This window comes from Pelobates fuscus, chromosome 1, assembly GCF_036172605.1.
Source record: "Pelobates fuscus isolate aPelFus1 chromosome 1, aPelFus1.pri, whole genome shotgun sequence".
Classification (NCBI taxonomy): Eukaryota; Metazoa; Chordata; class Amphibia; order Anura; family Pelobatidae; genus Pelobates; species Pelobates fuscus.
Window position 1 is genome coordinate 116,351,773 of NC_086317.1, and position 144,179 is coordinate 116,495,951.

General features: G+C 41.1%; 1 protein-coding gene across 1 annotated transcript; it reads right to left on the reverse strand.

Annotated features, from left to right (window-relative positions):
• Positions 1–491: 491 nt before the first annotated feature.
• Positions 492–62,721, reverse strand: LOC134588638 (granulocyte-macrophage colony-stimulating factor receptor subunit alpha-like). The gene is made up of 12 exons (XM_063444285.1): positions 62,655–62,721; positions 62,224–62,418; positions 42,016–42,120; positions 35,217–35,362; positions 31,283–31,406; positions 16,922–17,042; positions 15,755–15,936; positions 10,688–10,812; positions 5,842–5,986; positions 5,183–5,276; positions 3,842–3,932; positions 492–874 (listed from the first exon to the last, which is right to left on the reverse strand). Exons 2-12 carry the CDS (start codon positions 62,228–62,230, stop codon positions 767–769), a joined length of 1,248 nt encoding a protein of 415 aa, XP_063300355.1. The 5' UTR covers positions 62,231–62,418; positions 62,655–62,721; the 3' UTR covers positions 492–766.
• Between the last annotated feature and the right edge of the window lie 81,458 nt (positions 62,722–144,179).

Below are 144,179 nucleotides of genomic sequence, written 5' to 3' on the forward strand. Positions count from 1 at the left end.
TTTGTGAGAAAAAGTAACAAATAGAGGGAAAAGCAGGAGGAGCAGTAAATCTATATGTATATATTATATATTTATTAACTAAATATCATATAATATATAAATATAGATTATTATTTTTAACCGCACCTCTTTTTTTTTCCATCTTTTGGTAACTTTTCACTTGATCTGTGAATAAAATCAACATTTAATAAATGTTACCTAGCCATCAATCTTCTTATTTTTCCTCCATCGATTACCTCTTTTTTTGTCAGCGCAAACATGTTTGGTTTGTGATAAGGATACATTCCAGGGCAGAGTTCGGGAAATTGATCACCCAATTGGCCCAGATTTAGATGAACTGCAGTTTGGACCAAAACGAATCTCCAACATAATTTGGCAATTTGATTCTTAGAATTTATACTAGAAGAACTCACAGAATTACTCATTAAATTGCCAAATGTTGTCAATACAAAAATAATTGAATTAAAGTGAATTTCAGATTTTATGCCAAAATTAAATAGGAGACTTGGAGAATGCTTCCAATTCTGCTATTTTATTGTAAAATACGAAATACAGCTGAAAAAAGATTCCAACACTAAGGCAAATTGGGGAACCAGCCAAGTTGGAAAACATTTTAAACTGCGTGCTGTTAACTAGTTTGTTCTAGAGATTGCAAGTTAGTTTGTCAACTCAAAGTTCATCATTTAGTGAAACAAATACCTTAACAAATAATGTAATATGAGCACCCATTTAAATAATTTCTTCATTAACTTGGTCCTCCTTTTTATTAAAAGGTATTAATATAAACATTACTGTTAACTTCAGTTATTGATGTACAAATGCAATCCGGGTCTTCTTTCATCGCAAGTATTTCAGTGGTCGAAACTCTTCGTGCCTACAAGTGAATATAAAATTGTAATTAAAATTTCAATGTAAAAAAATAATACCAGGTAAAATATATAATAATTTAATATTATATTATATAAAAAAAATAGTTTTAAATTATTTTCTTTGCAGATGTACAAGAATGATACACAAAAATATAATTCATTAAATCTAAGTGCTATGTCAATCAATGAAAAAAAAAGCAGTTCTGATAGAAATTTGGAAGTATTTGAAACAATCAAAATGTCTCTATGGTGATAACACTTGGAGAAAATCCTTACTTACCGTATATACTCGAGTATAGGCCGACCCGAATATAAGCCGAGGCCCCTAATTTTACCCCCCAAAACTGGGAAAACGTATTGACTCGAGTATAAGACTAGGGTGGGAAATGCAGCAGCTACTGGTAAATTTCTAAATAAAATTAGATCCTAAAAAAAATTATATTAATTGAATATTTATTTACAGTGTGTGTATATAATGAATGCAGTGTGTGCGTATGAGTGCAGTGTGTGCGTATGAGTGCAGTGTGTGTATGAGTGCAGTGTGTGTGTGTATGAGTGCAGTGTGTGTGTGTATGAGTGCAGTGTGAGTGTGTGTGATGCAGTGTGTGTTTGTGTATGTGTTTCAGAGCCTTGGTGGGGGGTGGGCATTTTGATTATTGTTATTTTTTAATTATTATTTTAATAATTTTTTTGTTACATTATTATTTATTTTATTAAATATTATTTTATTATTATTTATATATTTATTTTTTTTTCATCCCCCCTCCCTGCTTGATACATGGCAGGGAGGGGGGCTCTCACTCCCTGGTGGTCCAGCGGCATTGGCAGTTCAGTGGAGGGGGGCTGGCAGAGCGTTTACTTACCTCTCCTGCAGCTTCTGTCAGCTCCCTTCTCCTCCGCGCCGGTCCAGGCAGCTCCCTCTGCCAGCTCAGTGTAAGTCTCGCGAGAGCCACGCTCTGACCCCGCGGCTCTCACGAGACTTACACTGGGAGCTGACAGGGGAGCTGACCGGACCGGCGCGGAGGAGAAGGGAGCTGACAGGAGCTGCAGGAGAGGTAAGTAAACACTCTCTCCCAGCCCCCCTCCTACACAGCCCCATTGTCTGTATTATGGCAATGTAAATTGCTATAATACAGACATTGACTCGAGTATAAGTCGAGTTGGGGTTTTTCAACACAAAAAATGTGCCGAAAAACTCGACTTATACTCGAGTATATACGGTAATACCTTTTAAAACATACATGCATTTTTTTAAAGGTCAGTTTAACTCTGTTGCTGGGGACAAATTGCTTACATCACTTATTGGCAGTCTTGTTAACTAATGGTACCAAAATACCCCTCCACAAAGCTACCTAATGTGTGGTGCAAGAGGCTACAAATACAAAAAAACTACACACCTCCAGTTTTTGCATTGGCTAAGTCTGTTCTAACCTCCTTAGCTCTATTAACTGTCAGTATAAAGATAGGCAAGTCACTATGAATGTACAACCCATACTAGTGCACAAATAGTTTTCATCTGCATCAAACAATTCAAATTCCTGTTAATCTATCCCCAAGTGAACCAATCCATCTAACTCCACAGAATAGGCATGCACACTGGGTGTGCTCACAGGCAGGGAGGGAGGCAGGAGTGGACCCGGGTAGCCGCGGCAACACTCAGATATCTCTCACTACTGGACCACCATGGATGGCAGCAGCATGGTCCCTGCTCCCTACAAAAGGTAAAAAGGAAGGGGGGCTATTAACTAATTGGTCCCCCCACCCTACACAATACACAGAAACAGCACCCACACACACACAGCACCCTTACACAGCACACACTAACAGCACCCACATCACCCTTACACACACAGCACACACACACACTAACAGCACCCTCACACTAATAGCACCCTCACACTAATAGCACCCTTACACACACAGCACCCTTACACACACACACACACACACAGCAACCCTTACACATACACACACACTAAGAGCACCCTCACACACACACACAGTGCCCTGACACACACAGCACCCTTACACACACAGCACCTTTACTACACACACACAGTGCCCTCACACACACACACAGCACCCAATGTGTGTGTGTGTGTATGGGTGTATATATATATGCGGCATGTGTGTTTGTGCTTTAGGGTGCACACCCTTATGCAATAGGCTGCGCACACCTATGCTCCACAGGTAATTGTCCTGATAGGTTCAGGTGGAGATTAATAGGAATTTTATTCATTCAAAACAGCTGAAAAGGATGTGTGCACAAGTCTAGTGCAAATTGCCACAATGTTAAACTACTACCATGGATCTCTGCAATATTTACTAAATAATAAATGAAATAGGCCTTTAATACTATTTTACAAAGTTTGCTTCATCCTGCTCATGTATTTCATGGGATAAATGTTTTTTTCAAGCCTTCTAGTGTCCAGTTAGTTGCCATCTTATCCTAAAGTTAAAAGGACCACATGATGTCTAATCTGATCTAAAGTGACTACACCCTCAGATAACCATGTAACACCTTTGCAAAAAAATAGTAAAACAACTCAGCATTCCTAACCCATTACTGACATGTAAATATAACCTATAGTAGAAAGAAATATTTTGGCACAAATAAGAGAATGAATAAGTGCAAATAGGAAAAGCTACACTTAGATTGAATGAAGGAATATAAAAAAGAGTGCTATATGCAGGGTTGACTAAATAGGAAAACCAGCCTAAAATTAAATTGAACACAAAACTATATTTTTATATTAGTACATTTTGTGAGCTTTGAAGTTGGCATTTAGTGAGTAAATGAATGCACTGGATCTTGTATGTTGTATGTTGTATTAATTGTACATTATATTAATAAGATATGCATGGTTAGGCAAGCGTAGCCTTTACATATATATTCCCTTGGTTTCTAGGCCCAACTCATGGCCACGTCTCAGTTATATAAATTAACAAAATGTGAGAACCAAATAACACACCTGCTTATCATTTTCTTCACTTTGAACAAACTCCTTTAATTTATTAACTGGTTGTGGTACTGGGGGGAATATCCTTTTAAATAGTCGGAACCTTAAATGAAAAAAGAAAAAAAAAACATTCATACAGAGACATACTTAATAATTAAAATATATTGCTGACATTACAGGTGTAAAACACCATTTAGGTGTGCGGGCCCCCAGAATGATTGGCACTTGTGTGCTGGGGGCTAGTTGCACCCCCAGCACACAAGACTTAGGCAGGCCGGAACATGCCTAAGGTCAATTCTGTGCATAAAAAGTGTCTGTTGTCAGTGTGCACTGCACAGTGCTGAAAGACGTGAAAAAGCTAGAGCTCCCCTCACTCCCTTCCACTTTGTTGGCACTCCATTTCGTTTCCTATTTCTTTTTAGTTATTCAAATGACACTCTCCCTCCCAAAACTCCCCCTTCCCTCACTGGCTCAGTTTGCATGTTAATGTGGGCATTTGTATAACTGCTCAGCCATAATAAAAAAAAAATTAAAAAAAGGAATTTCTTAACATACAGTTCTTGGGTTTATATAGCTTCCAGAGGGAGTATTAAGCTCTGGAATGGGTAATGGAACAGATGGTTTTTACATACTCTTGGTGCCCCTGCTCTGTGAGTAAGCATAGTTTGCCACTTTGTGGCTGGGCTGTTGTTGCAACTGAGCTGAAAAATTTATAGGAGTGTCTACATAGTTTGGCCATTTATTGCCTATTTTAAGCACCTGGAAACTTTTTTTCTTGTTCCACCCATTTTTTTACAACATGAGGCATTTTTTTTCTATGATATCTGTTAACTTTTACTTAGTGGATGCTTTCAGACTGGTTTTCAACAATGATTCTACTCATTACTGGCTGGTGCTAAATTTAAAAAAAAAACGTAGCGCCAGTCTCTGGCTTGGTGCAAAGAGATTAGTGGAACTAAATCCCTATACACCCCACTAAAATAAAAAGGATTTAACATATTTGCTAAATGTTACTTGCCAGTTGTTACTGGTCACAAAGGGTGGAGCGTACAAGCTCAGGTTTGTGTTTTTGTGGTTTTCCAGTATACGCTAAGTATGCAAGTGGTTGGTATCTGTAGCAGCAGCAATATTAACAATTTACTGTGACGATTTAGCTAGATTTAGTTGTAAACCTGGAGGTAATGTGTAGCTGCTACAAGATATCTGCTGTTGATAACATGCTTGTGGCAGTTCTACATCAAGAAGTTTTCAAATGAGCCTACAGTCTGTTTATGCTAATTCTGACTAAACAATGGATAATTTTCTTAGCATCTGTAAACAGGTGTCTTTTCAATAAACATTGCAGAGATTTACCTGAGACACAACACTATGGAAATAAAGGTAACTACAATAGTGCATATAAGTAGTATGATAATAAGGTGGGTAAGCCATGATGATTCCTTTCTCCCTGTAGGAATAAACAAAGAAAGTGTTATCAGAGTACTGCAAGTAAACTTAAAGGAACACTATAGAGTCAGGAACACAAACATGTATTCCTAACCCCTACAGTGTTTAAAACACTAAACTATCGAGCACCACTGTCCCCCTTGCCCCTTAAATATAGTAAAATATTATCTTTATTGTAGTCTGCTGTTGCTGGCTCTGCCCCTGATCTGCCTGCTTGGCTAACATCATGTTGATCTCAGCCAATCACAATACTTTCCCGTAGGAAAGCATTGGTTTGGGTGAGATTGCCAAGGAGGCAGATGAGGGGCAGAGCCAGCACAATCAATACATCTCTATAAAGACATTTCAGTGTCCAGTGCAGACAATTTAACCCTGGGGAAGATTACATGTCCCTTAATAAACAGGTGTTGGTAACTGAAATTCAGGTAGAGTTCTACGACAAAGGTTTGACACTCCCATCATTAATCCATTAATGAAAAACTGAATGTATAGCTAGAAACAAAATAAATTAAACATGCTGTTTTCCTACGTCATCCCAACTTGAAGAAAAAGGTCTACATACTTACCATATGTTAAAGGTTCAGTCCATTCACCCCATCCATTTTTACCACAACGCTCATAATATTTTGCTCTGACTTTTATTGTTAACACTTCATCTGGACTGTGTGTTGGTATTGTAAATGTGTTTTTGTTTTCAATAGTATGGGACTCCTAGAAGTCAGATATAATTAATGCAACTTAAAAAAACTTACAAGAATGTGACAGTAAATACACAGATCAATTAAGCAGTCATTTAAAAAAAATCAACAGAACATTTTTAACACAATTTATTTTAAATAGAGAATATACCAAAGAAATGTAGCTTAAATAAATTCTTTATTAGAAAATATAAGCTCTTGTTGATCTTGTGCCAACTGTAAAGTTTGATGGAGGGGGAATAATGGTATGGGCCTGTTTTTCAGGGCTTGGGTTAGGCTCCTTACTTCCAGTGAAGGGAGAACTTAATGCTTCAGCATACCATGACATATTGGACAATGCTGTGCTTCCAACTTTGTTGCAACAGTTTGGTGAAGACCCTTTTCTATTCCAGTATGAATGGAGATTGCGAGCCAGGCCTTCTCGTCCAACATCAGTGCCTGGCCTCACAAATGCTCTACTGGATGTAAGGACAAAAATTCCAACAGAAACACTCCAAAATCTTGTGGAAAGCTGTTATAGCTGCAAAGGGAGGACAAACTACATCTTTATGTCTATGTATTTAGAATGCAATGTTATAAGAGTCCCTGTTGGTGTAACGGTCTGATGTCCCAATACTTTTGTCCATATAGTGTACTACTTAGTTAATTTAAAAAAAAATAAAAAAAATTAAACCAATCTAATATTTTTAAAGGAACACAGTAGTCACCATAACCAGTTCAACTAACTGAAGTGTTTATGATACCAGGAACCTGTGGGCACCGAGTCCTGTTTCACTGCTAAATTGTGTACACAGTAATTAGCAGAGATGCTCAATCACTGGCAACCCGCAGCCTGACACCCAGTTATGATATGAAACAGTGAATGTCTGATAGCTCTCAGCTGCCTCTTTCAGCCTGTCACTGCCTGCTACCCCTGGTATAGCATGACCTGGGCTATAGACCACATCTGCAGTTTTGTCATCGTTGCTCGTCATTGGGGGACAAGCTGCTGAGGACTGAGCATCTCTGCTATACAATGAGTAAACTGTGGCAATGTGTTACCTGGAGCCCAATAAGTTGAAGTGGTTTTGATAACTGTTCACTCTAATGTGTGCATGCATTGAGCACACACACCATTGTAAGAGAGTGCACAGAGGGTATGAAGCTGAGCCCAGCTCCTCGGGGCGCCTGCCAGAAGTTGGCAGGCCCCACGAGGAGTAGGTCAATGGCCTGTCACAGGGCTCCCAGGAGGTGGTCAGTCTGCCACCTTAGTGCACCCCCAAAGTGAGAGAAAGAGGGTGGAGATACCACTGATATTGGGGAACTGGTAGAGGTTACAAAGTTATGGAGTCCAGTAGCCAGGTCAGCAATGTTTTCTGCCAGAGGTAGCCATTCGTTACCCAGGTGGTTGAGCCCCTGAGCCTTGAATGGCCGTCTGGTCTTAAGCAGAGATGGGAGACTGGAACAGAAAGATGATAATCGTAGGGAGGCAAGCCGAGGTCAGTGGGAAGGAGAAGCAGCAAAGTCAAAATGGTCCAAATTCAGCAACAGGTATGAGAAACAGGAACAAGCTTGATTAGAGAGTACAGGAACCACAATAATCTGGCAAAGGTACAGAGACAGGAAGTGGCTTTTATAGGCCAAGAACCAGACACCTAACCAGACACATCTGAAGAGAGTTGTCACTGATACCATTGCTTGTAGAGTCAAGGTTATTAGATTTCAGGTAAATTTGCAAAAGGCAGGCTGGTGTACTGGTAAGGAAGAGGTTTAGCAGCATGAAATCCAAGGTTCAAAACCCAGCAGAGTTCAGTTCTTCACATATGGCCATATTGAATGCCCCTATTTGTTTGCTGAGATAGATGATTTAAGTAGACTTATAAAATGTAAAAAAATTTTTTTATGTGTGCGCTGTTTTTTAATGTGAATTAAAGAAGGAAAGTTTGACACAAAATATAGCAGGGTTTGGACTGGGAGTCAGGTTCTCTAAGCAGCCTCCTTCAAGTACATGAAGGCTTTTTTCTGATTACCCTCCTGAGACCACCAGCTCCACAACCAGTACTGCTACTATTGATCTTTAGCAGCAAAGTATCATTGGAGAAACCACAGGAAATGTTGTCATTGCTAATGCTACCCCCTCCTAGTCCTTTTAGGCGCCCTAAGAAAGAGAAAAGGTAGAATAGGTACAATTGCAGAATCGGTAGTTTTTCAGTTGTTGCTAGGGGTAAAATAACTGCCTGTCAAAGCTCACCATGACCTGTCATGCTCAGAACCCGGTGTATGTTAGTTAACCAACAGGCGAGCCAAAAGTCCGTTCTTGTAAGAATTTGGTCCTAAAGTTGTCTGTGCCAGAAACTACTGAGGGAGAGCATGCAAGTGCTTAAGAAGAGTCACCATTGTCTGTTCTTGCTGGAGATATTATCAGTCTCATCCCAACACTGCAGTAATTGTATTTAGTCTAGCTCATGAAGTTAGTAGAGTGGAGATAGTAGAGGAGAGTCAGGATTTATCCAGGAGAGGTCCACCTTATTCTCCACCAGCTAGCATGCATTCTTTCTCTAGCTCTCCGCTTTCTCTGGTAGTACCACCCACTTTTACAACCCCTAGTGTACTACCCATTTCTGTGGAGTCTGGTAGAATCTCTCTGAACCACCATTGTTCCCTACTCTTGACCCTCTTAGCTACTAGGATGGAAATGGTATCATGGTGTGATTACACTTATTGGACTTTAACATGTGAATATTTAAGGCAGAATTTATGAACAATGTTTGAGAATTATGCAGTGTTTCTATATGCTTTTAAATTTGAAATAAATGCTACATGTTATACTTACTTTCAAAGTCCTGGGAGAGTCAATCTTCTGAGTGTTTCCTATGGTAGTTACCTACAACAGTGTTTTAGTTAACTTTGGGATGTTCTGATACTTTACAAAGAGGAGTCCGTCTAAAGACATCCTGTGTAAGGGTAGGCACACCTTATTTGTGGCTTGCACTCATCCTGGTTGCCATGGAGTCCAGGAGCCAACCACTCTTGGAAGTGAGCACATGTTTTTAGTAATAGGGAATATACTAAATCCTCAGCACTCACAAATGTTACCTCATCTTATGGAGCAGAAGTCACCTCATCTTCCAGAAGTTTTATCTGACTAAGCTAGTGTAACTTGAGCTATATTTTTATTCTTATTTAAGTAAGGGTTTCTCTTAGGCTTCTAGTTATGTGTGAAAATTCAGCAATGAGTGTATATGCTGTGTGCTGGAATTTAAGATAAATGGAAACGTTGTCAATTAGGTCAATAAGTGGATATTTCCCACTTTTTGCTGTGTCAGCAGTGTGGCAATGCCTGCCACCATTCACTGATGCAACTAGAAATTTGCTGAAGGCACAGCCTTTGCACTCTGGATTTCTATTGCCAGCTAAGGGCTGAGGGAATGCAAAGACTTGAAATAGAAAGTGAGGTGTCAGTTGCCCTCTCACTTTCCTCTCCCACTTTGTTTACTTTTTTATCTCTTTTTTTTCCTTTATTTTATCCCCAATTCCCAAATCTCATTGAAAGTCATACTGTGCCTGTGGTGTGGCAATACACGCTACTTTCTACCAGTGCAGTCAGCTACTTGCTAAGGCACTACATTTCCACTATTGAAGTCTGCTGCTCACACCAAGTACCGAAGGAGTGCAATGACTTTGTCCTGGGGTTAAAACAAGCTAGTGGGTCATAAATTCGCAACTCACTCCCCCTTCCTCTTTTATTTCCTTGTAATCTCTTTTACTTTAGTTTTTTTTCCCATAATTTCCGAATCTCCTTAAAAGTGGTGATACGTTTTCCCCCCGTGATTGCACCTGTGGCATAGCAATGCCAGTTAATCACCAGTTGATGCTTACACAATACATCACACATCTAATTCTCAATCTCTAGAACAGAACAAAGTCCACAGTATCACACACTCACTGACCCATCCAAACACCGGAAGTAGGAATATGAAGAAGACTAACGGAGATGGGAAAGGACTACCAATGGAACTGTAGAAAGTTGATTACAACAGACTTGGCCTACAACAGACCATTCAAAAGAGCTGGCTGCTGTACAGTAAAGTTTATTTATTTCAGTATTGTTGCTATGCCTTGCTTTAAGTATTTTTTTTAACTGGCATTATAATTATGCTATTGTGGCTATGGAGCGATTAGTGCCCATGAACCAAAACAATGTAAGTATATTAAACCATCTGCTAATGGTTTCACGAGGTACAGAAGGGCAATGGCCACTTTCTCTCTGCGCACATTCTACAGTATTATTTGCTACTAGGCTACTACACTAAAGGTAGTGACTGGTATCCTTCAAGAGCCCTGGTGGTAAGTAAGTATAAGTAAGTAGGCTGAGAAGAATTTCTGCTTGGAGCTTCCATTTGTTTGTTAGCCCTATGTAGGTTTAAGTCATTAGCTGAGAAAATTGGATTGTTGTTTTTCCATTATTTAAAATTGTACAACTTGAAAGCAAATAAAATTATTTTAATCTTTTAAGGAGTTATTTAATTCCCAGATCAAATCTTCAATATTCCCTAATTGATAAATAGTACTTTGGTATTCTTACATACTGGTGATTAACTATTCCACATAACGGTACCCAATTAAGGAGGTGTATCTTAAACCCTGAACTAAAAATATATATGTGAGTAGATATGTGAGTAAAACACATCACAACTATTTTATTAGTAACACATATAGCACATTTGGACTTTACCTGATTTATTTGGAGTTCATATTGAAAGCAATGTTTTTTAAATGTGTCACTTGGTTTTTCCCAAGTACATACCAGTCCTTCCAAAGTTTTATTTACTGTCAAGTTTTTTGGTGGATTTAAAATTTCTGAAAATAGATAGTAAGTAAACATTACACCAATAACTATGTTTAGATAAAGTAAAATTAATCTGTTATCCATATATACAACTAAGTACCAACACTGACATTATTGTAAACTGCATACATATGCCTTGTTTTAATTATGTTAACATAAAAACACGCTAATACTGGGGATGATTTTATGGTAACAATGTCTATATCTGTGTATACTTGTTTGTGTCATTGGGGTATAGTGCAGCTTTACTGAGTGCTAGAATATTTTCGTAGTGCTTACCCTATATTGGATTTTCTCAATTTAATTATCTTTACAAATGACTCAATACTGTGACTATTCATTTTTATGGGATTTTTTTGTATTCAAATAATTTGAAAAGTTTTTCCAACAGTATTGAATAATTTGGAAATCAAGCCCATAATGTCAGATCACCAATATAACTATTATTTGTAGATCTGTAACGTCTCTTTTCAAAGGCAAAACAAAGAAAAAAAAATCTATGCAGAGAATATCACAATGTATATTCCGCTAATCAAGGTAATTATTATTACCACTTATGATTTCATTAAAGAGAAGAAAGACTCATTAAACAAAATCAATAAAATGGAAATGATTGCCTCTGAATTAATTCTCAACTATTTTAATAAAAATATATAATGACAAAAAACAAACACAGAAATCATGTATATTACTTCCCATAACAGCCAGCACCACAAATAATGACTCGTATTGAAACAGAACCAGTAGGCATCAATCAAAATTGAGGTGCACCCAAATATTTTATATGAGGCAAGAGGTGTCACTCATTTTTCAGATAAAGATAAAAAAAAAAAAAAGCTGAGGGGCATGGCTTGTCTAATGGAGTGGATGGATGTGTGAATGCACACAATGTAGCTTTAAGCATGTGGCTTTAACCTGATTACAGCATTACATTTTGAGTTTAATGGATTTGTACTATGTGACATAAACTTACAAATTTTTTCAAATCATTGATCAACGGAATCTGGATGTCAGAACAAATCATATGGAAACAAATCATATGGAAACTATGGAATTTGCAGAGTATGCAGAAGAGCACAACAGTTTGGCAGGCTGCCTGCAACATATGGAGACATAACTTGAGGCATTAGAGAGTACCTAGGTACCAATTAAATAACTTAGACTATTGGACGTACCAGAAACCTTTTCTAACTACCTTCTACCCTAACACTAATTTGCTTTAGGCCCCTGCCAAATCTTTAATCCTGATATAGCCAATTATATATTTATTTTAGACCGTTTACACTGATTGGCTCGACCTAAACACTATCAGGTGTTTTAAGAGATGTGCGTTTAATTTGTAATACTTTCACATAAAGGAATTGCTTTTCTGAGCTAACTGCTCCATTAAAGATTTGCCACAGGAATATGCCAAAATCTAGGTGGTCGTGGATAATTTGGCATGCCACCTTAAGCCGTAAGAAACCATTCCAGTCCAACACAGAGTCACTGAGGAAACATCACAATCCATATTGCTGGGTATGCCCAATACACCTGTTGGGTCATCAGAACGGATTAACTACAGTTCTATATTCTAAGGAGAAAGGAATGTCTGCACTAAAATGTTGGAATCTACTGCCTGATTTTCCAGAAATGGATCTCTCAAGCAGTCACCTTTATCATTTGAATAGAAACAGGCTCACAAATGATCTGCTTTTCTGTACCTTCATCGGGTTGAATGTTTCCACAATACCGTTTATGTTCATTTTTATTTCACATGGCTTTTAGCTGGACTTTCTTCCAAATTTTGGACTGTGTTACCACCTTATATGTGTTTGTGATTTATTTAATTTAATTGGTTGCTGACAACTAGGGCTTATCATGTTTCTCTTCGGTGAGGTTAATTATACATTATTCTTGATTGCTACAATGTTCGTTTTTTTATTACAGAAAAATAATACATTAATCTCACTGTCACCCCAAACCTTTGAGAGTGGTCAACATTTGTTCTGCCGCTAGTAACATAACCTTTTTGTTCTTTATACAGATGGCACTTAATGCCTAATATACTGTCTCACATAAGACCATGTTACTCTAACCAATGCTGGGGATGTAATACAGGTTTAGCAGACACCTTCCACATAGGTTCCACATAGGTTGACTTCTGCATGGCATTTTAACTGTAAATGTAAAACTACTCTCAGCTTTTACTGAAATAAAACAGACATATTTGTATGCTGTGAGGACCCACAAGAACAAAGATGCCCCCTATGTACAGGTTTCATCATGTTTTGGAAAGTAACAGGGTCAAATAAAAAACTTGCCCATTGCAATTTTACACACTGAAATTTGCCAGGTTGGTTTGTTGCCTTTGAGATCGTACTATTCTTTACATGCTCTTGCTTAAAGGGAAACTATAGTGCCAGGAAAACAAACTAATAACCCCTTCTGTCACTTACCCCTTCTGTTCCTCAGTGCTGGCTCAGCTCCGCCCATGTGCCTCCCCCACAGACGTCTGCCGGCAGGGGAGACATAATGCGCATGCACAGCAATAGCCACATTCGCATTAGGATTTCCCCATAGGAAAGCATTATTAAATGCTTTCCTATGGGGATTCCGGTGAGGCTGGAAGTGCTCCCACATAGCGTGAGGACGTCAAGTGTCATTTAGACGACCAAAAGTCGTCTAAGCACCCAGAAGTCCCTCTAGTGGCTGTTTGGTAGGCACTGGATGAGGAGTTAACCCTAGCAGGTAATTATTGCAGTTTATAAAAGAAACAAAACTGCAATAGTTACATGCTTAGGGTTAAGGGTGATGGGAGTTTGCACCCAGACCACTTCGATGAGCTGAAGTGGTCTTGGTGCCTACAGTGTCCCTTTAAGTATGAAAACTTGAGAGAGATGGAGGGGAACAAAACTTGTGCGAACTGGTTGACAATGAAATTAGTTAAGGTAAAGCTGAGTGTGCACACTATGAAAATGCTCTTGCTGCTTCAGTCTCTCCAACACTGTGGCATGTTCCCTTTCTTCTAAACTCACTGCATACACCTTTTCTCTGTCCCAGACTGTATAATATGAGCTTCTTCCTGCTAGTAAGAAGGTAAGGAGAGAAGTGGACAAGTGAGTTCTAGGGGACAGTCCTTAGAAAGCATGGAGCGAGCACATCTTTAGATGAATTTATGCCAAGCTCAGTGTGCTGTCTGCATAGTATACCCTTTGTTACCCTTTGCAAACATGCATTCACACCAGGCTGACCTTCTAATTCCTGTGGCAAATTTTTGGGGGCATTTTTGGTTCTGGTTACGTGATTCGCATTGGTGGAGTGAGCCACCCTTTTACCCCATGCTCACTGTGCCTAGAGAGGTATCAGCTACACCTCACTGACAAGACCCAATAGAAAGTCGAAACGATTGGCTGGGGTTGCTGTATCTCTCGTGCAGAGGGAACTTCTGGACTCCCCGTGTGGGTGGGACCAGTCTAATAGACTTCAGATATGTTCTCTCTGTAATGGCACAAGTGAGCAAAATTATTTTGAGACCTGAGCGGGGAGTTACTGAAAGGCAAGCTATTGCATCTCTCTAGGCTTTTGTCCATTCTCAGAGTTCTCATATCCCTTATTTTTGCTTAAATAAAAATAACGCAACATAGATTCATGCACCAGCACTGGGTGTTAAATTCCTCATATATGTATGATCTAAATTAATTTGGAAGTTAACGCTAACCCTATACTAACTCCATCCCACGAATGCCATACCAACCCTACCCCTAACCTTATGGTAACATTCACTTTACCGTGTACCTTCCCTAACCTTACCCCTACACTCTCCCAAACCCTAAAACAGCATTACCCTTTCACATTATTCCTTACCTTATTCTAACACTAACCCTACAACTTACCCTAACCTTAAGCCTACCCTAAACATACCCCTAAGGAAACCCTGTGCTAATAACAGTATTCATATAAGCAGATCAGTTTCCTAGTTAAAACAATAGAGAATAGACCTTGGCTTTTAACTTCTATCTGTTTTCAGCATTACAGGGAGATCCACGTAATTCTTAAACTCCAGCAAAGCCCAGCACTGATCACAAACAGCATAGAAGCATACATTTCAGACCCTGGGGTCATCCTTGAGCAGCGTGCAGCCCTAGAATCACTGTGGCTGAGCATGATTGATAATCTAAATCCACCCCTTTTGGTTGCTCATAAATTAATCCTACGGTTAGCTCCATCATGTTTAGTCTATACTACAAATGGTCGTTGATTGTCTTCTTGTCTTTTCTATTATATGGATTGTCATGTGAAGTCTAAGGTTGCACAGGAAAGAGAAGTATGGACAGTTTGACCATGCTACAAGAAGTACAAAAATAACTGAGAGGGGCTGAGGGATATAATAGAGGGATTGGGAAGGTAAAATCTGGTCTCTCCCTTGCAGGTTAGGGAGAGATATTGAGGGTGGTCAGAGATAATGAGGGGCTGGGAATGATATTGGTGATCTGGTATAGATAATGAGTCCTGGGGAATGATAATGAGAAATAATAATAACTGTGGGAATTGTGGCATTCTAACTAAACATTTTTTGTGGAACCTATAAAATGAACACAAACCTCACTGATCACTCCCTCTAGACCAGGGGTTCTCAACCCAGTCCTCAGGACCCCCTACCAGTCCAGGATTTGGGGATTACCTGGGTGTGTCTAAGGTGTTTAGGAAAAGGGAAAAAAACACCTTAGACTCTAAGGTGTTTTTTTATCTTTCTAAACACATTAGACACACCCAGGTAATCCCTAAACCCTGGACTGGTAGGGGGTCCTTGTGGGCAAGGTTGAGAACCCCTGCTCTAGACCAAAGAAAAAGTATGATAATGGTGCTGTGAAAAAAGAGGAAGCAGAAGACAACACGATTATACCTGTACTATTTTGTTTGGTTTACTAATTACTGTATAATCAAAATGTTTCATGGGAAGCTTCATATTACCTTTGTCAACAGGTTTAAAGGATGCATCTGTGAACATGATCTCTTTTTCATTACTTGTTCCTGTTACTGCTATGTAGACTGTGCTGGTAGTGTCAATATTTGATACCTCTAAAAAACATTTGATTGCTCTTCCACGTGAATCTGTTCCATATCGAGGACATAGTAACTTTTTGCTTTTTTGGCTGGATAATAAAGGAACGTACAATAAGTAAAATGAATATACAGTTAAATGTTATTTCATACCTGCAAACATTTCAAATGGACATTGAGGGACACAATCATTTTAGGGGTGTGAGTGGGGGAGTGGACAAGGTTGAGGCTGTTCTGATATATATTATGTGTGTTATGTATGTTAGTAATGGCAAAAGTTAGCAAAAAATTTTTTAAACCTGATCGGTGACAAACTGAAAGGCAAGCTAGTGAGTTTCTCTCAGCTTTTGCCCATTCCCAGAATTCTCATATTCTCTGTTTTTGTTTCAATACATTTTATTGGGCTCTCCATAAACTCCTTACATGGATTCCGGGCTCATTGTGCCTAGAATAGTATAAGACAAGGCCCAAAAGACAAAACAATGGTCGGGGGTTGCTGTATCTCTTGTGCAGAGAGAACTTGCCAGCAGAGAGAGAACTGCTACCTCTTTTTTTCACATCAACATTAGCATACCTTTTCTGTGGTCTAGAGGGAGTGTTCAGTAAGATTCTGGACTGCCCTTATATGTCGAATCAGTCTGATATGCAAATATTATAAGTTCTGTTTGTAATGACACAAGTGAGCAAAAATATTTTTGAGACCTGAGCGGGTACTAACCGAGAGGCAATCTACTAAGTTTCTCTAAGCTTTTGCCTATTCTCAGAATTCTTGTATTCTCTGTTTTTGACTTAGTAATATTTTTTCCAGCTAAAATGTTATTAGTCAAGAACAGTGTATCTTATTTAAACATACTTATTTCTAAACAAATGTATTGCAGTTTAAATACACATTACTGTGATATGCATTGCTGTGAAGCTCTGTTATACACTTAGACACACTAACAATATGGACGTCCTGGAAAAGATAGACATTTGGATAGAAAATAGGGACAGCGGAATTAAGGCCGAAAATGGGACTGCCCATCCTAAATAGGGAAATTTGGGAGATATGTGATATAATCCAGCATAGTTACTTACGTTAGGCTAAAATTATAGATGACATCATTTGGTGCTTCTCTGCCAACATCCCAGGAGCAGTTCATATAGAAAACATTGTACACAGTACATGATATGTTTTCAGCAGACATGTTCATATCTCCTAGAAATATCAGAATTGTATTTATTAAATACAACAGCAAGGTTCACTATTCACTAAAGTGAGAATTGTCAAGAACTCAGTGAAGTGAATTTCAAATTCAGGGCAAAAGCCAAAGTTTAAACATTCTACAATTCTCCAATCTGTGGTTCCAGTTCAGTATCTTTGTCCTTAAAGGGATACTATAGTACCAGGAATGCAAAGCTGTATTACGTGCACTGTAGCTCCCTCTGCCTTCCCCCCTCCCTTCCCCCTCCCCCGCAGTAAATAAAGGGTTAGAAACCCTTTATTTACTTACCTGATTCCAGCATCAATGTCCCTCAATATTTGGCTCCACCTCCTCTGACATTCCTCAACAAGCGGACGCTGAAGCGTGTAGAATGCAACACTCATTAGGCATTAACATAGGAAAGCTTTGAATCAATTTGAACTTGTGACAATTCTCACTTTAGTGAATAACACTGAAAATATTACAAGTAAAACTTATAACTCCTCCTAACACTTATATTTCAATCAAAGGATTCTCGTTGCCAATTAAGATTTCTGTTACCCATCTCCTTGAATTCATAAACAATCTTTTGACATTTTAAATTCCATGCAAGAGAACGTGTGGGACCCTCCCTAGAGACTTGAGACATATGCCAGTAGTCACCTTACAATGTACAATATATTCCCTCTTAACAGACTAGAGATAAACTAGGTTATTTACTATTTGATTGGGTAGGCTGAATTCTGACCACATGTGGCTTTAGTAAATCTGAAAATTTCCATCCCAATCAACTGGCAATTTTCACCAGATTTTGTCATTTTAGTGAATTATCCTGTAAGTAATCAATCAATGTAAACACGTTAACATTATTCGAATTTTATTACATGACAGGAGGCTTCATATTTTGCATGACTTTCTTTACTCATGCTTCCAGCAGCACAAGTCAATCATCAAACTTTAAACCAATCATAACAGTCTGCATAACACATATAAAGCCCTGTATGTCACATGACTTCCTCTTTCTTTGCTGCTTCCAGCCAAGACACAGGTCAGAGTATTAGCTCTCTACTGTTTTTCTATATATGCAATGCTATTTATCTTGTGGTCCCTTTTAAATCATTTGGGCACTATACTGTGTTTTGCCAGTCTGTCACCCCCTTTTATTCTTCTTTTCCCCTTTACCTTTTCCCTCTAAACCCTAAAGGACTTATAGCTGCTGTTTGCCATCCTGCTACTGAGATCAGTTTTTCTGTTGTTTCTGACCTGTTGGTTTCGCGCGGTTCGCAGCATTTTTACCGCGATCGCGCGGGACCACCAGGTCTCTTCTTAGTCCCAGGGTACTGAGGGGTGGGTGGGGGGGCACGAGGGGGTGCCATCCGATACCGTCGGTCCACGATCGCGGACCGCGATCGCGGACTGCGCGGCAAATTTGCGCGCGGACGGCGGCCATCTTGGATCTCGCGATACCGCGAGATCCTCGGCGGCCATCTTGGTTTCGCCAGTTCGTGATTCCCACGAACTGGCACATAGATTATCAAACGTTTTTTGCCGGTATTAACAGTGTAATTTATTCTACATCATAAATGGAAGGATTGTATGTGGGGTCATACATACAGGCTATATAAGTGGTCACAGTGCTGGGCTGGAAAGACTGCACTGTGGATCTATATGCTGCCAGACACTTAGCCAGCAGGATAACTCCCATCAGGCTCAGACTACATAACTAAACAATTGGATGAACACAAGGGTGTCTGATTCAGACATGTGGAAACTCTGATGACATACCCACAAGACACATGAATCAATAAAATAAAAATTAAAATAAATAAATAAATAAATAAATAAAAGTACGCTTTATTGTATGCGGCACCTCCATAGTACAACTGGGGTGATCCTCGCAACTCACAGTGGCAATACCTTCCACAAATTTACTTACAAGGGTGAAATCATTACAAGCGTACTGAGGTCTTTGATACCTCACATTACCGGGCTCCGTCCCGACCATTACCGGGCTCCGTCCCGACCATTATCCGGGCTCCGTCCCGACCATTACCGGGCTCCATCCCGACCAATACCGGGCTCCGTCCCAACATTAACGGCCGTACACCCCGGTCGATAAGAGGGTGACCCCCTCTACAAACCACTAGTCAAACCCCTAGTGGCAGTTAAGACAGGGTACCTGGGTGAACCCCAGTTGTACGTGGAAGCCACTGTGTAACCATATACGCACTGACGTATACTCTGTCTCCCCACAGATGGGAAAGAACAAGCAGACATAATGTCGGACACTACCCCGCCATCAGCAGTAGACTTCCAGGCAATGATCAATGCCGCAGTGTCAGCATCGGTGGAAAAGGCGCTGGCCAAGATGATAACACAGTCACCGCCGGAGTCGGCGGGCACCAGACCTCCATCAAAAAAGGAGGATAAAGATCCGACACAACGTAAGCCGGAGGCAGCGGCGTCCAAACGCCACTGGAAGGGCTCCAGTATGACTCTCCCAAGATACGAGGGAGGAATTCTACATAAGCGGAGCCGCCAGTCAAGACACCTGGATCGCTCCCCTACACAAGACCCCTCATCAGGGGATGAGGGACCATCATCGCCTTCGTCGTCTGAAATAATGGACGAATGGAGGGCAGAGAACTCACCCTCGGAGGAGGAGGAGGATTGGCAGGACATACCGCAGGAAGGCGGATAGTTCAGCCAGAGTCAAGAATGGGCAAGCCACTCCGGCAGCAAAGGATCCCACAAACCGAGCATAGACGAAGACGGGGTGTTCCTGGACGAGACGGGCAACCCCATGTTCGACCCTCGCCAGATACGACACCCCAGATCGTCCGAATGGAACCTGCTGGACCATCTGACCCAATTTATACATTTCTGGCTACGGAAGCCGATGGACAAGGAAGTCCAGGCTAAACTTAAAGCAGAATGCCCACGTCCCGTACTGCCTGACAAAATTGCCATCACACCGGAGTTTGACACCACAGTAGGGGTGTTTATGTCCCGCTCGGGCAGAGACCCACGGAAGGGAGTTGAAAAGGGTATGAAATCGGTCCAAGACAAAATGCTTGACATGATAGGCCCGCTGGCGAAGATCCTATACTTCGCTGACCTGGCACTTACTCAGGGGACACCCCTCGAAGCGCACGATATCAGAGAATGGGCGCAGCGAGCGATCTATCTCCTGGGAAATTCAAACGCCGCCATGTGCGCAGAAAGACGTAAGGCGGCTCTATTGAAGATAGACACCAAACTCTTGGATCTGGGAAAGAAGGAGCTAGGTCCGCGGGCAGACGGGCTACTCTTTGGAGAACCTTTCCTGGCGGAACTAAAGAAGCACGTCGGCTATTTACTACATTAAATAAGGCCCAATCCTCCATCAGACAGGTCTTTCGGACCCCTCAAACAAACCGGAGTGTTTTTGGCAGGGCTGGTCGGCAGAGGGGTCGGGCCACCAGCCGCTTCTGGCCATCAGGCCCCAGCCGTCCATACGCAACTCAACAGTTTTTTCCATCGACAAGAGCCACATTCACATGGGGATCCTTCCGTACCAGAGGCACTCGGAGCAGAGGACGGGGACGATTCAACTCAGGTGAGCACGAACTGTCTTCCGTTATGTCATTCTGGTGTAACTGCTGGCAGGCTGTCCCTTTTTCCACAGGAATGGGAACGCATCTCCACAGACGCATGGATCCTTCAGACCATACGAGGGTAAGTGATAGAATTCACCCAGACACCATGCCAGACCAGACGACCACGGCCTATACGGGCGTCCGAGAATCAGATACGCATCATAGACACGGAGATAAGAGCCCTGTTCGCAAAAAGAGCGGTGGAATTCGCCGCAAACGACCAAGGTTACTTCAGCAACATGTTCGTAGTCAGGAAAAAGACGGGAGACTATCGTCCAGTTATCAACCTGCGAGAACTCAATGGATTTGCGGCTTATCGCCATTTAAAAATGGAAGGTATTCACCTCCTGAGGGACCTATTGAACGAACACGACTGGTTCACACGTCTAGACTTAAAAGACGCATACCTGTCGGTCCCCATGGCAAGAGAGAGTCGTCCCTTCCTCCGGTTCATCTGGAAGGGCCGCCCGTGTCAATTCACATGTCTCCCATTCGGACTCAGCTCGGCTCCATGGTGTTTTACGAAACTCCTCAAACCAGTCATGGCACATCTGAGAGGAAGGGGATACGTTGTCTCATCTACCTGGACGACCTGTTGATCTTCTGCGAATCAAAATCCAGAATTCAATCTCAGATGAGATTTACCATTCATTTTCTGGAATCGCTAGGATTTGTAGTGAACAGAGAAAAATCAGCATTGACACCATCACAGATAGTCCAGTTCCTCGGGTTCGAGATAGACTCCAAATCGGGAGTTCTACGCCTCCCCGCATCCAAGATAGCGGCCATTCGCAAGGAAATTCGACGCATACTCAGGAGAGACACCATACTTCTCAGACTACTAGCGAGGATAGTAGGCCTACTATCCTCATCAATACAGGCGATCTTCCCGGGCCCGCTCCATTATCGGGCCATGCAGAGGCTGAAAGCTCACTACCTACGGGCAGGACTCACATACGATCACTGGATTCCCGTCTCCACAGAAGCTCGGACGGAACTTCGATGGTGGCTACTCCACATGGAAGCCTGGAACGGCAAAGCCATCTTCGGGAAGAACCCGGACTTTGTATTGGAGTCGGACGCGAGCCTTTGGGGCTGGGGAGCCCACTGCGCCCACACGTCCACAGGAGGTCCATGGTCCCAAGAGGAACAGGGTCTCCACATCAACTGTCTGGAACTGATCGCGGGATCATTTGCGATTCGCAGTCTGGCCAAGGACATGACGAACTGCTGCATCTTACTACGCATGGACAACATTTCAGCGGTCCAATACATAAATCGCCTGGGGGGAGCACGATCAAAAAACCTGACAGAGGCGACGAAAGAGATATACCAATTTTGTATTCCCCGCAACATTTCAATCAAGGCGGAATACCTACCGGGAATCAACAATATCACGGCGGATTGGTTCTCTCGACACTGGAGAGACGGCAGCGACTGGCGACTGGACACGTCGATATTTTCAGCGGTGAAATACATCAGGGGACCACTGGTCGTGGACCTGTTCGCGTCCCGGACGAATACACAGCTACCGAGATATTACAGCTGGCTGCCGGACCCTCAATGCGAAGCGGTAGATGCTTTCCTACAGCAGTGGCCCCCGAAGGGAGCGTACGCATTCCCACCATTTGCGATGATAGCGAGAGTGATCCATCGCATCAGAGTGACCAAGATTTCGATGATACTCATCACACCATTGTGGAGAAGTCAGGCGTGGTTTCCGGAATTATTAGCCCTAACACAGGACCATCGCCTACTTCTGCCATCGTTCCCCTTTCTACTGACAGATCCGCAAGGGGAACCACATCCACTAATACTACAAGAGAATCTGGAACTGGTAGCCTGGAGTCTTTCAGGGGAACCTGGTCCGTCGAAGGTCTATCGCAACCAGCTAAAGACCTTTTATGGGATTCCTGGGCACCGGGTACCCGACGCAGTTACATATCAGCATGGAATACATGGACCCGCTGGTGTGTGGGAAGGGATTGTGATCCCTTTACAGCATCTATTCCCACAGTGGTGAATTATTTGTCAAACCTCTTCACGGAGGGAAAATCCTATCGTTCCATCAACGTAGCACAATCAGCGATTTCAGCGGCACACGTGCCAATACAGGGTTCCCCGGTGGGTCAGGATCCTTTGGTATGTCGCCTGCTGCGAGGCATCAAACTGTCCAGACCACCGGAACCTAAGTACAATCATATGTGGGACGTAGAGGTGGTCCTCAGTTTCCTCAGGAATTGGCCAGACAACGCAGACTTATCCCTATGTCAGCTGTCGGACAAACTCAGTTTACTGCTATGTTTGGTCTCTTTTCGACGAGTTTCGGATGTACGAGCGTTCGACGTGGACGGTTTCTCTATATAACCAGAAGGGGTTACCTTCACGGTGTCTAGAAGAACTAAAACGAATTCGACATCTATATTTTACCCCTTTTTTCCTACGGTTCCCCGTTTATGTGTAGTTTCCACACTTACTCGCTACGTGGAGGTTACTGCAAACCTTCGTGCTTTTAATAGATGTCAACTGTTGGTGTCATACACCAAACCTTATAAACCGGTTACCACCACTACACTGGCGCGATGGGTACGTTGGATCCTATCCTTAGCAGGTGTGGAAACCTGTTTCGGAGCTCACTGGGTCAGGGGCGCAGCCGCATCGCGAGCGTTCTCGGCGGGAGCGTCCCTAGCGGATATATTACGTTCCGCGGACTGGACACGGGAGGATACTTTCCGGTTATTTTATTTTCGCCAAACCACACACGCATCTTTCTCACTATTACCTCAGCTTTAAAAATTCAAAATATGAAGCCTCCTGTCATGTAATAAAATTGTAGATTATGCTAACGTAGTGTACTTATAATCTTAATTTTAATAATGACAGGAGGCGAGTATTTTCCCACCCTCCACTCCCGTTTATATGGGTTGTCTTCTGTCAACGTTTCTATAGATCAGCTATAACTACTATAGTTTTATCAGGAGGATAGGGATAAAGAGTTTTGAGGTAATAGCTGAATTTTTTCTGATATTATAGTTAATGGTTAATAGATGAGGATAGACTAATAATACTGGAATTCATTATAGTATATTAGATAGATTAACATTTATGATACTATGTATGGATAGATATGGTAACGATGATATCATGTGGACATAAGTCTACTTCCATCCTCTTACACTCGTTTCTGTTTTTTGCAGCGTGATGGCCGTTATGGGTTCCGGATAAGACACATCGGCTGTGGAAGTTCTCGAATCAAGTTCCAATACCGTTATGAGTTATCAGTTTGAAGCTACCATGGAACAAGTTTGGACTGTTTTATGTTTAAGAACTTTGGGTTATTTCGGGACACTACATGGACTAATCTCTCACCAAAGAAAGAGGAAGTCATGTGACATACAGGGCTTTATATATGTTATGCAGACTGTTATGATTGGTTTAAAGTTTGATGATTGACTTGTGCTGCTGGAAGCATGAGTAAAGAAAGTCATGCAAAATACTCGCCTCCTGTCATTATTAAAATTAAGATTATAAGTACACTACGTTAGCATAATCTACAATTATTACTATAAAATGATCTGTCTAGACACCAAAAACACCAGCTTAATTAAGTGGCATAGATTGTACCCGGTATTCTCAGTGCTCAATGTTTTCTGATGTTTAGTGTTTACCTTACTTTATTTTTGCAACATTTGCCACACATCCACTGGTTGTCAATCACTCACTGTTTTTTGTCAGAATGGAAAAAAATCAGGAGAAGACAACAGAATTATGACCACATTAGCAATTCTCAGCTTTATTAAAACCAAATGTGGTCAGGATTCGGTTGGTCCAACCAATTCTGTAACATGCGTTTGGATGAGTTCAGAAAATCACTATTATCCCTCATGGCAGGCAATGATAAACCGAAAGCCTCTGTCAGGATGCACATTCTCATATTATCATTCACTTGATTTTTACAAGTGAATTAATTAATTTGAAGAACTATTAGTTTGCTGGCAGTGCTAGAATCCAGTGGGATTAATTAACCCTTGGTAATGCAAAGGTTAACCATGTGGCGGCTTGCCAGTGCTTGCTAACAAGCCACGACATGAAACATATAAATAAATAAAAATCCTATTGGGGTCAATAATTCGCTCATATTTTTAAGGTAATGTGCTGGAATCTGGAAGGTAGGCGCATATCTACGAAATATTTAAATCTAGCAACTGGATGTATTGACCCAATGGAGGACCTATTGTCCCCCCTCTGGGTCCTCCCACATGCCAGCAGGTGAGTCCTAATATTTATAAAATAGCATGGACCAGTTGTTCCCTCCCACTATGTCCTCACCGGTATGTCACAGGCCCCTTCCACTGGCTGTCTAGTCACTAGTTCTTAGCACTCTGTTCCTGTGTGTCCAACTTGTCTGGTTACAACTACATGTCTGTTCGTCCACCCATTGTAAAGCGCTGCGGAATTTGATGGCGCTATATAAATAACATAATAATAATGTCCCATCGGCCAGATAGCAGATCACAGGGTCATATGGATGCACATTACCTCCATTATAGCAAAAATTATTGACCCCAATGGGATTTGTATTGATATATCTTATCAGTCCAACATGGTTTACGTTACTCATTGTGTTAGCACTACTTAGTCGAGGTTTCCCTTGTTTGTGTATCCAATGTACTTTCTTGCAACACTGTTGCTCTTCGGTTTTGCTGCTGTTTCATTACATTATTACAAGGGCTCGAGATAATAAAGAGTATAGATAATAAAGATAGTTCTTTTCCCAAGTTAGACTTGCCAATTCCCAGAGCCAGTATTATATTTCCTGATTATATACTCTACCTGATATTAGGAACGGGCTCTGTGTAAACCACACCTATATTTGTACACCATGATATATATACATATATATATATATATATATATATATATATATATCATATATTTTTAGTTGTATATCTTGTGGCCTTTGTTTCTGTGTACACTTGTCAATAAATTAGTTTATAGGAGACTTATATCTCAGTACTGTGGACTACTTTTTTTCGCTGCTACCACAACAACCTCTCTTTTTTAAAGAGATACTCCAATAAAGGTTAAGTTTTTACAACCATGAATTCTCTGAATTACTATAAATATTTGTTTTCTTATTTTTATGTCTTTATCTTTTGGTGGTCAGGGTACTGGTACTACTCTTGTTCTTAAAGTTATTGGGTTTATGCCCATTTTGCCCTTCCACCCTCATCATATTTTTCTCCCACCTTCTTATAATAAATGATTTATGTATCTTCTTTTACTATTTTATTCAATAAAGTGAAAATTCAAGATGAATTTCACGTTCAATATAAAAATAGCTTTACTGGAAACATTCCATACGTTAGCTATGGTTCCAGTTTGGCTACTTTGGCCTTAAATGTGAAATTTACTTTTTTTTTCTATTTATAATTTTTATTGAATTTTGATAAAACAAGAGACATGTGGGCTACAAAAACAGGAAAAGGGAAGGGGAGGGCAATGGGTAACATCATAAGATCATTTAATATTCCGTACAATATAATTTTATTGTCCAAACAACATATACATAGCATGTTTACTGTACGTGATTATAGCAGGGTCTCATGTGGAAGTAACTGGGTGATCCCTCTCTCAATAAATAGTGAGTTCGGTAGTAGAGGATGGGTATTGGCGGAGGGAGGGGGGTAGGGTGGGTAACCAGGGGTTTTCAACATTTCCTGTCAACCTATAATTTCTTGCGTGTAACATCGTACTTGTGTCATCGTACATGGTGTCACCTAATTGCCTTGTGGGTGTAGTACAGCATGTATGTGGTACCTCATGTATCACCTCTTTATGTGTGCGAGTATGTGTCTGTCTATATTCAAGCTTGTGTTTGACCTTGTGTTCCTTATATATTTAAAATTTAATTTTTTATTTTTTTTTAAGTTTTGGGGTCCCGCAGGGGTTGGAGAGATGTTCATTCTCTAACTTATGGTTTGAAGTGGGGGGCACTGCTTGGTCTCCCTGGGTGGATTTTGTTGGTTATCTCTATGTGGTGTATATTTTGAACCATGGTTTCCAGGCCTCTCGAACTTTTTGTGATTGTTTAGTGGAAGTAGTGGACATTCGTTCATAAATATGGTATTGGTGGATTTTGTCCATCAGTTATTGTCTGGCGGGGCAGGTGGTCTGTTTCCACCAAATTGGCTACGAGGTTTCTAGCTGCTAGAATGATTAGCATCACCACTTGCTTAAGGGGTTTGGTCATAGAGGTGGGAAGGAGCAGAAACAAGCAGACTGAGGGGTCGAGAGTGATATTGTTGATATTTAACAACTTGAGGATGCCTTTAACATGGCCCCAGAGGGGTGCCAAGACTGGGCATTCCCACCAGATGTGAATCATTGTGCCTTTTGCCTCTATACATTTCCAGCAATCTGCTGGGACTGTTGGGTAAATCTTGTGCAATCTACTAGGTGTTAGGTACCATCTATAGACCAGCTTCCTATGAGCTTCTATGTGTGAGTAGCAATTAGTGAGTGCGTTGAGGGATTGTAACCAGTCGTTACCAGATGGCGAGGGTGTGTATTCTGTTTGCCATTGTTGTTCATAGGAAGGGGTTTTTGTGTCAGTGTTGCTCAACAGTGTGTTGTAACAGAGAGAAAATGTATTTTGTGGGTGAAAGCCAGCAGTGATCATATATAAGATCCAGTGAGTGGGGGTCAGAGAGTGCTATATCAGATTGTGTGAGTATTTTATAGGTGGCAATTCTTTTTAGTTGGAGGTACTGAAAGATGGAGGAGTTAGGTAGGTCGTATTTTTGCTGGAGGTCTGGGAAAGACACGAGCTGTTGGTTTTGGTATGTGTCTGCTATGTGTATAATACCATGCTTTTTCCAGGAATTCATTGTCAGCCCTGAGGCTAGTGAATTCAGGGCTGTTATTGGGGCTCGTGGATGGAACCTGTTAATTTTTTTTTGAGTGTGGTGTAAGGAGTCCCATTGTTTAATAGTAAGAACCGAGGTGTTAAACAAGTGAGGCGTGCTTGGTCTAATTTGTGCAGGTGTCCATAATATCGTTACCAGGGAGCTTCCAGGTGTCCTAGTATGTTCCATGTCCACCCATTGGAAAGTCCCTTTGGGGGCGTGAAGTTTAATTGCGACCTCTAGGAGGGAAACCATTATAGCTGACTGTGGATTTGCCAGCAGGGAGACTGTCTGAAATGTCAGACAGTCTCCGTGCTGGTGGGAGTTGTAAAAAAAATAAAAATTAGACATGTGTAAAATTAAATTAGAAATGTATTTATATATATAATATATATATATAATATATGTACATATTATATATATGTAACGTCATACAAAGTGTATTTTAATATTAATATAAGTACATATAATAGTATTAAAATACACTTTATTTACAGGCCTACCGTATCGTCGGTCTCGGCACACCACAACCGACTTGCTCCCTTTATACTATCCTACGCTTATGCTGGATCCTTACTCCATATACGGCTATTTGCCCCTTACACAAGTATTAAGGCCTTTTGGCCTGTATTTGTGGGAGGGGCTTAAATTAATTCACTCCCCTATATAAGGGACACCGCTCATATCGCTTGAGGTCAGCATCAGAATGACCCTCCCACCCACTCCTCATTTCAACACTTTCTCTTTTCTTTCCATTTACTTTACTTTCTTACTCCTTGGTGGGCCCTCTTTATTTACAGGCCTACTGTATCGTCGGTCTCGGCACACCACAACCGACTTGCTCCCTTTATACTATCCTACGCTTATGCTGGATCCTTACTCCATATACGGTATTTGCCCCTTACACAAGCAGACTGAGGGGTCGAGAGTGATATTGTTGATATTTAACAACTTGAGGATGCCATTAACATGGCCCCAGAGGGGTGCCAAGACTGGGCATTCCCACCAGATGTGAATCATTGTGCCTTTTGCCTCTATACATCTCCAGCAATCTGCTGGGACTGTTGGGTAAATCTTGTGCAATCTACTAGGTGTTAGGTACCATCTATAGACCAGCTTCCTATGAGCTTCTATGTGTGAGTAGCAATTATTGAGTGCGTTGAGGGATTGTAACCAGTCGTTACCAGATGGCGAGGGTGTGTATTCTGTTTGCCATTGTTGTTCATAGGAAGGGGTTTTTTAATTACAATAAAAAAATACATAAAATAATAAAATAAATAAAATATTGAAACAAAATTTAATATAAATTATATATTTATATGTAATTTCATTCTAACTGTATTTTGTTATTAATATATATATATATTGGTAACAAAATACACTTATAATGACATTCTATATATATCTATCTATATATAAAATACAAATAACCGCAAATATATATATATATATATATATATATATATATATATATATATATCTATATATATATATAGTAAATACATATAATTACATAAAAGATTACATTAGTATTCACGTAGAATTTAAATATCTATAAATGCATATATATTAAAATTCTACATGTATATTTAAGTAATCTTTTAACATAATTATGTGATTTGATTAATTCAAATTTGATTGACATGCCTGACAACACAGGGAGAAAGTGCAGAGAATCTAATTCACAAGCACTATATTTGACCCTGTAACTCTACAAGACACCATAAAACCTGTACATAGGAGGTACTGTTTTACTCGGGAGACATCGCTGAACTCAAATATTAGTGTTTAAAACTGGTAAATTGTAATACAACGATGATATTTTAAGTAAATGTGACGTTTTTTGCATTTATTTACAAACGAATGGCCCTTTTATGGACTATATTATTGTTGTAATATGTTTTACTGTTTTAAAACACTAATATTTGTGTTTAGTGAAGTCTCCTGAGAATAACAGTACCCCCCATGTACAGGTTATATGGTGTTTTGGAAAGTTAGAGAGTCACATATAAGGCTTGCATTTAATTTTTTTGACATTGAAATTTGCCAGATTGGTTATGTTGCCTTTGAGAACGTATGGTAGCCCAGGAATGAGAATTACCCCCATGATAACATACCATTTGCAAAAGTAGACAACCCAAGGTATTGCAAGTGGGGTATGTCCAGTCTTTCTTAGTAGCCACTTAGTCACAAACACTGGCCAAATATTAGTTTTTTTTCTTTTTTCACACACAAAAAAATATGAACGCTAACCTTGGGTTGTCTACTTTTTCAAATGGTATGCCATTATGGGGGTAATTCTCATTCCTGGGCTACCACACTGTCTCAAAGGTAACATTACTAATCTGGCAAATGTCAATTTAAAAACGGAATGTTCTATATTTGACCCTGTAACTTTCCAAAACACCATAAAACCTTTTAATGGGGGGTACTGTTGTATTCGTAATACATTGCTGATTACAAATATGTGCATTTTTTTGCAGTAAGACCTATGACATTCACAGCTAAAATGTCAGACGGAAATACAAATTTTAAAAAAAATCTTATTTTCTCAATTTTTTTAAAATTTTATTCATAATAAATTATGTTCCATATATGAATAGTTAATGATAAATTAAAGCCCTGTTTCTCCTGAACAAAATGATATATAATAAGTGTGGGTGCACTTAATGTGACAGCGGTGAATTACGGTTGAACAGATATATAGTGCAAATTCCAATTTTTTTTTTTACGTTTTGTTTTGATCAGAACGTGCACTATTGACTCCGTCCTGAAGGGGTTTTAGAGCAAAATAGTCAAACTGAAAAACATTTAAGTTAGCTATGCTTTCAGCTTGGTTTCTCTGGCCTTACATTTAATATTAATTTTGAATTTGCTTTTAATTCTCACTTTAGTAAATAACCTTGTAATTATTTCAATATTGAATCCATTACTTTAATCCTTAATTATAATATCAAAGTGTTTAACAAGGAATGGTACATTTAGTTTGTTGCAGGCATGTGCATTGTGGAGTCTAGATTTTATTGTCCCCCAGTCTAATAGTGCTAAAATGAGATGCTGATTGAGATGCTGCTGCAATCTTCCTTAACCACACTGTCTATCTTAAAACAGCTCTGTCTTTTTGGGATGTTAGCATTAAACATGAGCATTTGTTGACTCATTTGACAATTAATTGACTATTTCAGACTAATCCAGCATAGAACCCTTTTTGATTATTTTTTAAGCTGATTGATCCATTGAATGGGGTTCTATACAGAGTGAAATGATTTGTTGTCAGATGTATCGACAAATTATCATGCCCAGTTTGCATATTTTCCAAAGATCTTCAAAGTAGACATACCAACTCAATGTGTGGTGGTCCAGGGAAAAAAACTGAGCATATGTTATCTCTCAGGCACCAAGATCATTCTTATGTTGTCCATCTTACGCTCCTGGTGCTTTATCCACATCAATACTCATGCATGTAGTAGCAACAACTGTGGGAAATGACAAAACGCGATGGCGGAACCACATCGTAATTGTCATTAATAAACAGTTGGCCATAATGCCAGTGGGGAGTGGGGATTTCTTGGACCATTGAAGACTCTAGGCACCATAACCATTACAGAGCACTGTAGTGTTTATGGTTATTAGAGGGTCCTTTTAATATAACTGCATTCATCAAACACGTGAAAATAAATATTTCTGTTCCCTATTTTCACATATTACCTGATGGAAAGAACTTTGTTACGTTCCAATTTAACTGTTCACCATACTTGTCTGGTGTAATATTTATAGATACGCCTTTATGCAATTCAAAATCAGCTTTAATTTCATGAAAGCATTTTCTTAACTGAAAAAGACAAGGACAACACTTCAATGTCTGTGGTTATTTTCCAATTATTTGCAATAGAGTTCATATATATATATATATATATATATATAAAAACAATGCAAATCAACAGATAAAACAGTCTCAATACCATGCAAAACTTAGCATATAATTATTTACAAAAAAAATTACTATTTACTCAACTGACTTTGATGAATGTAGATTTAAAGATTGCTGCATATGTTCACAACTTGTGCCTGCTGGCTGTGATGTGCTTGTTAAAATATAAATAGAAGTTATTGTGTATTAATGCATCTAATCACATATTAAACAGATATATTTACAAACCACTTTACCCTTTTTGACACAAGTAAAATATTGCAAATGCTTGCAAATTAAACAAAAAGTAAATTAAAATACATAATATTAATACTAAATAAATAAATACAACTAATTAACCAGAAAATAGTTGACAATATGATCCCTCACTGTAATTGACGTGAAAGACATTTGTTTATGCAGTTTTATAAATAAGTGGGTCCAATGGACCCCCAATCCATATCATAATTGGATATTCCAAATTTCTTGGAGTAAACAATGTATTACACCTTTTCCCACTTTAACCCCTTAAGGACCGGACTGTTTTTGCGATGTTGTACATTTGCGACCAGGCATCTTTTTAAACTTTTGTGGTGTTTGTGTTTAGCTGTAATTTTCCACTCTCTCATTTACTGTACCCATACAAATTATATATTGTTTTTTTCAGGACAAAAGGGGCTTTCTTTACATACCATTATTTATATAATCTCATGTAATTTAATTTAAAAAAAAATGAAAAAATATGATGAAAAATTGAACATGTTTTTTGCCTTTTATGTGAAAAATCTTTTACTCATCTACAAAAGCGAATGAAAAAAACTGCTAAATAGATTCAAAATGTTGTCCTGAGTTTAAAAATACACAGTGTTTACATGCTTTTTGCTATTTATTTGCATGTTATAGGGCTATAAGTACAAGTAGGATATTGCGATTTCAAAACATACATTTTTAAAATGTATCAATAGTAACACTATTATCTGTCATAAATCTCTGAATACCACCCCACATGTACATATTTTTTTTTAAAGTAGACAACCCAAGGTATTCAATATGGGGTATGTCCAGACTTTTTTAGTAGCCACTTAGTCGCAAACACTGGCCAAAGTTAGCGTTCATATTTGTTTGTGTGTGAAAAAAGTAAAAAACTAAATTGAACGCTAATTTTGGCCAGTGTTTGTGACTAAGTGGTTACTAAAAAAGACTGGACATACACCATTTGCAATACATTGGGTTGTCTTCTTTTGCAAATGGTATGCCATCATGGGGGTAATTCTCATTCCTCGGCTACCATACGCTCTCAAAGGCAACGTAACCAACCTGGCCATTTTCAATGTAAAAAAATTTTACCCATATATTTGACCCTGTAACTTTCAAAAACGCTAAACAAACCTGTACATGGGGGGTACTGTTATACTCAGGAGACTTTGCTGAACACAAATATTAGTGTTTCAAAACTGGAAAATGTATCACAACAATTATATCATCAGTAAAAGTGCTGTTTGTGTGTGAAAAATGTAAAAAAGTCACTTTCACTGACAATATCATCGCTGTGATATGATTTACTGTTTTGAATCACTAATATTTGTGTTCAGCGAAGTCTCCCGAGTAAAACAGTACCCCCCATGTACAGGTTTTAGGGTGTCGTAGAACGTTACAGGGTAAAATACAGTGCTAACAAATTAAATTCTCTGGACTTTCGACCTGGGTTGGCAGGCAGGTCCCTTAAATTGCAATCAATAAAATTACTTAATTATGTAAGAATATTACATAAATACGCACGTAGAATTTAAATATATATGCTTATTTATATATTTGAAGTCTACGTGTATATTTATATAATTATTTATGTAATTTTGTATATGGATATATGTATAGTTCGTATTCTTTTTATTTATTTATATATACATAGATATATATACAATTTCATTCTAAGTGTATTTTGATATAAATATATATATATATATTAATATCAAAATACAGTTAGAATAAAATTTCATATAGATATATAATTTTTTTTATTTTTATTATTATTACATTTTTTTATTTAATTTAAATTACTTATTATTTGTATTTTATAATAATATATATACACAATATATATAGTATATATATACACGTGTGTAATTTAATTATAAGTGTATTTTTATATTAATATATGTACATATTAATATAAAAATACACTTAGCATGACATTGTATATATGATATATAGACGTATATTATATAGGTATAATATATGTCTATATATCATATATATATATACACATATATAATAATTATTATTTTTTTATTAACTTTAACTTAATTTTTTTTAATGATTTTACAGTTGCAGGGAGACTGGCTGTCAGCACAGGCAGTCCCCCTGCAGGCAGACACATGGACACCTATTGTGACCATGTGGTCGCTCTGTTGAGCGATCTCATGGCCCCAGGGGTCCTAATTCGCCATGGGGAGACTGTCTGGGCTGCAGGCAGTCTCCCCACACTGGGACCAACACCGATCGCCGCCGGGGGGAACGACGGCGATCGGGTAAGTACATTGCACCGTTAGGACGGTTCAGGACCGTCATCGGTCGGCAATGCAAAAATGCAGATGACGGTCCTGAACCGTCCTCGGTCCTTAAGGGGTTAAGATAAACTTAAATACCATGCCAGGGAATGCCAAAGTACATATATATTAGTGATTCATAGATTTAAGATGCATAACGTTCCACGTTCTAATGGGTCACTCGGGTGTTTTTTTGGGCCCCCCTCTAGCACAAGATTGGTCAAAAAGTAGATCCCCATCTGTCGTACAACTCCAACAATTCTATGTCAGCTGGGGATCTACCATTTGCCCATACTTGTGGCATTGTATTTGTGTGCAGTGTTTGTGCGTTTGAATATACGCATGTTTTTGTATAGTGTATAAGTGTGCATGTAGGAGTGTATTAGTATGTATTGTTGTCATTAAAATGCAGTGGTGTATTTGTGTGTATTGCTTGCATTTGAATGCAGGGGTATGTTTGTATGCAGAGTTGCAGGTGCACTTTTGTGTGTAGTGTTGGTGTTTGACCAAAAGTGGTGCTTGTATACAATTTTAATGTTTTAATACAGGGGTGTGATTGTATGCAATGTTTGCATTTGATTGCAGGGGTGTGTTTGGATGTAATATTGGCATTTAAATGTAGATGTACATTTGTGTGTAGTATTGGTGTTACGGAGTCCTCCTGCCCCACAAACTGTCCCCTCAATCCTATTATCTCATATCTCATTCATACTCTGTTTCTTATTGTTGCCTCTCACTAGAATATTCAATTTCTCCCTCTCCTTTGGCATTTTATGAACAAGCCCAACCTTGACTCTAGCTACCTCCCTATCTCACTGCTATCGTTTACCTCCAAGATCCTTGAGAGAGTTGTGTACACAAGATTAACCAACTTCCTCAGATTCAATTCAATGATATCCAATGATTTAATCGCTGCAAAATCTTGTGGTCACTATTCTACTAGTCACTAGTCTATAATAAATCTCTAGGGCTGCAGCATTCCTATGGAAAACAAATATGTTTCCATTATATAATGTGCTACTATGCATATTGAAACAAAAAATACATTTGCACATTACTTTGGGGTATTTTGGGATCCCATAATTCTTACATTCTGGTGTTCTTTTTTGGAAATCTCTTGATAGATGAAGGTGGAGATGAAAAACATTAAAATTTTATTTTACTAAATTATGAATGTGAAACTTACATTGAATGCTTCATCAATAAGGGGATTCTCGTGAATATCAATGCGATATACCATGTCCTTTTTTATGGTGCAATTCCAGGAAATATTCACCAATCCTGGTGAAATTTTAACTTTGATATCTTCAGGATCTAGTGCAATAATTTCCTCTAAAAAGTTAGATAAAACAGTAATTTATAAAACAGTTACTGAAAGGTTACAATTGACAATTATTACACATTTTATATTGTCATGATTTTTTTTTTCAATCTTTGTTTCTTTTTTATTAGTTAAACCAATCATCCACAAATTACATTACATTTGGATAAGCGTTTACAGAATAAATACATCTTTGGTGCAAGTACTTTGCAGTTGCCATATCAGACCTATATTTACCCCCTACAAGCGTGTTATCCATTAGGGGTATGTACTTGTTTCTACCAGCTCTTGTATGTTTTGAGCTATATTGTGTCTACTGCGTTGTGTCATATGTGTCTTGAGTACTGGTGTACCTTCATCATTCTGAAGAGCTGATCCAACTGGGGTCCATAGGTGTGGGTTGCTCAATGTAGCCCCAGAATTGTCTGATCCCCAAATCCCGGCTGGCTAATGGGGCCTTTGCCACAGTTGTTTTGGTGACCCCTGGTAACCTGTGACTCTTTGCAGGTGGTCTGGCTATGGTGGTAACATAATTTGTAGGTGGAGAAGTATAAGAGAGAAGAGAGGAAAGGTAACGTGAGAGAAAGGTAAAGGGAGGGGGAAATGTCCCTAGTAGTCCCTGGGTTGGCGACTCATGGGTACCTCAATGGCTTGTTACCAGTCATTTTTAATGAGACTGCCAAGGTCATATTTATGGACCACGAATCGTGGTAGTTCTGCACTGGGTTATGCGAGTCCATGAGTTATCCCCTATAATAACCATGAGCTCTGATCAGCCAGGTCAGGTTTATTTTTATTTTTTTCTCTTTTCCCCCCTAGTTCTCATAAACCCTCATAGATGTTACCCAAGCCTCCTATTTGTCCCAAGCGGCTATCTGTTTGTGGGATCTGTTTAAACTCATGAAAGCCATCTTTTCATATTGGCCATTAATGGAGACTTGATGGATTACTTCTTCCCTGTTAAGTATTTTGGTGGATTTCCACCCCTTTGCTATCAGTAGATTCGAAGATGCTCGCATGTGAAAAGTCAGGATTTCTTGCTCCCTTTTTAGATCTCTCAGTAACATGAATAGTAAGAAGAATTCAGGTGATTACTTCCATCCCCCAGAAGGGTTTAATTGCCAAACGCTCCCACCAGATATGATAAATGGTGCCCCTTGCCAATCCGCACCTCCAGCTGGTATCAGATGTGGATGCAAACATGTGAGCCAACCGTACTGGCACCAAATACCACCTGGTTAATATTTTTCATAGCAATTCAATGTGTGAAGTGCAGTGTGAGTAGGACTTGTGCGCTCTGAAGGCCTTGGACCATTCGGATTGTGTGAATTTGTAACCCAACTCCCATTCTTTGGTGAAGCTAGGTAATGGTCTTGTCGTGTCCAACATTAGAGTATCATAGCAGACCGATATCACTTTCTTTTTTAGCAACATTTCAATGCAAATTTTCTCTATTAAAGATAGGCATGGCAGTGGTGCCTTGGATGGGGGCATGGCCTGTCGTGACTTCTGCGTAATTGACTGTAATTGAAGGTAGGATAGGTACATGGATGAGTGTAAGTCATGGGTGGGACAGAGTTGTGTGAAGGGTTGTCTCTATTCCATAATTGGTGCAGGAACCTTAATCCCCTGACTTCCTACCTCCTACTGTTGAATGTAGGAATAAGATAGAAGATTTAGCTGGTGTGGCTAGGGAAAAGAGGCTCCATGTAAGAAATTTCTTCTTATGGTTGTCCCGGGTATTTAACATTATAGAGGTTGTGGGTAGCATGCAGGTCGTTTTGGGCGTAAGGGTTTGGATATCCAAAAAAGATACTGGATACCCTCTTCTAGAGACCATTGTGACTCAATGTCCACCCATGGGGGCTTATTTTTGTAGTTGTGTGCACTGATTGCATGGTTTATTATTGTAGCTCGATAGTAGGCCCGTATGTCTGGGATAACCAAGCCTCCCTCGAGGATTTCCCTATTGTTTGTAAGTGTGAGAAATATGTGTTGGGGTTATCTATTGGTAGAGACCTTAACAGAAATTGGGGTTTTGGAAGCAGCATCATTTTGAACGCCGCGATGCGGCCCAGTCATGACATAAATTTGTCCTTTGTCCATTTGTCCAATTGCGTACGTATGTCATTGGCCACTTTGGCATAGTTTGCTTTAAGGAGGTAATTCGAGTTTTTGGTCAATTTTATCCCTAGGTATGTTATCTGATCCACTCTCCAATCAAAGTTGTATAGTTGTTTGAGGTCTTGCACTATAGACTGTTCTAAGTTGATTGGCATAGCTTGTGTTTTTGCTGTGTTAAGTTTATAATATGAGAACCTACTGTATTCCTTTAATGTATCAGTGAGAGCAGGGAGAGAACTTTCGGGGCGAGTGATGGTCAGAAGGACATCATCCGCGAAGAGGCTAAGTTTATGTTCTGTCTTCCCTATTCAGACCCCTGATATGTGTTCGTAAGCGCGGATCTGGGACGCTAGGGGTTCAAGTAATAATATGTAAGTGGAAAGTCCTGTCGAGGACCATTGGTGATAGCGAAGGACCAAGACATGAAGCCTCCATACGCCATTGGCAAGTTGTAGAGTGCTTTGACCGCTGATATGAACTGGGTTATGAACAGGTATTTTCTCATTTCTGTTTGTGCCTCCGATCCCGTCTTCAACGCCTTTTGCGTTGGTGGATTTTAATGGGAACTGCTTCGCTTAGCTGTGGTGGAGCTTGTTGGGGCTGTGGTGGAGCTTGTTGGGGCTTCCTGCTTGTTATTTGCTTCCAAAATTGATTAAAGAGTCTGTCCAGCTTAGACTCAATATCCTGCCATGCTTTGCTGGTACCAGGAGGACACGCGGCTGCCGCCATATTGGGAGAGTCGCAAATGAGTATGTCAGCCTGGGCGGCTGTGCTCTGTGCGTCCATTAGCTCCAGACAGCCTCTCAGGGGTGGACCAGGATAACCCCCACTGGTCCGATGGGGGGGGAGTAACGGAGCTCCTGCCGGGAAGTAGCTGCTCCTGGGCATCCCAGGATCGTGAGATCGGCCGCCTCTCCTGCCCGGTGAGCACCAGGCCACACTTGCCACGTGGAGGTAAGTAAGACTCTGTCGAGTTGCTGACTGCTGTTAAGCATGTCGGGTTGGTCAGGTAGGAGCAACATTGCTGGGTCATCCCCTTCTGGGGTGAAATTCACTTGTTGATAGCTGCTTAAAGTGAGATATTGAGGGAGCTCACATGAAGTGCGTCTTTCCTCCATGACAGCTAGGCCCCGCCCCCCGGAAGCTGCATTCTTAGTGAGAGGAGGGACAGTGTAGCTGCTGCTGATTTAATAGGGAAATCGATAGCTAGGCTAGTGTATTCAGTGTCCACTACAGTCCTGAAGGACTCATCTGATCTCTGCTGTAAGAACAGCACCCCCAAAAAGCCCTTTTTAGGGCTAGAACATCAGTCTGCTTTTTTTTTTTTTCTGTGTAATCTAATTGCAGTTGCCTGCCTGCCAGCGTGTGTGTCAGGCTCACAGTGTATACTGTACCCACTTGCCCAGTGCCACCACTCATATCTGGTGTCACAATAGCTTGCATTTAAAAAAAAAAACCAAAAAACATTTTTGACTATAATATAATAGCAGTCAGTTTCCTTCAAACGTGTGCGTTTCAGGGCCTGCCAGGGCACAGTGTCACACCAGTGCAACTCATATCTGGTGTAACAGTAGTGTACATTAAAAAAAAAACTAGAAATATAGATTTTATAACACATTATCTATTCTCCCTCCTGCCCTATTGTTCTTCATTTAACATGGCTTTCAAGGCATAACGCTGCTATTGATTGGCAAAATTGAGAACTAATTTCTTGGGGTACGAAGTGCATGAGGTTTTGTTTGTCTGCTGTCTCCTGTGTGTGCTTAGAATTTGTCTACTGCAGCCCCTTTCCCTACTAGTGCAGCTCCTCAGCACCTGAATCATGTTTTATAAGAAAATGGCACACAAATTGCCACTGCACAGTACCTATGACTGCGAAAAGAATCTTTAAAATGTTGCTAGGCACTAACCCTGTGTCACTACATGAAAATATGATAATGAAGGAGTACATTCAAGAATCCCTTGCATACAGATTCACAAGACTGTCTTCACCTCTTAATGGTGTTGAGGTCTTCTTTGTTTCCATGAAGAAAGGAGAATGAACCATGAACCAAAATAATTGTTCAATGATCGAGCATGTTTATGCCTATGGCACCAAAATGATAGATGATTGATGGGAGAAAAGATGATTGATGGCTAGTGGACGGACACTAAGTTTCAATTTTATTCACAGATCAAGTAAGAAGTGAACAATAAGGGAAAGGACAGGAAGAGGAAAGAGAAAGCAGTAAAAAAAAATCCATATTTATATATCATATGATATCACATATTATATATATATATATATATATATATATATATATATATATACCACATCATATAATTAATATTTAATATACAATATGTAAATAGACTTTCTTTACCATTCTTCCTCTTTTTCCCCTCTATTGGGTAATTTTTTTTTTACTTAAGTGTACTGCAATATATATTGTACTGCAATATGTGCCCATTTTGCACCCATTTAGTTTATCTGATTCAAAATGTTTTTCGTTTATAAAATTCAGAGGGACTGAACAGTCATATGGCTGAAATTTACCCACCATGAAATGTTTTTTTTTTTCTCACAAAGTGATTCAGCTGAAACACATTTTTTTTCACGGTGCACAAGTCTATTAAGCTCCAATGGTCCAATGTATTCTTGCGTTTCTTGTATTTCTTGTCAGAAATCAAGAAGGCGTTAAATGGAAGATGCCTTTTAATACAGGAGTAGGCATTACAAGTACAGTACTCATTGACATCCTGACACATTCTCCTGATCTTAAAATATAACATTCACTTATTTGTATATTGGCCCTACAAAGTTGCTGTGTAATGGATTATATTGCAAACTAGAGAAGTGAGTGTGTCCAGTGTTTGGGTTACATCACGTCCTCTAAGGAGCTTCAGATAAACAGACCTCAAAAAGTCACTGATGTCTTACAGTGGTCTTTACTTCTGGGGAATAAATCCATTAATTAAGATTCATATGATTTGCAGATTTCTCTGTATAGGAGGTTTATCAAAGGTTCCTCCAAAATTATAGAACCACATTGACAAAGAAAGGAGTTCCTAATTTTGGATTTAAGCTGCATTACAAGCTTTTAACACTCTAAAAAAAGTCATTTGATACTGCTTCTGTTTTGGTTCATCCTGATCCTACTTACCCCTGTGTCATGGAAGTCGATGCCTCTGAAGCAAAGCTAGGACCTATTTTGTCTCAACACAAAAAGTCCAGACAAACCCATCCATAATTGTAGCTATTTCTCATGCAAACTCTCATCTGCTGAGAGAAATTATGACATGGAGACTAGGCATCTCCTCTTAATAGTAATGGCTCTAAAGGAATGTAGAAACCTTCTTGAAGGTTTGCACTCACCAGTCATGAACAAATAAGTCCACTCTTTTTATTCCAATGACTGCGTGTCGATAAGTATACACAGGGCTGCTAGACCTATTCAGTTTTTGTAGATAGGAATGCTAGAATTAAGGGTGGTGGTTTTTATCTAGTTTAGTGCTGCCTCAGTGAGAATGCTCATATGTAATGCTATATGTTGTGTACATATATGCATGTGTGTGTTGTGTAGTGTGAGCGATTTAGTATACTGTGTGCAACTTCCAAATAAATGTTTAGTAAATTAATAATATAGATGCTTGTTGGGTGAGAGGTAAAAAAAATGGAGATATTAATAAGGGTTAGAAATATTTAAACAATAGTGTCTGGATTTGCAGCTGCTTTGAAGGAGGGGACAATTTTAATTGTATTACACCATCATATGCCAAGCGTGGGCACAAAATGTATTTATTTATTCTACATTTTGCATTTTGTATGTGCTTTTATAGAACTAGTTATGGTAGAGGGCATGTGAGTGGTATAAAAGTATTGTCAAATGGCGTTCGTCACAGATGTTTAATTTTTAATGTTGTACCTATATTGACAGTATGGGTACATTTTTAGTAGTAACACGAAAGTGCATGAGTCATTGAGATGGTTTAAAGGAATGCTCCAACCACCATAACTACCTCAGCCCACTACAGCTGTTATAGTGCCAGAGGTGCCCTGGCATACTCCTTGGGAAAGTAGTCAAACTGTGTGAGAACTGTTTGTCAATCCACCTGGAGTGTGCTGGTCACCAGTCACCACCTTCTGGACTAAATCTAGTGGCCCCGGGATTATCTTATTGACTAGAGTGCTAAGAACAGGTCGTAATGGTTGGAGTGTTCCTTTAACAATCTAAATTCTGCCCAACAGCTCAAAGGCCTACTACCTTTATAAAATATACTTAATATATCATATGGATGGTAGAAAATCTATATGCCACAATGTCTTTCCAGAAATAATTAATATGTGTTTGAACAGAGTAATGAATGAAACAGCTTTTTTATTTTGTTCAACACTGAATCTGGTTCCAAGTGTCATTTATGTTTTGCACTGTACTTATACACTTTAGCTATCGTTTTGTACATTTAAATACATTTTAAAAATGCAGCAAAATAATAATAAAACAAATAATAAAAACAATCTTCAGTTATGTTTTCACATTATTCTGGACACTCTTCATACCTTCTGTACTCTTTGCTATTTTGCAAAAGCATTGGATTAGCAACAGGAACACAAGCAACGAAAGAGATGACGTTTTCACCATTTTACTTCTGTGTTCCACTACATCTATAAAGAAAGTGTGTAAGAAAAAACAATAAAATTACTGAATGCCCAGCCAAGTTATAAAACTCATATGTTTCTGTGAAAAAAAATATTTTCTCATGAGATCATAACAAATATGTGGTACAATTTATTATATTTGTCAAATATTTTTTATAATCTATTGTCTAGCAATCATTTTTTATTACATTACATTTCTTTCTTTGAATGTAGGAATGTTTTTGTATAGAGTGTGTGAGTGAATGCAGAGCTGTAATTGTGCATAATGTCTGTGTGTTTAAATAAAGGCATGTTTTATATTTATATGACGTATGTATCTTGTTTCCAATACTTTTAGGGTGCAGGTTGGGGGAGGTCCCAGGTCACATTTTTGCCATGGCGAGAGCCTAAAACATGGGACTGTCCTGGAAAAATTGGAATAGTCAACAAACCATGGCAAAGCCTCAATGACTCACCTCATTGTCCTGCATTTACATGAAATACTGTTACATCTTAATATAAATTGGGTTAAAAAATACCTTCTCATTTTTTTTCTCAACTAATTTGTTATACTAATGGTGAATGAGTTATGTGTACACCTAAAGTGCATGGCACAGAATACACTCCCTACCACAGTAGACATGTTTAAATCTTTCATTAACCCCTTGAAGGACCACTATAGTGCCAGGAAAACAAACTCGTTTTCCTGGCACTATAGTATTTATAGGTCCCCCCCACCCTCATGGCCCCCCTCCCGTCTGGTTGAAGGGGGAGGAAGGGGTTAAACACTCACCTTTCTCCAGCACCGGGATCCCTCGGCGCTGGGGACTCTCCTCCTCCTTTGGACGTCATCGGCATGCGCGCATTCAGTCAGTCCATAGGAAAGCATTCTCAATTCTGAAAATCACAGTGAGAAGCGCGGAACCGCCTCTAGCAGCTCTCAATGAGACAGCCACTAGAGGCTGGATTAACCCATATGTAAACATAGCAGTTTCTCTGAAACTGCTATGTTTACAGCAGGCATTGAGCTGAAGAGCAAACAGCTCTTTAATTAGGCATTTACATGTTTGTCTTTTTAAATATTCACTATGCTCCATATTTATATTCTATGACTTATCATTTTTATTCCATGTATGAACTGTTTTTGTAATTGCAATTTATATATTTACTTAGTTATTTAATACTCCTTCAAATTTTAGTTCATAGTTGCATGGATGACAAGTTAGCATTCAAACAGGCTCATTGCTTTGACACACACACAGACAAAGAAACGGACACACACAAATACACATTGATCATTTTCTCAACTTAATGAAGAAATATACAATATACAATATTAAATAGAAATATACAAAATTAATTAAATAATTATCTTAATATAAAATGCTGTACAAATCAACATAGTTCTGAGGTTTTTGAACTATTGGAGCCATTTCCCTTAATCATCTGTTAAAATTGTGCACATCATGTGCATCTGTTCTGTTGCTTCCTGTTTTCAAACAGTCAACTGATTATTTTTTTAGTAGATTTTGTTGCTAAATAGAACATATTTTATAATTAAAAATTGTTAATCCCCCTCAGGGAGGATTTCTGAGGAAGGCTGAATGCCAAAACAGTGGGGTGTAAGAGAGTCTCCAGCTCTGGGTTAGTATACCACATATACTTATTGGTATTGGATTTCTAGTGAGCACTTTACTGCCTGGGTACTTGCAGCTATTTATATGGTTTATTCTCTGCATGTATGCACTTCATACTTTTTGGTGTATTTCATCTTGTATTTTGAATAAATATTTTTCTATGCAATTCTATACGGTGTGCCTGGAGTTTATTTCTCTTTGTATATAGTTTGTGGACCTGAAGGGGCACAGGTTATGTTCTACTATTTGAGCACCCTGCTCTTTCATGGTTGCATTTTACAGAGCATTTATTAATTCAAATCTGTAGAGCACTGTCTATACTCTGTATGTACAATATACGCGACTGGGATAATCCTGGGTAATACGGTAGGTAGTATTATCCAGGCATTGGACCGCAGTCCAAGGGCCTGACATACAACCTGGAGTTTGTTCTGGGTAACAGGCACCAGAGCAAGCAATCGCTGTCCTACTTGGAATTCTCTGTATCAAGCCTTCCTATCATACCAGACCTTTTACTTGGTCTTGGCCACTCGGAGGTTTTCTCCTGCCAACACCATAAGGGTTTCTACCTTTTCCCTAAGTTCTAACACATAGATATTGGTGTCTCCTTGGAAGAGCACCATCCTTCCTAATACTCCCAAAATAAATCTAATTGTCCAAATACAAACAAAAAGGAAAAGGGGGACTGTCCCTAAATAGCGAAAGATATCGAGAAAATAAATATACTTTAATAAATCCTAGGTTGGGATCACCCAATTTGTCCAATAGGTCAGTCATGAGACACAAGCACTTTAGTAAGTAATGGGAAATATACACTTTAATAGTCAAAGCCAAAGGAAAAGTATGTGTTTAGGCAAGTCTATTTCCCAGCGGGCTGAGAATGGTATTGAAACCTTTTGGAATAAGTAAGAAAAAAGCCCATTAGTCGTCAATTGTATACTAATAGGACAGTACAGGGGATAACCCTACGTAAAGAATGCAAACAAAAAGGAAAAGGGGGACTGTCCCTAAATAGCGAAAGATATCGAGAAAATAAATATACTTTAATAAATTGAGATAAAAACACACACACCAAAGACTAACAAAAGTAGCTATGTACTACTGCCTCAATAATGGATAATTGGGGCAGGCGAGATGGCTATGACTACAATTGCTGGGTGTGCATAAACGGAAAGACAGTGAACAATCAAAAAGGACACACATATATATAAAAACATGAGCTAATATCGCCCTTGGGAATACCCCTGTGTTAAGGAGTATGTGTATGGAACAGGGTCCCAGTGGGTATATAGTATGATACAGCTCAACAAACAGCACGTAGCTTATATGAGAAGAGTATGTTAACGGTCTAAACAATTCCCATAGTAAATATAGCTTGTATGGCTGGTATGTGCCTTGGTGAGCACTTCGCTAGAGTATCGATAAGGTTGTACCGTAGCTAGTATCAATGGCTGCAAGGGCTAACAACCTCCCAGGTAATTTCCCTGTGTAGCAATAACGTGCAGCAGGGACCCCAATGGGTATGCGGGAGGGTAGAGCCACAAAATAGTAATGATAAATAAGCAGCTAATGTTAGGTATATAAGACTTGGTATAGTCACACTGGTTGTCAGGTTATCAACCCCCTAGGGAATACCACAGCGTATGTACAGAGTACACCAGGGTCCCAATAAGTATGCAGGGGGGTATATAGTCAAAGTAAGCACTATAGTGGCAATGCTGTATAATAGTTAGTGGCTAGCTGTAATAGCAAACCTGTACGTTAATTAGCAGTAATCCTGAACTGTGCCTTCATGGGCACCTAGTATAAGGAAAGATATATATATATGATAATCTGTTGCTAATAAGTGCCCTGAGCTGTGCCTTCAAGGGCACCTGGCAGTGAAGTAATTAGCCCACTAACGTTCTAAGATAGAGTATACAGGCTTTTGCCCTAATCTGTGCCTTCGTGGGCACCTAGCAATGAGGGTAATCAGCTTACTAACGTGCTACAATACAGTCTCCAAACAAATGAATAACCTAATCTGTGCCTTCAAGGGCACCTAGCCGTGAGAGTAGAAAGCTTGCTAACGTGCTGAGTAGAACTGTTAATCTGATGTTACAAGATTACAAGCGGAGAGGTCCAAAGGTCCTGGGCAGAGCAAAGGTAAGTGCAATGTCTCTGTGCATGATAGCACCAAAATCAACTTAAAGTAAGTTGCACAGGACCAAACATCGAGCCCCGACGCGCGTTTCGCCAGAGACAGGCTCATCAGGGGGAACCGGCTCTCCAGAGAGGGTGAGTTTAAATACCCCGCCAAGAGTCATCATTGGATCGACCAAAGATGTGATGTCATCAGCGATAGTGAGTCACTACGGAGGCTGGGCGCATCCAAAATTAAAGGTATAGCGCTAGCCAACGAAAGGATCGTGATCTGTATGTCTGATCACGAAGCATTCCACGACCCAAGAGTGGTGCTGACAGGGGAAAAGGGTTAGGGTCTGCCCCTTAGCCCAACAGTAATATTTATTGACCACTGCTAGCCCTTCAATTATAATAAGGGATGGGTCGCATTGTGACAAAAAGATAGTGCATGTTAATGCTATAGTTAGTGGTCTATCAAACAAGTTAGACCTGTCGTTGTTGGTGTGAGTTAGAACGATTAATAACGAATGTCAAAAGTAGTGATAGTGCAACAAAGTGCTGGTAGATGAAAAATAAAATTGTTGACAGTGCTTGTCATCGGTGAATGAATGCGATATAATTGAATTCTTCATTCAATCCCGATGGGGCCAACGTCTTAAAGAGATATATCCACTTAGATTCTTTTTGTAACAGGATCCGATTAAAATCTCCTTTTCTGGGATTGGGCAACAATTTCTCTATTGCCTGAAATCTTAGATTGTCTGGTTTGCCATCATGAAAATTGGTAATGTGTCTAGCCACGGGTGTAGGGGTGATGGTGTTTGCTATTGAATTGATGTGCTGTAAAATTCTCCTACGGAATTGCTGGAATGTTTTTCCGATGTATTGTGCACCACAGCTGCATGTTATAAGATAGACAACCCGGGTGGTGCTGCAATTCACCAGTGCATTAGTGGCTATGGTGATGTTGGACTGTGTTGACTGGACAGTCTTAGAGGGTGTAATATATTCACATGCCTTACAGTGGCCACACCTGTACGTCCCTTTGGTGTTGGTTAGCCAATTGCTAGGTAAGGATGGTACTGACAGGTGGCTATGGACAAGGAGGTCCTGTAAGTTGGTGGGTCTACGTGCTGTTAATGGAGGGTAGTCGGGAAGAATGTCTTTCAGAAGGGGGTTATGAAGTAAAATTGGCCAATTCTTGTGCAGTATATCAGACATGGTATTCCAGCCTCGATCGAACGTGGCGATACACCTTGGTATCTTAGAGTCTGCTTTAGGTTTGCTAGTCGTCAGGCTCACATGTCTGTTTATCCCACTAGCTCTTTGGAATGCCTGTTTGAGAATGCGGTTCGGATAACCTAACTCCTTGAATCTAGATCTTAATAGTTTGCATTCATTATTGTATGTAAGGTCTTCAGAGCAATTCCTTCTTGCTCGTAGGTATTGGCTAAAAGGGATTGAGGCTTTTAGCTTAAAAGGATGATGGCTGTCCCAGTGAAGGAGACTGTTGGTCGAGGTTGATTTCCGGAATAATTCAGTTTGGATACTGCCACCTTCTGTGAGGATTATTTTGAGATCTAGGAACACTAATTCTCGTTCGTCGATCACATGTGTGAGCTTCAAGTTGATCTCATTGTCATTGAGAGTTTGTACAAACTGTTCAAAAATCTGAGTGGGGCCAGTCCAAAACAGGAGCACATCGTCGATGTATCTATGCCAGTTTAGAATATACCCTCTAAACTGGTCAAATTTCGCTGAAGTAACTATGTGCTGCTCCCACCATCCCAGAAAGAGATTGGCGTACGTAGGTGCACAAGTAGTGCCCATAGCTGTCCCTGAGATTTGCAGATAATAATGACCATTGAATGTAAAGTAGTTATGGGTCAAAATAAATTGAAGGGCATTGATAAAGAACACAGTTTGTGAATCGCTGTACGAGGTGTTCTCCAAAAAATATTTACAGGCTAGAAGACCCATCTGGTGGGGTATGTTGGTGTACAGGGCCACCACATCAAGACTGGCTAGCATGGTGTATGGGGGGACTGACATATCATGCAAAAGTTGCAGAGTGGTCTTGGTGTCTTGGAGGTATGAGGGTAACTTTAGTACCATTGGATGTAGAATCTTCTCCATATATTGACTCAAACGCTCAGTTAAACAATTGTTCCCAGATACTATAGGTCTACCTGGTGGTGGGGATAAACCTTTATGTACTTTGGGAAGACAATAGAACGTAGCGATTGTCGGGTTCTTGTGAGGTAATAGGAATTTAAATTCCTCTGTAGTAATGACCTGTTGTGTCCTGGCTTCAGTTAGTAAGGTGTCTAGCTCACTTAAGAATATGGTGGTTGGATCAGACGGAAGGGTCCTGTAACTAAGGCTGTCATTAAGATGGATCATACACATATTGATGTAGTCATGTCTGTTTTGTAGGACAATGTTCCCACCCTTGTCAGCAGGTTTAATAATGATATTATCAAGTGTTTGAAGTTCTTTTAATGCTAAGCGTTCTTGCGGGCTCAGGTTATTGGGGATGGGCATGTGGTTAGATGTCATCTCAAATTGGTTAAGTGACATTTCCACAAAGAGGTCTATGTGTGGCGTGTCCTTAAAGTTGGGTGTAAAGCAACTGTGAGGTTTGAAATTAGTCAGGGGTCTTAGAGGATCCTGTTCATCTAGAAGGCTGGTTAGTGTTTTAGAAAGTTCATAATCCTTTAGGGACAGTCCTAACTCATTTGCCAATTGTTGGTCGCGTTTAGCATACATGATGTTGAGAGCTAATTTTCTACCAAATAGATTTATGTCCTTAGACCAGTTAAAATTGCTGCAGGTCGGAGTAGGGACAAAGGAAAGTCCTTTACTGAGAAGGTTAATATGGCGTGGTAATAATGGAAAATCTGACAAATTGATAATCCTATTCGATGTTAAGTCCTCTGTGTCCGGCCCTGGGTTTTGTACGCCCACCGATCCCTGTCCCTGAGTCTCCCCCGTTGTTGTCGCGGGGGATCCTGCTCTAAAAAAGTCGCAGATTGTGCGCTAGACTGGGTAGGGGGGTTGTTAACTTCCAATGGAATGGGAATATCCAGAAAGGATACCGATCTGTCAGTATTCCTGAGTATGCTCTTATTGCGGTATGGTTGGGCACTGAAATCTCTTTTGCGGTCAGTGCTTCTAGATGACGATTTTCATCTTGGTCTGGGGGGTTCGTCCTGGTCTGACCAATCGGTCTCACCGGATGAAGACCCTCTGTAATTACCCGGTCTCCTGTTATATTGTCTTTTTTGTCTGAAAATCTCACCGTTATTGAAGTCTTTGAAATCACGTTGGAATTTCTGGTGTTTTTTTATATTTTCAAATGTTGTCTAAAGCTAGTGATGTTATTCTGTAACTTATTTTCCATAGGTATATACAGATTGTCAGACTTGAAGCTTTTTATTTTTGAGATTTCGTTTTGAAGTTTAACATTAGTCTCGTCAAAGTTGGTTGTTTCTAATTTGATCAAAAAATCCATCAACCGGAAGGAACAGTCTAAAAGAATGGTGTTCCATTCATTGAGCTGTACTTCGGTTTGTATTTTATCTGGCAGGAGAATGTCGGGACGCAAACCTCTAGGTACTAATTTTTGTTGTGAGTATTGTCGCAAGCTAGTCAATTCCCAGAAACTTCTAATTTGTTCCTGGTATAATTTTTGAATGGCAAAAAAAGAGAAATTTATGTCATTATTGATAGTGTCACTGTTGGTGAGTGGATTAATCGAAAAGACGTTGGTGATCTCATCCTGTCCTAGGTTGGGATCACCCAATTTGTCCAATAGGTCAGTCATGAGACACAAGCACTTTAGTAAGTAATGGGAAATATACACTTTAATAGTCAAAGCCAAAGGAAAAGTATGTGTTTAGGCAAGTCTATTTCCCAGCGGGCTGAGAATGGTATTGAAACCTTTTGGAATAAGTAAGAAAAAAGCCCATTAGTCGTCAATTGTATACTAATAGGACAGTACAGGGGATAACCCTACGTAAAGAATGCAAACAAAAAGGAAAAGGGGGACTGTCCCTAAATAGCGAAAGATATCGAGAAAATAAATATACTTTAATAAATTGAGATAAAAACACACACACCAAAGACTAACAAAAGTAGCTATGTACTACTGCCTCAATAATGGATAATTGGGGCAGGCGAGATGGCTATGACTACAATTGCTGGGTGTGCATAAACGGAAAGACAGTGAACAATCAAAAAGGACACACATATATATAAAAACATGAGCTAATATCGCCCTTGGGAATACCCCTGTGTTAAGGAGTATGTGTATGGAACAGGGTCCCAGTGGGTATATAGTATGATACAGCTCAACAAACAGCACGTAGCTTATATGAGAAGAGTATGTTAACGGTCTAAACAATTCCCATAGTAAATATAGCTTGTATGGCTGGTATGTGCCTTGGTGAGCACTTCGCTAGAGTATCGATAAGGTTGTACCGTAGCTAGTATCAATGGCTGCAAGGGCTAACAACCTCCCAGGTAATTTCCCTGTGTAGCAATAACGTGCAGCAGGGACCCCAATGGGTATGCGGGAGGGTAGAGCCACAAAATAGTAATGATAAATAAGCAGCTAATGTTAGGTATATAAGACTTGGTATAGTCACACTGGTTGTCAGGTTATCAACCCCCTAGGGAATACCACAGCGTATGTACAGAGTACACCAGGGTCCCAATAAGTATGCAGGGGGGTATATAGTCAAAGTAAGCACTATAGTGGCAATGCTGTATAATAGTTAGTGGCTAGCTGTAATAGCAAACCTGTACGTTAATTAGCAGTAATCCTGAACTGTGCCTTCATGGGCACCTAGTATAAGGAAAGATATATATATATGATAATCTGTTGCTAATAAGTGCCCTGAGCTGTGCCTTCAAGGGCACCTGGCAGTGAAGTAATTAGCCCACTAACGTTCTAAGATAGAGTATACAGGCTTTTGCCCTAATCTGTGCCTTCGTGGGCACCTAGCAATGAGGGTAATCAGCTTACTAACGTGCTACAATACAGTCTCCAAACAAATGAATAACCTAATCTGTGCCTTCAAGGGCACCTAGCCGTGAGAGTAGAAAGCTTGCTAACGTGCTGAGTAGAACTGTTAATCTGATGTTACAAGATTACAAGCGGAGAGGTCCAAAGGTCCTGGGCAGAGCAAAGGTAAGTGCAATGTCTCTGTGCATGATAGCACCAAAATCAACTTAAAGTAAGTTGCACAGGACCAAACATCGAGCCCCGACGCGCGTTTCGCCAGAGACAGGCTCATCAGGGGGAACCGGCTCTCCAGAGAGGGTGAGTTTAAATACCCCGCCAAGAGTCATCATTGGATCGACCAAAGATGTGATGTCATCAGCGATAGTGAGTCACTACGGAGGCTGGGCGCATCCAAAATTAAAGGTATAGCGCTAGCCAACGAAAGGATCGTGATCTGTATGTCTGATCACGAAGCATTCCACGACCCAAGAGTGGTGCTGACAGGGGAAAAGGGTTAGGGTCTGCCCCTTAGCCCAACAGTAATATTTATTGACCACTGCTAGCCCTTCAATTATAATAAGGGATGGGTCGCATTGTGACAAAAAGATAGTGCATGTTAATGCTATAGTTAGTGGTCTATCAAACAAGTTAGACCTGTCGTTGTTGGTGTGAGTTAGAACGATTAATAACGAATGTCAAAAGTAGTGATAGTGCAACAAAGTGCTGGTAGATGAAAAATAAAATTGTTGACAGTGCTTGTCATCGGTGAATGAATGCGGTATAATTGAATTCTTCATTCAATCCCGATGGGGCTTAGCATTAAAAGAACTTCAAACACTTGATAATATCATTATTAAACCTGCTGACAAGGGTGGAAACATTGTCCTACAAAACAGACATGACTACATCAATATGTGTATGATCCATCTTAATGACAGCCTTAGTTACAGGACCCTTCCGTCTGATCCAACCACCATATTCTTAAGTGAGCTAGACACCTTACTAACTGAAGCCAGGACACAACAGGTAATTACTACAGAGGAATTTAAATTCCTATTACCTCACAAGAACCCGACAATCGCTACGTTCTATTGTCTTCCCAAAGTACATAAAGGTTTATCCCCACCACCAGGTAGACCTATAGTATCTGGGAACAATTGTTTAACTGAGCGTTTGAGTCAATATATGGAGAAGATTCTACATCCAATGGTACTAAAGTTACCCTCATACCTCCAAGACACCAAGACCACTCTGCAACTTTTGCATGATATGTCAGTCCCCCCATACACCATGCTAGCCAGTCTTGATGTGGTGGCCCTGTACACCAACATACCCCACCAGATGGGTCTTCTAGCCTGTAAATATTTTTTGGAGAACACCTCGTACAGCGATTCACAAACTGTGTTCTTTATCAATGCCCTTCAATTTATTTTGACCCATAACTACTTTACATTCAATGGTCATTATTATCTGCAAATCTCAGGGACAGCTATGGGCACTACTTGTGCACCTACGTACGCCAATCTCTTTCTGGGATGGTGGGAGCAGCACATAGTTACTTCAGCGAAATTTGACCAGTTTAGAGGGTATATTCTAAACTGGCATAGATACATCGACGATGTGCTCCTGTTTTGGACTGGCCCCACTCAGATTTTTGAACAGTTTGTACAAACTCTCAATGACAATGAGATCAACTTGAAGCTCACACATGTGATCGACGAACGAGAATTAGTGTTCCTAGATCTCAAAATAATCCTCACAGAAGGTGGCAGTATCCAAACTGAATTATTCCGGAAATCAACCTCGACCAACAGTCTCCTTCACTGGGACAGCCATCATCCTTTTAAGCTAAAAGCCTCAATCCCTTTTAGCCAATACCTACGAGCAAGAAGGAATTGCTCTGAAGACCTTACATACAATAATGAATGCAAACTATTAAGATCTAGATTCAAGGAGTTAGGTTATCCGAACCGCATTCTCAAACAGGCATTCCAAAGAGCTAGTGGGATAAACAGACATGTGAGCCTGACGACTAGCAAACCTAAAGCAGACTCTAAGATACCAAGGTGTATCGCCACGTTCGATCGAGGCTGGAATACCATGTCTGATATACTGCACAAGAATTGGCCAATTTTACTTCATAACCCCCTTCTGAAAGACATTCTTCCCGACTACCCTCCATTAACAGCACGTAGACCCACCAACTTACAGGACCTCCTTGTCCATAGCCACCTGTCAGTACCATCCTTACCTAGCAATTGGCTAACCAACACCAAAGGGACGTACAGGTGTGGCCACTGTAAGGCATGTGAATATATTACACCCTCCAAGACTGTCCAGTCAACACAGTCCAACATCACCATAGCCATTAATGCACTGGTGAATTGCAGCACCACCCGGGTTGTCTATCTTATAACATGCAGCTGTGGTGCACAATACATCGGAAAAACATTCCAGCAATTCCGTAGGAGAATTTTACAGCACATCAATTCAATAGCAAACACCATCACCCCTACACCCGTGGCTAGACACATTACCAATTTTCATGATGGCAAACCAGACAATCTAAGATTTCAGGCAATAGAGAAATTGTTGCCCAATCCCAGAAAAGGAGATTTTAATCGGATCCTGTTACAAAAAGAATCTAAGTGGATATATCTCTTTAAGACGTTGGCCCCATCGGGATTGAATGAAGAATTCAATTATACCGCATTCATTCACCGATGACAAGCACTGTCAACAATTTTATTTTTCATCTACCAGCACTTTGTTGCACTATCACTACTTTTGACATTCGTTATTAATCGTTCTAACTCACACCAACAACGACAGGTCTAACTTGTTTGATAGACCACTAACTATAGCATTAACATGCACTATCTTTTTGTCACAATGCGACCCATCCCTTATTATAATTGAAGGGCTAGCAGTGGTCAATAAATATTACTGTTGGGCTAAGGGGCAGACCCTAACCCTTTTCCCCTGTCAGCACCACTCTTGGGTCGTGGAATGCTTCGTGATCAGACATACAGATCACGATCCTTTCGTTGGCTAGCGCTATACCTTTAATTTTGGATGCGCCCAGCCTCCGTAGTGACTCACTATCGCTGATGACATCACATCTTTGGTCGATCCAATGATGACTCTTGGCGGGGCATTTAAACTCACCCTCTCTGGAGAGCCGGTTCCCCCTGATGAGCCTGTCTCTGGCGAAACGCGCGTCGGGGCTCGATGTTTGGTCCTGTGCAACTTACTTTAAGTTGATTTTGGTGCTATCATGCACAGAGACATTGCACTTACCTTTGCTCTGCCCAGGACCTTTGGACCTCTCCGCTTGTAATCTTGTAACATCAGATTAACAGTTCTACTCAGCACGTTAGCAAGCTTTCTACTCTCACGGCTAGGTGCCCTTGAAGGCACAGATTAGGTTATTCATTTGTTTGGAGACTGTATTGTAGCACGTTAGTAAGCTGATTACCCTCATTGCTAGGTGCCCACGAAGGCACAGATTAGGGCAAAAGCCTGTATACTCTATCTTAGAACGTTAGTGGGCTAATTACTTCACTGCCAGGTGCCCTTGAAGGCACAGCTCAGGGCACTTATTAGCAACAGATTATCATATATATATATCTTTCCTTATACTAGGTGCCCATGAAGGCACAGTTCAGGATTACTGCTAATTAACGTACAGGTTTGCTATTACAGCTAGCCACTAACTATTATACAGCATTGCCACTATAGTGCTTACTTTGACTATATACCCCCCTGCATACTTATTGGGACCCTGGTGTACTCTGTACATACGCTGTGGTATTCCCTAGGGGGTTGATAACCTGACAACCAGTGTGACTATACCAAGTCTTATATACCTAACATTAGCTGCTTATTTATCATTACTATTTTGTGGCTCTACCCTCCCGCATACCCATTGGGGTCCCTGCTGCACGTTATTGCTACACAGGGAAATTACCTGGGAGGTTGTTAGCCCTTGCAGCCATTGATACTAGCTACGGTACAACCTTATCGATACTCTAGCGAAGTGCTCACCAAGGCACATACCAGCCATACAAGCTATATTTACTATGGGAATTGTTTAGACCGTTAACATACTCTTCTCATATAAGCTACGTGCTGTTTGTTGAGCTGTATCATACTATATACCCACTGGGACCCTGTTCCATACACATACTCCTTAACACAGGGGTATTCCCAAGGGCGATATTAGCTCATGTTTTTATATATATGTGTGTCCTTTTTGATTGTTCACTGTCTTTCCGTTTATGCACACCCAGCAATTGTAGTCATAGCCATCTCGCCTGCCCCAATTATCCATTATTGAGGCAGTAGTACATAGCTACTTTTGTTAGTCTTTGGTGTGTGTGTTTTTATCTCAATTTATTAAAGTATATTTATTTTCTCGATATCTTTCGCTATTTAGGGACAGTCCCCCTTTTCCTTTTTGTTTGCATTCTTTACGTAGGGTTATCCCCTGTACTGTCCTATTAGTATACAATTGACGACTAATGGGCTTTTTTCTTACTTAATTGTCCAAATACCTAATACCCGTGTAACAGTTCAAAGGGTAAAAAACCTGTGGGTTCATGTGGTACCTCTTTATACATGCCAGGAAAGTTTCCCAATCTGGGTAGAGTCTATGAATGGGCTAATAATGTTCTTGAGTGTCTCATTAAAATGTTTGCAGAACCCATTAGTCAGGGGAAGGTAAGGGACTGCCTGTATTGCTTGAACGCCACACAGTTCCCACATCTGCTGCAGCAGTTCTGACACAAGCTGAGTGCTTCTGGTGGACATGATCTCACAAGGAATTCCTACTCATGTAAAAATGTTTACTAGCGCATACATAACTTTCCTGTCAGATAGACTAGATATTGCTACTGTTTTTGGTTATCAGGTAGCATATTCTACCATGGGTAGTATATACCTTTTCCCTGTGTAGCTAGGTTTGGCAAGAGCCAATCGAGATAAGTATGTAATGAACTAAATCTAAAACAATAGAAAAACGGGCAGCTTCACAACACTATCGAGCGACTTAAAATAGGACAATATAAAAGGTATAGAGTGTGTGAGTGCTCTAAATTGTATAAAAAATATTTTAATATATATAAGCAATCTAAACAGGAACAATAAATATCAACTCAAAAGTAATAAATACATTAAAAGATTATCCCACACCTGTATGGAAGCATATACAATAAAATACCAACTCTCAGAGATGAAATAACAAATGAGTAGTCCCAGTCTAAAAAAGCCCACTGTAAAGTGAAATCACAATCCCTGAAAAACACTAGCCACATGCAAAGTAGGGCAGATCTGCTAAATGTTGTAGTTGCAAAAAAGCTGCACCTCACGAGTGTACAAGCGCATAACACTCACATACAAGATAAGAAATTCAAAGGTGTGCTGTGTCTTTGAGACAATAAGTGCAGTATACCAATAATGCTAATGCAATAATGTGCAAAGTGTAATAATACAACAAAGTGCTATAATTTACTGTGCAAAAACAGTGTAAAGTGCAAGGCCCTCAACCCCTCTGTTCCTGTGTGTCCAACTTGTCTGGTTACAACTACATGTCTGTTCGTCCACCCATTGTAATGCGCTGCAGAATTTGTGGGCGCTATATAAATAATAACATAACATATAGTATGTAGTAATATGGGAAATGGCACAAGAGAGACCATAAAGTACCAATAAAAATAAAACACTATAAGTGGTAGAAGGTAGCATACATATTGGAACAATAAATACAACTTTGACAGATGGATGGAAATAAACATACACAATAATAGAAGATCAACACATTGATCTGCATTTAAACCCATTGGGACTAAAGAATTCCCAATGGGAACTTCATGTATAGGTTTACCTGTTACCTTATTTCCACTTTGGAACTCTTTATTTTCATAACCTAGTTATCCTTACCTGTAATTTCAGTTGTTCAGATCTGTTTGCTCTCTCTTTCCTATAATTTCAATTATCGGATATACTGTTTATTCTATAATGTCATGACCTTTAGCAGGTCAGGTAGGAGACGATTGCCAGGGTTAACATCAGGATCTTTATTGCTGGATTTGGGCATTATAGAATAAACAGTATATGCAATAATTGAAAGTCGGAGCGCGTATCTCCAGCGTTATGCTTCTACTCCCCCGATCATATGATGTCGGGGTCTTCGGATCATGCCATCACACTATGACCTTCTGAGTATGTGAGAGGTGTGGGGGGACCTTTACCTGGATAAGTCTTGGCCCAGGAGCGTAGTAGTTCACTGTAGGGTCGGGTCTCCATCGCCTGTGTGCTTTCCGAGGCTTCCATCTCTTCACGAGCCGCACCGCCACATGGTTTCTCCTGGCGGGCCGCGGTCTATAGGCTGTGCGTCTCGGGCTAGGCTAACCGTCAGGGGCAGCAGCAAGTCATGCTGTGCGTTGCTGGATTCTGAGCCAGAATTGTGCCGACCCAGGGCCTTTGTGAGTCATTTCTCCCAGGAGTCTGGAAGCTTCCCACAGGCCGCCGCCATGTCCGGGCATACTGCTTCCGACTGTCCGCAGATTAAGCTCAAGAGAATAGCTACGAGGGCTTACAAATCGGTATTGGTTGTGTCCAGTTAGAGAAAACAACGTGTGTCCGGTAAATCAGGCTTATTTTTTGTTAAGATTCGTCTGGTCAGCTCTGCAGTCAGGCTCCGCCCCCAGTGTTCAGCTATTTTTAATTTTAAACACCTTGTGGTCATATCGACATATTGAAGAGTACAAGGTCACTTGTCATTCTTGGTATTGTATGTAATGAAGTTATTTATTTTATGCTCCTTTGTGTATTGTTTAATTTAAATTTGATATCATGAGATTTATCTGCATTTTTGCAGGCGATACAAGTCTTACATTTGAAAATGCCTTGCTTTTCCAAAAATGTTTTATTATAGTACTCTGTTCTTTAGCATAATTCACAGTTAAAAATAATTTTAAGTTAGGAGCTCCTCTAAAGACGATTTTTGTTTTGTTGTTTGGATATAATGTCATTTTGAAACTATCTTCTTTTAGTATGTTTATTAATAATGCTTTTCATTTTCTTACTTTTATTAGTGTAATCTAGAGTTACAAGGAGTTTTTTGTCTTGTTTGTATTTTATGAGCATGTTCTAAATTAAGATGTCTAGATTATTAGCAGTTTATTTTTATGTTTTTAAATAGCAGCTTGTTCTTTAAATGTGCTTGGACCTGTACAATTCTATTTTTTTTATTTATTTATTTTTCAAAACGAAAAATTTTATTGAATCATTTTCAGTTTTTTTTACAATAACAGAACAAAATTAAAAAAATAAAATAAAAAGAAGAGAAAGGGGTGGAAAAATATTCATTTATATCAGGGGTGGGCAATCTGCGGCCCTCCAGATGTTTTGGACTACATCTCCCTTGATGCTTTGCTAGCATTATGACCCTAAGAGCATTATGGGAGATGTAGTCCAACACATCTGGAGGGCCGCATATTGCCCACCCCTGATCTAGATTAAAACAGTCACATTTGAATTGTCTGGTAAGCATAAATACTAAACAATAATGCATTTAGTACAGGAAATATCAAAATAAATAAACAAAATTAAATTTTAGTCTCTGTTACTACCATGTGAAATAGTTGCACATGTTAAACAATGGGAGAGTTTTAAAAAAAATAATAATAGAAAAAATATATATATATTTACATTGTCTGTATAAATGAGAAGATCTAAAAAGTTGATGGAATTTTTACTAGAATTTGAACTTTTGTACCTCTGTTTTATCCTTTAAAAAAACTTAAATGCAGATTTAGGCCATTCAAAATATAAAAATAACTCCTTAATATATCTTGGGTAGAGGATACGGTTTTCAACCCAGCTATGTCCACTCCAAACGGCAGAATCTTCCCATTCCACCATAAAAAGATTGGCTTAACTGGGAGGGAATCTGATACACATGGCCGAGTCTGATTTTTGTATGTAAAAAGTATCATAAAACCAAAAATAATTATTGGTTAAATTAATCGTACGCAGTTATAATGACTATAATCAAATTTATCTGTAGTGTGGGAATATTTCCATATTCTCAAGTGTGTTTCTTATTGATTTAAGTGGTCATGAGGTATGATTGTATATAATTGTATATCACATTTCACTAATATATAATCTATTTTCCATTCAATATTTTACAGAATTTGGATAAGGCTCGTACAAAGGGTTGGAGTACGCCGCTGTATTTTTTTATTTTATTTTCATTCTCCTCATATAGTAAACGTTTTGAAAAATACTAAGATACAAAGACTTTACAAGTGTCTAATATTATATTTGTGACGTTCTCTGTAAGGCGCAACCTGATGTTTCAGTGTTACATTTTCTGTTAGGGCTTAGAGGGAGTGGCCATATAATCCAATGAAGTACAGGCTTACAACAGCTGATTTATAGCAGCTTTTATTAGGTCACATGACACACAAATCGCATTTCGCATGAGGCCTCTCCTAAGCTTTGTGAGACTGAATAAAAGCTGCTACAAATGTGCTGTTGTGTGCTTGAACTTCATTGGACTATATTGTGATTCTGGAAGCCTGTGTTGCAGCGAGTTAAAGTGAGCACAAACCAGTGCTTAACATAGGGATGTGTGGTCCTTTCCTCTTATGTGCCTGATGAAATTTATGCTTGTTTTGCCTAGTAATAACTATGCCAACTAATATTGCCCCTTCTAATAAGGGCATTACTCAGGATTCTCACATTTCAAGCTTCAGTTTGGTGGGAAAGTTAAGGAAACCATAGACTTTATTAATCAACACTGACAATGTAATTCAATGAACAAACACAACTATTGCCTACATGCTTGAGCTCTGGGACTGGATATAGCGCATCTGACCACACTAGTAGAAGAGAATCTATGTGCTGCACACATCGAAAAAAAAGCGGTATAAACACAAATATGAGGCATGTGCATGGGGAACATTTTCGGTTCGGTTCGGCATTCCGAAATTCAGAATTTTCGCAATTCGGGACTTCGGCAATTCGGCACTTCAACACTTCGGAACTTCGGCAACTTCAGGAACTTCGGCACTTCAGCACTTCAGAACTTCGGCACTTCGGCAGTTCGACACTTCTGAAATTCAGCAACTTTGGAACTTTGGCACTTCAGCACTTCAGCACTTCGGAACTTCGGAACTTCGGCAACTTCGGAACTTCGGAATTTTGGGACTTCTTTTGCAGCTGCTTAGTAGATAACTCCCTAATTCCCACGGTATTAGGGAGTTATCTACCAAAAGGCTGAAAGACCTAAATTGGTCTTTCAGCCAAATTTACTAATACTAAGTAAAATTTACTTAGTATTAGTAAATTGTGCCCCTACTCACAATATCGCGAGTAGGGGCATGTATATTAAACAGTGAGCAGCCTGTGGCTGCTCACTGTTAAGAAAAAATAAAAAAAAGGGTCCCCCCTCCCTGAGCGGCAGTGGGGGCCCTCAATAAAAATTGGGGGGGGGACCTAACGTCCTCCCCCTGGCCCCCACCCCTGAGCGGTGGGTGGGGGCCCTTAACAAGAATAAGGGGGGGACCAAATGTCCTCCCCCTGGCCCCCACCCCTGAGCGACAGGTGGGGGCCCTAAATACAAATGGGGTGACCTAATGTCCTCCCCCCTGGCCCCCACCCCTGAGCGGCGGGTGGGGGCCCTAAATACAAATGGGGGGGACCAAATGTCCTCCCCCTGGCCCCCACCCCTGAGCGGCGGGTGGGGGCCCTAAATACAAATGGGGGGGACCTATTGTCCTCCCCCCTGGCCCCCACCCCTAAACGGTGGGTGGGGGCCCTAAACAAGAATAAAGGGGGGGACCTAATGTCCTCCCACCTAGCCCCACCCCTAAGAGGTGGGTGGGGGCCCTAAAGGAAAATTTAACCCCCCTCCCCCACAGGTAACAACGGTCCCCAAACCCCTAGTCACCCCCTCCCCAAAAAAATTAACTCCTACCTACCCCCCTCACCCTAAAAATAATGAGGGGGGACCATTTAACTAAGTATCTGTAAAAATAAAAATAAACTTACCATTCGATGTTTTCTTTCTTCTAAAATCTTCTTTTTTCAGCCCTAAAAAAGGCTAAATAAATATCCATAATAACAGACGCAATAAAAAAAAACGAGCGAAAAAAAAAAAATCCATCTTCACCCTGCGAGGGCTCCGCGCAGACTGAGCTCTGCAGGGCGGGGGAAGGCTTATAAAGCCTTGCCCCGCCCTGCAATTAGGCTCAGAGCACTCTGATTGGTGGGTTTAAGCCATCCAATCAGAGTGCTCTGACAGGTAAATGAAGAGACTGACAGGTAAGTGCTCTGTGTCATTTTACACAGCGTGGGAAAGTTCTTTGGAATTTTCCCACGCTGTGTAATTTGACTCATAACACTCTGATTGGTTACTTAATACTAACCACTGCATACCAGGAACACCCCACAAGCCGATGTTTAGGAGATGCTCTGACCCAGTCATCTAGCCATCCCTCAGATCTTTTTTGATGCCTATTTTTCCTACTTCTAACAAATTAAATTCAGGAACTGACTGTTCACTTGCTACCTAATAAACCCCACCCATTGACATGAGCAATTGTAACAATATAGTAATTCACTTCACATGTCAGCCCTTTAACATGCATGAAAACTTTAGCTCACAGATAATCTCACACACACAGACAAGAAGCCCACTGACAAAAAATGCATCTGGCTATCTCATTGACATACACGCTCACTGGTACACACAGAGACACAAACACTCTATAAAAGGTTCACTGATAGGGATTGCAAAGCAGGGGTATGGGGGGAGGTAGGGCATATGGACTGTAGTGTATGAATTAGGGGACTGTAGCTAAAAATATTTATAGATAAGATTTTCAAATGGTTTAATAGTCTTACAAATATTTTTATATTTTGATATTTTTTATATGAACCAACTAACTTAGTCAAAAGCTTAATTTTGAGAAGTTTCATAGAATATGTAAATAGTCATAAATGAATAAAGATGTACAGTACCCAGGCAAATATTAGAAGTGTATCTGGCAATCTCATTGACATACAAGCTCACTGGCACACACAGAGACACAAGCACACTACAAAAAAGTTCACTAATAGGGGTTGCAAAGTATGGGGGGGGGGAGGGAGCACGGGGTTGTAGTGTAGGGAATAGGGGACTGTAACTAAAACATTTTTTGAAATAAGCATTTCAAATAATGTAATATTTTTATTATACAACATATATTTATTATTTTTATATAAACCAACTAGCTCAGTCAAAGGCATATGTGTGAGAAGTTTCAAACAAGTTGTAAACAGTCATAAATAAATTAAGATATACAGTACCTTGCATTTTGGAGATCAGGCAGATGTTAGGAGTGTGGCTGAAATTCAAAGCATTGGAACTGTCAAAGTAGTCAGATGTCTACGCAGTTAACTGTGCTACAAACTCACAAAACTTTTGTAGCAAGCACTTTAGCACCTCGGCAACAGGAAACAAGTCTTTCACAATTTCCATTTGCTTTTCCTTTAGCCTCCAGCCTATTTAATAGAAAATTTAGAATAAAAAAAACTACTGAAGCAGCATTTTTCCAAAATTTGAATAATAGGAAATGAAAAGTAATGGCTGTCTTCCAGCCTTAATGTTTTAACAGGTCACTCTAAGGTTAAAAATAAAGTAATTTATTTTTAAACTGGGTGTGTTCCATTATTATGTTAGAATTATGCCCCACACATTTTTATAATAAAAAATGCAAAAGAAAAACAAATAATCTTACCTCCAATACAGCATTGGGACAGTTACGTCACAGTAGCCACTCCAATTTCTGTGAGATCATTAGCATTAGCATTAGCATTTTGACTTACAGATGACGCATATCAATTTCTGCTATTAGGCAATCAGATTCTTCTTATAGTCAAGTTCTAAATCCTATGTGCCTCTATGACAGTGTATTGTGCTGTAAAGACTGTCAATTTTTTTAAGGTCTTAACGAGAAGTGCCTCAAGAGGTTGTAAGTCTGAAAGGCACTAGAGGCATGTTCTCTGGCATATGTAAACATTGTTAATCAGACAAGGCAACAGTTTACATTGCTAGTAAAAAGGACAACATCAATGTACCCGAATCAGTATATTAATATGTAGTGGTTTTGGTGCTTTCAGTGTCCCTTTAAGGATTGATGATATCCGATGCAGGCATTAAAGAACATAAAGAAACTACAACACAGCAGTCACTGAAAGGGTAAAACAGACAGATACATTGCCTGAATATTATGCTTCAATAGATTGCCACTAATTATGATGCAATTAAAAATGCAAACTATTGATGAAATGTGTGACTAGTTGCTTTCTTATACTTGAACAGTTTTTTTTTTTTTTTCACTGACTAATTGTTCCGTGGAAGCAGATTAGCATCTTATCTTTAAGCAAATTTCTTAGAAACCACTGCATGATGATTTACTGGCAGTGGAGCTTGCACAAAACATTTCAGGACTATTATTACTTAAATGGTTCTCTGAGGGATAGAAAGCATGTATACTATTCACTTTTATAGCTTCAAACTCTTGGCATGTTTATGTTGCAGTTTATAACACATTATCATTTGTAATTTGAATTGTTAAAAGGGAATTGTGGGGCACACTTAGCACATGCATTTCTCTCTTTATATATTACACAGATTAAGGAAAAGGGCACACGCAAAAAATATAGCTTTACATTTTACAAGGCAACTCAAATTTACTTACTTTAGCAAACATATAGCCATATTGTGTTAAGCCCAACACTACATCACAGTATCCCAATATCAGAGGTCCTACACTAATTTTATCATGGGAGATAAACATGCTAACTGCAAAACTTACTGTTTAAACACGTTTTGCAGTAAGACTCTTCTAAAATGTATGCTTTCCTGCGGTCACATCCAGAGGTGCATCTCGAGTGGAGGAGTTTAACCCCTTCAGGACCGGACTGTTTTGGCCATGTTGTACGTTAAGGACCAGGGCTCTTTCAACACTTTTTTTTTACTTTTACTTGAAAAATATTTTACTCATCTACAAAAGCTGATGAAATAAACTGCTAAATAGATTCAACATTTTGTCCTGAGTTTAAAAACACCCAGTGTTTACAGCTTTTTTGCAAGTTATAGGGTTATAAGTACAAGTAGGATATTGCGGTTTCAAAATATCAAAATTTGTCAATAGTGACATTGTAACAGTATTATTTGTCATAAATCTCTGAAAAAAAAAACACATGTACATATTTTTTTTTTAAAGTACACAACCCAGGGTATTCATCTAAGGATATTTTGACACTTTCTATGCAGCCATTTTACCACCAGTCTTTGCCAAACATCGCATAGGTAGTTTATTTTTTCACATACATTGCAATTCAGGTATAAATTCACAGATCCTGTTATGTGTTGCTGCCAAAAAAACACTAATATGTGTTCAGCAACATCTCCCGAGTACAGTGATACCACCCATGCATAGGCTTGTCAGGTTGTTAGGGGGTTAAAAGGCCACATTTGGCAGGTGCGCATATCCGTTTTACAACTTGGGATTTTGACATGTAGTCAATCTGCGCTTATGTACTATTTGGGAATTTTTTTAAGCCAGCCAATGTATTTTACCCCCATCAAACCATATATTTTTGAAAAGTAGACAACCCAGGGTATTTCAAATGGTGGTATTTTAACACTTTTCATGCACGGAATTAACCAATAGCCTTTGTCAAACCTTTGGGTAGTAATTTTGTTTGTGTTTTTTCACACACATTGTACTTTCGGCATGAATTTACAGATCCTGTTATGTGTCACTGCCAAACAACACCCCAATATGTTTTCAGCAACATCTCCTGAGTACAGTGATACCACCCATGCATAGGCTTGTCAGGTTGTTTGAGGGCTAAAAGGCCACATTTGGCAGGTGCGCATATCCGTTTTACAACTTGGGATTTTGACATGTAGTCAATCTGCGCACATGTCCTATTTGGACCAATGTATCTTACCCCCATCAAACCGTATATTTTTTAAAAGTAGACAACCCATGATATTTTAAATGGTGGTATTTTAACGCTTTCCATGCACTAATTCTACCACCAGCCTTTGTCAAACTTTTGGGTAGTAATTTGTTTTGTGTTTTTTTACACACACATAGTACTTTAGGCATGAATTAACAGATGTATCACTGCCCAACAACACCCCAATATGTTTTCAGCAACATCTCCTGAGTACAGTGATATCACACATTCATAGGTTTCCTAGGTTTTTTTCGTGCTAAAAGGCCACGATCTAGACTTGTACATGTCAGTTTTTCAACTTGAAGATAGGCTTAGCCTATCTTCAGTTTGGCATATTTTTGCATCCCCCAGTTAATGTTAACATCATGAAAGTTTATATTTTTATAAAGTAGACATTCCCCCAACCATTGTGCTAAACAAATTTCAGAGAACGTGCATAGTGGTAATTTTTGAATTCTGCTTTTTATGCACACGTCATCTGGTTTTGGCCAGCCAGTTATATGTTACTGCCAGAAAACTTTTTAACCAAATGTGCAGGTATCAAATGCACCTTTAGCAGCATTCTCTAAACTAACTCCAGCAAAAATAATCTAACTGGAGATTTGGGGGAAGGATACTGACTAGCAGAAATTTGTTGCTTTCAAAATAAACAAAAAAGTTAAAAATCAGGAACAAGTATTATAAAAATGTATGTTCTGTGTGGTAGAGCTTAAAACATGTTCCAATACACAATCCAGGTTTTGTAGGGCAACCGGGACAGTGAAAAGGGGTGTCTGTCCTTTTCCCTATTATATAACAGACCCGGCAACGTTTCTGGTGATTTTGTTTTTTGCAGTTGGCGGTATCTTAAAAATAAAATGTCTGGACTCCTCTGGCACCGTTGTTGGAACTTGACCATCTCCATAAATTATTGTGGAAATCAGCTTGAGCTGAAATTGGAGAAAGGTGGCTTGTCCTGGATTCATTTTTTTAAAGAGTAAAAATTAATTGTTTGTTGCTACTTGCATCGGGTAGATAGCTACCTTTTTATGCCAGGCTTTTGTCTTTCTTAAGATAAGATATGGCTGCATCAGCTGATCAGCCAAATCAACACCCCCCATGTGCCTGTTATAAGCCCTGATGCAAACAGGTTTGGCCTGTACTCTGTCTCGGACAGTGACGTCTGACATGCTTTCATCATGGATGGTGGTTAGCATGTGAACATTCCTGTCCTTAAATTTTATTGCAAGCACTTCAGTTTTCCCCAGAGCTTTGCATTCACCTTTTTTTTTTATTTGGCCTCTATGAGAGGTCTGGGGAAATCCTTGTGAGCAGCTTGAAAAGTTCCGGTTTCCTTGCCGTGGCTGGGAAGGTGATGCCCCTACGGCGCAGTTCAGCCGAGATCCTGGGGATAGTCCAGGATCTCAGTGACCCTGGCGTGGAGGGTTCTTGAAACGCGGTGGGGGTGCTAGTGCCTAGTGGGTGTGCTGGGGGGGTAATGATTCTTCACCTATGTTGGTCTCCTGGGACATATTGCAAAATAAAAAACAACAATGTCTGCTTAACATATCCCCGGTAAACTTTGCAGAACTAGCTTTCTAACTGCCAAAGCGAAAAATTATCTACCCTGTGACAGGTGAGGCCCTGCTAGTTGCCAAGCAGCAGGAGAGAGGCTCTATCTATCTACCGAGCCGTGGGGCTCGAGCCACTAACATGGTGGCGGGGTGTTGGTTACCATATTCCATATTCCATATTTGTTACCATATTCCCGAAGGAATTCCCATGGGTAGTAGCAGAAGGAAATAAAAGGAGGAAGTTGAACAAAATGTATCTGTGACTAAGCCCGAGACCAACAGAACAGTGGACATAGAATAAGATCGTATACTATCAGATAGTGAAAGTTTAGATAAGATCGTATAATGGATTGGTTGAGTAATGCCATGGTCTAACGAGGCAAGGCGGGAATTGAGGCATGTTGTAGAGAGAGAAACTTGAATTTTAAGTACCTTGCTGGAAAGCAGGAGCAAATAAACGAGCAGGCAATACAGGCCTAGAGGGTAATTGACCCTCGGGACACCTGAAATTAAGGTATAGCATGTAAGCCAACAATTGGTTATCCTTATAAATACCTGATGAAAAGCATAGAAAAAAGACATACATAAGCCATGAAAGTAAAACCCCCTCTAAGTGTTTGTACGTCATGACAAAACATAATAATTTTAATAAAGACTATGTATTTCTAATGAAAGTTAAAAAAATTAGAACACCTTATAACTACGAAGAATAACATAGAAAGTAGAATAATTACCAAGTTCCTGACTTGTGAAAAAATCCTATATTGTAGGTTACCTATAATGTTTCTTAACCTAATTGTCTTAATACCCAAACTTGTCTTTGAAATATTTAGGGAGAAAACACTTCCGAATGACAGTCCGCCAGATTAAACACAACTATTGTAATTACCGAAATTCTTATGTAACAATATCCCTTCCAAACGAAACTGAAATGCATTAATGTAACAGGACTAAGCATGACAAGCATGAAATAGGAACAAATTAGCAAGGTATACTTAAAGATAGCTATTAGACGAATGGACCATGATCAGTGAATGTAATACAAAAAAACTGGAATCGTACGCATGATTTTTTTTCGAACACATGTAGGGAGAGTAACCCTGTGAAATTCCCGAACGGCGGGAATAGCCCAAACGCGGCTATCCTTGCCTGTTACCTGAAGATCCATTTGTGTCGTTTGAGTGAGAGGCAATTCATTTGAAATTTCATGTGAAAACCCTGTGAACAGCGCAGTGATGAACTCCGAAGAAGCTGAAACAGGCGGGAGCTTCAAACGGAGGCCGGGACCGAAAGTGCAGGTCACTGAGGAAATGGGTGAACTGATCGCCACGGCAAAGGCAAGAAGGGGGATTTAGGGTTTTATAGGAACGCTAACTCCTCCCACAAATACAGACCTGTGTCCTTTAAACATATATATATATATATATATATATATACACAACATACAAATTACACAATGCAGCGCACTCGCTTATTCACTAAACAATGATTTCAATTTCTTACAGATTATAATAGTTTTATTTAAAAACCTCACCTAGGCAAAAAATAATGGGGGTTTAGTTACATTATATGCTGTTATGAGATTAATCCACTTACATGGGAAATACTTCCTTACTGGGACTCTCTGCAAGTCAAGACTAAATATGATCCTGGAATGAGGCACATGTAATAGGGAGGGGTGGAAAATCAAGGAGTTGGCTTGGAGAATATATACATAAAAGGGCAAAAAGACAAAATCAAAATAAATACACAAACAAAAATGGTTTACACTCCATGGAGGAACACTGGTTCTGAGCAATACCACTTCCCCCACAATACGGCAGTTGTGGTGACTTAACCACATAGTAATAGTCTTACTATGATCTTTTCACATATATTAGGTTTAAAGCAGTTCGAGGTTCACTATACAAACCTCATGGCCACTCTACAATTGGTGTTCCTGAACACTAGGGAACTCAAAACTCCTGAGAAATGCGCTATAGCTTTACCTCACATACCTGTCTCTTGCCCTCTCCTAAAGGGCAGCCCACCTTATTTAATTGCAAATTCCTGTCCTAATGTGTTTTACACCCCACCTCCTATAGAATGTAAGCTCGATTGAGCAGGGTCCTCTTCAACCTATTGTTACTGTAAGTTTATTTGTAATTGTCCTATTTATAGTTAAATCCCCTCTCATAATATTGTAAAGCGCTACGGAATCTGTTGGCGCCATATAAATGGCAATAATAATAATAATAATAATAATAATAATAATAATAATAATAATAAGCTGAATTCCACAGACTGAAAGCACAAGTGGTTTACATACAGGAAATACATGTCAGCAACAATAGGGCCCATACTTTTAAAATCCATAGGTAGCCAGTAGGTTACTTCAGCAATTAAATAGAATCCAAATCAAGGGGTGTGGCCATACTCTTCGCTGCCACCTTACCTTTCACCTACAAGGCCCACGTCTCTGATGACACAGGCATATATATTGGTCAAGGAGATGGTTGGAAATAGTATGATAAATTTTGCCAACGTATATCTCCCCAATAGAAAACAAAACTATGCACTGAGGAAAATTCTACGTAAGCTCGAGCAGTTTTCAGAGGGAATTGTAATTTTGGCAGGCGACTTTAATGTAACATTAGACAGTGCATTGGATTCCTCCTCCACTTCCCACACATATTTGACTCATACTCGCAAACACCTCAGGTCACTGCTAGACCAAGCATAACTAAGATGATATCTGGTGCATCTTAAACCCCACCACCCGAGATTAGTCCTTCTAGTCACCTCCCACAGGCTCCTACACCAGAATCTACATGTTCTTCCTACCTCGCAGATTCATTAACCTAGTCCAAACCTGCTCTTACAGACCTATAACCTTGTCCTTGTCATGTGCCCTTGTCTCTTGCCATTTCCATCCACTCTCTCCCGACAACGACTTTCCAATGAAAACCAAGTTACAGAAGCCATAACTCAATACTTCACACATAACTCCACACCAGACGTTCCCGACCCTACCATTTGGGAGGCTCACAAATGTGTCATGAGAAGCCAGATTATCAAAATAGCCTCAGCACACAAAAAAGCAAGAATATCTAAAACAAACACCTTAATAGCTGAAATAAGATCCTTGGAGGACAGACATAAATCTAGTCCAGATTTCCAGGTATATAGTTCTCTCACTAAGAAAAGATCCAAATTACAAATACTCCTTGGGCTACAGGCCAATAGTAAACTCTTGTCCATGAAGGGAATTTATTACGCCCAGGGAGATCGACAACTTTCATCCCTTCCATTAAAACAAGCTCAGGAAACACTTCCCACCTCATGTTAGGCATCCTTCACACGTTCCAAGACTTTTACAACAATCTGTACAACCTAAGGAACACCCCGCCCTCAAGCACTGACATCTAAGCCTTTCTTAACCCTTGATTCACACAAACTATACCTGCCAATGTCCAGACAGCACTAGATGAACCGATTGCAATTAGCAAATTTAAACAAGCCACCTAGGCCCAAGCCCTGGTTAAAAGCCTGGGCCCAGATGTTTTTTCAGCTAAATACTTTAAAGCATTTTAGGACACATTGGCCGCACCATTCACAAGCGTTTTCAACTTGTTGACAGTATCAGCACAACTGCCCCCTTTAGCGCTAGAGGCCACCATAGCCCTCATACCCAAGCCAGGAAAAGACCTTGCAATCTGTGGCAGCTACCGCCCTATCTCCCTCATCAATATTGACCTCAAACTATTTACCAAAATCCTAGCAACCCGCCTACACCCTCTACTTCCGAGGCTGGTCCACCCTGACCAAGCCGGATTCATACCGGGATTGGAGGCAAAACATAATACCAAGAAACTCATTTATCTAATACACCTCTCCAAATCCTTTTGGGTCCCGAGTGCACTGTTGGCAATCGACGCCGAAAAGGTGTTCAACAGGGTGGACTGGTCCCTGCTATTCGCGACCTTAGTGGCGATTGGCTTTGGGCCATCTTTAAAATTGTAAAATTGGATAAAAGCCCTATACTTCTCTCCCACTGCCAGAATCCGCATGGTCAGTTGTCCCCCCCAGTAACAATAAGTAATGGAACAAGGCGTGCCCCTTTCACCTCTCCTTTTTGTCCTGGTTTGGGAGCCCTTCCTACAGGGCATCCAAGATAACCCACACATACAAGGATGTCAAACAGCAGGATCCAAATACAAGCTTTTGCCGATGACCTCCTTATTACTCAACCACACACTTCCTACAAGAAATCTCCCTTTATAATAAGGTTTCTAACTTTTCTAACTTTCAGGCCAACCTGACAAAATGTGAGCTTCTATCACTAACTGTACCCCCCACCTATGAAACAAATCCTCAAGAATGTGTTCCCTTTCTCATGGGACGAAAACGCAATCAAATAAGTCCTTTTGTTACAGCAGGAAAACCGTTCCTGTTGTTCCTGCAGTTCCTGCAGGCACTCAGGGGACGGCAAAAAATACCACCCACAAATGCCCCCCATGTTCCCCCTGTCATGGGGGGGCCCAAGAGGTAGCCTGATGGCCACCTGATGGACCCCCCCGGCGGGTGTATGTGTGTGTCTGTGAGTGTATGTGTGTCTGTGTGTGAGTGTGTGTGTCTGTGAGTGTGTGTGTCTGTAAGTGTATGTGTGTCTGAGTGTGTGTGTGCATTAATATATGCATACAAGTGTATATTATTATTATTTTTTTTGGGGGGGGGGATCTTGGGTGAGTTCCCACACTTTATTCCCCAGGACTTGACCCCTGACTACCACCCTGACGTTTACTTGGGTCTGGTATACACCTGCGCATTGGTATTGCATAGGGGATCATTACGCTCCAATACTTGTCTTATTTGACATGTTACACAATGTATTGCACCGTTATGTATGTAAAACCAACATCTGATCTATGACTCACCAAGCCTACATGTATGTCTTAACCGTATTAAATATCTTATATAAGATTGATTTATAATTGTCTGTATTGTTGCATACATTCTTAATAAAAAAAAGGGGGGCACTGACACACACATATACACACAGAGGAAACTGACACACACACATTTACACAGAAGACACTGATACACACATTTACACACAGAGGACACTTACACACATATATACACACACACACATTTACACATAGAGGAAACTGTCACACACACATTTACACACAGAGGACACTGATACACACACACTCACTGAGAGACACACTAATTGATGCACACATTAACTAACAGAAGCACACACTCACTGATTTGACACAGATTGACAGACACACAAACAGTGACTGACATAAACACACATATTCTCTCACACACACAAATTATATATATATATATATATATATATATATATATATATATATATATATCCACCAAACTTCCCTACCTTTAGGAGAGTTGGGATGGAGCCTTCCCCTGAGGTTTAGTTGGTATCCTTTCCCAGTGGGCCAGTGGGGATCCTTTCCCTGTGGTACAGTGTGGGGCTTGTGTAATCTCCATACTCTTCCAGCACTGCTCTCTCACATTCTGTTTAGGGATGCTGGGGCTGGATTGATGTCCTAAACCATCTCACGCAGAGCGTGCAAGAGAGCAGTGCTGGAAGATTACATTTCCCTCACTGCCTCTGCCTGCATGCACCCCCTGCTGGCCACCTCTTGGGGTGCTAAGGTGGACAACTGGCCACCTCTAGGCGCACCACCTGCCTTTGGTGCACATATCCTTGGGGTACGTGCACCATGGGTTAAGAAACTAGGCTCTAGTCCGAGCAGGAGTAAATTAAATATTTAATAATTTTGGAGAAACATTAAAATTACTTTTTAAACATATTACATATGTCATATACATATATATATATATATATATATATACATATATTATAACATATCAAAATACTAGAAAAGCTACAATTTCTGGGGAAATTGTGTGAAGTGTTCTTGCCTCCATCAGTAGTTTACAACTGGAGTGGGCGGAGTAACTGTTATCATTTATATAGCACATTTAATTGCAACGTTGTTGCACAGTTACATTAAAACATACATTTATAAAAACATTAGCAGGTGTACAAAAGGCTTTGTCTATGACATCACTTGCTGCTGCAGCCTGGCACAGGTCAGAGTATTTTTGCGGTTGCCATCTTCAAACGGTCGTATTTTAAAAACTATAAATCCTACAGCGAAGAGCTTGATATTGTGAGAATCACAAGACCCAGACCTACATTTTGATGCATAGTATGTCTCTGCAATATTAACAATGCAGGCACAGTTGCAGTTTAGAAATTGGTGTGAGTTGTAAACAAATGGTCATATTAGGAAAACTATCAGGACTATGGCTTAGCCGTGGACATTTTTAGTGGCAGCAGGGATAGCTGAACGTTTTGATATAAGATTTGTGTAGGTGGGCCTGAAAATGAGGGAGTTGTGGCAGTTTAGAAATCATGTCCTGATTTTTCAGCTTTTGCCAGCTCCCACTCTAGCTTTGCCTTTCATTCCTATGGGACAAATTTCGCCACAAGAACGACGATATTCCGTGAACCATTCGGTGAAACGTTCCACAAAGTAATAGCAATCCGATCGGGAACAATCTGCACGTTTTGGTAAATTTTTGTCTATATAGTGTAAAAACTGTGGGAGGAGTTAGGGTGGCAAATTTGGCTATAATAATATATATGTGAGATAACAGTAAGTGGTCTTGCTATGCAAGAACACTTAATTATACATTTTTAACATTGGTCATAATATTAAATCAATTTAAAAGTGTATCTACAAATATTACCGTAAATCATTTGGAAAGCTTTTCCAACAATATTAAATTGAGGTCATGGTCAGAAAAAAAATAATGGATTTTCTTTCTCAAGGCAAATTGTAACAGCTATATATTGGTAAACTAGTCTCACACTAGGATAAATTACAAAATGCCTGCCAATCTACCACTTAAAGTTGATTTAAGTAGCTGCTGACTAGATACAACATAAAAGGCTAAACCTAGTCTCACACAAGTATTAATGAGCCAGGCAAGGTAACATTATTTTTTTTTCCTATCACCATACTCTCCAAAGAAAGAATTACTTTCCTCTAAACAGTTAACAAAAAATTACTTTTAACAACTGTCTCATACCATGATCAATGACAAAATTCCTGCTAATCTCCTACACAGAGCTGGCACAACCATAAGGTAGCACAAGCCTATGGCTGCATTTGCCCTTAAGGCACAATTTCTGGGTGACCGGCAGGAGGGGATGCACACAGCGCCTCACCCCCCCTCCTGCCAGTCACTTCATGTAGTATGGCTTAATGGGCCATGGTGGATTATCTTCTCTTTCCTCTACCAGTCTGACAGGAAGCTGCTCACTGAGTGCACAGAATAGGTTCCTGTCACCTTGTCACACTGGGTAGAGGATACAGAAAATCCTCTACCACAGTCCACACAGCCATGCTACATAGAGGTAAACTATTAGGGACATCGCAAGGGGAGGGAGGAAAGGTAATGGGTAGTGATGTCCCGAACAGTTCGCTGGCGAATAGTTCCTGGCGAACATAGCTTGTTCGCGTTCGCCACGGATGGCGAACATATGTGATGTTCGGTCTGCCCCTATTCGTCATCATTGAGTAAACTTTGACCCTGTACCTCACAGTCAGCAGACACATTCCAGCCAATCAGCAGCAGACCCTCCCTCCCAGACCCTCCCACCTCCTAGACAGCATACAATTTAGATTAATTCAGAAGCTGCATTCTTTTTTTTGTGTGTTATATTTGAGCATGCTAGGCTGAACGTGCATATATCATGGCTAGTTGCACTGAGGGTATGAGTATATAGCAGTACATTGTTGTGAAAGATGGCTGTCATGTTTAGGGTGTAGCTTGCACGTTATCAACTGTGTATTTATATCAGCAGCTCCACCACTAGTTATAAATCAAGTGTGAGTCGCCCCATGAGATGAGACTAGTGAATAATATAATACATTAACGGTTAAGGTAAAGGCATGTAAGGAACTACGACAATAAACTCTTTAGAAGGTGAAATAATGACATGTTTAAACGCTTGCTACTTTACGATTAGTTAATGTGCAGAAAGCAGTTCATGTGATCAAAGGCATGGTGTGGAGGATCGGCTATAGTGGGACATGCTTGGCAGGCTGCTGTTTACTGCTTGTGCTCATCCGATCCCTTGTGGGCACCAGGTGCAGACCCTGGGAGTCCCTGATACCTGGAACAACAAAGGCAAGTCTCTGGCTGAGTGCCGGGTTCGCGGCTTGAGGTGGTGGAAGCTTGTTTTGTTGGGTGGTCGGATCTGTCCCGGTGGTGCTTCACGTCTGGTGCGGGATTGTGGTGGCTTAAGGTGGAGGCGAATGCTTGACGTGGGGCAGGCTCTGCATTTCTGTTTGTGCCTCCGTTCCCGTCTTCGACGCCTTTTGCGTTGGTGGATTTTAATGGGGACTGCTTCGCTTAGCTGTGGTGGAGCTTGTTGGGGCTGTGGTGGAGCTTTTGTTAGCGCAGGACTCACCTAAGAGGTTTTGCCTTGACATGACAGGTGTGCTTACACTTGAATGACAACTGGAGTAATACTAAAAACCTTCAGTTATTTAAATTTGCATAAGTGATTTGGTATAGTGCGCTAGAAACTTTTATTTTTTTATTGTATGTATTGGGGCTGATGGGAACTATAGTTATTGCTGCTGCCTGAGTAGTGGGAGCTTGAACACATGGGGTTTATAGGCAATATAACTAGTAAAAACACAGAAATTAGCTGTGTGCTTAAACTCAAAATATTATTAGAGAGTTGCAATGACTATTATAAATACCTTCAATGCATACACAAAGTAAACTGAAAAAATTACCAACACACTATCCCAAAACAAAATGTACACGTAAAGGAATACTAAAGAATGATAACAACTACAGACAGCACTCATTGGCTGAGAGGACATAGCTGACACTCAGCCAATGAGCTTGCCCTTAGCGAAACTATTCTTGAACAGTTTGATTACTTACTCTGGATGGGTATCAGGCACACCTGGCAGCATAACCAGTAGAGTGTGTTTTAGTGGTTGTGATACTTAGGTTTTTAGTACAGCTAGAATAAAATGAAAATTGAAGTTTACTTGCCTATGCCAAGTTGAAACTTTTAGGTGACTCCTATGCTAACAATTCACCTTAAAGGTTGATGTTTTTTTTTTAAATCTTATATTCATATGCTAGCTATTCCGTGTTTAAAATAATGGGCTTTTTTTAAACAAAAAGGAATGTGGTAGTCAACATTTGCTAGTTAACAGGTTACACATTTAAAATATTCCCAATTATTCTGGAACTAACACGGAATTGTGATTTTGGTTCACTTTTGCAGATTAATTTGTTGCAGAAAAGGCACACAAAATACATCATTAAATGTCATTGGGCAAGAGGAGACATTTCTGCTCACTTGTCGGGAACATATTAATTACATGACACAGGCCCCATTAGAAACATATATACAATATCTTTGCTCTGTTTAATATTAACATTTTATCTCCAATTTTATCTTTACTTCTAACTTAATTTACAACGCAAACATTAAATGAAAATATATATATATATATACCCTCAAAATCAAACTTAACAAAGCACAGAAAACATTGGAAATATTAAAAACGTCAATGGCACTATTAACCATCCTTTTGAATCTCCTAAACTATACATCATAATAGAAAAAAAAAAATCCACTAATCAGTAATTGATTTATGAAAATATACTTACACGTTACATGTTAATCAGAAGGATCCAATAAAGTTGTAGAAGGAACTGTTCAGCTTCAAAAAGAATCAAATACTGTAGTGGCTGTTTTTATGAAGCCATAAGGAAAGCATTTCCTATTAGACAGTGTGTCTTGTCTGCTAGCTACACAAGTCTATTTCTTCTTAAAGTTGCAATATTCATATTTAAATGATGACTGTTTTTTTCTAAAAATAAAAATGATCTTTAGCTTCTCTGAAGCAAAATCCCCAGATTTAGATTACTTGGAAAGATTACATTTGTACTAGAAGGGGGTGTTCTGTTTATTCAGAGTAACGCCTTGCTAGTTTTTATTTTATTTTATTTTTTTAGAATTGACTTCACTGTATATGAATTTTCAGTGGTAGGTTGCTAAGTGAACAGCAACATTTATGATAAAGTAGACTTTTATAAGAGATAAACTTAACTCTGGTAAATAAATAGCAGTTAGTTCTTCCACTTATATGGGACAATTACTTTTCAATTATGAAAGACAGATCTTCTAATAAAAGGATATAAAAAAATTAGCTGAAATGAAATATTTTCTCAAGTTGACTTTTCACCAAAAAGCATTTTTAATGCAGTGAAAACACATAAATCAAATGAACTAATTTAAAAAAAAGTCAATGTTTTGTGAATTAAAGTGCATATAAAAAAATATGTTGAGTAACATTTGTCATACTAACTAAAAGGGATATTATAGTCACCAGAACAACTTCAGCTTAATGTAGTTGTTCTGGTGTGTATAGTATGCCCCTGCAGGCTTTTTAATGTAACATTTCAATGGATCTCTATGAGGATATGCTGATTCATACAGTGTGGTGTTTTGCCACACATGTGCAATTGCCTTCAAATGCTTTCCTATGGAAAAACATTGGATTGGCTGAGATTGTCAATTTTGCTGATCTCAGCTAAGGAGGTGGAGCAGGGATGGGGTCTTCCACAACAGACCCACCCAGCGCTGGAAAAAAAGGTATGTTTTAACTCTTTAAAGGGACATAAGGGGGGACAGTAATCTAAAATGTGATTATATAACACTATAGTGTCAGGAATACATGTTTGTATTCCTGACACTATAGTGTTCATTTAACAAAGAAAAGTCCATTGACTGTCATCGGTTCATCTTATTGCAGAGCTTATGCAACAAGTAGACTGCTGTCAGCTTTTGTCAAAGGTTTTTTTTTTTAATATATAAGACAAAAACTGGAGTAATGCCCAGCACCCAAAGCAGGATCCTCATCTTTTAACATAGTAATGAGGAAACCATGCTTCCTCCTCATCCATTTAAGTTTTTATATGGTGTGACTCAGATAATGACAAACAAAATATAGAGGATATGGCTGACTGTCTATAGAAAAAACTAAACAGTACAATTGTGTAATACAGCAAAAATAAAATGATTATGCGCCCAATTAAATTGCACTCACAAGATGGAGAAATGTAAAATCTGCTTTATTGTGCAAGTATAAAAAGTGAAATAAAATACAAGCAAGATCCTACACATTTCACCTTGCAAAAGACTTCCTTAGGGACCAATAAAAAATGAATACAAATGTAAAAACAATCCTGCAATAAGGATAAAAGCAGCATGTAACCCTCCCCCTGAGTCCTTCTTTATATATGGTCTTCCTCCTGTTTCATTGGTAATCCAGAGGGTGTTTTCAGTGATGTCCAGCTGTTTTGAGAAGTCCGAAATTGAATATCCCATGTATGCGATGATTGTGTGACGTCACATCTGGTGCACCACTTCCGGAAGTCGCGTCTGGATGACATTTGCGTTCCTATAGGCAGCCTTCATCCTTTCCACCTTTAATTAAGTGCCCTGAGGCAAGTGGTGCCCTGAGAGATTCAGAACACTGGGGTATAAGACAATTTAAAAAGAGCAAGGAATACATCAGCACTCCTTCTTAGTGGAAACACGTTTCCTTTATATGAACCTTACACAATATCAATGCTGCCCCTTTTTTCTCTGCTGAATAGACTCAGGCTCCTAGTGAGCTTCACCATTATGTTGATTCACGGAGGGGCTTTGGGGGGAGGAAAATAAACAAATGGAGGAAAATGAGACACATGGGGGGGCTGGGGTGAAATGATCCAAATGAAGGGGGTTGGGGAACGAAACACATAGAGGGGCTGGGTGGGAATGAGACACATTGAGGGACTGATGGAGGGAATGAGACACATGGAGGAGCTGGGAGGAAGGGAATGAGACACATAGGGAGGCTGGAGGAAATGAGACACATGGAGGGGCTGGGTGGAGGGAAAGAGACGCATGGGGGGGAGGGAATGTGACAAATGGAAGGGCTGTGGAGAATGAGACACATAGGGGGGTGCACAGGGCAATTTTCACACCAGGGCCTGGTGGTTTCCAGTTACACCTATGGTGGAGGCTACTTCTTGGCTGGGCACCTAAATGGAATAAAAACTTTTCATTCTGGCTGGGCACCTAAATGGAATAATGACTTTATTCATGGATGGCAACCGTGGTCATAAACACAGATACAAAGTATAATGCAATAGTGCAGCCTAGAATGATGCAGCTGAAGCATGACTTTTTAAGATCTGCATTTTGGGTATATCTGGTATATAATTTCATATAGCTGCACACAAGAAACATCAGAGACAATACATTTCTTTGACATATTTAATTATTGCTCATTAGTGTTGTCGCGAACCCGAAATTTTCGGTTCGCGAACGGCGAACGCGAACTTCCGCAAATGTTCGCAAACCGACGAACCGCGCGAACCGCCATTGACTTCAATGGGCAGGCGAATTTTAAAACCAACAGGGACTCTTTCTGGCCACAATAGTGATGGAAAAGTTGTTTCAAGGGGACTAACACCTGGACTGTGGCATGCCAGAGGGGGATCCATGGCAAAACTCCCATGGAAAATTGCACAGTTGATGCAGAGTCTGCTTTTAATCCATAAAGGGCAGAAATCACCTAACATTGACACCTGTCCTCAAAGCCCAGCCCTGATACACACTGACACAGAGCAGAATAGAGACTGTTCCCCCTACATAGGGTCACTTGGCAGATATGGATTGACACCTGTCCTCAAAACCCCTGATACACACTGACACAGAGCAGAATAGGGACTGTTCCCCCTACATAGGGTCACTTGGCAGATATGGATTGACACCTATCCTAATGATCCCTGATACAAACTGACACAGAGCAGAATAGAGACTGTTCCCCCTACATAGGGTCACTTGGCAGATATGGATTGACACCTGTCCTCAAAACCCCTGATACACACTGACACAGAGCAGAATAGGGACTGTTCCCCCTACATAGGGTCACTTGGCAGATATGGATTGACACCTATCCTAATGATCCCTGATACACACTGACACAGAGCAGAATAGAGACTGTTCCCCCTACATAGGGTCACTTGGCAGATATGGATTGACACCTGTCCTCAAAACCCCTGATACACACTGACACAGAGCAGAATAGAGACTGTTCACCATCCACAGAGACCATGATACACACTGACACAGAGCAGAATAGAGACTGTTCCCCCTACATAGGGTCACTTGGCAGATATGGATTGACACCTGTCCTCAAAACCCCTGATACACACTGACACAGAGCAGAATAGAGACTGTTCCCCCTACATAGGGTCACTTGGCAGATATGGATTGACACCTGTCCTCAAAACCCCTGATACACACTGACACAGAGCAGAATAGAGACTGTTCCCCCTACATAGGGTCACTTGGCAGATATGGATTGACACTTGTCCTCAAAACCCCTGATACACACTGACACAGAGCAGAATAGAGACTGTTCCCCCTACATAGGGTCACTTGGCAGATATGGATTGACACCTGTCCTCCAAACCCCTGATACACACTGACACAGAGCAGAATAGGGACTGTTCCCCCTACATAGGGTCACTTGGCAGATATGGATTGACACCTGTCCTCAAAACCCCTGATACACACTGACACAGAGCAGAATAGGGACTGTTCCCCTCTACATAGGGTCACTTGGCAGGTATGGATTGACACCTGTCCTCAAAGCCCCTGATACACACTGGGGGGAGCTACTGTCCTCCCCAACCCCTGCGCGGTGGGTGGGGGCCATAAATCACAATGGGGTGACCTACTGTCCTCCCCCCCTCGGCCCCCACCCCTGCGCGGTGGGTGGGGGGCATAAATCACAATGGGGGGCCTACTTTCCTCCCCCCCGGCCCCCATCCCTGCGCGGTGGGTTGGGGGCATAAATCACAATGGGACGGACCTACTGATAGGAGTGGAGTATTGTTCATATCAGTTTAATACCTTCCGCGTCTCCTATCAGTGGACGTGTAAATGGCAGAGATTTTTAATTGTTGAATCACCTCCCCTTTTTAGGCCAAGGTGGGAAGATGCTTAGACCACTGGTATATTGGTGCCATCTTGGAGGATTTTAATTTTTTGTTTGGTTTTTGAAGCCACAGTGCTGCACCAGTGGGCCTAAAAATTAGGCATGTACACATGCCTGAAAAATTTGGTATTGTTGCAGCCGCTGCTGTAGCAGCGGCCAGAAAAATTGATGTTTGTTTCACAGGCAGAAAGTGCCCTAAAACATGGCGGCTTGAACCCTAGTTGGTGGCGGATAAGTTACGCAAGTCAAACGTCATTCAGAGCTAAAATACAGCAGCGTGTGGACCATTTTTAGCCCAAGGCAGCTCATCTCATCAGGCCTTTTTTAATCGAATGTATCGCCCAGTGTCAGTCCCTTCGGGATCCATCCCTCATTCATCTTAATAAAGGTGAGGTAATCTAGATTTTTTTGACCTAGGCGACTTCTCTTCTCAGTGACAATACCTCCTGCTGCACTGAAGGTCCTTTCTGACAGGACACTTGAAGCGGGGCAGGCCAGAAGTTCTATCGCAAATTGGGATAGCTCAGGCCACAGGTCAAGCCTGCACACCCAGTAGTCAAGGGGTTCATCGCTCATCAGAGTGTCGATATCTGCAGTTAAGGCGAGGTAGTCTGCTACCTGTCGGTCGAGTCGCTCTCTGAGGGTGGATCCCGAAGGGCTGTGGCGATGCATAGGACTTAAAAAGGTCCGCATGTCCTCCATCAACAAAACGTCTTTAAAGCGTCCTGTCCTTGCCGGCATGGTCGTGGGAGGAGGAGGAAGAGGATGACTTCCACCTCTCCCCCTGTTAGATTCCCGTTGTGCTGTGACATCACCCTTATACTAGCTACACATTTTTTGAACGCCTCAGACTCAACCAGATTGTATGGTAAAAGCTGGCAGGCTAATAGTTCGGACAAGCCAGCTGTCAGACGCTGGGCAAGGGGGGGACTTGGTGACATTGGCTTCTTACACTCAAACATGTCCTTGACAGACACATGACTGTGGGCAGATGAGCGGGAACTGCTCAAGGCGGGAGACGGAGTGGCGAATGGTTGAGAGGGGGCAAGAAGGACAGCAATGGTTGACGTGGCTGAAGATGCTGGACCAGGAGGAGGATGGCGGCTTAGAGTAGGCATGCTGCTTGTACTCATGTGTTGATCCCATAGGCGTTTGTGATGTGAGATCATGTGCCTACGCAGAGCAGTTGTCCCTAGGTGGGTGTTGGACCTCCCACGACTCAGTTTCCTTTGGCACAGGTTGCAAATGGCATCGCTGTTGTCCGAGGCAGACACACAAAAAAAATGCCACACTGCTGAGCTCTGCAATGACGGCATTCTGGTGGTGGACACAGCATGCGTTGATTGGCGTGCTGGCGGGCTGACCCCGGGTGCCGATGCATGCTGTCTGACTGTGCCACTAGCTCCTTGCGACAACCCCCCCTGCTTCCAACTCGTCTCCTCCTCCTCCTCTCTGTCTCCCCATCTGAACTTTCGCCCTGTTCTTCTTCTTGCCGAGCGGGCACCCACGTGACATCCATGGACGCATCGTCATCATCAACCGCTTCGCTTGTATCTGACAACTCAGAAAAGGAAGCAGCAGCGGGTACAACATCATCATCATCACACCGTACCTCCATGTGTTTAATGCTGCCTGCCTGAGACATATCCCTGTTATCTACATCCTCTAGCAATAATGGTTGCGCATCACTCATTTCTTCAAACGGGTGTGTGAATAACTCCTCTGACATACCAAGTAAAGCGGCTGTGGTGCTAGTTTTGGTGGTGGCGGCAGGCGGGTGAGTGCTATCTTGAGAGGTGCCTGAAGCTAAGCTGGAGGAGGATGGTGCGTCAAGGTTCCGAGCGGAGGCTGTACAAGATTGGGTGTCCTGTGTTAGCCAGTCAACTAAGTCCTCAGAACTTTTCAAGTTCTTCTGGACACAGCAGGCTTCTGAAAACTGGGCATTATTCTAGGGCAAAATGGAATCACAGCACCACGACCACGAAGGCCCCTGCGGGGTGGCCTGCCTCTGCCTGTCATTTTTTTTGGGATTAGTGGTACTATGCGTGCAAGCTACTGTGAGACCAGATATGATTGGCAATGTGCACTGGAACAGTTATGCAGAGCACACGCCGAAGGAAGGACTGACAGAGCCGCTTGAAGACAAGTAACTGCTATTCAATCTATAACAGTGAAAAACTAATTTTGGTTTTAAAAGCACGCTATAGAGACACCAGATATGATTGGCAATGTGCACTGGAACAGTTCTGCAGAGCACACACTGTAGGCCTGAGACACCCGCTTGAAGACAAGTAACTGCTATTCAATCTATAACAGTGAAAAACAAATTTTGGTTTTAAAAGCACGCTATAGAGACACCAAATATGATTGGCAACTGTCAAAGCACGCTGGAACAGGTCTACAGAGCACACGCTGAAGTAGGCCTGACACCCAGACGCTTGCAGACAACTAACTGCTCTTCTATTACAGTGAAAAAAAATATTTATTTTAAATCTAAAGCTTAACCAATTGTTAAAACAGATATGAGTGGTGGCACTGGGCTAGTGGGCACAGTATCCAATGTGAACCTCACACAGAAGCTGGCAGGCAGGCAACTGCTCTTCTATTACAGTGGAAACTAAATTTTGGTTGTAAAAGCACGCTATAGAGACACAAGATATGAGTGGCAACTGTCAAAGCACGCTGGCAGGGTTGTGCAGGGCACACGCTGAAGGAAGGCCTGACAGAGCCGCTTGAAGGACACTGACTGTCTGCTATTAGCTTACACTGGAAACCTTTTTTCTTTGTAAAAGTACGCTAAAGAGACACCAGATATGATTGGCAACTGTCAAAGCACGCTGGCACAGGTCTGCAGAGCACACGCTGAAGTAGGCCTGACACCCAGATGCTTGCAGACAACTAACTGCTCTTCTATTACAGTGAAAAAAAAATATTTATTTTAAATCTAAAGCTTAACCAATTGTTAAAACAGATATGAGTGGTGGCACTGGGCTAGTGGGCACAGTATCCAATGTGAACCTCACACAGAAGCTGGCAGGCAGGCAACTGCTCTTCTATTACAGTGGAAACAAAATTTTGGTTGTAAAAGCACGCTATAGAGACACAAGATATGAGTGGCAACTGTCAAAGCACGCTGGCACAGGTCTGCAGAGCACACGCTGAAGTAGGCCTGAAACACAGACGCTTGCAGACAACTAACTGCTCTTCTATTACAGTGAAAAAAAATATTTATTTTAAATCTAAAGCTTAACCAATTGTTAAAACAGATATGAGTGGTGGCACTGGGCTAGTGGGCACAGTATCCAATGTGAACCTCACACAGAAGCTGGCAGGCAGGCAACTGCTCTTCTATTACAGTGGAAACAAAATTTTGGTTGTAAAAGCACGCTATAGAGACACAAGATATGAGTGGCAACTGTCAAAGCACGCTGGCAGGGTTGTGCAGGGCACACGCTGAAGGAAGGCCTGACAGAGCCGCTTGAAGGACCCTGACTGTCTGCTATTAGCTTACACTGGAAACCTTTTTTCTTTGTAAAAGCACGCTAAAGAGACACCAGATATGATTGGCAACTGTCAAAGCACGCTGGCACAGGTCTGCAGAGCACACGCTGAAGTAGGCCTGACACCCAGATGCTTGCAGACAACTAACTGCTCTTCTATTACAGTGAAAAAAAAATATTTATTTTAAATCTAAAGCTTAACCAATTGTTAAAACAGATATGAGTGGTGGCACTGGGCTAGTGGGCACAGTATCCAATGTGAACCTCACTCAGAAGCTGGCAGGCAGGCAACTGCTCTTCTATTACAGTGGAAACAACATTTTGGTTGTAAAAGCACGCTATAGAGACACAAGATATGAGTGGCAACTGTCAAAGCACGCTGGCACAGGTCTGCAGAGCACACGCTGAAGTAGGCCTGAAACACAGACGCTTGCAGACAACTAACTGCTCTTCTATTACAGTGAAAAAAAAATATTTATTTTAAATCTAAAGCTTAACCAATTGTTAAAACAGATATAAGTGGTGGCACTGGGCTAGTGGGCACAGTATCCAATGTGAACCTCACACAGAAGCTGGCAGGCAGGCAACTGCTCTTCTATTACAGTGGAAACAACATTTTGGTTGTAAAAGCACGCTATAGAGACACAAGATATGAGTGGCAACTGTCAAAGCACGCTGGCACAGGTCTGCAGAGCACACGCTGAAGTAGGCCTGAAACACAGACGCTTGCAGACAACTAACTGCTCTTCTATTACAGTGAAAAAAAAATATTTATTTTAAATCTAAAGCTTAACCAATTGTTAAAACAGATATGAGTGGTGGCACTGGGCTAGTGGACACAGTATCCAATGTGAACCTCACACAGAAGCTGGCAGGCAGGCAACTGCTCTTCTATTACAGTGGAAACAAAATTTTGGTTGTAAAAGCACGCTATAGAGACACAAGATATGAGTGGCAACTGTCAAAGCATGCTGGCACAGGTCTGCAGAGCACACGCTGAAGTAGGCCTGAAACACAGACGCTTGCAGACAACTAACTGCTCTTCTATTACAGTGAAAAAAAATATTTATTTTAAATCTAAAGCTTAACCAATTGTTAAAACAGATATGAGTGGTGGCACTGGGCTAGTGGGCACAGTATCCAATGTGAACCTCACACAGAAGCTGGCAGGCAGGCAACTGCTCTTCTATTACAGTGGAAACAAAATTTTGGTTGTAAAAGCACGCTATAGAGACACAAGATATGAGTGGCAACTGTCAAAGCACGCTGGCACAGGTCTGCAGAGCACACGCTGAAGTAGGCCTGAAACACAGACGCTTGCAGACAACTAACTGCTCTTCTATTACAGTGAAAAAAAAATATTTATTTTAAATCCAAAGCTTAACCAATTGTTAAAACAGATATGAGTGGTGGCACTGGGCTAGTGGGCACAGTATCCAATGTGAACCTCACACAGAAGCTGGCAGGCAGGCAACTGCTCTTCTATTACAGTGGAAACAAAATTTTGGTTGTAAAAGCACGCTATAGAGACACAAGATATGAGTGGCAACTGTCAAAGCACGCTGGCAGGGTTGTGCAGGGCACACGCTGAAGGAAGGCCTGACAGAGCCGCTTGAAGGACACTGACTGTCTGCTATTAGCTTACACTGGAAACCTTTTTTCTTTGTAAAAGCATGCTATAGAGACACAAGATATGAGTGGCAACTGTCAAAGCACGCTGGCACAGGTCTGCAGAGCACACGCTGAAATAGGCCTGACACCCACACGCTTGCAGACAACTAACTGCTCTTCTATTACAGTGAAAAAAAAATATTTATTTTAAATCTAAAGCTTAACCAATTGTTAAAACAGATATGAGTGGTGGCACTGGGCTAGTGGGCACAGTATCCAATGTGAACCTCACACAGAAGCTGGCAGGCAGGCAACTGCTCTTCTATTACAGTGGAAACAAAATTTTGGTTGTAAAAGCACGCTATAGAGACACAAGATATGAGTGGCAACTGTCAAAGCACGCTGGCAGGGTTGTGCAGGGCACACGCTGAAGGAAGGCCTGACAGAGCCGCTTGAAGGACACTGACTGTCTGCTATTAGCTTACAGTGGAAACCTTTTTTCTTTGTAAAAGCACGCTAAAGAGACACCAGATATGATTGGCAACTGTCAAAGCACGCTGGCACAGGTCTGCAGAGCACACGCTGAAGTAGGCCTGACACCCAGACGCTTGCAGACAACTAACTGCTCTTCTATTACAGTGAAAAAAAAATATTTATTTTAAATCTAAAGCTTAACCAATTGTTAAAACAGATATGAGTGGTGGCACTGGGCTAGTGGGCACAGTATCCAATGTGAACCTCACACAGAAGCTGGCAGGCAGGCAACTGCTCTTCTATTACAGTGGAAACAAAATTTTGGTTGTAAAAGCACGCTATAGAGACACAAGATATGAGTGGCAACTGTCAAAGCACGCTGGCAGGGTTGTGCAGGGCACACGCTGAAGGAAGGCCTGACAGAGCCGCTTGAAGGACCCTGACTGTCTGCTATTAGCTTACACTGGAAACCTTTTTTCTTTGTAAAAGCACGCTAAAGAGACACCAGATATGATTGGCAACTGTCAAAGCACGCTGGCACAGGTCTGCAGAGCACACGCTGAAGTAGGCCTGACACCCAGACGCTTGCAGACAACTAACTGCTCTTCTATTACAGTGAAAAAAAAATATTTATTTTAAATCTAAAGCTTAACCAATTGTTAAAACAGATATGAGTGGTGGCACTGGGCTAGTGGGCACAGTATCCAATGTGAACCTCACACTGAAGCTGGCAGGCAGGCAACTGCTCTTCTATTACAGTGGAAACAAAATTTTGGTTGTAAAAGCACGCTATAGAGACACAAGATATGAGTGGCAACTGTCAAAGCACGCTGGCACAGGTCTGCAGAGCACACGCTGAAGTAGGCCTGAAACACAGACGCTTGCAGACAACTAACTGCTCTTCTATTACAGTGAAAAAAAAAATATTTATTTTAAATCTAAAGCTTAACCAATTGTTAAAACAGATATGAGTGGTGGCACTGGGCTAGTGGGCACAGTATCCAATGTGAACCTCACACAGAAGCTGGCAGGCAGGCAACTGCTCTTCTATTACATTGGAAACAAAATTTTGGTTGTAAAAGCACGCTATAGAGACACAAGATATGAGTGGCAACTGTCAAAGCACGCTGGCAGGGTTGTGCAGGGCACACGCTGAAGGAAGGCCTGACAGAGCCGCTTGAAGGACACTGACTGTCTGCTATTAGCTTACAGTGGAAACCTTTTTTCTTTGTAAAAGCACGCTAAAGAGACACCAGATATGATTGGCAACTGTCAAAGCACGCTGGCACAGGTCTGCAGAGCACACGCTGAAGTAGGCCTGACACCCAGACGCTTGCAGACAACTAACTGCTCTTCTATTACAGTGAAAAAAAAATATTTATTTTAAATCTAAAGCTTAACCAATTGTTAAAACAGATATGAGTGGTGGCACTGGGCTAGTGGGCACAGTATCCAATGTGAACCTCACACAGAAGCTGGCAGGCAGGCAACTGCTCTTCTATTACAGTGGAAACAAAATTTTGGTTGTAAAAGCACGCTATAGAGACACAAGATATGAGTGGCAACTGTCAAAGCACGCTGGCAGGGTTGTGCAGGGCACACGCTGAAGGAAGGCCTGACAGAGCCGCTTGAAGGACACTGACTGTCTGCTATTAGCTTACAGTGGAAACCTTTTTTCTTTGTAAAAGCACGCAAAAGAGACACCAGATATGATTGGCAACTGTCAAAGCACGCTGGCACAGGTCTGCAGAGCACACGCTGAAGTAGGCCTGACACCCAGACGCTTGCAGACAACTAACTGCTCTTCTATTACAGTGAAAAAAAAATATTTATTTTAAATCTAAAGCTTAACCAATTGTTAAAACAGATATGAGTGGTGGCACTGGGCTAGTGGGCACAGTATCCAATGTGAACCTCACACAGAAGCTGGCAGGCAGGCAACTGCTCTTCTATTACAGTGGAAACAAAATTTTGGTTGTAAAAGCACGCTATAGAGACACAAGATATGAGTGGCAACTGTCAAAGCACGCTGGCAGGGTTGTGCAGGGCACACGCTGAAGGAAGGCCTGACAGAGCCGCTTGAAGGACCCTGACTGTCTGCTATTAGCTTACACTGGAAACCTTTTTTCTTTGTAAAAGCACGCTAAAGAGACACCAGATATGATTGGCAACTGTCAAAGCACGCTGGCACAGGTCTGCAGAGCACACGCTGAAGTAGGCCTGACACCCAGACGCTTGCAGACAACTAACTGCTCTTCTATTACAGTGAAAAAAAAATATTTATTTTATATCTAAAGCTTAACCAATTGTTAAAACAGATATGAGTGGTGGCACTGGGCTAGTGGGCACAGTATCCAATGTGAACCTCACACAGAAGCTGGCAGGCAGGCAACTGCTCTTCTATTACAGTGGAAACAAAATTTTGGTTGTAAAAGCACGCTATAGAGACACAAGATATGAGTGGCAACTGTCAAAGCACGCTGGCACAGGTCTGCAGAGCACACGCTGAAGTAGGCCTGAAACACAGACGCTTGCAGACAACTAACTGCTCTTCTATTACAGTGAAAAAAAATATTTATTTTAAATCTAAAGCTTAACCAATTGTTAAAACAGATATGAGTGGTGGCACTGGGCTAGTGGGCACAGTATCCAATGTGAACCTCACACAGAAGCTGGCAGGCAGGCAACTGCTCTTCTATTACAGTGGAAACAAAATTTTGGTTGTAAAAGCACGCTATAGAGACACAAGATATGAGTGGCAACTGTCAAAGCACGCTGGCACAGGTCTGCAGAGCACACGCTGAAGTAGGCCTGAAACACAGACGCTTGCAGACAACTAACTGCTCTTCTATTACAGTGAAAAAAAATATTTATTTTAAATCCAAAGCTTAACCAATTGTTAAAACAGATATGAGTGGTGGCACTGGGCTAGTGGGCACAGTATCCAATGTGAACCTCACACAGAAGCTGGCAGGCAGGCAACTGCTCTTCTATTACAGTGGAAACAAAATTTTGGTTGTAAAAGCACGCTATAGAGACACAAGATATGAGTGGCAACTGTCAAAGCACGCTGGCAGGGTTGTGCAGGGCACACGCTGAAGGAAGGCCTGACAGAGCCGCTTGAAGGACCCTGACTGTCTGCTATTAGCTTACACTGGAAACCTTTTTTCTTTGTAAAAGCACGCTAAAGAGACAGCAGATATGATTGGCAACTGTCAAAGCACGCTGGCACAGGTCTGCAGAGCACACGCTGAAGTAGGCCTGACACCCAGACGCTTGCAGACAACTAACTGCTCTTCTATTACAGTGAAAAAAAAATATTTATTTTAAATCTAAAGCTTAACCAATTGTTAAAACAGATATGAGTGGTGGCACTGGGCTAGTGGGCACAGTATCCAATGTGAACCTCACACAGAAGCTGGCAGGCAGGCAACTGCTCTTCTATTACAGTGGAAACAAAATTTTGGTTGTAAAAGCACGCTATAGAGACACAAGATATGAGTGGCAACTGTCAAAGCACGCTGGCAGGGTTGTGCAGGGCACACGCTGAAGGAAGGCCTGACAGAGCCGCTTGAAGGACCCTGACTGTCTGCTATTAGCTTACACTGGAAACCTTTTTTCTTTGTAAAAGCACGCTAAAGAGACACCAGATATGATTGGCAACTGTCAAAGCACGCTGGCACAGGTCTGCAGAGCACACGCTGAAGTAGGCCTGACACCCAGATGCTTGCAGACAACTAACTGCTCTTCTATTACAGTGAAAAAAAAATATTTATTTTAAATCTAAAGCTTAACCAATTGTTAAAACAGATATGAGTGGTGGCACTGGGCTAGTGGGCACAGTATCCAATGTGAACCTCACTCAGAAGCTGGCAGGCAGGCAACTGCTCTTCTATTACAGTGGAAACAACATTTTGGTTGTAAAAGCACGCTATAGAGACACAAGATATGAGTGGCAACTGTCAAAGCACGCTGGCACAGGTCTGCAGAGCACACGCTGAAGTAGGCCTGAAACACAGACGCTTGCAGACAACTAACTGCTCTTCTATTACAGTGAAAAAAAAATATTTATTTTAAATCTAAAGCTTAACCAATTGTTAAAACAGATATAAGTGGTGGCACTGGGCTAGTGGGCACAGTATCCAATGTGAACCTCACACAGAAGCTGGCAGGCAGGCAACTGCTCTTCTATTACAGTGGAAACAACATTTTGGTTGTAAAAGCACGCTATAGAGACACAAGATATGAGTGGCAACTGTCAAAGCACGCTGGCACAGGTCTGCAGAGCACACGCTGAAGTAGGCCTGAAACACAGACGCTTGCAGACAACTAACTGCTCTTCTATTACAGTGAAAAAAAAATATTTATTTTAAATCTAAAGCTTAACCAATTGTTAAAACAGATATGAGTGGTGGCACTGGGCTAGTGGACACAGTATCCAATGTGAACCTCACACAGAAGCTGGCAGGCAGGCAACTGCTCTTCTATTACAGTGGAAAAAAATTTTGGTTGTAAAAGCACGCTATAGAGACACAAGATATGAGTGGCAACTGTCAAAGCATGCTGGCACAGGTCTGCAGAGCACACGCTGAAGTAGGCCTGAAACACAGACGCTTGCAGACAACTAACTGCTCTTCTATTACAGTGAAAAAAAATATTTATTTTAAATCTAAAGCTTAACCAATTGTTAAAACAGATATGAGTGGTGGCACTGGGCTAGTGGGCACAGTATCCAATGTGAACCTCACACAGAAGCTGGCAGGCAGGCAACTGCTCTTCTATTACAGTGGAAACAAAATTTTGGTTGTAAAAGCACGCTATAGAGACACAAGATATGAGTGGCAACTGTCAAAGCACGCTGGCACAGGTCTGCAGAGCACACGCTGAAGTAGGCCTGAAACACAGACGCTTGCAGACAACTAACTGCTCTTCTATTACAGTGAAAAAAAAATATTTATTTTAAATCCAAAGCTTAACCAATTGTTAAAACAGATATGAGTGGTGGCACTGGGCTAGTGGGCACAGTATCCAATGTGAACCTCACACAGAAGCTGGCAGGCAGGCAACTGCTCTTCTATTACAGTGGAAACAAAATTTTGGTTGTAAAAGCACGCTATAGAGACACAAGATATGAGTGGCAACTGTCAAAGCACGCTGGCAGGGTTGTGCAGGGCACACGCTGAAGGAAGGCCTGACAGAGCCGCTTGAAGGACACTGACTGTCTGCTATTAGCTTACACTGGAAACCTTTTTTCTTTGTAAAAGCATGCTATAGAGACACAAGATATGAGTGGCAACTGTCAAAGCACGCTGGCACAGGTCTGCAGAGCACACGCTGAAATAGGCCTGACACCCACACGCTTGCAGACAACTAACTGCTCTTCTATTACAGTGAAAAAAAAATATTTATTTTAAATCTAAAGCTTAACCAATTGTTAAAACAGATATGAGTGGTGGCACTGGGCTAGTGGGCACAGTATCCAATGTGAACCTCACACAGAAGCTGGCAGGCAGGCAACTGCTCTTCTATTACAGTGGAAACAAAATTTTGGTTGTAAAAGCACGCTATAGAGACACAAGATATGAGTGGCAACTGTCAAAGCACGCTGGCAGGGTTGTGCAGGGCACACGCTGAAGGAAGGCCTGACAGAGCCGCTTGAAGGACCCTGACTGTCTGCTATTAGCTTACACTGGAAACCTTTTTTCTTTGTAAAAGCACGCTAAAGAGACACCAGATATGATTGGCAACTGTCAAAGCACGCTGGCACAGGTCTGCAGAGCACACGCTGAAGTAGGCCTGACACCCAGATGCTTGCAGACAACTAACTGCTCTTCTATTACAGTGAAAAAAAAATATTTATTTTAAATCTAAAGCTTAACCAATTGTTAAAACAGATATGAGTGGTGGCACTGGGCTAGTGGGCACAGTATCCAATGTGAACCTCACTCAGAAGCTGGCAGGCAGGCAACTGCTCTTCTATTACAGTGGAAACAACATTTTGGTTGTAAAAGCACGCTATAGAGACACAAGATATGAGTGGCAACTGTCAAAGCACGCTGGCACAGGTCTGCAGAGCACACGCTGAAGTAGGCCTGAAACACAGACGCTTGCAGACAACTAACTGCTCTTCTATTACAGTGAAAAAAAAATATTTATTTTAAATCTAAAGCTTAACCAATTGTTAAAACAGATATAAGTGGTGGCACTGGGCTAGTGGGCACAGTATCCAATGTGAACCTCACACAGAAGCTGGCAGGCAGGCAACTGCTCTTCTATTACAGTGGAAACAACATTTTGGTTGTAAAAGCACGCTATAGAGACACAAGATATGAGTGGCAACTGTCAAAGCACGCTGGCACAGGTCTGCAGAGCACACGCTGAAGTAGGCCTGAAACACAGACGCTTGCAGACAACTAACTGCTCTTCTATTACAGTGAAAAAAAAATATTTATTTTAAATCTAAAGCTTAACCAATTGTTAAAACAGATATGAGTGGTGGCACTGGGCTAGTGGACACAGTATCCAATGTGAACCTCACACAGAAGCTGGCAGGCAGGCAACTGCTCTTCTATTACAGTGGAAACAAAATTTTGGTTGTAAAAGCACGCTATAGAGACACAAGATATGAGTGGCAACTGTCAAAGCATGCTGGCACAGGTCTGCAGAGCACACGCTGAAGTAGGCCTGAAACACAGACGCTTGCAGACAACTAACTGCTCTTCTATTACAGTGAAAAAAAATATTTATTTTAAATCTAAAGCTTAACCAATTGTTAAAACAGATATGAGTGGTGGCACTGGGCTAGTGGGCACAGTATCCAATGTGAACCTCACACAGAAGCTGGCAGGCAGGCAACTGCTCTTCTATTACAGTGGAAACAAAATTTTGGTTGTAAAAGCACGCTATAGAGACACAAGATATGAGTGGCAACTGTCAAAGCACGCTGGCACAGGTCTGCAGAGCACACGCTGAAGTAGGCCTGAAACACAGACGCTTGCAGACAACTAACTGCTCTTCTATTACAGTGAAAAAAAAATATTTATTTTAAATCCAAAGCTTAACCAATTGTTAAAACAGATATGAGTGGTGGCACTGGGCTAGTGGGCACAGTATCCAATGTGAACCTCACACAGAAGCTGGCAGGCAGGCAACTGCTCTTCTATTACAGTGGAAACAAAATTTTGGTTGTAAAAGCACGCTATAGAGACACAAGATATGAGTGGCAACTGTCAAAGCACGCTGGCAGGGTTGTGCAGGGCACACGCTGAAGGAAGGCCTGACAGAGCCGCTTGAAGGACACTGACTGTCTGCTATTAGCTTACACTGGAAACCTTTTTTCTTTGTAAAAGCATGCTATAGAGACACAAGATATGAGTGGCAACTGTCAAAGCACGCTGGCACAGGTCTGCAGAGCACACGCTGAAATAGGCCTGACACCCACACGCTTGCAGACAACTAACTGCTCTTCTATTACAGTGAAAAAAAAATATTTATTTTAAATCTAAAGCTTAACCAATTGTTAAAACAGATATGAGTGGTGGCACTGGGCTAGTGGGCACAGTATCCAATGTGAACCTCACACAGAAGCTGGCAGGCAGGCAACTGCTCTTCTATTACAGTGGAAACAAAATTTTGGTTGTAAAAGCACGCTATAGAGACACAAGATATGAGTGGCAACTGTCAAAGCACGCTGGCAGGGTTGTGCAGGGCACACGCTGAAGGAAGGCCTGACAGAGCCGCTTGAAGGACCCTGACTGTCTGCTATTAGCTTACACTGGAAACCTTTTTTCTTTGTAAAAGCACGCTAAAGAGACACCAGATATGATTGGCAACTGTCAAAGCACGCTGGCACAGGTCTGCAGAGCACACGCTGAAGTAGGCCTGACACCCAGACGCTTGCAGACAACTAACTGCTCTTCTATTACAGTGAAAAAAAAATATTTATTTTAAATCTAAAGCTTAACCAATTGTTAAAACAGATATGAGTGGTGGCACTGGGCTAGTGGGCACAGTATCCAATGTGAACCTCACACTGAAGCTGGCAGGCAGGCAACTGCTCTTCTATTACAGTGGAAACAAAATTTTGGTTGTAAAAGCACGCTATAGAGACACAAGATATGAGTGGCAACTGTCAAAGCACGCTGGCACAGGTCTGCAGAGCACACGCTGAAGTAGGCCTGAAACACAGACGCTTGCAGACAACTAACTGCTCTTCTATTACAGTGAAAAAAAAAATATTTATTTTAAATCTAAAGCTTAACCAATTGTTAAAACAGATATGAGTGGTGGCACTGGGCTAGTGGGCACAGTATCCAATGTGAACCTCACACAGAAGCTGGCAGGCAGGCAACTGCTCTTCTATTACATTGGAAACAAAATTTTGGTTGTAAAAGCACGCTATAGAGACACAAGATATGAGTGGCAACTGTCAAAGCACGCTGGCAGGGTTGTGCAGGGCACACGCTGAAGGAAGGCCTGACAGAGCCGCTTGAAGGACACTGACTGTCTGCTATTAGCTTACAGTGGAAACCTTTTTTCTTTGTAAAAGCACGCTAAAGAGACACCAGATATGATTGGCAACTGTCAAAGCACGCTGGCACAGGTCTGCAGAGCACACGCTGAAGTAGGCCTGACACCCAGACGCTTGCAGACAACTAACTGCTCTTCTATTACAGTGAAAAAAAAATATTTATTTTAAATCTAAAGCTTAACCAATTGTTAAAACAGATATGAGTGGTGGCACTGGGCTAGTGGGCACAGTATCCAATGTGAACCTCACACAGAAGCTGGCAGGCAGGCAACTGCTCTTCTATTACAGTGGAAACAAAATTTTGGTTGTAAAAGCACGCTATAGAGACACAAGATATGAGTGGCAACTGTCAAAGCACGCTGGCAGGGTTGTGCAGGGCACACGCTGAAGGAAGGCCTGACAGAGCCGCTTGAAGGACACTGACTGTCTGCTATTAGCTTACAGTGGAAACCTTTTTTCTTTGTAAAAGCACGCTAAAGAGACACCAGATATGATTGGCAACTGTCAAAGCACGCTGGCACAGGTCTGCAGAGCACACGCTGAAGTAGGCCTGACACCCAGACGCTTGCAGACAACTAACTGCTCTTCTATTACAGTGAAAAAAAATTATTTATTTTAAATCTAAAGCTTAACCAATTGTTAAAACAGATATGAGTGGTGGCACTGGGCTAGTGGGCACAGTATCCAATGTGAACCTCACACAGAAGCTGGCAGGCAGGCAACTGCTCTTCTATTACAGTGGAAACAAAATTTTGGTTGTAAAAGCACGCTATAGAGACACAAGATATGAGTGGCAACTGTCAAAGCACGCTGGCAGGGTTGTGCAGGGCACACGCTGAAGGAAGGCCTGACAGAGCCGCTTGAAGGACCCTGACTGTCTGCTATTAGCTTACACTGGAAACCTTTTTTCTTTGTAAAAGCACGCTAAAGAGACACCAGATATGATTGGCAACTGTCAAAGCACGCTGGCACAGGTCTGCAGAGCACACGCTGAAGTAGGCCTGACACCCAGACGCTTGCAGACAACTAACTGCTCTTCTATTACAGTGAAAAAAAAATATTTATTTTATATCTAAAGCTTAACCAATTGTTAAAACAGATATGAGTGGTGGCACTGGGCTAGTGGGCACAGTATCCAATGTGAACCTCACACAGAAGCTGGCAGGCAGGCAACTGCTCTTCTATTACAGTGGAAACAAAATTTTGGTTGTAAAAGCACGCTATAGAGACACAAGATATGAGTGGCAACTGTCAAAGCACGCTGGCACAGGTCTGCAGAGCACACGCTGAAGTAGGCCTGAAACACAGACGCTTGCAGACAACTAACTGCTCTTCTATTACAGTGAAAAAAAATATTTATTTTAAATCTAAAGCTTAACCAATTGTTAAAACAGATATGAGTGGTGGCACTGGGCTAGTGGGCACAGTATCCAATGTGAACCTCACACAGAAGCTGGCAGGCAGGCAACTGCTCTTCTATTACAGTGGAAACAAAATTTTGGTTGTAAAAGCACGCTATAGAGACACAAGATATGAGTGGCAACTGTCAAAGCACGCTGGCACAGGTCTGCAGAGCACACGCTGAAGTAGGCCTGAAACACAGACGCTTGCAGACAACTAACTGCTCTTCTATTACAGTGAAAAAAAATATTTATTTTAAATCCAAAGCTTAACCAATTGTTAAAACAGATATGAGTGGTGGCACTGGGCTAGTGGGCACAGTATCCAATGTGAACCTCACACAGAAGCTGGCAGGCAGGCAACTGCTCTTCTATTACAGTGGAAACAAAATTTTGGTTGTAAAAGCACGCTATAGAGACACAAGATATGAGTGGCAACTGTCAAAGCACGCTGGCAGGGTTGTGCAGGGCACACGCTGAAGGAAGGCCTGACAGAGCCGCTTGAAGGACCCTGACTGTCTGCTATTAGCTTACACTGGAAACCTTTTTTCTTTGTAAAAGCACGCTAAAGAGACAGCAGATATGATTGGCAACTGTCAAAGCACGCTGGCACAGGTCTGCAGAGCACACGCTGAAGTAGGCCTGACACCCAGACGCTTGCAGACAACTAACTGCTCTTCTATTACAGTGAAAAAAAATATTTATTTTATATCTAAAGCTTAACCAATTGTTAAAACAGATATGAGTGGTGGCACTGGGCTAGTGGGCACAGTATCCAATGTGAACCTCACACAGAAGCTGGCAGGCAGGCAACTGCTCTTCTATTACAGTGAAAAAAATGATTTATTTAAAATCTAAAGCTTAACCAATTGTTAAAACAGATATGAGTGGTGGCACTGACTGTGCAAATGGGCAAGGCATCCAACCTGACACAGAAGCTGGCAGGCAGGCAACTGCTCTTCTATTACAGTGAAAAATTTTTATTTATTTTAAATCTAAAGCTTAACCAATTGTTAAAACAGATATGATTGGTGGCACTGACTGTGCAAATGGGCAAGGCATCCAACCTCACACAGAAGCTGGCAGGCAGGCAACTGCTCTTCTATTACAGTGAAAAAAAAATATTTATTTTAAATGTAAAGCTTAACCAATTGTTAAAACAGATATGAGTGGTGGCACTGACTGTGCAAATGGGCAAGGCATCCAACCTCACACAGAAGCTGTCAGGCAGGCAACTGCTCTTCTATTACAGTGAAAAAAAAATATTTATTTTAAATGTAAAGCTTAACCAATTGTTAAAACAGATATGAGTGGTGGCACTGGGCAAATAGGCACAGTATCCAATGTGAACCTCACACAGAAGCTGGCAGGCAGGCACCTGCCATTACATTACACAGGAAAAAAAAAAAAAAAAAGCAGCCTGATGTTATAGCCCTAAAAAGGGCTTTTTGGGGTGCTGTCCTTACAGCAGAGATCAGATGAGTCCTTCAGGATTGTAGTGGACACTGAATACCCTAGCCTAGCTATCAATTTCCCTATCTAATCAGCAGCAGCTAAACTTTCCCTCCTCTCACTAAGCATGCAGCTTCAGAATGAATCGAAAATGGATGCTGGGAGGGAGGTTGGAGGGTGTGGAAGGGAGTGCTGCTGATTGGCTGGAATGTGTCTGCTGACCGAGAGGCACAGGGTCAAAGTTTGCCCAATGATGACGAATAGGGGGCGGATCGAACCGCCCATGTGTTTGCCCGCGGCGGCGAACGCGAACACGCTAAGTTCGCCGGGAACTGTTCGCCGGCGGACAGTTCGGTACATCACTACTCAAAACCAACATCCTTCCGTGGTACACTATGAATGTCACCTCACATAATCATGTCAAGGTAGAGTTAGATCCATGCTGACCCTGTTGTTAGATGCTGAAAAGGCTTTCAATATGATCAGCTGGAGATATCTTAAGGAAATTCTAAAACAGTTTGGCTTAGCAGGTTTTTTTTAGATAAAATTTGGGCTCTGTATAAAGCCTGTAGAATTATAGGGTCAGAAGTCGTATCGATCTGGTTTAAAGTATTGAATTTAAGGAGATGAAGCAATAATAAGCTGGACAGAGGTAATAGGGGTTAACCCATAGAATAAATTGGAAAAACAGGGGGAGGGGAGAAGACTGTCCAGTGACCACAGAGTATAATAAAATATAACTTTTAATAGCTACCGAAATATAAAAGGAACTAGAGAGACATCTAGTTCACAATGAACAGACAAATAGAAATAAAGGAAGAGAATATATGAATATAGAGGTGATAATAGTAGCAATACCCTCTAAAATATCTCTAGCTTAATAAAAGTTTCTCTATCTAACTTAATCGAACCTCCTGTCTGTAAATTGCTAGGTCAATGTTATAAAGTATCTAAATAATGAGAGAGAGATACATCCACATAGTAACAGATAAATAGTAACCATAGCGGAGTTCGAAAGTAAAGATATAGAGACAGAGAAAGTCAAGAGAAGTAGCCCAGGACAGAGTTAACCTGGTTCTACCAATAAACGTGTAGCTGGCTAAGCGAAAACAATCCCTGCTGCAGCCAAGAAATTCGTCAGAATGCAGCAAGTAATAAGGCTAGAAAATCCCTCGGCTAGATAAAATCTTCTATTTGTCTGTTCATTGTGAACTAGATGTCTCTCTAGTTCCTTTTATATTTCGGGAGCTATTGAAAGTTATATTTTATTATACTCTGTGGTCACTGGACAGTCTTCTCCCCTCCCCCTGGTTTAAAGTATTGAACAACCGGGCAGGGTTGCCTATCGGCACACTTACTATATATATTATTATTGGAGATAACAAAAAGGTAGAAGGCTTTAAACTCGGGGATGATCACTATAAATTTGTGGATGAAATCATACTAACCTTTGAAAATCCAGAGTTGTCACTGAAAAATCTAGTAGTAGAAATTGATGATTTTTTCAAGTCTCCTACTATAAATTAAACATTGAAGAATGCCAGGCATTACCTTACAAACTAGACAAAGCGTATAAAGAAAAACTGCAGAGGGTCTATACATTTAGCTGGAATAGAAATGTTATTAACTACCTGGGCATTAGAATTTATTTTAGTGCAAAAAAACTGATAGCAGTAATCTATTTAGATAATTTAAAATACAACAAAATTAGTGGAAAAAACACATGATATCATAGTAGGTAAAATCAGTATGATTAATCATTATATAATGCCGTTTTTTATTTTCCCGTTTGAGATCAATGCCTCTGAATGTTAACACAAACCTTTTCATAGATTTTCAAGAGCTTTTTAACAGGTTTGTTTGAGAAGGAAATGCCCAATAATTTTATTTCTATCTATTAAGAGGATATAAACAAAGATGGAGCAGTATACCTGATATCAGAAGAATTCACGATGCAGCAATGCTTGTACATTTTCTAAATAGTGGCAATCAAGAGAGAAAACCTAACATGGTATAAAAGTGAAAACAAAAGCATTATTTACTGAAATCTTAAATAAATTATATGGGAAAAGAAACCTATGTTAAATATAAACAAACAGATCATTGATGATTTAATATTTACATGAAGTAAAATTAAGGGTAAATATATTTCAACATATAATATTAATTTACAAATGCTGTTGGAAGCTATAGCATTTATGATTGAAAAAAATGGCAAGAAAAGGGGATTAAAACAGTTAAAGGGACACTGTAGGCAGCCAGACCACTTCAGCTCATTGAAGTGGTCTGGGTACAATGTCCTATCACCCTTAACCCTAGAGTGGTAATTATTGCAGTTTTTATAAACGGCAATAATTACTTGCTAGTTGTGAAAAAGTGCCCTTCACCACTTGTTCTTGGAGAGGCCTGCTTGCCAGCCTCTTACCATGTGACTGTGGCCCTTTAAGGACCCTATTTGGCTCATGCACTTTTAAAAGATTGTTGCTGGCCCTTTAAATTCTTTGGGAAAGGATTGGTACTTTTTATATGGCACTTTGGATGCAGCCGAAGTGCTGAAGTAGTTGGAGTGGCGGCGGCCATTTTAATTCAGCCGAACGCAGTCAGCTGTGGCGGCATGAACACTGCTGAAGTTTTACCTTCTCCAGACTTCAACTCATTCGACTATTCGAACGCCACAATAATACTGGATATTTTCACGAATGGCACCCGTTCGTGCATTTGAATGGGACTTTTTACTGTGTTAAATAGACCGACCACACAGCCTTAATCTATGGAACTCTTTTGGGCAGGAAATCCTGTGTGCGGTCGGTCAAAAGAGGCTTCCACAAAACTTTAACCAATGGCAAAGTTATTCCGTTCGTGTGGATCTGAGCGCTGTTCGCCTATATTGAGCTCTCAGATCTGAGCTATCTGGGGATAGGTTGAATGTGGAGGTTCTGTTCAGTATAATAGGAATTATGTATTTTTATATATTTTTACTGTTATTGTAAATGGAGATATTTTCTGTACCTGGAGATAATTGAGTTTATTAGGGCTACTTAAGCCAATTATCTCCAGGATAGAGGGGAGGGATTTTACTGTGCATGTGGGAGTGTTATTGTATTTATTCGTGTTTCCATTGGTTTGTGTCCCTTTTGTCCCAGTTTACCACAAGGTCCAGGGGGTGTGCCTCTGGCCTGAAAATGTGTATAATGTGCTCATTAAACATATCATCTTGTACTTTCATGAAGTTTCGGCTCATGTTTGGGGGATTGGAGAATTGCCTACACTCTGGGGATTGCTATAATCACTATACTCTCCAGAGTATAAACACTAAGCTCTGCTAAGAGCTTGTTCCTGTTCCTGCTCTCTGGAATTCGGAGAGGTCGACCTACTGGAAGCTGGACCCTGGTCTTGGAGAGGGCGAGACCCCAACCAAGCTGCGGTGGTTCGTGAGGTCTGTAGTGGTTATGGTGTTAGGTGGAGTGCTTGGTACCCTCGGAAAGCACTAGAAGCATCCATCAACGGAAGGTACCCAGTCGGGGTGCCAGGCGTTCCGTTACACTAGTGTTAACTCTTCATCTAGTGGCTGTCTACCAGACAGACACTAGAGGGACTTCCAGGCTTGAAGATGACTTCTTTTGCTCTTTTATCCAATGTGTTTCTTGTATTAGTGATATAGCACCTAAATGAGGCCTAAATGTATTAGTGATATAGCGCTATGCATAAGGCCTTCCAGCGTCACCGTAATCCCCTTAGGAAAACATTGAATAATGCTTTCCTATGGGGAAATCCTAATGCGAGCACAGCTGATGTCTGGGGGAAGGAGCATGTGCAGAGCTGTTATTAACCCCTTCTGCACCACGAGTGGGGCCTTGACAAAGGGCAAACCTATAGTGCCAGGAAAATGAGTTTGTTTTCCTGATGCTATAGTTTCCCTTTAAGCATGATTTCAAAAGGGAAAGTGACATAATTTCAAGAGTCAATAAATATATTTGATCTATATAAAAGGGAACTTTTGAACTTTATAAAAATAAAAAACTATATTGAAAAAGAAAAACACAATAAATTGAAATCAGTTTAAAAATGACTATGTAAATAATATGTTTACTATTAAAAAAAACAAAAAAACTTTCAATATAATTAAAAACAAAAGCTCACTAAAATCACAAATATCCATCCATATATAGGAAGAAAAGTAAAAAAAAATGATGGACAAAAATCCCAATGGTTGGCATCAAAATCGGCAGTTCACTGTGTTAATCTATTCGAACATGATCTAAAATTACTTTACAGATGGTGAATGACTCTTAGCTAAATAAAATAAATTCTCCCTAAGGGAAATTCTATATCTTGCAGATGTCCACATGAAACCTGAACTTTCTTGCATTTATGGCAGGAATGTAAAATTATAGAACCATTATTTACTATTTATTTTAAAATTAAACCAGACTCAGAAATTGCCTTGCTACATTTGGGTTTATCTTTTTTTTTACTAATATTATGGTAGCATGTAAAACTATAATAAGGAAATGAAAATATAGCAACACTTTTAATATTGATTCAATCAGGGATCAAATTGAATACCAAGCTGCTATAGAATTTGTTTTTTTCCAATAATTGTTATGGGTTAGACTTCTAGACTTGGTATCTAAATTTTGTTGAGAGAGTCTTCAGAGTATGAATGTCTGTGAATGTACATCTATGTAAATACCTGTACATACATTTATTGTTTTATGACCTATCTATAAGATAACATTTTGAAATAGATTTAATATATTGTATTTGTAATTTTGCAATAAAAAAATGAGTCCCATATAGCAAAACAATTATGAAAATTATAAAATAGAGATGTTCCCCCCAAAATTCTAAAGTCGAAAATCAGAATTTAGGCTTTTTATTGCGCACTCAAAGAACCAGCAAATTTCAGTTATTACAAGTGTCTTGACAAAATTACCTCCCCTCTAATTTTTTGGTACTGAGTTCTAAATATGAACACACTAGCATATGAATTGTGATAAAGAGTGAAATGTACAGACACACTGTGTTTCATAAATGTATTCTTTACATTTCTTATGTAATATATGTTCCCTTATCTGATAGGCAATCCTATCCTTGTGTTTCTAAGCACATATTGTTGATCACAACTTCAATTCATAAATACGATTTTGACTGCTTCAAGTGAGGAACTCTTTATTTTATTTGAGAATGAAATTATTCCAGTCATCTCTTTACAAATACATTTTTCCTTAACAGGTTTTATACAGTAGGTGTGAGCTGTATCAAAAGTATTTTCTCACGTGGCAGGGTTGTTTTTTGTTCTTATATAACTCCTATCTTTTTCTTGATGCTCATAGTGCCTTTTTAAATATATTCTTGTGTTTATTAATACTCTTAATCTGAACACTTGCTCTATTGCTGTCTAACATTATTGGAGGTATAATTAATCTTTGTATGGGATTCTTCCATCTTTCTTTAAGAAGGTCCATCTTTCTCCATATGGATGTTGAGCTCTATCTCATCAAAAACCTATTACAAAAATGTCGTTGATATTTTTCTTTCTGCTTGTTCTTGATATATGGCCAAGTCCTTCTAAATCTCTTGAATTCATTGTATGGTACATTACTTAACCAGGTCCGCAGGTGGCAACTTTCTTTAAAAATTAAGCTGTTGATGTCTACTTCTTAAAAATGTGTTTCTGATTTAATTAATTGTTCCTGTCTCTATAGGTATATGTATATTTAGGTGTAAAAGTGTAACTTCTTTATTTCTGCACTGTGCCATGAAATTGACTCTCCACGTGATTTAATTTAACCCCATCCCGTACCATGCCGTCCCCATTATAATGGGCTTTAAAGCTGTTGCAGTGGCATGAAATGCCGTAATGGCTTTCGGCCCCATGAGCCTCCAGACTTTCTTTTGATGATAAGACCTACACTACCATGTTACCATAACTACCATTATACAGATTATATCTACCTTTGGCTTAGATTTCCACTCTCATTACTGTTTAGAGAGCACTCTAAGATTGAAATACAATATTGTTAAGGAGGTTTACAAAACATTAGAATGAGTATATCAACTCAATATCAACTCATGGGTCACCATAGCAACCTATGTAGTATGCTGCATTGCTGCAGCAAGTTATCTAACACACCATCTCGATTTCTGTTTTTACCTTGTAGTTATATATCCCTTGTTCCTTGTGATATTTTTCTTTTATATATTGACTGTTAGTTACATTTTAAAGATTGACTGTTAGTTAGATTGTATTTTACACTTGGTAATTCACTTCAGGTCTGCAAGGAAGGTTGCCTTGGCAACGCGCCTCCAATAAAGTAATTAGGGGGGCAATGTCTATATGTCTTGCTTTATCCTTTCTAAACACAGTTTTCACAAGGATTATATGTTTTACAGGTAGAGAGTATAGTATTTTCATAAATACAGATATTTGAAATGTAAAGTGTTGAAACATTGTATGCAAATGTAATGAGAAACCCACCCACTTGATGCTGATAAGTGGGAACTTTGAAATGAGCCTTACTAACCAGGACTAATTATACCATTGATAAAAAAGCTAAATGCATTTGGTAGAATTGAAGGTCATGGGTTGCTGAGTTAAGTCACTGTCAGACCTCATCAGCATCAAGGCAGACAAGCAGCATGATACCAATATATCTACAGGGTCCACCTGGAAAGCACCCAGTAATATGTATTGGATCTGTGGCCTTAAGGCCTACTCTGAACTCCTCAGGGATTGGTCGGAAACCTGTGTACTGGGAACCCTGAAACCTTTTTTTTTTTTTTACTAATCCCCCTCAGGGAGGGCGAGAAACTAGGATCCCTTGCATATGAACAGTTCCTAAGGGAACAAAGGTCACTAATGATAGGTCAATGGAAAGAAGATGCGTAGCCCCCTGAACATATAAACAACTATTATAACCCTGTCTGAGGATGGTACTTATGGTTATCGCAACCCTATATACATGCTGAATCGGATTATCAGTTTACAATCCGTGGTCGAAACAGTTACCAAAGAAAGCCCTCAATCTTCTGGCCAAACAAAATACAAGGATACGGTCTGCTATTTATCAGAACCGCCTGGCTCTAGACTACCTGCTGGCTACTGAAGGGGGTGTTTGTGGAAAATTTCAACCTGTCTAAATGTTGCCTTCAAATTAATGGTGAAGGAAAGGCCATTAGTGAGATCACTGATAAGATGAGAACACTAGCCCACGTTCCAGTACAGACCTGGAACAGGCTTAACCCAGGTAGTTGTTTTACAGGATGGTTTGATTCTTTCGGGGTCTAAAGACCCTGGTGAGAGGAGTCCTATTCTTGCTAGTGTGATGATACTCCCATGCCTAATACCAGTGCTGCTCCTGTCCCTCCGCAGCATCATTGATGCCACAGTAGAATGAAAAACAGAAGCCCATGTACTGGCCTTGTGGAAATATAAACCATTCAACCAAGAAGACACTATATAGCCCCATCTGTTCTAGCCTGGCATGAGCCCTACAGGACTCATTGTATTATGATGTTTGTCAGTTACCTGTATCCAGGTTCTGAAGTATCTAAGGGGGGAATGTGGTAGACGATCTCAGAAATTCCTCAGAGCCATATGACCATATATAGGACTAGAGCTGTACATGATCAGGGCAGGACGAATGTACAGGAATGCCAAGAATGTTCATATGCAGTAAAGTAGGAAATGAATAAAGTAATAGTTAACTGCTTGCTAATTGGTTATTAATTGCTGCACTATGGGAGTAAACCTTGCATAGCTCTATTGCATATATGCTGCATCATCTGTCATATATAAGAATTGTTACCCGAGAGGGGGGCTCTCAGCCCTTTTTGCAAACATGTGTCTATGGTGATGAGACCATAGCCGGCTATGAATAAAGTGTGGATTTTTTTCCTACGATCTGTGTCCGAAGTTAGTGTGTGTGACCTGACACCAAGAGCTCCTGCAACACTATAGGGACATTTTAACCTAAGAATTGAGGAAATACTTAACTTTAAATACATTTGTATATTTGTTCACAATCATTTTTCTAAATATGCTCATTTGCATTTTTCTTTTGTTTTTTTTTACAAAGTGTGTTTTTTTAAATGTATTTTGTTAGTGCAGACCACATTGTGTTTATTATTCTACATATATGTAGATAGGTTAGGAGGAAGCCACCTATCAAGATACTGCTGCTCTCCAATGCCAAAAATCAGATTGTCATTTCCTTCGCTTTTACTAGGTATTTCACTTACTTTGTTTACTTTGTTCTAATGAGCTGGTATTAATATGAACAATTGTGCTCTAATGATATTGAATTGCAAATGTATTTGCTTGATATCCCAAATGGGATATCCCACATGTTTGGGGCCCAGTTGTCTCACTATGCACATGTGCCATGCTAGTAATCTATGCTCAGAACTTTGTACACATTTTGCTTGTATAAACCAAATAAAGAATCTTGCAAAACAAAGATACTGCTGCTCTCTCAGCCCTTTTGTTGTACGCTGCAAACAACATTTTAAAAAGTTATTTTTAAAGATATTTATCTTCCACAAACAGGAACATTAACACGCACACTTATTGATATTACTGATAATAATAATAATAGCTATGAGCTATGTTAATTTTTTTATTAGCTAAGGGTTATGAGAGCAGACATCAACATTGAAACTTCTAATGGTTATAGGACCCTCAACTCCTCAAAGTTTGTATTGTCTCTTAGATGCATTGTACTTTTGTCTTTTTACTTGTACTAATTTCACCCATGCAGAAGGCTGCAAAAGGTGATGGTATTTGATAAGTATTTGATGATAAGTATAATATATACAAATGTATATAGGATATAGAATGCACACCATAACAATCTCAAAAAAATATTTAAATTTTATTATGTACAAAAAAGTACCAGAATGTAAACATATAAGAAAAAATAAATAAACAAAGTAACAGACGTAAAGGCAGATACAATAAAATAATAGTAATAAATTACCACAAAAATCCTTACAAGCCTCAGACAGAAACACGAGTCACCAAACCCCCCCAACGTTTCGGCACCAACTGGCTGCCTTTATCAAGGGTACCCTTGTATCTGCCTTTACTTCTGTTACTTTGTTTATATTTATTTTTTTCTTATATGTTTACATTCTGGTACTTTTTTGTACATAATAAAATTTAAATATTTTTTTGAGATTGTTATGGTGTGCATTCTATATCCTATATACATTTGAATATTTAAAGCACTTGAGGGAGTGCTTATATGGTTTACACCTGACTGTTTTTATATTGTTTTGTCTCTCCATGTGCTGTTGATTTAAGTATAATATATACCACATATTAAAAAAAATAATCACTGATCCTTTGGTGAGTACCACCAACTAGGTTTAGCTCACAGAAAGAACTGTTCAATTTGCAGATCATACTGATCCCACAGCAAAGGACAGTGCAAGCTCTGTCTTCACAAGAGATTCAGAAAGCTCATCTAGTGTTCACTCAATATATGTATACCGTCTTTCCCCCGAAAATAAGACCTTATTTCTTATTTATGTCTTATTTTGCGGAAAAACGTGTTAGAAAGCAGGTCTGCGTTCAGGGGAATTCCCCGAACATAGACAAGATAACTAGGGAATAAAATCCTGCAAATCTATGTTCAGGGAACATAGATTAGCTTACTCACTGATAGTATACCATTAATTTATGTTCGAGAAAACTTCCCCGAACATAGATTAGTTCACTTGCGAATGGAATCTTGTGTATTGCATATTTCATTATAAAATAAACATAGATTAGTTTACTCGCGAATCTATGTTCAGGGAAAATTCCCCAAACATACATTACCGTACTAGTGACTATGGCTTATTTTTGGGGTAGGGTATATATAGATAGATAGATAGATAGACACATGTTAAGAAGAGTGGCTGCACTCCGGTCTTGTAAAATCCAATGCTTTATTTGAGAAAAAGTTAAAAGATCGACGTTTCAGTCCCTCCTGGGACTTTCTTCAGGATAAAAACACACAATAAATACAACTTACAACTTGAAAGAATATATAAGTGTAATTTGATTAGTTAATTAACTTACCGAAGCTGCTGTGTATCACCTTCAGTGTCCCACCGTGTGCACCGCGCATGCGTGAACGTGCTCCACCCACTAAAAACCATGATGCTGTAATGCTGTCTGTCGTGTATCCATAGTGATGTGGAAAGCTGCTGTATCACTATGGAGAAGAGTAAAGATTTGGCTTGGCTTGATCGAGTGATCTAGTAAAGTGCAATAAGCTTATGAAGTAAGAAATCAAATTGGCTACATAAATGTGCATAGAACATAGTGATACTAAGTGATACATAGTGATACTAATAATGGTGGAAAAGAGTGATGGAGAGGTATAATTTTCCTATCTAAATGTAAGGTGCATATTAATCCAGTCTAAGAAGTGTTAAAGTGTCTTAAAGTGAGAATGTACCAATGTAAAAAGCTATACTACACTAATGAACAAGAATATACATATATTAAATAGCTCTTTAGTAAAGTGCTAATGTGCAAAAAGTGCCAGTTCCTCAAAATTCTGTGAAAAAAAGTGTTAATAAATGGGAGTATAAATGATGAAGTGATACTAGTGCATAATATACAAAATTAGCTAATAAAACATATTGCATTACTTCAAACAATGTAAACATTATCCCTATTTTCAACTAAAACAATAACCTAAACAAGCTGGAGTCCATCAACTAAATAAATTCTAAGAGAGGGTTTCATTAAGTCCCTTTGGAGACACCGTGTTCAGTTCATGAATCCAGAAGGCTTCCCTGTTGAGTAACATTTTACCCCTATCTCTACCTCTTCTTGGTTGAGGAACATGGTCAATGCCCACAAATTTTAAGGACACCAAAGGGTGCTGGAATTCAAGAAAGTGCTTGTTTGAAAATGCATCTCTAAAAGCAAACTGATGCTTGAATGATGTCCCCTAATTCGCTCATACAGAGGTGTCTCAGTTTTGCCAATGTAGAACAATCCGCATGGACATACCAACTTATAAATCACATAGGGGGTCTTACACATGATGGTGTATCTGATGTCATACTTCTTATTGGTGTGCGCATGTCTTTGAGCCCTTGGATTAACCCCTGCCGCTCCACCACAATTAGTGGCAAGCGATGGGATTTGAACCGCACAGCAGAACGTCATTCGGCAGATTTGGCACGAATAAAGAGAAAGGAACAGCAATTTGTGGAAACCCCAATTCACATGAGAACCGGAATTCAAGGGTATGTGAATTTACCCGAACAGATGATGAATGGGGACGGATGATACACGCTTGAAACAAGCTACATTAAAGGAGCTATTAGAAGCATTGCCAGTAACAAAGCCAAAGCCATTCTCGTTGCTGAACTCATGGAGGGAGACAGAGCAGCAGCTGCTGCAGCACCTCCAATGGAGAATACACAGACAGAGTTTGAAAAAGAGCTCAAGAGCTGGCATTTTTCCCAGGGACGTGCACGAGTATTTAATGGCCAAGCAACAAGCCACCCAGAGATCCAGAGAGGGGTCTCCAACACCGCTCAACATTGTCCAGGGAAAGCCCAAAATTCCCTACCACGCGTTCAAAAATTATGTGGACACAGAGGACATTGATGGATACTTGCAAGACTTCGAGAGGTTATGTCAATTGCATGACATCAGCGCAGCCGACCAGGTACCCCTGCTGGCGGGCAAGTTATCAGGCCGTGCAGTCGAGGCCTACTGCACCATGCCAGATGAGGACAGCAGGGACTACCAGAAAGTGAAGCAGGCCATCCTGACCAGGTATGCCATCACCCCAGAGGCGTACCGTCAACAGTTTCGGGAACTGCGCAAACAGGACCGAGATTCACACACGGAGTGGGCACACCGTCTGACCAGGGCTGCCAAGGGATGGATATAAGCAGCTCGAGCCACTACTGTGGAAGACATGCTGCAACTGCTGTTATTAGAACAGTTCTTTCAAGGACTAAACCCAGACCTACAGAATTGGTTAAGGGACCGAAAACCACGTACCTTAACCGAAGCAGCACAACTGGCAGACGAATACCAAGATGCCAGGAGGGCACAACAGACGCAGTCACGTCCTACCCTCGGGACCACTGCACCGCTTCCAGCTACTGCCACCACACCATCACCTCATCCAGGAGGGGGAAACTACCAACCGCCACCCAGGTACAACAACCGTTCCTCTATCCACTGTCACACATGCAAACAATGGGGCCACATGGCAAGAGAGTGTACCCAGAACCGGAGCCGCCAAGCATGGAGCCAGGTACGGCAGAATCCAGCACCAAGAGCAGCCGCCCACCACTACCAAGCGGAGCCAGCAACCCAGGAGATACTTTTAATCAGACCGAAGAGCCCCTGGGGATACTACACGATGTGATGTCGGTACAAGTCACAGACAACAGGCAACACCGGTTCGCTTATGGATCTACCGCCCCTCTTCCAGCAGTGACCACTTCAGCCCATCCACGACCAGGGGTAAGCAACAACTCGTACCCTCTCAGCTACAATATACGACCGTCAACCCGCTGCTATACCTGCAACCAGCAAGGACATATTAAAAGAGATTGGCGACGGAACAGGAACCGACCAACCTGGCATAACCAGAGGCCACCACCCCATAACCGAGCTGCGGTACACTGTTACCAAAAATAACCCTTTGTCCCACACACGACAGCCATATCCATAGAAGAACCCCTGGGAACCCTGCACGAAGAGAACCCCATACAAGCCGCCTCAGACAACCGTCAGGGGCACCACCAACACATGCAGGGAAAGAGAATACAAGGATTACATGACTCTGGTTCCACCTTGACTCTGGTCCGGAATCATCTGGTTCCAAAGAACAATCTCACTGGGGACTGTGTGGCCCTACGAGTGGCAGGGAGGTGGGGATTATGCAGGATTTGACAGCTGATGTGATCTTGGGCAACGACTTGGGGGAGCTCACATCCGCCTTTGTTTCCCAACCCACCGTCCAAGGGTATTTGTTACTCGACAGCAGGCCTACACCACGGCTCCATCCGATCACTCTGAGGCTCAGGTAGCGTGGCCAGTTATACTGCAGGGAATAGACCTTATTGGTATCGCCCAGACGGGCACAGGGAAAACATTAGCATACCTACTTCCAGGTTTTGTTCACCTGGACCTCCAGCCGTGTCCTAGAGATCAGCGTGGGGTGGGCCCTTAAAAAGCTGCAACCCTATTTGTATGGGTAGTACTCCGGACATCCCCAAGCCAATATGTTGGGATCAGCCTGATGTATGCCGGCTTGGTTCTGGGGGAGCATTGTGGCAAACCTAGCCACTTTAGGTCATATAGAATAGAGAGCATGCATAGGCTAACAGCCGTGAATAAAATTGTCAGTTAACTCCTGGAGCCATGAATAAAGTTGACAGTTGACAGTTAACTCCTGGAGCCGTGAATAAAAATTGTCAGTTGACTCCCAGGCTATGTGTCGTCTGGTCCTTGGGAATGGGAATTATGCTGTGTGTCCTGCCTTCTGTATGCTGAATCAGCGGAGAGCCCTTGGATTAACCCCTGCTGCTCCGCCACACATATATATATATATATATATATATGTATATATATATATATATATATATACTAAGGCTATCAGAAACTTTATATATTTTGGATTATTGTAGTTAAACTGATGGTATGTACTTGGCAGGTGTGATGGACCGCCTGGCACCCCGACTGGGTACCTCCGTCAATCACTACTTCTTAGTACTTGCGAGCACCATAAGCAATGCACTGGGACACCATAACCACTGTAAACCCCACTAACCGCCACAGCTTTGTTGGGGTCTCGCTGTCCTCCACCCACCCTGGACCCAAGTCCAGGATCCAGCTTCCAGTGGGTAGACCTCTCCCAGTCCAAAGAGCGTAGAAGGAACAGCTCTTATAAGAACTAGTGATTATACTCAGGGGAGTATTGTGATATAGCAATCCCCAGAGTGAATGTAGTTCTCCAACCCCCCCAACATGAGCCAAGACTTCATGAAGGGGTAAACGAATCTCATTTTAATGGGAGCCACACTTGGCCTTATATGACAATCCCCATGCAAGGGGTATGGCCACATGGACCTGATGGTAGACTGATTTGCAACTTCACAGACCAATAACCATAAGGTTACAAGGCACGACACTCCCACACACAGCACATAATCCCTTCCCTCTGCCTGGGAGATAATTGGATCAGTAACTGTACTAATTCCAATTATCTCCAAGCACAGAAAAAACATACTTTTTTAAAAACACCCCAAAAGTACCCTGAATACATAAAACCCCACAAATGTTTCATCCCCTGAAAGCCCTGATCTGGGTGACCAAAATATCCAAAAATCACCCATATCAGTTCAGGGGTTCAGGAATTCTATGGAAGTCACACTTTGACCCACCGCACGCATGGTCCCATGCCCAAAACAGTTCTAGAGAATTAGGCTGTGTGGTCGGTCTTCTTCGGGGATTTGAAGCACAATAAAAATACAGAATGTAGAGAGTTCGTATGTCACTTAGTTTATGTCTCTCCTTCGGGAGTTTAATCTTACCGAACACCATTCGACTCCCATTCGAATAGCCGGACATCCATGGAAGGTAAATATTTAGCGGTGTTCGTGCCATTGCGTGTCCGATTTGAGTTCCATAAACCCGACAACCAATCACCACTCATTGTTCTCGTGGCATAGAATGGCCGCTGCCACTCTAATGCTGCTTCGAATGGCTTCGAGAGTTCGGAAGTTCTAAGTGCCACTTCAAACCACTTTGGGAGTTCGATGTGTTACTGTCCAAGTCCAAAAGGCACACACAGTGTCATTAACCACAATTTATTCCAGGGGCCATAGTCACAGGGCAAAGACTGGCAAACAGGCTCCTCCAAGAACCAGTGACGAGGTTCAGTTCCTTACAGCAGGGTTGGTTGATATTCAAACTAATTAATAAACCAATAATTCCTTCCTTAATGCAAGGGGTGCCATGTTAATTCTGTTTGCTGGGTTCTGCTGTGAAGTTTGTATATATTCAGGGCCGGAGCTACCCTATAGGCAGACTAGGCGGTGGCCAAGGGCGCTGTGTGGGAGGGGGCGCCAACAGGGGCTGTAATACTGTCTGAATCACCTGTCAGAATATGCTGGCCGTGCTCACTCACCGAGAACATAGAGACCCCGCCTCCGCCTCTGATACAGCTGCCAGCGCCCTCCCCTCACTGCTTCAGCCCTCCTAGTATTTCAGTTTAAAATGCTTTCAGCTGATAATAGGAGTGATAATTGTAACCCCGCCTCTCCCTGCCCACAAACACTTAACCCCGCCCATCCCACAACAAACTCCGCCTTTCCCCGCCCCAACCATTCTAACTCTGCCCCGAGTCTGCCTCTGCCCCCTCCTCCCAGGACCAGAAGGTTAGAAGAGGAGGGCAGTGTGCTGTTCCCCCTGTCCTGTGCCTGAAGAGAAACTGGAAGAATGACAACAGAGGAGGTACCACAGTGCCTGACTGGTCTGCTTCCAGTGCCCCCAGCCGCCATCTGGTATGTGTGTATGTGTAATATGCAGTGTATGTGTGTGTTAGGCAGTGTCTGTGTGTATTAGGCAGTGTCTCTGTGTGTGTATATATCAGACTGTGTGTGTGTGTGTGTAATATGCAGTGTCTGTGTGTATTAGGCAGTGTCTCTGTGTGTGTATATATCAGACTGTGTGTGTGTGTGTGTGTGTGTAATATGCAGTGTCTGTGTGTATTAGGCAGTGTCTCTGTGTGTGTATATATCAGACTGTGTGTGTGTGTGTGTGTGTAATATGCAGTGTCTGTGTGTATTAGGCAGTGTCGAGACTCGATGTGATGCCATACCCGGCAGCCAACAAAGGGCAGAGTGAGCATGGGACACTTCTCCCTTTCTCAATGAGCTGAACTAGAGCTCAATAGGAAACATAGGAAATCTGTGATTGAATGTGCATGCCCTAGAACAGAGGCTTCTCAATCAGGAGCCTCTGACCTTTCACCTTGCTTCCTTGAGCTTCTGGCAAATATATCTCTAATGAGACAGAGAGGGGTATTTTTTTATATACACCCCTACATACTTATTAACCCTTAATAGGGAACACATGGGATGGGCGGCAGCATTGTAACATAGCTGTGTGATACAAAAAGTAAATACAATACCGCTGGCTGCTCGCTGTCATTTCAAACTAAATATAAATCAGTATGGGGGTCATTATAACCCCCCATATTTATAAAAGAGAGGTTAAATCCTCCCGCATGCCACTACCAAAACAAATTTAAAACTACTAGTGACTGTTTTTTTGTATTTGTATTCACTTTTTGTATCACACAGCAATGTACAATGCTGCCACACATCCCATGTGTTCCCTATTAAGGGTTAATAAGTAGGGGCATGCCAGAGGATTTAACCTCACTTTTATTAATATGGGGGTCATAGTCACCCCCATAGGTTTTAATGCGGGGGAGGGGTAGGAATAAATATTACAAAGAGGGAGCTGGTAGCGCTGCCAGCTCCCTCCTTTTTTTGTGTGCATGCGCAGTGTATTTCTCTGTGCTGTGTTAATTCCCCTGCAGCGCAGAGTCTATTAAATGAATGAAACTAAACGAAAAAGTTAATGCATTCGGCATTTGCCCTTTCATTTCGTTTATATTTCGTATGTAGGGCTTTTGTTTACGTTTTTGTAAACAAATACGAAAATCGTATTCATACGAAAATGAATGCACATGTTTAGAGAGTAGATGTGGGCAGCAGAATAAATAGATTAGTATTCAGGAATCAGCAAACAGCTAATTATGTAAGCAATATACAGAAGAAATCATGAGGACAAAATACTCTGACATGTGTTTGGCTGGAGCAGCAAAGAAAGAGGACGTGACTATCTGACAGGGCCTTTTGTGAGATGTTGAAATGTTTTCTGATTGTTTATTCTTTTATGATCTGTGCTGCTGGGAGTTTTCAGTAAAGAGAGTTATGCAAATATGAAGCCTCTTGTCATTTGATAAAATTGTATGTATGTTAATTAAGAAAGGTACCAATAGGGTCATAAACATTCATTACAATCATTTTGATAAAATCAAAAACAAAAATGGTAAACTGTCATTTTATATGCTGATTCATGAGCAGTATTTTCAAAGCTGCCAAACATGGTATTAGAATGTTTGCAATGATTAACATATTTAGTGTATAGTGCCCAGATTTACTAAAATAGTACAATGACCTATAGAGTTATCATGGACGCTTTAATGTTTGATTTACCTGGGGTCATATAAAGAAAGAAAAACACTAGTATTTATAAATAATAATACACAAATCTGCACGTCCATTATTGATTATTATTTTTTAATAAACCATTTTTTGTATCCTTGTTTTACATATCTAGATCAAAAACTATTTTGAGTTGTTTAGTTTTGCCAGATGCTGCAAATGTAGTTTAACACATTCAGGTTCAGATTTTTTGTTTTAGCCCCAATGAAGACAGCAGTACTGCACTACTGCACTAGTAAAAGGCTTTCTTTCACAGTACCCGTGTCTAATGATGTTCTGTGGACTCACAGACCACAGCATTTATTTTTCTAACATGAATGGTGACATTATAGCCGTAAAAAGTCAAGAAGTTATGATTAATTACTTTGGTCATTTTTTTCTGGCCATCATACATGTAAATGCCAGGAAATTGAGTAATGTTTGTAAATCAGCCCACGGAGATGTGTGAGGAAATATTATACATCTCATAATTGCAAACATAACACATTTTTGTAGTTATGTTGTTTTTCCATTAACTTTATTTAAAGCTTTGAATAGCTAACCTAGTGATAATTTTTTTGTTTTCTGTTTTTTTAACCCTGAAAAATTGGGGAATTAGGGGACACAGCCGGAACATGGATTTCTCAGTAGTGGTCCCGCTGTAAATACAAAAACAAATTAAGGAACAGCACACACACGCAAAAATACTATTGTTTTAAATTTTACAGGGCTACTTAAATTCACTTATGTTAGCAAACAACTACAGGGATTCGGTTAAAACATTTGGCCATATTGTTTTAAGCCCACCATTGCATCACAGATTTCCAATATCGGTGGGTCCTACACTCATTTTAACAAAGGATAAGAACTTTTTAACTGCAATTCTTACTGCTTAAACTGCTTGTAGAGAATATCTCAAATGTATGGTTTCCTGCAGTCACTTCCAAAGGGGCACCTATAGTGTAGGGGTAGGCTCAACCCAGGGCTCGAGTCCTGCAGGAACGCGTGGGAACGGCGTTCCTGCATTTTTTTCATGGCAGGAACGCCGTTCCCTTTGCTCCTACAGGACCAGGGCAGCTGCCTCTTGAGCCCAGCCGGTGCTCCTCCTGAGCAGAGCCTTCACTAGGCAAGCGAGCGGCATCGCATAGTGAAGGAATCAGCCGAGGACTCAGGAGCGGACGGAGGACTTACTTCCGGGTTGCTCCTCCTCCGACCTCCCCTGCCCTTTGCGTACGCGGCTACGCGGGAGTGTCATGACATCAAGCGGAGGCGGAGTCACGGCGTTGTGTCGGCAATGCTAGGGTGCGACCGGGATGGTGAGAAGGAGGGAGAAGAAGCCAAGCCAGCCAGCACCCCATGAGGCCAAGACAGCCCTGAGTCTTCAGAACTGTAAGTTACAAGTACATTTTATAAGGGGAGCTATTCATTGTTTTATGGAGGCTGGGTGGTTGGAGAGGGGGGGTAGGGTGGATGGAGATGGAGGATGGGTGATTGGAGAGGGGGGTAGGGTGGATGGAGATGGAGGCTGGGTGATTGAAGGGGGGGTAGGGTGGATGGAGATGGAGGCTGGGTGATTGGAGAGAGGGGGTAGGGTGGATGCAGATGGAGGCTGGGTGGTTGTAGAGGGGGGGTAGGGTGGATGGCTGCAGATGGGGGCTGTGTGGTTGGAGAGGGGGGGTAGGGTGGATGGAGATGGAGGCTGGGTGATTGGAGAGGGGGGGTAGGGTGGATGGAGATGGAGGCTGGGTGGTTGGAGAGGGGGGTAGGGTGGATGGAGATGGAGGCTGGGTGGTTGGAGAGGGGGGGTAGGGTGGATGCAGATGGAGGCTGTGTGGTTGGAGAGGGGGGTAGGGTGGATGGAGATGGAGGCTGGGTGATTGGAGAGGGGGGATAGGGTGGATGGAGATGGAGGCTGGGTGGTTGGAGAGGGGAGTAGGGTGGATGCAGATGGAGGCTGTGTGGTTGGAGAGGGGGGTTAGGGTGGATGGAGATTGAGGCTGGGTGATTGGAGATGGGGGGTAGGGTGGATACATATGGAGGCTGTGTGGTTGGAGAGGGGGGGTAGGGTGGCTGGAGATAGGGGCTGGGTGGTTGGAGAGGGGGGTAGGGTGGATGCAGATGGAGGCTGGGTGGTTGGAGAGGGGAGGTAGAGTGGATGCAGATGGAGGCTGGGTGGTTGGAGAGGGGGGGTAGGGTGGATGCAGATGGAGGCTGGGTGGTTGGAGAGGGACGTAGGGTGGATGCAGATGGAGGCTGGGTGGTTGGAGAGGGGGTAGGGTGGATGCAGATGGAGGCTGGGTGGTTGGATGGGGGGGAGGGTGGATGGAGATGGGGGCTGGGTGGTTGGAGAAGGGTATATGGAGAAGGGGGGAAGGGTGAATTGAGGGGGCAGGGGGCTAGTGTAAAAATAAATCAAATAACCCTAATATCACCACATTTGTTTAAACCCTTAAGGACGGCGGGCGTTCTATGCTGTCCTTAGGGAACCGGCTCTAAATGCCGGAGGGCGGCATAGAACGCCCAAACAGTCCTTTAACTAAGGAAATGTATGGTTTCCTGCAGTCACTTCCAAAGGGGCACCTATAGTGTAGGGGTAGGCTCAACCCAGGGCCCGAGTCCTGCAGGAACGCGTGGGAACGGCGTTCCTGCACTTTTTTCATGGCAGGAACGCCGTTCCCTTTGCTCCTGCAGGACCAGGGCAGATGCCTCTTGAGCCCAGCCGGTGCTCCTCCTGAGCATAGCCTTCACTATGCAAGCGAGCGGCATCGCATAGTGAAGGAATCAGCCCAGGACTCAGGAGCGGACGGAGGACTTACTTCCGGGTTGCTCCTCCTCCGACCTCCCCTGCCCTTTGCGTACGCGGCTACGCGGGAGTGTCATGATGTCAAGCAGAGGCGGAGTCACGGCGTTGTGTCGGCAATGCTAGGGTGCGACCGGGATGGTGAGAAGGAGGGAGAAGAAGCCAAGCCAGCCAGCACCCCTGAGGCCAAGCCAGCCCTGAGTCTTCAGAACTGTAAGTTACAAGTACATTTTATAAGGGGAGCTATTAATTGTTTGATGGAGGCTGGGTGGTTGGAGAGGGGGGGTAGGGTGGATGGAGATGGAGGCTGGGTGATCGGAGAGGGGGGGTAGGGTGGATGCAGATGGAGGCTGGGTGATTGGAGAGGGGGGGTAGGGTGGATGGAGATGGAGGCTGGGTGGTTCGAGAGGGGGGGTAGGGTGGATGCAGATGGAGGCTGTGTGGTTGGAGAGGGGGGTAGGGTGGATGGAGGCTGGGTGATTGTAGAGGGGGGTAGGGTGGCTGGAGATAGGGGCTGGGTGGTTGGAGGGGGGTAGGGTGGATGCAGATGGAGGCTGGGTGGTTGGAGAGGGGGGGTAGGGTGGATGCAGATGGAGGCTGGGTAGTTGGAGAGGGGGGTAGAGTGGATGCAGATGGAGGCTGGGTGGTTGGAGAGGGGGGTAGGGTGGATGCAGATGGAGGCTGTGTGGTTGGAGAGGGGGGGTAGGGTGGATGGAGATGGAGGCTGGGTGGTTGGATAGGGGGGAGGGTGGATGGAGATGGGGCTGGGTGGTTGGAGAAGGGTATATGGAGAAGGGGGAAAGGGTGAATGGAGGGGGCAGGGGGCTAGTGTAAAAATAAATCAAATAACCCTAATATCACCACATTTGTTTAACCCCTTAAGGACGGCGGGCGTTCTATGCTGTCCTTAGGGAACCGGCTCTAAATGCCGGAGGGCGGCATAGAACGCCCAAACAGTCCTTTAACTAAGTGTATTTTGATATTAATATATATATATATATATATATATATATATATATATGTATATATATATGTATATATATATATATATATATATATTAATATCAAAGTACACGTACAATGATATTGATTAAATATATATATAATTTTCATTATATATATATTTATATATAATATAAAATAAATATGTAAATACGTTAAAAAATAAAATTAAAAAAATAATTAAATATATATGTGTGTGTAAATTCGTTCTAACTGTATTTTAAAATTTATATATATATATATATTGCTATCAAAATACACGTAGAACTAAATAATATATATATATCTATATACATAACTATATATACCTATATATAAATAAAAATTATTTAAAAAAATATATATATAATATATATAAAGGCTTGGCCTGTAGTTGTGGGAGGGGCTTGGTTTCCCTATAAAAGGGCTACCAATCCACTCTCACATTACCGTCAATGGTCTGGCGAGTCAGAAACGTTACTTCCGGTTCTGACCGCCATCTTGGATTTCCCCTTACCTGTTCATCGTGGTCTCCGGGTCCGGTGCCCTCCTGAGTGGTCCAGGTTCTCCAGTGCTTTTGCCGCCGCCGCCGCTGCCGCCGCCGCTACCGCGGCCGCTGCCGCCGCCGCTACCGCGGCCGCTGCCGCCGCCGCTGCCGCCGCCGCTGCCGCCGCCGCCACCGCCGTCCGCACAGCTTTCCGGTACTCACTGCCGCCAAAATAACCGTAAGTTGGGCCCGCCGTAAAGCAAACCGCTTCACATTCACGGCGGAGCCCCTATTCACTTAACCGCATCCGGAACTATTTTCGCGGCAATCACTCCGCCGCTAAGCAAAATAATCCCTATCTTTAAAACGATTTAAACAATCAATACATTCGTTAATATACTTAAAATTATGCTACTAAACGAAACGGTTTATGTATAAATTAATCACACTATTTAAATCCACTTTTTTACTCACTATTTATAAACGATCCTGCATCCACTTCTTAGGTGGAATCTCGCCCCCTACCGGTCTATAACGATATTACACCTATTAAAAAAAAAATAAAAAAAATTTATGTTACATTTAATTAGATTCCTGATTTCTGATATCTTCCCACAGGTTTTCTGACCAGAATTCATATTAATATTTGGGAACCCTGAGATCGGTATCATTTATATACGTTATAGGTTGGTAACATTGTCATATGACCCATGTTAAATGACCGTATAAACATATGATATTAGTTAAAATATAATTTACTCTCCTAGGTTTAGTCATTGGAACGGTAGCTTTTACAAGCAAGAAACCGGTTTCTCTCGCTTATATCTCCTCCGCAGTTATCGGGTAGGTTCTGGTTCTAAGGTCCACGATCTGGCCTAACCACTACCCCAGATTCAGATATTTATATATCATCTTATACCCACAGGTTAACCTACCGACAAATCCACAGATTCTCTTCAATTGAGAGGCAAGCCTGACTCACTTTTCAGGTACTACGCCAGATCCCACTATTTCCAAAATATTATTTGAGGGGTACTGGTCCCAGGTTAGGGGGGCCAATTAGATTATTTTCTGGTCTTAATCCATAGGCTAGTGGTCCCGCGAGGCCAACATCCCTAACCTCACACTCGGAGGTGACACATCCCTCGGGCCAAATCATAGCTAGCCGCCTCGCATCAATGTAAAGAGAGGGCCTCACCTGTCACTCCCAATCTTTCTTATGCTTTAAATGACACCGAGAGGCCAACACCCCGCCACAACGTTCGGTGGCCTCAAAACGTCCCCTCTGGCCCACCCATAGATAGTGCCTCTCAAGCCGCTTGGCAACTAGCAGGGCCTCATCTGTCACGTTCAAAAAAGCTTAATTGTTTCACCGCTTGGTATTTTGTTAGCCCACCAGTACCCACCCACAAAACAATTCATACGACTGACTATATATATTTATAATTTCAGTTATGTCACTAACGCCAGATATTCCTGAAGAACTGTCACTACCTAGCACACCCGCTAGGCCTGCCACCCCTGGTCCAAGTACAGACGTGAATAGCCCGGCATCCCTTAGATCGTGGACCATACCACGTCTTACAGCTGAACTAAGAAGACGCTGCATCCCTTTCCCAGCTACAGCTAGAAAGGCGGAGTTGTATAGGCTTCTAAACACTACCACTGACAACTCCGAGGCAGGGGAAGGCCCTAGCGGGTCTCAAGTACCAGCATTTCATACAATGATGACGTCCCTTATGACATCCATGACAGGCTGGACAAATTGGAGGCCGGTAGTGCTACTCACTCCACTACAAATACAACGGTCACCACTCAGCCTCTTGCTGATACCTTACCCGGTAATACCCCACCAGCCACGGGTGACATAGAATCTATTGATCCCTCACACATGGTCCCAGCTCACCTTAAGAAGGACATTCTGGAAGGCAAGGACGTTAACCTAGCTTCATTGCTTATTGCCTCCCAGGATGTCCTTGAGAACAGGACCTTTGCTTGTGGGGACATTTCTGTAGTCCTTAAGGCTAGGGACCCTCGCCTGAACAATAAATTGAATATACCAGAATTTGTGTTAGGTTTTGGCATCTATAGGGACGTATATTGCACTGTATACCCAGGGAAAAGAGCCAAGCTAGATGCGTACATGCACAAGTTGGTGGATTTGGGGCACAAATACGGTGGTACAGCGTTTTACGATTACCACCGTTCCTTCTCTGCAAAGGTGGCCGCAGCTCTGGCTCAGTTCAATTTAAGCATTAAGTGGAATAAGTTGGACACTGAGCTATTCTGTAGGCACTTTGCAGGCCTCAAGCCCCCAACTTGTGCAGTATGCTCATCAGCAACCCACAGCACTAATTTCTGCCCTAATACAGCTGAGGTAGAACAAAACCAAGCAACTACTAACCCCTCAAGGTCAAATAAAGGTTTGAAAGACAAATTAGGAAGAGATATTGTCTTCTTAGGGAAATCCCAGGTATGCAACAATTTTAATGCTGGCAATTGTGGGTTTAGTTCGTGTAGACTAATGCATGTCTGTTCACATTGTTTTAGGGCTCATTCCAAGACAATGTGCCCAAATAAAGCTTTTCTTAAACCCTATCTCACATGCGTGAACCTCAGCTTATTCACTGATTTACTACATCTACACCCATCACGACATTTTAGTGACTACCTCATAACAGGTCTATCGGAGGGTTTTCACACAGGGTTGATACATTTACCTACAGGCACATTGGAATGTGACAACTTACTTTCCACACGAGATGACCCACAGCTGGTACATAAACTTATCACAATTGAGGTGGACCAAGGGTTTTTGCTGGGTCCTTTCCACTCACCACCTTTTACTTCTTGGAGAACCAATCCCATTGGGATTGTCACGGGGAAAAACTCACTTAAACCCAGGCTAATCATTGATTTATCCGCACCACATTCCTCTACAGTCCCCAGCTTAAATTCCCTCATACCATCGGAAGAGTTTTCACTGCATTACGCCACTATCGACCATGCCATTGGGGCTATCATTAAAGCAGGCACAGGGGCATGGTTAAGTAAAACGGATGTAGTGAACGCCTTCAAATTACTTCCTATGCACCCTACACTTTGGCACCTTCACGGCATTAAATGGGAAGGGTTATACTATTTTTTCACTCGCCTCACTTTTGGCTCTAAAAGCAGCCCGCGTATTTTCGACACATTTGCAGAGGCCTTATGTTGGTTGTTACTCAATGTATGTAAATGTCCCTCAGTGATTCACTATTTAGACGATTTCCTCACAATTGAGAACAACACACTTCCACCCACAAGTTTAAGACACATGTTGGCATTATTCGAGTCACTTTCTATCCCAGTCTCCCCACATAAGACCCTGGGGCCTGACACTCAGATGCAATTTCTGGGGATACAACTAGACACAGTACACATGCAGGCTAGCCTCCCTCATGAGAAAATTGAGCGTATCCTGGCAAGCATTGACCATTACCTACAGCAAGGTTGTTGCACAAAAAAAGATCTACAATCATTGCTGGGATCGCTTAATTTTGCAATGAGAATCATTCCTCAGGGGAGATCATTTATTTCACATTTGCTGTCACTATTTCCACAATTTACCTCAGACACATCTTACATTTCATTAGACAACCACGCAACATCCGATTTGCGCATGTGGAGAATTTTCCTCACTTCTTGGAACGGGCGTGCCATGTTTATACCACCTCACTCAGACACTTCACCTACACTATGGACAGACGCTGCAGCAAACACAGGTTTCGCAGCCATATGGGGAGACCAATGGCTTGGGGGGCCGTGGCCAACTGAGGTGAAAGCTCTCACAAAATTCACAGAGACCTCAGCTTTATTTGAGTTGTACCCCATTGTGGCAGCAGCCGTTACCTGGGGCCACCAGTGGTCCGGTCACACGGTTTGGTGCTATTCTGACAATATGGCTACTTGCCATATTGTCAATAAAGGCCGGTCATCATCACTGGTAATTATGAGGCTCTTGAGACGACTCACATGGGTAGCAGCCACTTGTCAATTCTTTCTAACATGCATTCACGTTCCTGGGTGCACAAACATCAGTGCTGATTACTTGTCTCAATTTCGTTTTCAGGAATTCTTCACGACACTGCCCACCGCTTCCAGACTGGCAACACCAGCCCCACTTTTCACAGACATGATAATGGATTAAAAGCCTTGTTAAATCACGCACGTCACATTTCTCACCTTGCACTTTCTGTAAATACAAGAAGCACTTACGACAGAGCATTTCACATATTCAGGAAATGTATCACTGATTTTCACATTCACGACATGTTTACGATAGAAGCAATCTTGGGTTTCACTTCTTTTTGCCACATCAACCTAAAACTATCATTCAACACTATTAAATTATACCTCACGGGAATTCAACACCACATGCTTATTCAACAACCCAAAGCCACTAGTTTCTTGTCATCATATCAAATCAAGACAGTTCTTAGAGGCATTAAAAAATTAGACACACATGTCCCAGCAAAACGACTACCTATAGATAACCGTATATTTCATGCACTAATCAACTTGTTAGATTCCTCCCCGTTTGAGCCCAGGACAAACACGGTCATAAAGACAGCCATATATCTAGCTTTTTATGGATTCCTCCGTCCCAACGAATTCACAACCAGGACTATTACGACCACTGATTACTTAAGAACCTTGGACTTAGAGAAACATAACGACCATTACCTACTCATACTCAAACACTCAAAAACCAGCACCATGGGTCATACCGTTACGATCCCTTTGTACCCTACTCATAACAAATGGTGCCCGGTACAAAATGTTGACAATTATCTGCAATCACTCCACAAACAACCATTACAACCTTTGCTAGAACTGCACGGTAACGTTCTAACTACAGCAAGGTTTATGCTCTATGTAAGATTGCTGTTGACTAGACTCGGCTTGAACCCTAGTCAATTTTCAGGTCATTCTTTCCGAATCGGGGCAGAATCCACAGCCTCTGCTAACCACATACCTCCACACATCATCAAAACAATGGGACGCTGGAAATCTTCCGCTTATACTCTCTATATACCCAATCCTGTTAAAGAATTAAGACTAGCTTTTTGTGACTTATCTAAATAAAGTTTGTTCAACGTATTATGTCTTATGGTATTTATTTTTGCCCACTTTTTACAGGCCTACTGCTCTGTCGGTTTCGGCACACCACAACCGACTAATTCCAACTAATGGGTATTTATGTTATTATATGTTATTATATGTTATGATCTCATATACGGCTATATGGCCACGACCACAAATATAAAGGCTTGGCCTGTAGTTGTGGGAAGGGCTTGGTTTCCCTATAAAAGGGCTACCAATCCACTCTCACATTACCGTCAATGGTCTGGCGAGTCACCCCACCCGCCACTCCCTCTATTACAAACACCCTCTAAGGTGGGCCCACTTTTTACAGGCCTACTGCTCTGTTGGTTTCGGCACACCACAACCGACTAATTCCAACTAATTGGTATTTATGTTATTATATGTTATGATCTCATATACGGCTATATGGCCACGACCACAAATATATATATATATATATATATATATATATATATATATATATATATATAAAATAATTCTACGTATATATTTATGTGATAATTTTACATAATTATGTATTTTTATTAATTAAAATTTGTGGGACCTGCCTGACAACCCAGGCTGAAAGTCCAGGGAATTTAATTTGTTAGCACTATATTTAACTCTGTAACTTTCCAAGACACCCTAAAACCTGTACATGGGGGGTACTGTTTTACTCGGAAGACTTCGCTGAACACAAATATTAGTGTTTCAAAACAGTAAAATGTATTACAGCGATGATATTGTCAGTGAAAGTGACAGGTTTTGCATTTTTCACACACAAATGGCACTTACACGGACGATATAATTGTTGTGATACGTTTTACTGTTTTTAAACACTAATATTTGTGTTCATCGAAGTCTCCCGTGTATAACAGTACCCCTCATGTACAGGTTTTATGGGGTTTTCAAAAGTTACAGAGTCAAATATAAGGCTTGCTTTTCAGTTTTTTTCTAATTGAAATTTGCCAGGTTGGTTATGTTGCCTTTGAGACTGTACAGTAGCCCAGGAATGAAAATTACCCCCATGATGGCACACCATTTGTAATAGTAGACAACCCAAGGTATTGCAAATGTGGTATGTTCAGTCTTATTTAGTAGCCACTTAGTCACAGTTACTAAAAAAGACTGGACAAACCCCATTGCAATACCTTGGGTTGTCTGCTTTTGCAAATGGTATGCCATCATGGGGGTAATTCTTATTCCTGGGCTACCATATGGTCTCAAAGGCAACATAACCAATCTTGTGAATTTCAATGTGAAAAAACAGAAATATGTAACACGCTATATTTGACCCTGTAACTTCCCAAAACACCATAAAACCTGTACATAGGGGGAACTGTTTTACACGTGAGACATCGCTGAATACAAAAAATGTGTATGTTACTGCAGTAAAAGCAAACAGTATTATGACACTCACAGTTAAAATGTCATGTACAACTAAGATTTGTTTTAAAATTCTTATTTTTCCAATTATTTTATATTTTATTCATATTAAATTATGTTTCATACCTAAATATTTGATGTTAAATGAAAGCCCTGTTTCCCCTGAATAAAATTATATATAATAAGTGTAGGTGCACATAATATGAAGAGGCGAATTATGCCTGAACAGACATATAGCACAAATTCCAGTTTTTGTTTACGTTTTGTTTTAATCACAACGTGTACATTTGGCTCAGTCCTTAAGGGCTTAAAAACACAGTCACTAAAGGGTGGCAGAATCACAAACCATATGTAAAATAACTGATATCTGTGTCACATCCACTGGACTGGAGACTAATATGAGACTAATTGTTAGATCCTTTTTTTTTTATAATTTTTAGAATAATGATTCATTTTATTTCATACAATTGTGCTGATTTGTGCCTTACCCTGCACCTCACAGTCACCGGACCACCCTCACCACTGCCAGCAGAGACAACAGAGGAAAGAGTTTTTAACAATAAGAGGTAATAACAGAACGGATGGGGAATTATTTACCTCAAGAGGTCTTTTTATCATACATTTTTTAACACCATTTTTTTTTTTATTGTTTTTATTTGTACAGAAATGAGCAAACGAAAAAGCAGCATTACGGATTTCTTCACGAAGGCATCCAATAAAAAAATCACATGCTGATTCTGCAAGTTGCTCCACTCAGTCTGAGCCTTTGCTTCAGGAGGTGGTGTCCGCTGCAGAAACTACACCAGTCAGTGAATCGACTGTAGTGGACATGGTTCCTGATGTAGCTGAAGATGCCGATGTCAGTGATAACATTCTTCCAGAATGTTGGGACCAGAATCAGTGGCTAGAATTTAAAAAAAAGTACCCTTGGCTGTTTGTAGATGGTCTTTTAGGGTGCAAAGTGTGTCGCGAGGTTAAACACCTTGGAGTGTCTGTTTCACAGGGTGTATCCATTTCTAAAGAATGGAGCACTGGTACAATTACACCATATGGCAAAACAAAGAAAGATATGTTGACCTCACTACGTAAAAAAATCCACATACATAAGATTTCAGAAGCACATGTAAAGGCAGGAGATATCCAAGCAGTATCCAGAAAGGAGATTCTGCAATCCAATATTGCTGAACAGCAGAAGCATAAGTTTGCGTCCACTACTAAGGTATTTCGCACTGCCTATTTTTGTGCGAAAAAAAATCGCCCGTTCACAGACTTCAGAGATCTTATCAGCTTGCAGGTTGCAAATGGAGCTGACTTAGGATGTATTCTCCATAGTGAGTACACAGCAGCACAAATAATAGATTGCATTGCTAGTGAAATGAGAAAAAAGCTTTGCAAAGCAATTGTTGAGCAGACTCCAAACATTTCTGTTTATATTGATGAGTCTACAATCGTTTCTACCCATTCAGTGTTAATCGTTTATATTCGTGCCTCTGTTAACGGAAAAGACCCAGTCACTTTCTTTCTCGATTTGCTTGATTTGCCTAAAGCAGATGCACAGTCTATTGAAGCCACTCTTCTAGCTTGTCTTTCTAAATGTGGGTTCAGTAATGACTTTCTTGCCGATAACTGGATTGGGGCTTGCAGTGATGGTGCAAGTGTAATGCTTGGAGGAAAGTCGGGTGTTCTGGAACGACTCAGTCAAAAATATCCAAAGATTGTGAAATGGCACTGCTTGTGTCATAGGCTTGAATTGTGCATTTCAGATACAATTGATTCTATTCCTGGTCTTCATCATGTAACATCATTTTTTGAGAAGTTGTATGCTGTGTATCATCAGTCACCAAAAAATCTGGCAGAGCTCTCAGAATGTGCAAAAGAATTAGAAGTGCAAATTCTTAAAATTGGAAAAGTTTTTTTCAGTTAGATGGGTTGCTTCAAGCCAGAGAGCTATACGAACAGTTTGAGAGTCATATCCTGCCCTACACAGTCATTTCTTGAAAGCAAGCTTAAGCTCAGCTCATAACAGTAAGCAGAAATCTGTATTTAGTGGCCTTAACAAGGTCTTGACATCAGTAGATTATTTGTTAAACCTTGCAGGGGTTGCAGATGCTGTTCAGGAAATGGGACTGTTATCTGAAGCTCTGCAAAGAGATGACATCACACTTCCACGAGCCTATCAGCTGATTAATCGTTCAGTTCGTGCCATTAGAAAAAATGAAAGACATGCCTGGCAAACATCTGAAAGAAGTCATGGAATCGCTGGAGAAAGGGAATTTCAAAGGTGTGACCATCAATCCAGAGAGTACAAAAGGCCAAGTGAGGATAAATCTCCCTCAATTTTATCAAAGTTTGGTGGATAATTTACGCTCCAGACTCTTTGCTTTAATTGCGAGCAACAGACCTGCAGCTTCATCACAGTCAGATGAATTTGAAACTCTTGTCTCTGAAATTGACATCCTGAATTCACAACGCTGGCCAATCAATGTGGACTGTCCATGGTTTGAAGGTAAAGTGAAGCTGGAGCAGCTGTGCAAAAGATTCCGTCTCAGCTATGCACCCATCTGTGAAGGTTTCAGAGACTACATTGATAATGGTGGTGCAGAGATTCCTGAAAATCTAAAACCAGTGGTGACAGCAGTTAACAGTCTTCCAGTGACATCCGGTGATTGTGAAAGGGGCTTCAGTACAATGAATTTGGTGATGACACCCATTAGGATTGGGCTTGGCATTGAACGCCTGTCTTCTCTTTTGTGTATTAGTCTCATTGGGCCTCCTGTGCATTTATGGGATCCTTTACCATACGTCACAAAATGGCTGACCACACATCGCAGCGCAGATGATACTAAATCTCGAAAAGTTGATAATCTTGCACGGCAAGGGCAACGTTATTCCAGTTTGTGGGATATTTTCTAATGGGCTGTGTGTTTAGTTTTTATACACTATTTGTTTTAGAAATTCCCTGAAAGATCACCCATTGTGGTGATTATTCTGTTAGTATGACTAACAAGTTAACTCCCTCACAAACAACACCATTCACTTTATCACAGTTGTTAGAACTGTTCTATATTCATTTGTTTATTGCATAGCTAGTTTAATTCGTTTCAACTGTTCTGTATATATTTGTTTATTGCATGTGAATTTTGCAGTTGTTTGTGTAAACTGGCACTTTACAATAAATGTTGCACTGAATTTTCTGCGAAATATATATATATATATATATATATATATATATTTTTTTTTTTTTTTTGGGGGGGGGGGGGGTGGAGGGGCAGTGGATCTTGGGTGAGTTCCCACACTTTTTTTCCCAGGACTTGACCCCTGGCTCAACCTAAAATAAATCAGAACTGCAGATTTAAAATAAATAAATAATCTTCACATTTGCTTGTGCTAGTTCTCTGCACAAGCTAAACTTGTGCAGAGAAATGTGTCAGAATTATTTCAACCCTGAACACTCTGATTGCTGGATTAAGTAACCAATCAGAGTGTTATGAGTCAAAGTACACAGTGTAGGAAAATTCCAAAGAACTTTCCCACGCTGTGTAAAATGACAAATAGCACTCTGATTGGTAGAATTTAAGCCAACCAATCAGAGTGCTGTGACAGGTAAATGTAGAGACTTACCTTTCAGTCTCTTCATTTACTTGCCAGAGCCCTCTGATAGGATGGCTTAAACCCACCAATCAGAGTGCTCTGAGCCTAATTGCAGGGCGGGGCAAGGCTTTATAAGCCTTCCCCCGCCCTGCAGAGCTCAGTCTGCACGGAGCCCTCCATGGGTGAAGATGGATTCATTTTTTTTTGCGCTCGTTTTCTGGAAGATTTTAGAAGAAAGAAGACATCAAATGGTAAGTTTTATTTTTTTTTTTACAGGTACTTAGTTAAAGGTCCCCCCTCATTATTTTTAGGGTGAGGGGGGTAGGTAGGGTAAATTTTTTTGGGGGGGAGGGGGTGACTATTTAGGGCCCCCACCTAATTAGGATATTAGGTCCCCCCCTTATTAGTATTTAGGGCCCCCACCCTCCGCTTAGGGGTGGGGGCCAGGGGGGAGGACATTAGGTCCCCCCATTGGTATTTAGGGCCCCCACCTGCCGCTCAGGGGTGGGGGCCAGGGGAGAGGACATTACGTCCCCCCCTTATTAGTATTTAGGGCCCCCACCCGCCGCTCAGGGGTGGGGGACAGGGGGAGGATGTTAGGTCCCCCCCTTATTAGTATTTAGGGCTCCCACCCGCCGCTTAGGGGTGGGGGCCAGGGGGGAGGACATTAGGTCCTCCCCTTATTAGAATTTAGGGCCCCCACCCAATGCTCAGGGGTGGGAGCCAGAGGGAAGGACATTACTCCACCCCTTATTCTAATTTAGGGCCCCCACCCACCGCTCAGGGGTGGAGGTCAGGGGGAGGACATTAGGTCGTCCCCCTTATTAGTATTTAGGGCCCCCACCCACCGCTCAAGTGGGTCGCAGCCGCGACCCCTGCGACCCCGGTATGTACGCCACTGTATTTACCATCCATCTCAGTTAGCAGAAAAAGGAGTTCATATTAAAAAACAATTTCATACATATACCAGAACGTACTTGAAAACCAGAGTAATCTGAATGTGCCTTTCCAGGTTAAATACATTGTTATTATTATTATATATATCACTGTCAAAATATAAAAAATACATTGTTTTATTAACAAACCTAAAAAATCATCTCATCACATGTATATACTACTACTTCTACCTATACTTAAAATCAGACACTTTAAAAAAGACTCAGGGATTTTCTACTAAACATTATGTTTTTAAATATGATTTGATATTAATAAATCCTTTGTGCAATTAAACCATCAGGAAATACCCTACAGGGAATCTATAACTTGCTTCTGTTAAGCAGTATAAAGAAAAGAAAGGAAAATGAATGGAGGAAATGAAACAGCTCCTTAAGATATTATTGTCTAAATCTAAATTATTTAAAAAAATATATATATATTTTTAATCTATAATTTTATAATCTTAACTACAAAATACTTACTTTGTCACAAAACATAGTCATATAAACTGATAATAAGAACTCATATAAGTATTCACCAGGCGTTTACTCTCTAAACCATGGTTCGTCAACCTGGTCCCTACCGCCCACTAGTGGGCGTTTCAGGATTCCAGGTGGGCGGTAGGGATTTCCAGGTTGATCGGGCGGGTGCGAGCCGGCGGTACCCGTGCGACTGGGTACCGCCGTGACCATTTGCGGCTCCGGCCCGCCCGGTAAACCGCCGGGGCCGCCTTCCAAAGTGTCCATCGGGTGGCCCATGCTGTCAGGGCCACCCGATGGATGCGGATTGTAAGGGGGCCCGGTCAGCGCTGGGCGCTTTAACAGCGCGACCGGGCCCCCTGTGATGACATCAGAGCTGGGAGGAAGTGATTCCCCGGTCACTCCTCCCAGCTAAAACTGAGAGCCGCGCGGGAGGATCACCAGGGAGTCAGAGTGGGAACTCTGACTCCCATCCACCTGAGCCACCACTGGACCCCAGGGAAAGTCACCCTCCTGCACCTTAAAGGTAGGAAACAGGAGGGTGACTTAAATATAATGTGTGTGTGTGTCTTTGTAGGTATGTCTTGTGTGTGTCTGTCTGTATGTGTCTTTGTATGTATGTCTTGTGTGTGTATGTGTCTGTCTGTGTATATGTGTGTGTGTGTGTCTGTATGTGTCTTTGTATGTATGTCTTGTGTGTGTGTATGTGTCTGTCTGTGTATATATGTGTGTGTGTGTGTGTCTGTATGTATGTGTGTCTTGTCTTTGTATGTATGTCTTGTGTGTGTGTCTGGCTGTGTATATATGTGTGTGTGTGTCTGTATGTGTCTTTGTATGTATGTCTTGTGTGTGTGTATGTGTCTGTCTGTGTATATATTTGTGTGTGTGTCTGTATGTATGTGTGTCTTGTCTTTGTATGTATGTGTCATTGTATGTGTGTCTTGTGTCTGCATGTGTGTGTGTCTATGTATGTCTGCATGTGTGTGTGCATGTCTGTGTGTCTGTTTGTATGTATGTGTCTTGTGTGTATGTGTGCCTGTCTGTGTCTTTGTGTGTGTATGTATGTGTGTCTTGTGTGTCTGTATATGTGCCTGTCTGTGTCTGTATGTATGTCTTGTGTGTGTCGTATGTGTGTCTGTATGTGTCTTGTGTGTGTGTATGTGTCTGTCTGTATGTATGTGTGTCTTGTCTTTGTATGTATGTGTCATTGTTTGTGTGTCTGCATGTGTGTGTGTCTATGTATGTCTTATGTGTGTGTGCATGTCTGTTTGTATGTGTGCCTGTTAGTTTGTATGTATATGCTGCGAGACTAAATATTTGATATCTGGTTCGATTTTCGTAAGGAACAAACGAAGGTCTCTTTCAGTGATATTCAGACGACTTCTCTGTTTGCGCATAATATGATTTCTCATTTGTGCGTCAGCTCATCTCCTCTCCCTCCTCAATTCCCCTCCCCACCTTTTTTTCCCCTTTTTTCTATTTTTTAACCATCCTTATAGCAATGCCCAGTAGGAAGGCTGAGCTAGGTAACCCACTTACTATAGTCCACTATAACATACAGACACACACATACAGACACACATACAGACACACACACACACACACACACACAGGACACACACACACAAGACACACACACAAGACACACACACACAGGACACACACACACAGGACACACACACAAAGACATAGACAGGCACACATACGTGTGTGTGTGTGTATGTGTGCCTGTCTGTGTCTTTGTATGTGTGCCTGTCTGTGTCTTTGTGTGTGTGTCCTGTGTGTGTGTCAGTATGTTATAGTGGACTATAGTAAGTGGGCTACCTAGCTCAGCCTTCCTACTGGGCATTGCTATAAGGACGGTTAAAAAATAGAAAAAAAGGGGAATAAAAGGTGGGGAGGGGAATTGAGGAGGGAGAGGAGATGAGCTGACGCACAAATGAGAAATCATATTATGCGCAAACAGAGAAGTCGTCTGAATATCACTGAAAGAGACCTTTGTTTGTTCCTTACGAAAATCGAACCAGATATCAAATATTTAGTCTCGCAGCATCAACCTCAAGGATCTCATTAATCACTAGTAAAGGTAATTTCAATTTACTTTATTGTTTTCTCATTAAACGTTATAAAGATAAAACCTTATAAACCTGCATTAAGTAGAAATAAAAAGATAAATGTACGTACATTTATTTTTTTTAAAAACACCCCCCTTTCTTAAAAATATTCTGCATTTGCGCGAAAACTGGTGGGCGGTAAGGAAATTTTTTCAACCAAAAAGATGCATTAGTGGGCGGTAGGTAGAAAAAGGTTGACTACCACTGCTCTAAACCAATCATATTAAATTCCAGAATAAATTCAAGGATATTGAAATTCTAAAAATAACATCCATAATCTATAAAAAATCTATATTTGATTAAAAAATATAAATTACATTTCATAAAACAAGTTGTCCCAAGTCAAAAAACAATATGTTAAACAATAAAACCTATAAAAACTATATATAAAAAAAAGGTGTAGGTCACAAAAAAATGACAATTTGAAATCCCCATTTAGTCCAGTAGAGTGCAACATTTTCGATTAAAAACTCCACTTAATTTCCTGTTGAGATAAAAGTGTATTAAAATCCCCCACCCTCCTTAATCTCCTCCTTAAATCTCCTCCTTCATAATCTTCTCCATCCATAAAAAGGTTGGTAGACTGGGATCTCCTTGATGTTTTTTAACAAAGTGGGAGGATAATAGATGTTCTTTAAAGGGACACTATAGTCACCTGAACAACTTTAGCTTAATGAAGCAGTTTTGGTGTATAGAACATGCCCCTGCAGCCTCACTGCTCAATCCTCTGCCATTTAGGAGTTCAATCCCTTTGTTTATGAACCCTAGTCACACCTCCCTGCATGTGACTTGCACAGCCTTCCATAAACACTTCCTGTAAAGAGAGCCCTATTTAGGCTTTCTTTATTGCAAGTTCTGTTAAGATTTTCTTATCCCCTGCTATGTTAATAGCTTGCTAGACCCTGCAAGAGCCTCCTGTATGTGATTAAAGTTCAATTATGTTTTTAAATATGATTTGATATTAATAAATCCTTTGTGCAATTAAACCATCAGGAAATACCCTACAGGGAATCTATAACTTGCTTCTGTTAAGCAGTATAAAGAAAAGAAAGGAAAATGAATGGAGGACTGTTATCTGAAGCTCTGCAAAGAGATGACATCACACTTCCACGAGCCTATCAGCTGATTAATCGTTCAGTTCGTGCCGTTGAAAAAAATGAAAGACATGCCTGGCAAACATCTGAAAGCAGTCATGGAATCGCTGGAGAAAGGGAATTTCAAAGGTGTGACCATCAATCCAGAGAGTACAAAAGGCCAAGTGAGGATAAATCTCCCTCAATTTTATCAAAGTTTGGTAGATAATTTACGCTCCAGACTCTTTGCTTTAACTGCGAGCAACAGACCTGCAGCTTAATCACAGTCAGATGAATTTGAAACTCTTGTCTCTGAAATTGACATCCTGAATTCACAACGCTGGTCAATCAATGTGGACTGTCCATGGTTTGAAGGTGAAGTGAAGCTGGAGCAGCTGTGCAAAAGATTCCATCTCAGCTATGCACCCATCTGTGAAGGTTTCAGAGACTACATTGATAATGGTGGTGCAGAGATTCCTGAAAATCTAAAACCAGTGGTGACAGCAGTTAACAGTCTTCCAGTGACATCCGGTGATTGTGAAAGGGGCTTCAGTACAATGAATTTGGTGTGGGCTTGGCATTGAACGCCTGTCTTCTCTTTTGTGTATTAGTCTCATTGGGCCTCCTGTGCATTTATGGGATCCTTTACCATACGTCACAAAATGGCTGACCACACATCGCAGCGCAGATGATACTAAATCTCGAAAAGTTGATAATCTTGCACGGCAAGGGCAACGTTATTCCAGTTTGTGGGATATTTTCTAATGGGCTGTGTGTTTAGTTTTTATACACTATTTGTTTTAGAAATTCCCTGAAAGATCACCCATTGTGGTGATTATTCTGTTAGTATGACTAACAAGTTAACTCCCTCACAAACAACACCATTCACTTTATCACAGTTGTTAGAACTGTTCTATATTCATTTGTTTATTGCATAGCTAGCTTAATTCGTTTCAACTGTTCTGTATATATTTGTTTATTGCATGTGAATTTTGCAGTTGTTTGTGTAAACTGGCACTTTACAATAAATGTTGCACTGAATTTTCTGCGAAATATATATATATATATATATATATATATATATATTTTTTTTTTTTGGGGGGGGGAGAAACAATTTCATACATATACCAGAACGTACTTGAAAACCAGAGCAATCTGAATGTGCCTTTCCAGGTTAAATCCATTGTTATTATTATTATATATATCACTGTGAAAATATTAAAAATACATTGTTTTATTAACAAACCTAAAAAATCATCTCATCACATGTATATACTACTACTTCTACCTATACTTAAAATCAGACACTTTAAAAAAGACTCAGGGATTTTCTACTAAACATTATGTTTTTAAATATGATTTGATATTAATAAATCCTTTGTGCAATTAAACCATCAGGAAATACCCTACAGGGAATCTATAACTTGCTTCTGTTAAGCAGTATAAAGAAAAGAAAGGAAAATGAATGGAGGAAATGAAACAGCTCCTTAAGATATTATTGTCTAAATCTAAATTATTTAAAAAAATATATATATATTTTTAATCTATAATTTTATAATCTTAACTACAAAATACTTACTTTGTCACAAAACATAGTCATATAAACTGATAATAAGAACTCATATAAGTATTCACCAGGGGTTTACTCTCTAAACCAATCATATTAAATTCCAGAATAAATTCAAGGATATTGAAATTCTAAAAATAACATCCATAATCTATAAAAAATCTATATTTGATTAAAAAATATAAATTACATTTCATAAAACAAGTTGTCCCAAGTCAAAAAACAATATGTTAAACTATAAAACCTATAAAAACTATATATAAAAAAAAGGTGTAGGTCACAAAAAAATGACAATTTGAAATCCCCATTTAGTCCAGTAGAGTGCAACATTTTCGATTAAAAACTCCACTTAATTTCCTGTTGAGATAAAAGTTTATTAAAATCCCCCACCCTCCTTAATCTCCTCCTTAAATCTCCTCCTTCATAATCTTCTCTATCCATAAAAAGGTTGGTAGACTGGGATCTCCTTGATGTTTTTTAACAAAGTGGGAGGATAATAGATGTTCTTTAAAGGGACACTATAGTCACCTGAACAACTTTAGCTTAATGAAGCAGTTTTGGTGTATAGAACATGCCCCTGCAGCCTCACTGCTCAATCCTCTGCCATTTAGGAGTTCAATCCCTTTGTTTATGAACCCTAGTCACACCTCCCTGCATGTGACTTGCACAGCCTTCCGTAAACACTTCCTGTAAAGAGAGCCCTATTTAGGCTTTCTTTATTGTAAGTTCTGTTCAATTAAGATTTTCTTATCCCCTGCTATGTTAATAGCTTGCTAGACCCTGCAAGAGCCTCCTGTATGTGATTAAAGTTCAATTTAGAGAATGAGATACAATTATTTAAGGTAAATTACATCTGTTTGAAAGTGAAACCAGTTTCTTTTTTCATGCAGGCTCTGTCAATCATTGCCAGGGGAGGTGTGGCTAGGGCTGCATAAACAGAAACAAAGTGATTTAACTCCTAAATGACAGTGAATTGAGCAGTGAAATTGCAGGGGAATGATCTATACCATGGGTCGTCAACCTGGTCCCTACCGCCCACTAGTGGGCGTTTCGGGATTCCAGGTGGGCGGTAGGGATTTTCATTTTTTTTTATAGATTGGGTGAGCGGACGGGCGGGTGCGAGCCGGCGATACCCCTGCGACCGGGTACCGCCATCAACACTTGCGGCCCCGGCCCGGGCGGCAATCCGCCGGTGCCGCATATAGAGGGGTCCATCGGGTGGCCCATGCTGTCAGGGCCACCCGATGGATGTGGATTGTGAGGGGGCCCGGTCAGCGCTGGGCGCTTTAACAGCGCGACCGGCCCCCTGTGATGACATCATCTCTGCTGGGAGGAAGTGATTCCCCGGTCACTCCTCCCAGCATACTGAGAGCCCGCGCGGGAGGAAGGAGGAGGAGGGAGTCAGAGTGGGAACTCTGACTCCCATCCACCTGAGCCACCACTGGGCCCCAGGGAAAGTCACCCTCCTGCACCTTAAAGGTAGGAAACAGGAGGGTGACTTAAATATAATGTGTGTTTGTTTGTGTATGTGTCTTTGTATGTATGTCTTGTGTGTGTCTGTATGTGTGTCTTATGTATGTGTCTTGTGTGTGTCTGTATATATGTCTTGTTTTTGTATGTATGTCTTGTGTGTGTATGTGTCTTTGTATGTATGTATTGTGTGTGTCTGTGTGTGTGTGTCTTTGTATGTATGTCTTGTGTGTGTCTGTCTGTATGTGTGTCTTTGTATGTATGTCTTGTGTGTGTCTGTCTGTATATATATATGTGTGTATGTATGTGTGTCTTGTCTTTGTATGTATATGTTCCTTGTGTCTGTCTGTGTGTATGTGTCTTTGTATGTATGTCTTGTGTGTGTGTCTGTCTGTAGGTGTCTGTATGTATGTCTTTGTATGTGTTGTGTGTGTGTATGTCTGTATATATGTGTGTATGTATGTGTGTCTTGTCTTTGTATGTATATGTTTCTTGTGTCTGTCTGCATGTGTGTATGTGTCTTTGTATGTATGTCTTGTGTGTGTGTCTGTATGTATGTGTGCCTGTCTGTATGTTTGTGTGTGTGTCTGCATGTGTGCCTGTCTGTCTGTATGTGTGTCTTGTGTGTCTATATGTATGTATGTATGTATGTATGCATGTATGTATGTGGGCCAGCAGGGCCGCCATCAGAAATTTTGGGGCCTCTAACACAGCTCAAGGTCTGGGCCCCCCTTCAAGCCCACACACACACACACACTAACAGATACAAATACTGAAACAGACATACACACATGCATACACACTGGCATACACACAGTGCACAAACACTGGCATACACACAATGGCATACACACACTGGCATACACACACTGGCATACACATACACTGACATACACTGGCATACACATATACACTGACATATACACATACACTGGCATACACACACAGGCATACATACGTAGGCATACATATGTACACTGGCATACATACACACACTGGCATACACACATACACACATATACACTGACATACACATACACTGGCATACATATACACTGACATACACTGGCATACACATACACTGACATACACATACACTGGCATACACACACTGACATACATACATACACTGACATACACATACACTGGCATACACACATACACTGGCATACACAGGCATACACATACACTGGCATACACACACACATACACTGGCATACACACACACAGGCATACATACACACACACTGGCATACACACATACACCTCATTTTCAGCCACCCTCCTCTCTTCCTTACCATTTCGTCGCAGGAGGGTGGCTGGGGATGATGTGAGTCGGCTGCCTCTCCTCGCGGCCTTTCTCTCCTCCTTCCCGCGTGGAGTAAACTGGGAGGAAGTGACCGGACGTCACTTCCTCCCAGCAGCACTTGCTTCCGGCTGCATTTTTTTTTTAAAGGGGCCCGGTCGCGCTATTACAGCGCTGACCGGGCCCCTGAAGATAATGGGGCCCATTGGGTGGCTCTAAATGCTTGGGCCACCTGATGGGCCCCATAAGCGTGTGGGCCCCGGTGCAGATGCACCGGCGGCAGTTCCGCTGATACACGTGGGGCCCGGGCGGCCGGGCCCCCCAGGGCCGCCGGGCCCATGACAATTGTCACGGTTGTCATGCCCTGATGGTGGCCCTGTGTGCCAGTCTGTTATAGTGGGATACCTAGCTCAGCCTTTCTACTGGGCATTGCCATAAGGAAGGTTAAAAAAGGGGGAAAAAAGGTGGGGAGGGGAATTGAGGAGGGAGAAGAGGGGAGATGACGCACAGATGAGAAATCCTATTATGCGCAAACAGAGAGGTCGTCTGAATATCACCGAAAGAGGAGACCTTTGTTTGTTCCTTATGAAAATCGAACCAGATATCAAATATTTAGTCTTGCAGCATCAACCTCAAGGATCTCATTAATCACTAGTAAAGGTAATTTCAATTTACTTTATTGTTTTCTCATTAAACTTTATAAAGTTAAAAACATTATAAACATGCATTAATTGGAAATAAAAAGATAAATGAACGTACATTTATTTATTTTTTTAAAACACCCTCCTTTCGAAACAAATATTCCGCACTTGCGCAAAAACTGGTGGGCGGTAAGGAAAATTTTTCAACGAAAAAGATGCATTAGTGGGCGGTAGTTAGAAAAAGGTTAACTACCACTGATCTATACACTAAAACTGCTGTTTTTAGTTAAAGTAATTTAGGTTACTATAGTGTTCCTTTAAAACCCCTTCTAATGTTCATGACATGCGCCTCCACTCTTACGTGGACTTGTCTTGTCATTTTCTCGACATATTGAAAATTACAGGGGCACGTTAATGGATAACAATTTTTTTTGTATGGCAAGTGAGTAATTGTTTTACTTTATATTATTTCCCTGTTCAACCCTCTGTAAATGCTCTTATTACCCCGTTACATTTTCCTGTACTTATGCATGCCAGGCAATAACCAAATTGGGAAAAGCCTTTATCATCATTAGAAATGATGTTAACATTGCTCCTTACTACTTTTGACCTAATACCCAGGACTCCTCTATAGATAATTCTTGCAATAATATCCTCCAATTAACCAATATTTGTAATGCCCACTAATTGCACATGTATGTGGCAGAACTTCCTTCCCACTAAGGAGAGGCACAAAACTCGGTCCTGCACCCACAACATACAACAAACAGGAGGGAAGTGTGGGAAACCTAGAAAGGGAATCAAGATGCAGAGAAAAATGGCATGCTTGAAGAGCCTTGATAAGGTAAGAGGAGACCCTCCCCCCTTGCCTACACTTTAACAATTTAGCAATACTTCCCTCCAAGGAGAAAGTCCTTTAATACATTACATGCCCCCTAGGGGGAAATCCACTTACATTTTCTTGCAAGATAAAGAAAATCCAACTTGCAAGCAACATTAGGCATCTGCTGTAACTCTAACATTATCAAGGTATTATCTAGATACAACCACTGTTATATACAACCTACACACACTTGTGCTCAAACTTTTCCATAACCTTGGAGAATTGGTAATATGCATACTAATTTGTAAAGAAAACCTGAGTGAGCAGGAAAAACACATTTCTTTTATTTCCTATGGGATTCATATTCTCTTGTAGGTTATAACAGAATGGCACAATCATAAAACAAAACATGGCAAAAAAGTAAAAATGAAATGACCCCTGTTTAAAAGTCTGCATACCCTTAGTTCTTAATACTGTGTATGGCCCACTTTAGCATAAATGACAGCATGCAGTCTTTTGTAAAAGTTGTCTATGAGGCCCCTAATTCTTGCAGGTGGCATAGCTACCCATTCATCTTGGCAAAATGTCTCCAGGTCATGCAAAATCTTTGGTCGTCTTGCATGAACCCAGGGCCGGTGCTAGGATTTTTAGTTACACAGGCGAAGATGCATTTTGGCGCCCCCAACCCTCATTAAAAAAAAAAAAAAATGCATCTTCACCTGTGTGTCTTTCCTCCCAAGCCACAGGCACACAGGCATCATTTTTCAGTCACACAGTCAAAGTCATACAGGTACACTGTCATACAAAGACAGAAATAATCATACAGAGACATACAGACACATACAGTCAGAGACATACAAGCAGAGATATACATGCATACAGAGACATGCAGGCATATAAAGACACCTGAAACCCAGAGAAGTTCCTGTATTCACCCCATAGGGTACCCATGAGCATTGCATACCTATCTGTGTGCAACCACAGCTCCCCTGTGAGCGCCTGAGGTCGTTTTCCAAATGATAATGGGCAATGTACTGCACGGGTGTGAGCCATGCGGCTGCAGTCCAGTGAAAAGTGTTAAAGTGAGATATGAGGGCACATCTGGATCTGAGTCTGAGTCGCGTCCCTCTCCTCCTCCAGGTCTGAAACCCTGTGCCCCACTTGTTGCATGCCGGAGCTTAGATCATCTAGTTTCCATTGAAAGGAGGCTTAAAGGTTGGCTAGCATATTGGCTAGGTCAGCCTTTGAAGGAAGTTTATACAGGGTTTCCCGGTTGTCTTGTTTCGTGAGGCTCTACAGAGCCCTCCGAGGACGCCAGGTTGGGCGGAAGGGATTCGACCTGGGAAGCCAATGGCACCATTTTAATTGCGGCCTGGTCCTCGTCCCGATCCATTGTATCTTTAAAATACTTGGTCAAAGAGCTAGCTTTGCTCATGGAGATCTTCCCAGATGAATGATGAGGGGTATACTGCCGTTAAGGGTTCCCCATTGCTGCATTATGTCTCTGATTGCTGTGGATTGTCTACACAAGCTTGAGGGAGCTAAACTAGTACACGTCCATTCAGCTCCTCGGCAGGCCATGATCCCTGCACCATATAGATTTATTTTATGCAAACAAGCATACATAAGAACAGCATAATAATGAGGCCAAAACCTATCAAATGTATTAAAGTAATATTGGTGCCTGGAATGTCCCTATAGTAAAACAGTTGGGGTGTATATCTCATGCCCCTGCAGTCTCACAGCTCAATTTTCTGCCATTTAGGAGTTAAATAATTTTGTTTATACAGTCCTACCCCTAGTTACTTCCACATCCTTCATAAACACTTGCTGTAAACAGGGATCGAATGTCTAGACATTTTTGCAGTCTGTTTAATGTAAAATGTCTTATCTCCTACTCTGATAATAGACTTCTAAACCCTACAGGAGCCTCCTGCATGCGATTAAAGTTTAATGTAGAGAACAGGAGCATATCTAAGTGAAAGTTCATTTTGTTTTGCCTTTAGTATCCCTTTAACCACGCTTGTGCTGCATCTGTAATTACATTAAGTGTATTTAAGCCAATATACAAATGCTACAGTTATATTCATCATATGGACACTTCTGATGGCAGGCAAAATAGGCAGTCTGTTACCCTGCTGTTGCACATGCATGCTGGTTTGACAGGCCCTGTTTACATGCTGGCCCGTTGGCATGCAAACTGCCATTGCTGCCTGGCCCACTCCCCACTTTTCTAGATAGTATTAGTAGACCTGTCAATATTGGAAAACACACCTATTTTAAATGAACTCATTGATTTTATTGCCTCCTGTGCTAGTGATATTGTCACGTCAGGAAATTTATAGTTGTAATCAAAATTATTCAACGCCCGTGTGAAAATCAGGTTTATTTTCAAAATGTACAGACTTTCAGTTGTTTGTAATGAAAAATTCAAACAAAGGTAATTGAAATAGTTCAAAACAACGAATGCTTCAGGTGGTTTCACTAAAATCAACTGAAAGTGCAACTTATACTGACTTTTCCACACACCCAAATTATTCAACTCCCTGAATAGAATCCCTCACAACAGCATAAATATGCAAAACAGGTGCTGTTTCAAGCACACCTTATGCAACCTGCAGCGTGTGGATGGTAAGATAGATTTTTTTAAATTATCAGGAAATCCAGGGAGACGCATTCATTGCGTTGAGCTATTTCAATAGATTTTGGTTGATTTGTTCATTCCAAACAACTGAAAGTCTGTAAACCTGATTTTCAATGGGGATTAAATAATTTTGATTATGTCTGTAAGTCTTTTTAGGCCTTGAATAGCCATAAAGGATCTATCCAACCCCCTCTCTTGATTATATAAAATTAGCTAAAGGAAATATTTGTAATCTTGAAAAATCTCTTGGATCTTATTGTTTGTATTACACTTTTCAAACATGCACAGTGGCGGAACTACTGTTGTTGTAGTCGGCCACCTGATGGATATCACTGAACAGGGCCCGGTCTAGTTCTATAGCCCTTTAAGAGCGCAATTTGGCCCCTGTACTATCAGCTAGCTGAGAGGAAGTGACAGCCTGTCTCCAGCTTCATACAGAGCATCAGCCAGCAGGACCCCAAGCAAGCCACCCTCCTGCAGAAAAAATGTAAGCTAACAAGAGGGTGCAAACATTAAAAAAAATTATGCCAAGGATGTGTGATGTGTGTATGAATGTCAGATTGTGTGTATATCTATATCTAGATGTGTGTTTGTGTGTATATCTATATCTAGATGTGTGTGTATGTCATTGTGGGTGCCTATGTGTCAGTGTGCATTTCTGTATGTGTGTGTGCATATGTTGTTTCAATGTGTGTATATGTAAGTGTGTGTATCAATCAGGGTTTATGCATGTATCAGTATGCGTGTCTGTGTGCATCTGTGTCAGGGTGTGCATCTGTGTGTCAGAGTGTGCATGTGTGTGTATATGTGTCAGTGTGTGTCAGGGTGTGTGCATGGGTCAGTGTGTGCATCTCTGTTTCAGTGTGTGTACGTGTTGGTGTGTGTATCTCTGTGTGCGTGTGTGTGTCTGTGTGTGTATGTGTCTGTATATCTGTGCAAGTATATATGTGACAGTGTATATGTGTATGCGCATACATCCAAGCAATCAAACACCATACATCATGATTTGTGACTAACATTTCTGAAATGGGAAGTTTTGCAATTATAAGCCACATCCGAATAATACTTCTTCAAAACTATGCATGATCACATGCATCTGTTCTGTCACTTCCTAGTTTTAAACAGTAAACTATAATTATTTTCCAGTAGATTTCTACATGTTCACCAACATGCATTTCACTGAAAGAAGTGAAACAACAGTGCTGTTTGATATTAGATGCATACTATGTTATGTTGATAATTCACATAATATACAAGTGACGCATAATATACAAGTGACGCATAATATACAAGTGACGCATGATATTAAATGTATGCTTACTAATGCAAGGAGCCTAAATAACAAAATGGGGGAACTAGAGGCATTAGCATACACTAAACAATACGATATAATAGGCATAACAGAAACATGGGGGGATGAGACACATGACTGGGCAGTTAACTTAAATGGGTACATGTTATTTAGGAAGGATAGGAAAAACAAGAAGGGTGGTGGGGTATGTTTGTATGTCAACCATGATTTAAAGCCAAATCTTTAGCAAATGGAATGTGAGGAGGAAAATGTGGAAGCTTTATGGGTAAATATCTGCTTGGGGGAAAAGAAGGGAAACCAACTATTGGTTGGGATATGTTATAAACCACCTAATGTTAATATTGACGAGGAACAACAGCTGTTTGAGCAAATTGAGAAAGCTGCAAATCTGGGTAACACTTTAATTATTGGAGATTTTAATTGCCCGGACATAAATTGGGACAGAGGGACTAGTAGCTCAGCAAAGGGACGCATAGGTTTTTAAACTTGTTAAATGACACCTTCATGTCACAACTTGTACAAGCACCAACTAGAATGGACGCTTGTCTGGACCTGGTTTTAACAAACAACGTTGATCTTTTGACCAACATTCAAGCAGGTGAGCACTTGGGAAATAGTGATCACAATATAGTGTCCTTTGAAATAAACTCAAAAAA

What these genes read in the sequence shown, in the direction of transcription:
- LOC134588638 (XM_063444285.1), bottom strand. An exon ending in AATAGCAAAGAGTACAGAAG is followed by an intron (nt 35,363 to 42,015) that starts GTATGAAGAGTG and finishes CTAACTTTTTAG; the next exon opens with AGGAAATTATTGCACTAGAT. An exon ending in GACTGAACCTTTAACATATG is followed by an intron (nt 5,277 to 5,841) that starts GTAAGTATGTAG and finishes TTATTCCTACAG; the next exon opens with GGAGAAAGGAATCATCATGG.